Source organism: Peromyscus eremicus, chromosome 13 (genome assembly GCF_949786415.1).
Source record: "Peromyscus eremicus chromosome 13, PerEre_H2_v1, whole genome shotgun sequence".
NCBI classification, from domain to species: domain Eukaryota; kingdom Metazoa; phylum Chordata; class Mammalia; order Rodentia; family Cricetidae; genus Peromyscus; species Peromyscus eremicus.
Window position 1 is genome coordinate 60,403,548 of NC_081429.1, and position 103,232 is coordinate 60,506,779.

The following is a 103,232-nucleotide window of genomic DNA, read 5'->3' on the forward strand; positions in this document are numbered from 1 at the left end:
GGTTCACTGAGTGCTGCCTGTGTATGCGTGGGTGACGGGTGTAAGACTGTCTACTGGAGCATGGGTAGCTTCAGGGACCGCACCCCTTCCTCAGCAACCATCCTTTAGCTCCTCAGCCAGGGATGGGGCTTCCTGGCAAGCTCAGGCCAGCAAGGGCCGCCCAGAGAGGAGGGTCTCTCCGCACCCTGTTTCAGCCTTGCTTTGAAAGAATGGCTTTGCTGAGTGATTTAACTGTGAGATAAATTTTCCGTTAGAAAATTTTCCGTTAGACTTGCGTTCGAGCCATGGAAAGGATTCAGCAATAGAAACAATGGAAGTGGCCATGCTGTCTCCAGCCCCCTCCCCCCTTGGGTATCACTATGCCAAGGCTTTGTTGCTGGTAGGAGAGGAGAACACTCCAATTTTGTTCCCAGGTCTGGGAGGTCTGTCAGAGCTGCACCCTGTGGGCAGTGGTCACATCCCCTCTCTTGGTCCTCACTTGTTTGTAAACCCAGAGATGCTTCCTGTCTTGCCTACTCGTGGCTTTATCAGGAGGGCCGCACATGCGAAACACGACTTTTTTTTTTTTTTTGGTACACGTTAGAGCATTTAGTGGGAGCTCAAGGAAAATATGTTTTAAAATGTTCCCGCTGAAATCTGAAGACCGTATGTATATACTCAATTTGTTATACAAGCAAAAGGAAGCATGCTGTGCCTCCAGGATGTGTTGAAATGTTGTGAATCACAGTGTGAAAGTTTTCCCTCTGACTTAACATTACTAATCAAGAATTCTGCATTTCCAAAGAGCAAAATACAGTAACTCCAGGAGGGTTATGTCATAAAGACATTTCTAAGCTAGGAAGTACGTAACAGCCTCCTTGCTGGCCAGAGTGCAGATACGTAGGTTATATGAGTGGAGCACACACTTCTGTGTGTGTTTATGTTGTGTAAATGGGATGGTTTACTCTACTTTAACTGAGGCCTGAACCATTGTCCGATGCATGGTAGACTTTGTACGTAAAAAAAGCTTTGCCCAACCATAAATCATATGAGAAAAATAAAAATGTTTATTGGTTTAGAGCTATTTTGCACGGATATGAGTAGAACCCAGGAGAAGTACAGGCATGCAGTTCCTCAGGAAGCTGCCACAGAAGTGGCCAGGCCCCCAGAAAGTTGGCTGGAGAGTGCAGACACACATGAGAGAGAGAAAACCAGCCTTAACATTTTCACGTGACGAAGCTTTGGGAAGGAAGGCGTGGATAGGCCTTGGCGGTACAGTCAGTGTGGAGGACTTGTTTACCTTCAGCATGCTCACTCATGGAGGGATGGCTAGGGAGGTGGATTGCTGACAACAGACTCCGTGATGGAGTCTGTGTGGATAGTCAGGGTAGGGCCTGGGTGTTTGGGGAGGAGGGGTGGGACTTCCTGGAGCAGCGGCCTAGGAGGTCATGGTAGAGCAAGGAAGGATGTGGTTTGGGGGGCAGACAAAGAAGTCAGTCCTGCATTAGGGACACCTTTTAAGAAAACACTCAAGAGGAATTGCTGAACATTGGGCTTTAACTGTATTTTCTCCTTCCTTTCTTCTTTGAGAAACTACAAAAGCTGATTTTTTCCCCCTCCAGTGAACTAATACCTAACTCTGTCCGAGGCAAGAAAAAAGCCTGCCTTATGGCTCCCCATGAACAATTTTAAAACTCTAACTTCCTTTACAGCATGTCTCAGTGGAATCAAGTCCAACAGTTAGAAATCAAGTTTTTGGAGCAAGTCGATCAGTTCTACGACGACAACTTCCCCATGGAAATCCGACACCTGCTGGCCCAGTGGATTGAGCATCAAGACTGGTAGGCTAAGACGGATAGATGCTCTGTGTCCTAGCCACGCACATGTATTCGGTGGTCTGTTTTTGACTCAGTAGATGCGTTCGTTTCGGTCAAGGTTTTGGAAATCCTTCTCAAAGGCGAGTTTCATTTTGTCCACTATAGATGAAAACTTACAGACTTAGTGCAGTGCCTTTAAGTACCTCTCATCCCAATGGCCTCAGTTACTGGTTCTACAGCTGTGAAGAGATGCCAGGACCAAGACAGCTCTTATAAAAGAATTTAATTGGGGGGCTTGCTTACAGTTTCAGAGGCGTAGCCCATTATTATCATGGCAGGGAGCGTGGTGTTGGTATACACGGCACTGGAGTCATAGCTGAGAGCTACATCTTGGTCTGCAAGTAGAGAGAGAAAGAGACAGAGAGACAGAGAGAGGAGAGAGGGGAGAGAGAGGAGAGACGCTGGGCCTGTCTTGGGCTTCTGAAAAAACCACCCCCAGTGACACACTTCCACCAACAAGGCCACAGCTCCTAATCCTTTCAAATAATGCCACTCCCTGGTTCAAATATATGAGCCTATGGGAGCCATTTTTATTCAAACCACTGTGCCAATGTTTTAGGCATAAAGTGTCCCACAGAAACAAGCCCATTAAACATGTCAGTTCTGTTATCATAGACTCAATGCCAGTAAATACTCTTTTCAGGAATCCCTTTCCACCTTCAGTGGGAAATATTCACCTCCTTCAAACACACAATGTCCTGCCCCTCCCCCCATTTTATTTTCAACAAGCTCCTTTTCTGTCCCTGGCTGCCTCTAATTTATTAGAATCATAGGAAGATGAAGGAAACAGCATGCTCTGTGTTTGCCATACCAAACTTTGTACATGAGAATTAAATCAAAACAGCTGTTTCTATATGAGTATGAGACTGTCCAGTTAATAAACATTTTGCAAAGCTCCGTTTCCCCTATATAATTAAAATTTTCTTTTTGCTTCAGTCATCTTTTCTATTGTGTCAAAATATAAACCACAGAACGAAGGATCTTAACCACTTTTAACTGTACAGTTTAGTAGTAGTTACTGTATTTGCGTTGTTCGGGACTTATCACCCCATCTGCAGCACGTAGCCCTCCCTCCCAGTCTGACATTCTGGCTCATTAAACAGTAACCTTGGTCCTCAAAACTCAGTTCCAATCTATTCATTCTCTCTCTCTCTCTCTCTCTCTCTCTCTCTCTCTCTCTCTCTCTCTCTCTCTCTCTCTCTCTCTCTCTCTCGTCTACAGATTTGAGCATGGAGGTACTCTGTATGAGAGAACCACATATGTTTTCCTCTGTGGCTGACTTATTTCACTGGGTGTAACATTTTTCAGATTCATTCTTGTTTGCATGTACCAGAGTTTTCTTCGGATTTGAAGCTGAATAGTATTGCACTCTGTGGATACACTACCTATGGTCAGAACCCTGGACTTACCAAGATGGACATTTTGGTTATTCTATCTTTAGGCCATTGCCAATAAAGTTGCTAGGAGCGGCCCCATGCGAACTCCTGGTCTCATCCTGGCTGTTTGCATCTAGACCCAAATACAGAGCTGTTGGGTCATTTGGCAATTGTGTGTATTATAACTAACTGTTAAACTTTTCACACTGTTTCCACCACTTTCCATTCCGTCAGCAGTATATAAAGGCTTCAATTTCTTGCTGTTTTTGCAAGACTTGTTTTCTGATTTTGTTTTGATTTTTTTTAAATTAATAACCATTCCAATGAGGATGAAATGGTATCATATTGTAGTTTTGATTTATAAGACTCTAATGATTAGTGATGTTGAAGTTTTTTATGTATTCAACTTTTAAAACACTTAGAATGCTTATCACTGTGGAATCAATCTGACATTTTAAAATGTATATGGTAGAGAAATAAATATTTTATTAACTGTTTCTTATTGAGTAGTAACACCTTGGACATTTTTATTTATTTTAGGGAGGTGGCCTCTAACAATGAAACTATGGCAACAATTCTTCTTCAAAACTTATTAATACAATTGGATGAACAGTTAGGTCGTGTTTCCAAAGAGAAAAACCTACTATTGATCCACAATCTAAAGAGAATTAGAAAAGTACTTCAGGTAAGAATGCATTCTACTTTTAAAAAAATGGATGTGCAAGTCTTAAATTTGGGAGAAAATTTGAATATGTACTCTTAAATTACTTTCAAAGCAGATTTAAAGGTAAAATTTTTGTTTCTTCATCATTTAAATTTTTCCTGATTATTTTTTTTATTATATTTACTTTCAAAAAATTTAGTCTAAGATTTTATAGAAGTGAGAAGGTGTGTGTGTGTGTGTATGTGTGTGTGTGTGTGTGTGTGTGTGTGTGACTCATCTGGCTTATTTCTTGGTTATCACCAAGTTTAATATCATGGAAATATTTAAAAGAGCAGCTATTCATGGCTGCCCTGTGACCATCTTGTGCCTTCTTCTCTTGTATAACAATGAGAGTTAGGATTCTCATTTGTATGTGTAAAGCATCATGTATGATGTAGTTGACTAAATAATGTTGATACATTATTATTAGCTTGAAGTTAATTAAGATGAATTGAGTATGATTCTAAGGATTTTTTTTTTTTTTTTAAGCTGAGGACCGAACCCAGGGCCTTGTGCTTGCTAGGCAAGCACTCTACCACTGAGCTAAATCCCCAAACCCCAATTCTAAGGATTTTAACAAACATGTCATTCATCTATCATTACAACATCGAAGGGCTTCATTGTGCAGAAGTCTCTGGTTCTCTTCCCTCCCCGTCTTCACACCGAGGGTCTGAAATCAGTGGCCATTTCCTCCCTGAAGTTTGCCTTTTCTTTAGGGTCTCACAGTTAGAAACACAAAGTTTGTGGCTTTTTAAAGGACTGATTCTTCCATCTAGCAGCAGGCATTTAAAGCCCCTATTTCATGCTGTGATAGATTTATCGTTAATCACTAAATGATATTTCAATGTACTTATTTCATTCATTCTAAATGAAACTACTGTTAGGAATCACACGTGGGTTTTCCAAGGGTCTAAGTTTTCATTTCTTCTGAGTCATTACCCAAACGCATGATTTCTAATGTTGCTATTCTTGGACTTTCTGTTTTTTCTTATTCAACTTCCTTTCTTTCTTCCTCAGATAGAATGATGTACATTCATAATAAAAATGGAAACAATATAAAAAATACGAAGAAAGATAGAAACAATCCAAAACCTAATTCTTAGAAATAAGCTTGTTAATATTTGATGAGCATCCGTCCAACACTTATCTGTACATGTGTATTTGCAGATAGTTCAATAGAATAGATTGAAAGTTCCACCTGCATTATCTCACTCCTGTCCCCATACATCACGTGCATGCACAGATGGGAAGTGAGACAGTTACCCCCTCCCCTCCCCTCTCTCTCTCACACACACACACACCATAAACTCCCCACGTCCCTCCCTTCCCTTCATCCTTATCAATGTGTATTTTTTTTGGGGGGGTATTTTGAGACAAGCTTTCTCTGTATAGCCTTGGCTGTCCTGGAACTTGCTCTGTAGACCAGGTTGATCTAGAACCCAGAGATTTGCCTGCCTCTGCCTCCCTAGTGCTGGCATCAGAGGCATGTGCCACCACCATGCCCAGCCTATAATTTCTACATCTGTTTATTTCATATCTGAATCTCCAGCAAGGGAAGGACTTTGTTTCCTTTACTCTTATATCCTTAATGCCTATATAGGGCCAAAGCACACAAAAGGTGCTGAGTAAATAATTTTAATAAATAATATAGGATTGTTGGAGTAAAAGTAGAATGATATTATATGTGCTTCTGAAAATAATTTTTTTTTTCGAGACAGGGTTTCTCTGTGTAGCCCTGGCTGTCCTGGAACTCACTCTATAGACCAGGCTGGCCTTGAACTCACAGAGATCTGCCTGCCTCTGCCTCTCAAGTGCTGGGATTAAAGGTGTTCACCACCACTGCCCAGCTCTGAAAATAAGTTTTTATTTGTATTTATGGAATATTAAAAATTGTTTATCAAATAAGTGTTTCCTCATGTCCAGAAAGATTTTTTTCCAAAGAAAGTCTGCTCAAGTTAACAAAACTATGAAAAGCATAAAATGGTGGAGTATATGTACTATCTCAAGCTATATTTTGACTTTGACTTAAAGATATTAAATGTGAAGAAACTGTTAGCCACCTGTCACCCCATCTCTGCGTTTATTAGCTGCACTTTCCCATTCTGCTGTCAAACTGCAACCCATATTCCTTAATTTTGTATTTAATTGGATTCAGTGCACATGAGAACTTTTTACTATTTGTTCTTCATAAGATTTAAACATTTTAATTTATTAATTGCTTAGATTTTATCAAGCAGATTTTTTTCAAGAAGGTAAAAATGATAATATATAATATATGAGAACTTTTTTTTTTTTTTTTTTTTTTTTTGGTTTTTCGAGACAGGGTTTCTCTGTGTAGCTTTGTGCCTTTCCTGGAACTCACTTGGTAGCCCAAGCTGGCCTCGAACTCACAGAGATCCGCCTGGCTCTGCCTCCCGAGTGCTGGGACTAAAGGCATGCGCCACCACCGCCCGGCAATATATGAGAACTTTTATGCCGAAGAATATCTGTACTTTAATCTTTCAAAATAATTCTTATTTATCCATTGTGTATGATATGTGTGTGTTTGTGGGTCAAGAGTGCCATGTCATGTGTGCGGCATTCAGAGAACAACTTTCAGGAACTGATTCTTTCCTTCCACCAAACAGGTTTCAGGAACTAAATGGAGGTGGGTGAGCACGGCTGTCAGTTCCTTTACTCTCTTCAGCCCAGGTCTGCACTTTAAGGGACACTGTGGCTGGGTACGGAAACCTTAGGTTGCTTTCTGTAGACATTGCTTTATAGACACTGAGGAAAGGCTAGATCAATCACCTGTTTGCTTATAGTTAAGATGGCCATGATGCTACTTTACGACGAAGCTAGTATAAGCTCTGACCCCTCAAAAAGATGCAGGGTGCAATGATAGTATAGTCTCACAGATGCACACCCCCTGTGCACCAGTACCACTGATAGGGAAGGTTCATGGAGAATAGCATGCTTTCTCACAAACTTACGTAAAAACTGTCCTTTCCTGTGTCCTGGTTCCCTGAGCTGATTACCGTTGTTTCTGGACCATCTAGAGAAGGCATGGATTTGAAGGTACAAAGCTGGTTGGCTCAGTCTGAGTACTCAAGTGATACCATGCAGTTTGGCGTCTGTCCACTCTTTCTAATACGAAACACCGTGGATGGCTCTCTAGAGCTTTGCTGACATTTTATTTCTCTGAAAACTCATCTACTTCCCCCTTAAGTCTGCTGTGTCCCCATCCAGAGGATGATGTAGAATGGGTCTTTACCAGTCTCTTCCATTTTGTTGGAGTTTTACCTTGTATGTTTGCACCCTAAAGAATACAGAGCAGGTTTGTGGCCTATTGAATCTCACATAAATGAGATTACACTGTATTTACACTTCAACAATGTTTCATATTCCCAAGATTCATCAGCACCGACCTTGGTTGCAATAGTCTCTCCATTTTTATTCCTATATGTGGATATATCAAATTTTGTCCATTTTATAGTTGGTAGACACCTGATTTATTTACCATGTTCCTTTTCTGCTTCAAATATCATTGCCCTGAACATCTTGTATGTGTCCCTTGATACCTTCTCTACAATATGTGTCCAGTGGTGGAACTTCTGAAGTATGGAGTTTGTATGTCTTTAATAGTGCTGAGTATTGGTGGATATATCAGCTTATCTTTGTGTGCTTTTTCTAGCTCCATTCGTATGTTTTCTTTTCAATTCTTCCTTTTCATGAATGCATTTAAATTTGTATTTTAACGTACACTTTCAATTTGTAATACTTTCATTGTATATAAATAATCCATAATTTCATCCTTGACTCTTTCTGCCTAGATAAACTTTAAAAGGACCCCCACTACACACAAACACTGTAGAATAAAGCATAAACACACCTACCAAAATTTAGAGGCATTATAGAATAGTGGAAGTGACAATAGGCAAGATGATTTCCATACGTTCTGAATAAGAGCTCCCAGGTACAATAAAACAAATTAAAATACATGGCACCAGAGAAAACAGTATGATTATAAAAAAGAAAAAGAAAATAAAAGCAAACCCAGATAACCTACAAAGAAATGAGACTGGATGCTAAGTTGAAAGCTGTCAGAAGCGAAAAGTTAAAGCAGTTTCTTTACAAAACTAAGATACAAAGTCCACCAACTTAAAACTCTATCAAGTTCTTACCGGATTGAAATGTTCCATGGAAGATTATTTGTTCATCACTGTTTAATGAGTACTGGGCCACACTGTAAGTACCTGGCCACATTGTAAGTACTAGGAATTCAATTAGGGGATGTCATGATCTTGCAGTTTAAAGAGTTCACACTTCCTGTGTTTTGGTTTTTAAATTTAGATGAAATTTCATGGGTAGTCTTCAGGTCTGCGTGGGATGGGGGCCGCAGGCACGAGTATCTGCCCTGATGCTGGAATCTTTTTTTCCTGTCAATCAGAAAGTTCTGTTCAGAGTCTTGGTGCTAGTTCTGTGGTTAGTAATCCCACCACCTGCACAGTGCTTTTCACAGGCCGTGGTGGGAGGCTGAAACTCAGTGGGTGAGGTGATACCAGAAAGTGTAACCTTTAGCATACCTGGCCTACACTCCGCTTCACCATGGCCTCTGGGTTGGAGGGCACCCGAGTGTGCTTGGGTAAAAATGTCCTCTTAATTCTGTTAATGTGACCAAGTGAGTAAGGGACACCCTTGGCAATGCCAGGAAGAAAAAAAACAAAAACAAAAAAACAAATTGAGAATTATTACTTAACAAACTAAGGCCCTCTGAACTCGTCAGATCTTATCCCCAACCCCACTGCTTTCTCAGTTCACTCCTCTTCCTTCCCCTTTGTACAACACACACACACACACACACACACACACACACACACACACACACACACGGAGGAAGAGAGAGAGAGAGAGAGGGGGGGGGGGAAAGGAGAGCGAGTCAAGAGATAGCCACAGCCTAAGCCCTGAAAGGAAAGTGCAGCCGCTTTGTGTAAATCTGAAAGTAGAAGGGTCACACAAAGTGTAAACCTCCGAGTAGAAGGTCCTGCACTCCCTTTTCATTCTGCTACTGAACAGTTCTGTCCGTTTGTCCATCAGTCCACAGAGCTGCGTTGCTTCCTCAACCTGAGAAACCCTTCCTCGAGATCTGTCATCCAGATCACAGCACTTCCATTTTCAAAGGCTCAGAGACCTACGTATTCTTAATTAGTTGTCAGGACTTTATGGCCTGGTTTGAAACAGGGGACAGGTGGATGGTGTACAGTTTAACTCCTTGTTTTAGGCACATCACACCAAACTGGAATCTGACACACCAGTCATGGATGTTTCTGAACAGTTCAACTTACACTCTTGGATTGCTTTGTGTGCTTCCCTTCAGCCCTTTATCCTCTCTAAGAAATTAAACCTTGGACTGTAGCGGTGGCCCAGTGGTTAAGAACACTTACTGCTTTTGCCAAGGACCCAGGTTCAGTCTCAGCACTTACATGATAGCTAACAATCTTCCATGACTCTAATTCTGGGGATCTAATGCTGCCTTCTGACTTATGAGGGCACCAGGTGTGCACACAGGGCACATACATATAGGCAAAACACACACAAACACACACATACACACACACACACACACACACACACACACACACACACGCACATGAAATAAAAATAAATAAATCTTTAAAAAAACCAAATTTTAGTGATTTATTACTTGAGTGAATAACAATCTGTCCTTTCCCTGGACTCTGAATGTTAATAAAATTGATATGAGAGTTGAGGGCATCTCCATGGCATAGGCCCTTTGTGTATACTATAGAACATGGGTATATTTCTTTGTTTGCTTGTAAGTGGACTCGTGTATGTGGTGATGTGTGTTGTGTGCGCTTATTCCTCTTACGTGGAGCCTCTCACTGACCCTGATGCTCACCTTTTCACCTGCAATGGCTGCCCAGTAAGCTTGTGGGACTCCCCTGTCACCACTCTGCCCATAGTGTTGGGGTTACAGGCACATACACCACGCCCATGTTTATGTTGATGCTGAGGATTTGAACCCAGATCCCTGATGCTGGCACAGCAAGCATCCCTAACCACTGAGCCAGCTCCACAGCCCCATGAGTCTTGAATGACCTTCAGTCATCTATTACTATAATCATTTGATCGATAGCTTTGTCAAGAATAACCTATTCCCTCACCAGCTGGTCTGTGATCCCCCAAGTACAGTGCACAGAGAAGTATAAATTGGTATAGGTAGCTGTAATGGCTAACACTGACTGTCAGCTTGACAAGATCTATGATCATCTAAGAGACAGACTTCTGGGCATGTTGGTGTAGTTGGAAGTTTTCCTGTGTCCCAGCCAGCAGGCATTTGGGACAAATCTCTCCCATTCATGTCCCCCAAGTAAACACACAGAGGCTTATATTAATTATAACTGCTCGGCCATTAGCTCAGGCTCATTACTGACTAGCTCTTACACTTAAATTAACCCATAATTCTTATCCATATTTAGCCATGTGGCTTGGGACCTTTTCTCAGTTCTGCCTTAACATCTTGCCTCCTCTGTGTCTGGCTGGTAACTCCTCACTCATCCCTTCCTCTCCCCAGAATTCTCCTCATCTCTCGCTCCACCTATACTTCCTGCCTAGCCACTGGCCAATCAGTATTTTATTTATTGACCAATCAGAGCAATTTGACATACAGAACATCTCACAGCAAGGAGCTGTGCTGATACTTAGAGAATAAGACCCCGTCTATGCTCTCAGTGACAAGAAGCCGTCTGCTTCTTGTCATCTAACCAGGATACCTGCCTTAGTGAATAGACACGGAAGGGAAACAGCCTGCTTTGGGACACAGAGACAACCCAGCTTTTGTAACTCCTCCCCTGTCTGTCAGGACTTACGTTGGAAAATCCTGTCTCACTGGCTTTCCGCAGCCAAGCACATCATCACAGCCTCGCCGCCTGCTTGAGGTTGTCCCGTTCCTTGTCGGAACAAGAAAACCCTTCCTGGAGATGTAGGGGGAGATTTCCATGGCAACGGTGTGGCTTTAGCTTGCAAGCGTAGATGGGGAGGACCTATTTGGTCATTCTTACAAGTCAGCGAGAAAGAAGCAGGATGCTGATCTAGGCAGGGACACTGGGATGAAGACTGTGTGCTGGAATTGTAGGGTAATTTGGTAAAAGAATTGACATGTCATGAGGGAATAGATACAAAATGTGAGAGAATTAAAAGTGAGACAATTTAGTCATGTAATTTGGGTGATTGCGCAGATAGTGATGCATCTTAAAAATTGGCTTGGGGAAGGGAGGTGAGATAGCAAGGTGAGTTTGATGTGTTCTGTACTGTTGGAAACTAACATGAAGAACTTGGGACTCCGTTGTCTATGTATTTAATGCCCGTCTTCTTCCACTAGACCAAGTTCCCAGCGCACATCAATCTTTGCATTTCCAGCGCTTAACATACACCCCAATGTGCAGTAAGGGGCTCTGCGTCTCATTTAATAATGAGGAATGGCGTTGGCATTGAAGATATGAGATTGCCTTATTCAATGACTGTCCTTTGACTAGCAGCTCAAATGCCATGTCACTGCAAACACAGTCCACAGTCCGCAAGATGAATGTGCACTTGACTTCCTGAAGTCATCAGTTACTGAGAATGGGGGCGGGGGGAACTGATTTGAAAAGTGGTGTTTAGAACAGATGGTGTGAAGGGGAGGGTTAGACTTCTAACCTAAGCAGAAGGTTAGAAGAAACAAGAAGAGCTGGGGAAAATGTTCAGGAAGAAAGCTAAGAGAAAAACAGTAACTAGAGACAAAGACTGGACTGGAAGACAGCCACACACTTTCACAAGTGAGCTTTCTGGAGCTAAGTCAAGGTACTGGCTCTTTGCAATGGAAGACCATAGATTCTGAAGTTCCTCACATGCCAGAACAATTGAAGCGACCAAGAGACACAGGCTCAGTTAGAAACTGCACGAGGCCTCCACCTCTTCCCCTTCTCCACTCCGCTTTCATGAAACAAGCGTGTCGTCAACTGAAAAAAAAAAAAGTGTTAGTACAATGCTCTGAGAGCCAAATGTATCACTTTAAAAACTGTTTTCAGCCGGGCAGTGGTGGTGCACGCCTTTAATCCCAGCAGTCGGGAGGCAGAGCCAGGTGGGACTCGGTGAGTTCGAGGCCAGCCTGGTCTACAGAGTGAGTTCCAGGACAGGCACCAAAACTACACAGAGAAACCCTGTCTCAAAAAAAAAAAAAAATCATTAGTGTGTGGTATGCATATAGTGTAGTACTCAGATCCCGACTGCCGCTCAGGTGACCACCAGAGATGCCTCTGTTCATCACTTCTGCTGTGGACTAAACCGTTTTTCTTCTCTCCACTTAGTGCATGGAGGAACTTATGACTGAAGGGAACAATGTCTTATCTTTTAAATTTTTTCTTCATACATTATATATCCTGTATTTTGTGGGCTATTACTTTCCCATGTCTTTAACCTTTATTTTTTTAAATATTTTTGTTATTTAAAAATTTTTAACATGCATATAATGTGTCTGGATGAAGTCCACCCTCACCCTCCCTGTCCACCCCCTTACCCTCACCACCACCTTCCCCTCCAGCTTGTTTTTAAAGCCCACAGAGCCCACTTAGAGACGCTTGTGTGTGCACCGGTGGAGGGTCATCTCGTGGGAAGCCTCCCAAGGGCCACACCCCTAATAAGCAGACTCTCTCTCCCTTCTGACAGCAGTTGCCAGTAGCTCCTCTGCTTGGGGTGGGCTTCTTGAGCTCCCCAGATGCATGCTGGGATTTTGGCTCACTTGATCTTGTACAGGGCTTGTGTGTGCAGCCCGGTCCCCATGAGTTCATGTGTACATGGGTGTGGTCACATTTACCGCACACGTTGTGACTCCTTTTAGCTCTGCTATACATCTAAAAGAACCGTACATCCTAATCGCAGCATTGCTGATGAATTAATAACACGTACTTGGTAAAATGAATATCTTCCACAGTGCCTTTTGACAGGCATGTGACTGATGTTGGTTTCGGGTCTTCTCTATCAGAAGTAGCCAGTTCTCAGATGTTATTGAAAATCCTGCCTTGGGAATCTAGAGCCGTAAAAAAGGGGGTCATTTTTGAGTTCCTTTATATCTTTTTGCTAATGCAGTTTAATATATACCAACTGAGTTTTAAATAACCAACTTTTAATTTTTAAAGATGTGTCTATTTTTATTTTATGTGTATGGGTGTTTGTCTGCATGTGTATCTGTGCTTCATATGTGTGCCTAGTGCCCAGAGAGGCCAGAATAGTGCATCAGATCCCCTGGAACTGGTCCTCTGTAAGAGCAGTAAGTGCTCTAACCAATGAGCAATCACATCAGCCCCGTCAATCACCTCATCACCAAGGTGATATATGTCTAAGAAAGTTCAGAAAACATATATATGTAAACAATCTGAAATCTTATCTTTAACTAATAAACCACTATGATCATTACAGCGTGTTTTCTGACAATAACTTTGTCAGCAATTAGTATTGTTTTGTTTCTTTCTTAAACAGCCAACCTCTTTCCATATCATTGATTCTCTTCATCATTTTTTTTCTTAAACAGCCAACCTCTTTCCATATCATTGATTCTTTTCATTCTCTTTTTCCTGACTTCTTTTGAGGTAGGTCTCACTGGACAGCCTAGGCTAGTATCAAGCTTCTGTCAGTACCCTCCCCCATCTCTCATGGGTTGGGGTTAGAGGCATGTGCAGCTGTGCCTGATTTAATGTAATTTTTATTTACCTCCTAGTTGGAACTTTATTTTTTTCACTACTATTACATACCTGTCTTAGTTAAAGCTATTTTGCTGCAAAGAGACACCATGACCACAGCAAGTCTTATAAAGGAAAACATTAATTGAGGCTGGCTGACAGTACAGTCCGTTTTCATCATGTCAGGAAGTATGGCGGCACACAGGCAGACATGGTGCTGGAGAGGTAGCTGAGAGTTCTACATCTGGATCGGCAGGCAGCAGGAAGAGAGAGAGTCAGCCACTGGACCTAGCTTGAGCTTCTGAAACTTCAAAGCCCACCCCCAGTGACACATTTCCTCCAGCAAGGCCATCCCTACTCTAACAAGGCCACATGTCCAAATCCTTTCAAATAATGCCACTCCCTATGAGCCTATGGGGGCCATTTTCATTCAAACCACCATAATACCTATTATTAAATTTTTGTTCATGTTTTTGATTGTTTTGTTAGGACAGCGTGTTCTCACTCTGGGTATCACGATCACTTGTGAAAGAGCATTTATTTTTATATTTTCTGTACGTTGTGTGTCTGTGTGTGGGTAAGTGCACATGAGTGCGGTTGTTTGTGGAGGCCAGAGGTGTCCAGTCCCCTGAACAGTAGTTTCAGGCTGTTGTCAGCTGCCTAGCTAGGGTGCTGGCAGCTGAACTTGGGTCATCGCACACTCTTCTGTGCCGTCTCTCCATGCCCCAATGTTGTAGTTTTTAATACTCACTGTTATGGTCTAAGTTACCATATCAGTGAGGAGAGCATCGCTATCAAACAGCAAAATTTTGTCTATTGCACAACCCTCCACCTGATACTCATCATTCTGGTAGATAAGTGACTGATCCTCTCATGGTGAGAAGGAGATCTAAGCTCCTCCCCCTTGTGGCTCAGCTGTTTCTTAGAGACCTGATGCCTCTGCAGACAGGAAGAGAGTAAGAATGTGAGTCCACAGCTACATCTTTAAAATGCCTGACACATTACGTACTCATCCAGTTAGCGGAACTCCACATCTGACCCCCATCTGAAGAGACGGTGCCGGGAACTCAGCTGGTGAGCTGCCAGCACTCCCTTGCTGGGTTTTACCTTGTCTTTCCCAAGAGGAGCTGGAATTTATGTGGACAGTTAGGTGTGCCACATTTGGCAAAAACATAAAAAAATTAAGAACATTTTAGAAAATAATTTTCAATATCCAAGTTCAATGACTAAGCGATCCATTTCTGAGGATGTATTCTATACACACTGTCATATAGGTCAAGAAAGGGATAGACGTCCAATGATGGTCGTTGTCTTACTAGTCATAATAACAAAAATGTGAAAGTGATCCTAAATGCCTGTGCTTGAATGTTTGTAGAGATTGGAGTATTTTCCCATATACTATTATTCTATCAAAGTGTTAAAGCCCTAACAACTTAATGTAGTGGAATAGAAGAAATTATTACAATTGCTAAGGTTCATGTATGGTAATGTTAATCTTTGTGAATGCACTGTAAATTGCATAGTCCAGTTTTCTCTGTAAAGGACACATTATCCCAGGTGAAATAGTTATGGCTCGTGTATAATGAAAGAAGTATCTACTATCAGTAAGAGCCAAACCAAACAAAAATGAAATAAACCTGACTACAATGGTTCCTTGCTTAGTGATGGACACATTCTGAGCAACGTGCCATTAAGTGATGTCAGCATTGTGGGAACATCATGAAGGGTTCCTATGCAGCCTGGACAGTGTTGGTCAGTCACTTACCAGGGGCTTTTGGTGTAGACAAGAGACTCAGTCATGAGACAGAGGAGGGGGTTGCCTGTGTTTCATACATACTCTTATTACTATGCTTGCTTATTGTGATAGAAAAATGGCGCTAAACCAACGCTATACCACAAGCACATGATGAAAGCATTGCATCATGATGTTACAGCAGCTACGGTGTGGCTATGTCCCAGCATTTCACACCTCCACAATAATCTTATGGGATCATCACTGTGCCTGAAACATTGTCATATGGCCCATGACCTGTCCTGAGAGGGAAGGACTGCTACAATGTGTCTCTAACAGTAAAAACATCAGATAGCGTCTGGTGTGATCCCGCAGGGGCAGCAGGGGAGAAAGGAGTCTCACCAACCATCAACATTTCTATTAGTTGGGCTCTAAAAGGAATAAACCCAAATCATATAAGTATTAAAATGAAAATCGCCAGATTGACAAATCTTGTTCTCAGACATTCCTGGGAGAGGGCCCAGCAATCTGATTAGTAAATGTTTCACAGTGAACCGCCAAGGCTAAACCCACAGCCTTCGGATACGTTCTAGAAGTGGAATCGCTGTGTCAACGGAGTGAAAAATGTTAAGGCTTATGATAAGAGTCGCCAGGCTGTCCTCTGGTGCTGTGCCAGTTCACATTCCCGCCTGTCACAGTGTGTAGAAGCTTTATTTCATCGCCCGTGTGCCGTGGGATAGAAGGTTTAATCTCTGCCAGTTTGATAAATGAAAAATGGCATATCTGATTGATTTCGACAGAGGCAATAGTTGGTTGCGGTTGGTTCTTTGTGGGGGCATTCTGTCCCATCTGTCTTCCTCTTGAGCTGTGTAGGTCGATTCGTCTCCTTCAGTTAGTACTTGGTGATAAAAACCACTCCAGGAAATTGTTAAAATGTAGATTGGTGGGCCCACTTGTAATTCTGGTTGTGAAGGTAGAGGTGGGTTTAGAAATGAGGGTAGGCAAGGGACGGTGGGGTGGTCCAGGGACAGAGTTGTGTGTCCTGGGCAAGAAGATCACAATTACAACCAGCCATGGAAGATACACGCTACGTACAACTTGTGTTCCTAAAATGGACTCCTGCTCATCTGTGCCATGTCCCTTCTGCCGTGTGTGCCATTAAAATCTGCATTGGTTTCTCCCTCTTCTGCTCTGTCGCAGCCCTTAGTGTCCAAACAACCATCCTACACTTGAGTAATGAAGCTACCACTTTAGATAATTATTGTCAGTTGGTTCTTTCCTAATGAAGGCAGGTGAAGCATTATTTTAGAGCAAGGGGCTAGCCTAGACTATAACTATGCAATAAATTCCACACACGATAGTACTTAATCAGAGGCAGTGCCACTCTGGAAGGTGAGATCTGGGGTCAGAAGAGCCTTAAAGAACTTTAAGCAGGAGCTGGAGAGAGAACTTAGCAGTTAAGCTCACATTCTGCTCCTGCTGAGGACTTGACTCTGGTTCCCAGCATTCACATAGGGCACCTTACAACCACCTATAACTACAGCTCCGGGGATCCAACGCCCTCTTCCAGACGCTGTGGGTACCTACACTCACAGTTGGACATACCCTGAAACATGGACAGTTAATCGAAAATAAAACAAATCTTCAAAAATTAATAATCAAGAAGTTCTCTGCTGATGTGCAACTTTTACTTCCCAAAAGGCAAAAATTGAAAAGCACACGTAGCTGGGTGTGAACTGGGCAGCTGAGGAGCCTCTCACAGTGAGACGAATTTGGAAAAGAAGGGTTTTCAATCATTGTTCTCAGTGTTGTCTGGTTTAAAAATTCCCACAGGCGTATTTAAAAACCAGCCATGGTCAGCCCTACTCTAGAGCTATTGTTTCACCTGAGAATTTTTTTTTTAAGTTCTATAGGTATTTATAACAGGTGTAGCCAAAGCTGGACCTCATTGAACATAAGTAATGAAAAACAGCCATGTGAATTTCACACAGGCGCCACTATTCTTTCTTGTGGAAGTGGAGTCCCAAAAATGTAACTCATGCCTCTTGTCATTTCTGACAAGTCTGAGTAAATTTGCTTCTAGTCATTCATTCATCCAGCGAGTGTTACTGAGGGGGACTCTGCTGATGTTAAGAATACAGCAGGCGACAAGCAGAGCTGTGTCCTGTCAGCCTCTGTGACACAGAGGAAGAAAGCATATGAGTAAGCAGGATTCCACCTGCTTTTACCAAGGAGACAGCCCTTCCAAACACGCTGCCTTTCCTAAATCGACGTCTATAAATCCATGCCTTCTAATTTATCAGAAATATGTACTGATATTATTGAGGGACACTCTAGGTCAGCTGGGTATTTTTTTGGCGGCGGGGATGGTCCTGAAATACACTTGATGTCTTTCTTTCAGTGAGTGTTGCGTTATCACTTGGCTGGCTCTCCTTGACCTACACTTTAGCTTTCAGAGCAGCTGTACATCAGGAAGAGAAGCTGAGGGAGGCGCCAGCCCAGGCTGGCATGTAGAAAATGGAAGGATCCCATAGCCAAGGTGCTCACAGGTTGTAGATCTATGCAGCACTACCAGCCCATCCGGATCTCTTCAGCCTCAAAGGAAGCAGCGAACGAAGGGACATGGCGTTATTTTCCATCGTTTCATTAAAAAATTATTCTTTCACAGTTTAATCACACACAATACATTTAATATATTTTGTTCCTGTTCTCTCTGGCACTATGTAAACTAGCCTAGCCTCGAATTCTCAATAATCTTCCAGACTCAGCCTCCTGAGTGTTGGGGTTATAGGTGTGAGCTACTATACCTGGGTAACACATTTTAATATTTTTCCTTCAGTTCTGGGGGCAGATCTCAGGTCCTCTCACATGCCAAGTACGTGGGGTCTTCATATCACCAATGAAAGCATACTGTATATAACAAAGTCACGACCTTTCTCAAAGTATCCCATGCCATGAGAACTGATTTTTCACAAGGATTGTAGTTTTTCTGACAACTCGTCAGTGGTCTCAACTTTTCCCATGATTCTAAATGAATGTCCCAGCAGTACCGTCCAACTGATATGGGCTTGTCTGGTAGCCATGTAGTATCATTCAACAAAGAACAAAGCATTTAAAATCAGAATATCGAGGCTATGGATATGGCTTACTGGCGGAGTGCTTATCCAGCATGCATAAAGCCCTGGGTTCAATCCCCAACGTAACAAAAGCAAAGCGATATAATCAGAATGTAATGTGAAACGCCCCCGCCCCCGTTGAAACGTGTTGAATGTATCTTTGTATAACGTATACAAGAAACCACATAATTTATCAAGGACTTCATCATTCTCTATAAATAGTTGTAAGTCAGTTTCTGAGTACTGAGATCATAAAAGAGCCGGGATCAAGACATTAATATCACTTGGAGATTTGCATTGTTAAGCCAGGAGCCAGAAGTGGTTGTGCACAGACAGGTGAAAAACAACTGAACCAGACACTTAGAAATGGCCTGAAATCAGGTAAAATAGCATCAAGACCAGAGAATCTGTATTCCTAGAGCTGTGCAAGACACTGAAGCGTGACCGAAACCAGGCCATACCCGCCCCCAAAGCTGCGTCCTGGTATGTGCCTGCTTCCCTGGCTTGACTGTGTGACTAGTGGTCACCTTGGTTCTCTGTACTCTTGCTCCTAGTGAGTCCCGGCCTTTCACTGGATGTACAGGTTGGAGTTGTCAATGAACCTGTCTGGCATAAGGGCAAAGCATGGCTACCAGGTGAGGGGGGAGTACTTAGAAGGAACAGCCTAGTGCAGAGCATCAGCAGCTCTAGGGTCTATTGATCAGTGAAATCAGAGCTCCAGAACCCATTCACCCAGAGGCCCTCACCTGCACAGTGGAGAAATGGCTCTGCCAGGGGGATGGGGACTGTGAGAATGACCTGCTCTCTTTGCTACTGCGTGGCTGTGTTACCTGTGCCTGGGCTCAGGATTGGGCTCTTCAGCTTCTTATCCGAAGAATTAAAAACAAGGGATCACACAGACTTAGGAAAGAGATAACCATTCAGAGCAAGGCAGCAGTACAGATTGAAGAAGGACACACTGCCAGAAAGGACAACAGTCCGCAGGATGAGAGTACCCAAGGGCTCGAATTCAGAGCATCCTTTTATGGAGTCCTAGAGAGGAGAAGTCTGATTACTAAGTGGTGTAGCCGTGAGTATTTTGATTGACATATGAGTCATATACTCATATTTTCTATTATGCATGTCCCTTCCCATAATGCATTTGATTTTAATCATATATATGCCCAATTACGCACTGGCACTGGGTGATAAATATGGGATTTACCCTAAAAAGTTTCCAGAGGGCACAATTTTGCCTTAGTGAGTGTACATGCGCCCCAAACCAGTTCAGGCTGGATCAAGCCCTTCTATTCTTCATACTCTCATGTGTTGGGAATACACTCGAGTAGAGACTGTCTACCATTGCCCAGAGTACACGTAGCCCCCGTAGGTGGGATGTGAAGGAGATGCTGAGGTTGCCCGGTACGTTGTTTGGAGAGGGCTCTGTTTGTGCAGTAGAATCAGGCTGCCAAGTGCATTAGTGCAGGGGTTCATGCCAAAGGGTGTCCCAGCGTACTCAACTATTTTAGGCTTGCCTGCCTCAACTAAAGAGATGGTTGGGGTGTTGTGTTAATGCTTAAAAAAATTCTTTCTCCTCCTTTCTTCTGTTATTTAAAAACATCCTGTAAGCACAAGGGTGCTTATACTTACATATAAGTGAAAAGAAATCGGGCATGGCTGGAGAGATGGCTCTGCAGTTAAGAGCACTTGCTGCTCTTCCAGGGACCTGGGTTTGATTTGCAGCACACACCAAGCTCACAACCATCTCTAACTGCAGTTGTGGGGACCCAGCTCCCTCTTCTGGTCTCCTCGAGACCTGCATGCATGTAGTGCACAGACACAGGCAGGCCAGACAGTCACCCATACAACACATCTTTTTTAAAAAGAAAACAAAACGCTCCCCTGATCTTAGTTTGGAATCAAGTCTGGGGCCCAAACTGGCCTTTAAAATGTTCATCATTTAGATGAATGGCTGGAGATGTGGCTCAGTTGTTCTGGGTTTAGTCTTTAGCCTGTAATCTCAGGCCAGGAGATCAGGGACTTCTCAGCCGCATTGCAAGTTTCGGCCCAGCCTGGGTTATAAGAAATAGCCTCCTTTCACCCACCCACACCATATTTCAAAACAAAACAAAAATTCTAGCTAATCGTAATGGCATAGACCATCCCAGCCCTCGGGAGGCAGAGTCCTGAGGGTCCTGAGTTCAAAGTCAGCCTGTATTACGCAGCAAGCCACTCCAAACACAAATCAAATACTTTCTGCCACGTTGCCTAAAGTCATAGAAAAAGAAATCCTAAAAGACACACGCAGATTAACTCCAACCCCTGCATCAGAGACTAGATCATATCAGTCCCCTGCTCCCATCCCTAACCTCAGGAGCACGATATTCTTCTCCTAACAACTCCCAACTTCTGCATCACATGCGCCACTGACTCAGAAGCATGTTATGGTGCTTGCAGGCCTGTGTTCTACTAGTTTGTGAGTTTCAGAGGGCAAATAGCCAGAATCACATTATACGTGGGTAAACTGATCTCTGATGGATTGACCTGAAGGTCAAATGATATCAGCTGTGGGATCCCAATACTTACTACAGTATCTAGCATGTGACTGTGTTCCAATGTGTTGGTGGAAAACATACTTTTTTTTTTTCTGGCTGTACAATAATATGTATCCTTGCTTATAAAGCAGAATCAAAACGTGAAGAAAACGTTTGTTATTTTTTTAATCACACAAGCAGTGGAACAGCAGCCTATCAGTTCTAAAATCACAAAGTAACAACATCAGAAGAGGAGCATCAATCTGGGTCACGGTAGTGGGAACCACCTTATGGCCCCAGTTCACCCTGAATTGGAGGCACACCCCCCCTTCTGTCATTCTCTCACTGGCTTTTCCTCACTCTGGAGGAAACCCCTCATTTCTGCAGCCAAGGACAGTCGGGATCCATACATGAGCGCTGTGGCATGTGAACGATTGTGGTAGGTGAGCCCCAGTGATGTGCAGGCAAAAATGATGTCATGTGCAATGTGGCGTTAGGACGGTGTCCTCTCGAAGGCTGGGTATGCGCAGGGTGTGGCACACACAAGCCAGGTCACTCAGAGTTGTGACTTCCTGCTAAGCCTGATGGAGGAGGTGAGAACACAGGAGAAGCAGTACCGACAGGCTCCTGTCTTGGTAGTTCATTTCGTGTGCTTCCACCGTTTTCTATTGCACAGAATATTCCAGCACATCTGCTTATGACAGCGTGTTCGGGAAACTTAGAAGAATAGCATGTTGGGTATAACTGAGGTGTATGTAACAAGTTATCAGCAAAACCCATGTTTAGGGAAAAGAATTCTGGTACCATGGCTTTCCTAAGACATCAGGCTATACTGTTTATTTACTTAGTTAATTTTAAAATCATCTTAACTTCCAGCATCAAATACAACACACCAGGCTTGAGTTCTCCATCGCTTTCATGAATAATGATTGCCTCGGTGGTAGCAATTCAGTCGTAGAACAATAGCAGCCCAGACTGAATTAAAACGGCAGCTTCCTGTATCTCACACCTGGGCTCAGACCACAGCTTTCTTCAGAAGTAATGTGTATTGACAGCTTGTCGCTCCAGGGAAGACTCCTGTTGGGGTGGCTGGGAGGAAGGGGCATGAATATGAAACATGACGTATTTGAAGATGTTTTTGTCACACATATCACTTTCTCTGTGTTAAACACTTGTGACCCTAGCCTTCTCTTCTGCTCTTAGGGAAGGTCCTCTATGAGAAAATAGGGTGTTAAAATGGAAGAGCCACCCACAGTCCAGAACACTGCTCGCTGGCTGTGGTTATTTGCATCTATACTGTTCCCCAAGTCCTTTTGCTAAAATGCCAATGTGAAACACTATGTTTACCTTTCACTCTTATGTTCCTCTTCCACATGGTAATCACTGCTTTATGAGACCTTCCCAGAAGCCCAAGGGTTTACTGGACTCTCTTCAACCTTGTTCAAGTTCACCAAGCTAGGGCTGGAGAGATGGTTCAGCCATAACATAGGGACTCACAAGGAAAGGCTCACACAAAGGCTTGCTAACCTTTTGTGAATTTTTCTGAGCGTTCATTTAAATGAAATGCTTTTTTTTTTTCTTAAATCCCATCAAACACAGTACTTTCTCTCCGTTTCACCGTTTTTAATTGTTTGTCTCACATAAGTCCTAAACTATGTGATCCTGTTGTATCCCTCAACACTAAAGGGCCATAGTAATCTGCATAGTAAGCTAGAGATCACATTCAGGAAGAGCAAGACAAAGGAAGTGATGCTTGACTGATGTGAATGTTTTTCAACACCCAGAAGGGTGTTGAGGATTGTTGATAACAGATGTGTGGGGCAAATGGCATGAATGGCATCTGGCACTGGTGATGTCTACTGGCACCGGCTTTGAGTACACCAGGAAGGTAGTCATAAAAAAGGTGTGTGTAGCTAGCTCTGCCTCCCAAGAGCTGGATTAAAGGCCTGTGTCACCATGCCTGGCTGTTTCCAATGTGGCCTTGAACTCACAGAGATCCAGAGGGATTTCTACCTCTGGAATGCTAGGATTAAAGGTGTGAGTGCCACCACTTTCTAGCCTTTGTATCTAGTGGCTGCTCTGTCTCTGACCCCAGATAAGTTTATTGGGTGCACAATATTTTGGGGAACACAATTCTACCACAGGTGTGAGCAAGTGTTACAGGTGAACCAGACTGTGTGTGAGGGCACGGGATGGGTAAGGCAACAGGAGACTTGGGGAGCTTGGACTAGGGTAAGTTCGAGGTACCCTGGCTATCCACGTAGGAGTAGCTGAAGGCAGGTGTAGCAACTGTGTGGGGTGAGGTTGCCCTTTGTGCAAGACTGCACAGTGGAACACAAGGATGAGCAATGGTTTTAAAGCTTTTCAGTATTTCACCAACTAGAAAGCTGACATGGTGGATTTCCTCCTTTGGGTTTGTCTGAAGAGTCCAAGACTTGAAGACAGTACCTGTGTACCACGTAAGAATATACCTCTCCCAGATGGGTGACCAAAAAAATGTGGTGTTTATGAAACTCATAACCATAAGAGCTGCATTTTTATTGATTGACTCCTTCCTGCTTCTGAGTTTACCACAACTTTGTACCGTGTACAGATTGTGCCATGCTATCTAAGTAAAAACTTCACCATACAAATGCCTACATAGGCATGTATACATCCTAAAATATTGGGGTGCTTACTCTATATGCTTAGTCCAACAGAGTGCTAACTATTACCACCTCAGTCTTCAAAAAACCTGGTGGGTACTTGCTATTTCCTCCGTTTTATAAAAGACGGAATCTAGGCTTGGAAAGGCCAGAAAACTGCCAAAGGTCACAGAGCTAGGGGTGAGAGCATTGAGATAAATCTGTTTTTCCAAATCCAGAGCCTGTGTCCAGGGTGTTACATAGGTAGATTATTTCTCCAAATTGTGTCTTTCTTCCTTTCTAACATATGGTTTATGATATTTTAAGATCTTTATTAAAATCTTATAGTTGTAGAATTATCATCACAATAAAATTACAGTATTTAATCACCCTGAAATTCTTCATGTTGGCAGTGGACCACTTCACTCAAGCTCCAGACCCAGATAACCACTGAGTGGTTTCTCTGCCCCTAAACATCTGTCTTTTCCATATCACATACCTATAGTCACAAAATGCATCATATACCTATAGTCACAGAATGCATCACATACCTATAGTCACAGAATGCATCATATACCTGTAGTCACAGAATGCATCATATACCTGTAGTCACAGAATGCATCATATACCTGTAGTCATAGAATGCATCATATACCTATAGTCACAGAATGCATCATATACCTGTAGTCACAGAATGTATCATATACCTGTAGTCACAGAATGCATCATATACTTATAGTCACAGAATGCATCATATACCTGTAGTCACAGAATGCATCATATACCTATAGTCACAGAATGCATCATATACCTGTAGTCACAGAATGCAGCCCTGCGCATTCGGTGTCCTTCTCAATAGGTAAACGCCTGGGGCTTCTGAAAGTGCACTGCTGTTTGAACCCGGTTTGATCATGGTTCATGTAATCCCCAAATGATAGGCTTATGTTTCTTGCACATCTAATTATACATTTAACATGGCCTGCTTTGATTTTTGTATCTTGGTAAGGATTATTCACTAAACAGCAATCATTAACATAAAACTTTGAGGTATAGACATAAAATGAATATCTACGGGAACTGTCCAGCTTGATAGATTTTAATGTAAGGATGTACATGAGAAGCCGTTCCCCCAGTGAAAATAACACACACAAGCACTACTTCTAAATACACCTCATACCCCCCCCCAGCCTACTTCCTCCCTCCCCCATCCCCTTCCCTGGCAACCACTGGTCTGCTTTTGGTCACTACAGGGTTTTCTAGAGTTTGAACAGAGCCACATGGTTTGTGCTCCTTTTTAGTTTTTATCCTTTGAAAAGATGCATTTTATGCTTAGGTACACATGTCTGTATCTCTGTGTGAGTGTGTGTCACATGTGTGCAAATGCCGACGGAGGCCAGAAGAGGGCCTTGAATCTCGAGCTGGACCTATGACAGGTGCTAAGCTTCCAGATACCCGTGTTAGGGCAGTGATGGCACACGCCTTAAATCCCAGCACTGGGAGGCAGAGCCAGACGGATCTCTGTGAGTTCAAGGCCAGCCTGATCTACAAAGTGAGTTTCAGGAAAGGCACAAAACTACACAGAGAAACCCTGTCTCTAAAAACAAAACAAAACAAACAGATACCTGTGTTAAAAACCAAATTTGCATCATCTGGAGGAGCAGCGAGCTCTCTTTCCCCACGGAGCCGTCTCCAGGGCCCTTGTGCTCCTTTTGAATTGGCTTCTTAGGTCACTGTTTTTCAGGTTCATGAATATATTTGTGTGCATCAACAGTTCATCCCTTCTTACTGCTGAGGAGTGCTTCATGGTATAGACTTTTTTTCTTTTCTTTTTTTTTTTTAATGACTGCATTTAATGATTATCTAAGCTTTGGCATATGTAAGGGGTAAAAACAAATCAGATTTTACATGTAAGTTCTGTTCTTTAAGCTTGTTAATACTTATACATACATCCTTGAAATTTAAATGGGTATTTAAATTGAAAAAGAACCAGATGGGGAAGAGGAGAGGAATGGAGGAGAGGGTAAGGAATTTGCCGTAGAAAGAGCATCGTTCTGTCTTCTAGCACCATGAAGAGCTAGGTGTGTAGCTCAATTGTAAAGCATGAGTCCAGTCTGCACAGGCCTTGGGCTCTATCCCCAGAATCATAGACAAAAACCATAAGTTAACTTTATGTCTGACTCTTCAGTGCATGAAAATAACACATGCAGCTTGGCGTTGTGTATACAATATTCTGTTTGGTAGTTTATATTTATATAAAATAATTTAGTAATGTATATGCTGTCTACATTATTGAAACACTGAATACAGTGCTTCCCTTTTATCATTAATTAATGATCAAATTAATAATAAATTAAATTAAATGTGCGCCTTTTCTTTGGTAGTGTAGTTGAAACTAGGCAATAAATTCTTCCATCTTGGGTGCATTCACACTACAAAATAAGAGCAACACTTTAAGGAAAGATGGATGGCTTTTTTCGCCAGACTTCAGATTGGAATCCCATGAGGCCTTGCTCCAGGTGATATGCTAGGGTGACTCATGAAGTCAGGTAGCTGCAGCTTCCTTGGCCCTCAATTCCTTGCCTATAAAATGACAATAGCAGTCTTGAAAGGCTACATTGAGCTTTAAGTCAAATGGCATTTGTGAGCACATAACGGGCAGGAGACACTTGTAAATGTTCCTTGGTCCTGCCCCCCTCTTTTTTCTGAGCGATCCTTAGACACATGGGTAGATTATTTCCCCAAATTGTGCTTCAGCCCATTGCTGTTTTGGCACTTTCCAGGTGCTTCTTACCACATACACCACTGAGCCAGAACACAGAGGCCTGGGAGCACCCTTGAACAACTGTCTGAAGGAGCCCTGTCTTCCCAGCGCTGGCAGCAAGCCGACTCTGTGGCTACGCAGACTGAGGAAAAGGGGTCTTGTTTTGTGATCACATGTCAAGGAGTGACTCACTGAAGGACGGAGGCTCATGTGTAGCTAACACCTTCCGCGGGGCCTTTGGGAGAAGATATGATGGTTGGTCCCCGGTGGGAGGGAACAGCTCATATGGGAAACCAGAGGCTTGGGTACTGTGGTCTTTATGAAATGTAACAGGGCACTAAGGACACTTGGACTAGCTAGAGTCAACTCTCACAGGTACCAATTAGCAAACCACTGCTGTGAGAAACCCAAAGAAGTTGCCAGGGCATCCTATCAGGAGACCTTGAGAGGACTTTAAGTGCTCAGAAACATAGTCATGTTGAATTAGAAGATGACAAAGCCATGGGGTTGTTGCTGAAGGGTAGATGTGGGAAGTGTCATGGTGGAAACCTCTTCAACACTACTGGACTAAGAAGACTCCAACACAGCTTAAACATTAAAGAAGAGTGGTTAGCGTGTGGAAAACTCTCCCTACACTATAACAGAAGGGCTTTCAGGGGTCACTGAAACCTGGTTTGAGTTTCAGTCAGCCTCTTAGAAGGTTATGACCTCACAGAGCAATTCGTTTACTCAGTCCTCAGTTCTCCTGTCTAGGAACATGTGAGTCATAGAACCTAAGCTACCAAGCGATGTGTCAAGAGCAGGGTCGACAGTGTTCTGGATCGGCCAAGTGAAATCCTGGAGGAAGTGAATAGGAAACATCATTCTAACACCCTCCTCCTCCTCCTGAAAAAAACAAAAACAAAAAAACCTATCATGTTCTGTGAGTTTCCAAAGAAAAACTGAATTTCTCAAATCTTTGGGTGTGTCTATGTGTTCATGCGTGTGAGTGCGTGTGCCCTGTGAGTGTAGGTCATGGGACATCCTCAGGTGTCAGCCCTTGTATCTGAGACTGCACACACGGACTAGGTGGCCCCCGACCTCCCAGTGATTCTCTTCACCTCCTGTCTCACCATGAGAGCCCTGGGGTGCCAGACACACACTTTTTAAAAGAAAAACATAGGTTCCGGGGATTTGAACTCAGGTCTGTGGGCCTGCAGCAAGCCCTTTACCCACCAAGCCGTCTTCTTACTTCCCTGGAAGAATTTTTTATCAAAGGTCATCAAATTTCCTCTTGGCCTCCTTCTGTCTGTACGGTGGGAACGATTCCATTTGGCTTCCAGAGGTGCCGAGCGCGAATGTGCTCACACCAGACATTTCAAACACTTCTTTCCGCAGGAGGAAACACGGCACACGGTCACTGCTTGTCAATGTGTGAACGTTTCTGGCCGTTGGCAAGCGCCTTTGTAGATAGGAAAGTAAATAAAGCAAATATCTGGTGATTTTCCAGTAGAAACCCAGCGGTTTCTGTTTCGCCAGATGGAAAGAGTTGTCACACAAACGCTTATTGTTCAGATATTTTGGTAGACATGGAAAATTTAATTGAGTAAAACCATTTTTTTAGTGAGTCTCCATCAAAACCGAGTGGCATGTCCTCAGTGTTTTAGAAACGTAGGGGGGTTTCCATCAGTGCGCAGGGCTTGCTTTGGCTGTGACCTTTCGGCTGGGTTGCATCTGTCAGGCCTGACCACAAGGTCCCAGGCAGAGCGTTCGTTTTCTCTTTTTTTTTTTTTTTTTTTTTTTTTTTTGGTTTTTCAAGACAGGGTTTCTCTGTGTAGCTTTGCGCCTTTCCTGGAACTCACTTTGGAGACCAGGCTGGCCTTGAACTCACAGAGATCCGCCTGGCTTTGCCTCCCGAGTGCTGGGATTAAAGGCGTGCGCCACCACCGCCCGGCCTCGTTTTCTCTTTTTACTTGTTCACTGCCCAATTTGCTGATGCTAACCAAAAAGATTTCCTTTTCTACAGAGGAAAACTCACCCGCCTTTAACTGTTGCATAACTCTCACGCACGAAGAAACGAGTGAGACCAGCAGTTCTTCACCTGTCTCCCGTCTTCCTCCTCCTCCTCTTCGTCACTTTGTATTTGATGTCCTTGTCCTGGGCTGTCTAATGTCAGTGTCTGAATCTGTTCCTCAAAGTGTGTGTGCGTGCATGCGTGTATGTGTGTGTGTGTGTGTGTGTGTGTGTGTGTGTGTGTGTACCTGTGTGTATGTGTCTGTGTGTGTGGCTGTGTGTGTGTGTGTGTACCTGTGTGTATGTGTCCATGTATGTGTCCATGTGTGTGCCTGTGTGTGTGTCTCTGTGTATGTACCTGTGTTTATGTGTACATGGATGTGTCCATGTGTGTGTGCCTGTGTGTGTGTCTGTGTCCATGTGTATATTCATGTGTGTTCAAGACAATATTCATCTGTAGAGGACAGTGCTGCCACTGTCCTTACTTTATGGTGATGGTAGTCCACTATAAGTTATTTCAGCTATTTTAATGATGGATAATATCACTGTTTCATCTTGGATGAACTTCATAGATGACAAGTCTTTGAAGATCATGGAAATGGCCATCCTTTATAAAGTATGAACATTAATCATGAGAATTGTTCTGGGCTGTGGCTATAGCTTAGTTGGTAGGGTACTGGCCTAGCATGTGTGAAGGCCTGGGTTTATCCTGGGTGCACACCTGTAATCCCAGCAGCCCAGAGGTGGAGGCTGGAGAATCAGAAGTTCAAGGTCATCCTCAGACACATAGGAAACTGAAGACCAACGTGGGCTGCCTGAGACTTCATCTTTAAAAGAATGTGGTCTATAGATTCTTGGGGGCTTTTATCCTACAGAAATTGGGGACTTTTCAACATAATAAATACTTGCTTTAAAACTGTGTAGATCCTTCATTGAGATTCTCCTTATATCGGAAGATCAAAAGGGGGTGATAATTAGGTTGAGAACAAAGGAATTAGATTCTTAATATCTTCCCTTTGCCAGGGAAAACTGAAGCCACATGGGCTTTCTCTAAAAACAAAATATCAACACTACAAAAAAAGCCCAACTGTGGAAAGAGTGTAAAGTGTAGCATATGCTGGTGTGTGTGTGTGTGTGTGTGTGTGTGTGTGTGTGTGTGTGTGTGTCTGTGTGTGTGTGTGTGTGTGTGTGTGTGTGTATGTATACATACTCTGAGTCAGCCTCCCTGTCTCAGATTCCTGCTCTATCATGTGCATGGCTTGTAGCAGCTCCTTGTTCTCTGGTTTTCCCTGAAAAACAGGGACAGAAGCAGAACTGTGCCCGCCAGCAGCAGCAGCAGGAGGAGGTTACTGAGACTATGACATAAATCACATGAAGAGCTTGACGCAGAGCCTGCCACTCGGGGTCATCCGGATGTGTCCTTTTATAGATATTGTCACACCCAGTGGATGTGTGTGACGTGGATGGCACGTTTCTCTAAGATTACTAATAGGCAGGAGACTAAAACAGGCAGTAACTACACACACTCTTCACATACGTTGGGATCAGCACACCTAGGTTTGACCCTGTCATTAAAATGATTTTTCACACCAAACATTTTAAGAAACACAAATACTAATTGATGAGGCTCTTAACCATTTTTCTTTTTACCGAACTCACTAGAACTGGTGTAACAAATGCATTTTATTTCATGCAACTGCAAGTTTCTCCTGATGATATCAAATGCGTAGAGCACCTGAATGTATTATGTACATCTAATGAGACAGACTTGCTCGGCTGACAGTCTGAGTACATTGACCAGCACTCAACATCTCCTCTCCCTGGAACGCAGAGTCCAGCTTGGCTTGCTTTATCATATGTTTCTTTCCTGGAGGAGTCCAGGAATATTTGCTCATGAAGATGGAGTTTCATGTTATACTCGATGAGAGGCTCTGGTTGTTTGTAAAGGATGTGTGCTTGATTTCCCGAAATGACCTGTTGGTTCATACACATTTTCCAGAAAGCTCCTTCGATTGGACATATTTAATTTCATTTCTCGAAGCTTCCACTACATCACAGAACTCAAACAGCACCGGGCACACGTTTTGATTTGCCTCCTGTTTTGACAAGTTGGAAAAGTTCCCAGGCCAAGTAATTTATTTGGAGAAAAAAAAAAAAAAAGCCTCAAAAGCGTGAAGGGACCTCAAGCATACAGGTTCTTTTGTGGCGTATGTGTTCTAGTGCGTGGATAATTATTTTTGGCTTGAGATAGGCTGACACAAAAGCAAGAAAATTAAGAGCTGGAAATCCACTGCCACTCTTAACTCCTGACGTTAGTGATGTTTCCATCAAGCCCAGGGTGGCCTGAGCAGAATTCCTCCTTAGCAGCCATGCTGCCCAAACGCCTCCTCGGCTCCAGCTCCTCTCTGTCCTATAGTCTTCACAGGAAACCCCAGTGACAGACTCAGCGTCTCAGACCATCGGCGAGGTCCCCATGCTGTTGCCAATATTTCCCCACTCTAGCTGCCCAGGTTACTAATTTTCCATTTAACAAAAATGCTAAAGTTCTGTGGATATAAATCAGGGCAAGCTTGGAGTTTACGATGGAAATGACCTGATAGATTGTGGCCCAGCCAGACCATCCAACAGCATACAGTTTATTTACTATTCTGTTTCTGAAGACTCGTGTAAAAATGATAAATAAAAACTGTGGACTACAAACATGCATCTGGAATGCACATTACATATTTAGATTTTAGGGGAAAACTTTAGATTGGAAAGAAAGGTATCAAAACGTCAGCCATGCTTCTCCGCGTATGCCGCAGTAATGATTTAGACTTCCATGTTTTACCCTTCTCATCTTCCATATCCTCAGTAATGGATATGAATTCCACTGATAGCCTGAAAAACAAAGAATTTTTAATAAAATAATCCACTACACTAAAAATCAACTTGAGGGAAGGTGGCAGCTCCATAACTGAGTCATATTTTTAAAATGATGTGTATTTATTATGGTCATCATTTTATTTATGTGCACACGTTTGTCTGTGTAAGTGAATGCCACCTGTGTGAGGGGCCTGCAAAGGCCAGAAAAGGGCATCAGGTCCCTTGGAGCCAGAGTTACAGGTGGTTTAGAGCTGCAGGAGCAGGAAGTGCTCTTAACTACGGAGCCTTCCCCTCAATCCCAGTTCTCCTCCTTTAAAACAGGACTGTAAGCCTGTACTGGGCACTGGACTATGTGCCATCACACTTGGCTTTGGTTTGCACAGGATATTGTACACTCTGGTTTTTATTGTACACTGAGAAGATATTAAGGGGGGGTTGGGATGGGGGAATGGTGGGATCCAAATTATATTTTAACGTGGTCACTCCAGCTGACATGTTGAAGTAACCTTGTGGAAGCAAGGGCAAAGGCAGAGGACCTAGCTCCAAGACAGTGGTGAGCTAGGCTGATGAGAATGCTTGTGATAAGTGGCTGGATTCTGGCTGGATTCTGGCTAGTTATCCATCGCAGCGTTAGATTTTAAAACTATTTTCCCACATCCTGGCATTTATTATATGAACATTTATTTATGTCTATTTATATTTGATGAGTAGAAGCTGTGATGAACCTAAAAAGCGCTGGACATAGGAGGACTTCTCTCTAAAAATTAATGCCAAACCTGATGCTCCCTGGCCTTCTCAAACACCTACCTGCCCCTGTTCCTACAGCGATTCTATCTCTAGGAGCCAGATAAGACAGGGTTTTGTATCCAGAGAAGTAGGAACACCAGGAAAGTTGAGTCTCAGTGTAAGAAGGCCACAAACACCAGCCATCAGTCATATTTAATATGCTTTCACCAGCTGGCAGTATAGTAAGAGAAAACTAGAGTTTTTAATTGTCATAATTATTCCTTCAAAAGGTTATTGTTTTATGTTGTGATGATATGCATTCTTTCCAGGCATTTGGGAAGGAATATTCCATATTTAAAATTTTTTCATTTTATTAGTTGTTGTTATTATTGTGCATGTATGTGTATACAGTATATGTGTGTGTATGCCCATGTCATGATGTGTGTGTGTCATGGTGCACATGTGGAGGTCAAGGGAATACTCTCAGGAGTGGAGCCTCTCCTTTTACTGTGGGTTCTGAGAACTGAACTTAGGTCCTTGGGCCTGCCCAGCAAGTGCTCTTATCTGCTAAGCCATTCTGCTGGCTGATGAGATGATAAGGCGTACATTGGTGGCTATGGAGCATCCTAATATGTTTATTTCAGCCCCAGAATCCTGTACTCAAGATTTCTGGTCTGTAAAATCCCAAGTCTGGGAAATAAAGGTCAGTTTCATAGCTGGGTGCAGGAGACTCTCAGGGGGCTCCAGAGAGAAGCTGATATCTGTGAGCTCCTGGACAGCCTGGGCTACACAGTGAGTTTGGGGCCAGCCAGGGCAATGCAAATAAACAAACCAAAATCTTTCATATGTACCCACTGTGCACTCCTTTTTTTCTTGTTCTCTTTAGTAAATAAATAAAAATGACAAGTAGTTATAGAACTTTGTATCTACAACACGGTCTTATCTTCTCCCAGAAAATGTTAGAGCTGAGCACCAGGAAAATGCAGTTCATTGGCAGTTCCCATACCAGTGGGCCTTTTTCTGTTCAGTTAGAAGAATGGATTTTTCATCTTATAACAAGTACTTTATATTAACTACAGGAAATTTGGAAAATAAAGACAAGTAAAAAGCAGGCTATATCATAGTCATACAGTGGTAAGCTTGGACACTGCGAGGGTCCCGTGCACTTCTTCTGTTTGTGAAATCTAACTGTAGATGGAGAGATACATTTTTTTTTTCACAAAATTGAGTTGTGTGGTTATTTGAGTGGTATTTTACATGGACAGATTATAAAAAGGCTCTGATACCTAGGACGCTTCACTACCTACTGCTCACAGTCTCAAAGTGAAGTTGCTCACCAGAGGTGGGTGAATGGCTCTCTCTACGCTTGCTGTGAGACAGGAGCCCAGGGGAAACCATACGTCTCACTGTCTGAAAAGTTTCCTTCAAGTTCAACAGAGAAGAGCAGATATTAAAGACATATTAGCACTCGATGAGATTTTTCTCAGAGTTAAGAGTTAAGATGAGAAGGGAGATAAGGGAAAGGAAATGGGCCGTTGGACTATTTTTATTTTATTTATTCAGTTTAGTTTAAAAACTATTTTAAGAAGTTTAAATGTCTTTAATTGAAACAGAAGCACATCACTTTCTGTCCTCCCTTTCCGACCTCCAGCCCTTCCCAGAAACCCTCCCTTGACCCCCTCCCAAGTCCTCCCTCAAGTTGATAGCTTCTCTTTCTTTGAACATTAACATTGCATACATACACATATGTACACACAAACGTATATAAACACCACCTGCTAGGTCCATTTTTGTTGTTTGCATGTCTATGGTTTCAGGGCCCAGCACTCTGCCCTGGACAGCCAGTAAGAGGACTCATCCATGGAAGAAGTGCGTTCTGCTTCTCCTGGTAGTTACCAGTTGCCTGTGGTTCTTTGTCTAGTGGGGGGACCCCATGAAATTTCTCCCTTCCATGTGAAGATGTCCATTGATATTGCCATTGTTCCCATCCTGTTTATGAAGCCATTTCTGGGAGAGATTGCTGCCCAGCAGACTTCCTAGTATTCTGGCTGTTCCAGTCTTCCTCCCTCCCTCCCACAGAGTTCCCTGAGCCACAGATGCAGGAGCTGTGATGCACATGTATCCATGTGGGCTGTTGATCTCTGTATTGTGTTCAGTTGTGGCTTTCTGTGACGGCCTCCATTCACTGTGAACAGAGGCTTCTTTGCTAATGAGGACTTCAAGTTTATAATTAGCATGAAAATCTCTCACAGGTTTCAGATAAAACATATGAAAGGGCAGGGTGGGGTAGCACACACCTTTAGTCCCAGCACTTGGGAAGCAGTGGCAGCCTGGTCTACAAATTGAGTTCCAGGACAGCCAGAGCTGTTACAGAGAGAAACCCTGTCTCGAAACACACACACACACACACACACACACACACACACACACACACACACATCCATTAAAACCTATTTATATATACAACATTAAAACATTAAAATGTGAGATGACTGGATTTTAAATTCTAAAATGTAAATGAAATATATACAAGGATCAATCAGATAAAAATCACAAAAAACAATCTTGACACCCTATAATAAAAGACTGCTAGGTGATAGATGCCTGATGTATAGCAAAAGACTCTGAGCATGCCTTAAGTATCAGAGGATAGACTTCTGGAAATGATCTATTGACACTCTGTTGTTCAAAGGACTTTCTAGGAAACCATAAAGCAAGGCAGAAACCTAGGAAGAGCAGACAGGTTGGACTGAAAAATTTAAAAGAAGAATATACAAAGAGGACAAAGTGATGAACACTGGAAAGGATCCCATGGCGGGAAAAAGAAAACGGGTAGAATTGGCATCATGGTGGATAAAGCTGATGCCGTGGAGAGCACAAAGACGACACGGGAGTCGTGATGTGGGAACGTGGAAGACCGCGGCTCATGGGTCTCAGACACGAAAGAGCCAACACAAGGGACTGGTGGAGACTAAACAAGGCGGAAGAGGAGAATGGCAGCTGAGAACAAGTTCTAGCACACCGCCCTGAGCTAACTAAGACACACGTGGGCACGAATTTGAAACATTTGAGCCAGTGAGATGGTTCAGTGTGTCAAGGCTCCCGCGGCCAAACCTCCGGAGGCTTGAGTGAGAACGGCCCCCACGGACTTGTGCATCTGAACACTTGGTCCCCAGTTGTCAGAGCATTGGGGAAGGATTAGGAAGCGTGGCTCTGTTGGAGGAGGTGTGTTACCGGGGTGAGCATTGAGGTTTCCAGAACCCATGCCATTCCCCAGTTATCGTCTCCTCTGTCTGTCTGTCGTCTGTCTGTCTCTCCTATCTCATTCTCTGCTTTGCGGTTTTCGTCTCAAGACATGAACTGTCAGCTACTGATCCAACGCCGTGTGTGCCGCCATACTCCCACGATGGTCACGGACTCACCCTGTAAAACTGTGGGACAAAATAAACTCTTTCTTCTAGAGGTTACCTCGGTCGTGGTGTCTTACCACAGCAACTGAGAAGTAACTAAGGCAAAGCCCGACCCCCTGAGTTCAGTTCTGGAACCCCGTGTTAGTTAGGAGAGAGACGCAAGTCTTCCAGGTTGACCTCTGACTTCCACGAGGACGGTGGCGTGCACCCCACGCCCCACCTACAACAATCGAATAGATGTCTAATTAAAACACGCCAAGTTTGTTATCTGCCGTGGAAATTCTAAAACCTTAGCTTTTACTCCGTGTAATAAAATTCTGGCTTCGATGGCGCTGCCCTCATCGTGGAACACTGTCGTTGGTGCTAGTGAAATGGCGACAGGGAGGAAGCAGGAATAATAACTACCCACTCTATCAGCACAGCAGCCCACACCCGTCAGGGGACGTGAAGTTATCGCACAGGGGTGATAACAGAAACAAGGCTGTGTGTGAAAACACTCCCGGTGAGTTCAATGGTCATTGCTGTTCGCACAACAGACGACGCACACAAACGTTCGGAGAAGATAAGAGCAAAGGCAACGGCTTGTGTAGCAGACAAGCAAAAGAAACGGGAAACGGACGGAGCAGAGTGTGGTGCGTCAAAGTGACGGTGCAAGCTGATGGAATCCTCCTGTTGTGAACGTGGTTTTCCCTCGGCATCGACATAAAACTGAACCCTGACCTTTATAAGCAACCACCCAGTGTCTGAGCGATTGGGAGAGCCCAAAGTAAAACACCAAGTTTATAATGGTACAAAACAAAGTATTGTCTCCATGTTATTTCGTAATATAGAATGAAAATGAGAAAATAGGTATGACATTAATTTGGTACTAAGGACATGTAATTTAACTTACTGCCTATGAGATTTATGAAGCCATTTTAAAACGTCAAATTTAAACCCCAAAGTAATAATCAGGACAAATATTGTAATATTAGAAGAGATAATTTCAAATGAACATTTATGCATCAAGTTTATGGAATTTATGGCATATTAAGTAACATTAAATCACAATGTAAAGTAGAAATTATAAACAAAAAATAGAAAAATGTGGAGTATTTTAATGTATCTTATTCAGTTTTCTAACAAGGTAAAAAATGAGCAAGATCTAAATGTTATAATTTAATAAGTTTGGGTTAGTGATAAAACACTTTGATGGTGAAAAACAATAATCTAAATGGAAAAATTATTTTAAAAATTCAGACCAGGGCTAAAATAACCATTCAATCATTATTAAAATTATATTATTGAAGAATTTTAATGTATTGAAGAAGTATCAGTTAAGTGAAACAGTAGATTAATAATGATACATAGTATGCTTTGAAATGTATTTTTAATGTGTGCCCATAGACTGCACACATGGAGAAAATATACTGGAATGTATCAAAATATTAAGATCAGTTAGTTATACAGGGATTTAGATGATATTTATTTTCTTGTGGATTTTCCTGAATCTTAGTGATTTTTGCATTTTAAAAATTTCCCACAAAGAATATTTTTACTTCTGCAATCAAAAAATACATATATAATTGACCTTAATTTAATAATTGATTGTGATCATGTGAATGTCCCACTTAGATCTCAACGCTTAGGAGAGAAAGCGGGGCTGAGATTTCAGGGGGAGGGATCAAGTCAGTGGACGGAGGGTGGCCTTTCTCTAAATGTCATTTTTGATAATGTCATGAAAGCCCTGGATTTTGACTTGAAATCCTGAGACTTTCCAGGGCATTCTTTTAGGTAAACCGTCACCACAAAAGCTGTGTTCTAATGCTTCTGGGTCAGGCTGTCAAGTGCATCATTAGTGCCCAGAGGACACAGAAGGTACAAAGACACAGCTTGATATGGGTTTTCACGCAAAACAATAAGAGAAAGATGAATACATCTCCAAAATGAGCTCTAAGTCCTCAAGAGACTGACGGACGGAGGCAAACGCATTTGGATTGGAATGGGAAATGGAAAGATGGTCATGGAGGCCAGGGCCAGCCAGCCCACGAGGCTGACATGTGAGAAACGCGGAACCTCGGTTAGCGTCTTCTATGGCATCCCGATGGAGAAGGGGTGTCCACAGGCAGACGTCCAGTGCAGCACACGCAGAGAGCACCGTGAAGTTCGCTCTGGGGGCCAGCACACATGCTCCCGCACTCTGAAGAGGCTGGGTCTGTCCTCATGTCTGCAATGGGCTTCCAGGTCCATGAGCACTAACCCTCCGTTATTTATGGGCCACCAGCAACACTCTGAGTTCAGTCTCTGACAGGGTTCCCATCCGTCATCATGCTTCCACCACCACTGAGGGGGACCTCAGACATTTGTTCAGTGGGGCCTGTGTTGGCACTTTGAAGGTTGCTTCTCAAATGTCAACCCACAGAATGGTTTTGTTTCTTCTGATTGGGAGATTCTCCACTTTTGGTTTTAGGTCCCAATGCCCTATATTTTGATCATTATACACACCAATTTTTAAAATTACCAATAGAACTCATTAGAATAAAAACCGTTTGTGTTTTTTTTTAACCACTTAAATTAAGCAGGTCCTCGTGAAAATTTAAATGATAACGACAAGTCTAAAAAGAAAGAAAGAAGAAAAAAACCCCTAAAATTCCACCAAAATAATGCAGCCACTATTTACATTTCAGTTGCCATCTTTCTGTACTTTTGCTGCGTAAGCACCCAAATATCATTTCCCCTAAAGCGGATTGAATCACACTTACAGCTTTATTAAACTTTTCATATTTCTTCATTCCTCGCTTTCATGCACAGCACCAGCACCACCCTTACAGACATCAGTGTTGGCAGTTAAACACACAGGCATTCATATCCATGATCCCATGATTAAATAAAAGTGGAAACTGTGTGAATTGTGCCCCTGTGAATGTGTGCATGTGGTTACAGAGTTTTCTAAGTGGTGACGTCAAGAGTTTACCACTTACAAAAATGAAACTTCATTATTCATTTCTCTGCTTTCCAAATTTCACTTCACAGAAATCCTCTCTTATCGATGGTAACAAACGGTCCGCAGTGTGGGTGCACTGCGATTTACTGGGCAATTCCTGCTTAGTGGGCAATCTCCGAATTTCCAGTTGTTCATAGATTATCATGGGCATTGCTTTAAGTTTTACGGGATAGGGGTCTAGAAATGTACTTACTAGTTAAAATCATAAGCATTTTAAAACTTGAGAGATATGAGATTGCTTTTCTAAGATGTCACAAATTCACAATTCATCGGGAAAATAGGAAAGAATGATTCTCTACAGTTTCATTAACTAGAGCTGTATATATTTTATATATATACACACACACACTGTGTGTGTGTGTGTGTGTGTGTGTGTGTGTGTGTGTGTGATATGTATATGGTGTGCATCCCAGGGCACAGCTGTGGAGGTCAGAAGACAACTTATGGAAGTTGGTTCTCCCTTCCCAAGTGGGTTCTAGGGATTGAACTCAGGTTGTCAGGCTTGGCAGCAAGTGTCTTTAGTCACTGAGCCATCTTGCTGGCTCCAACTACAGCTGTAGTATCTTTCATTTTTGCCAATGTGATTTTGGGGAACTCTTTCTTTCTTTTTTCTTTCCTTCTCTTCCTTCCTTCCTTCCTTCCTTCCTTCCTTCCTTCCTTCCTTCCTTCTCTCTCTCCCTTCCTCTCTCTCTCCCTCTCTCCTCCTCTCTCATTTTGATGACACCAAGTCTTACAATTGAGAATTTATGTTTTTAATTTATTCCTTCTGAAACTTTGACATTTTCAGTATGACCCTAGCTTAATTCATAGAAGACCTGTATTTTTCTTGTTGTATTTGTTCTAGGTTTTTGTTTTGTTTTGTTTTTCGAGACAGGGTTTCTCTGTGTAGTTTTGGAGCCTGTAGACCATGCTGGCCTCAAACTCACAGAGATCCACCTGCCTCTGTCTCTCAAGTGCTGGGATTAAATGCATGTGCCACCACCACCTGGCTTGTTCTTAAGTTTTAAGAAAAAAAATTGTTTTCAAACAGTTTATAGCTACATAAATATTATGCATATTTACGAGTACCATGTGATACCTCAACACTTGGATACATTGTGTATTATTTACATCAACTTGAGTGTGCCTTGCTTTTCTAGCATTTATCCTTTCAGTACGATGTGTTAAAATTTTTAAATCATTTCTCTTACTATTTTTAAATGTAATTTTCCCCCATTTCCACTTATAGATGATTATTGCCAATGAGTATTGTATCATCTTGCTTATTTATGATATAATTTTGAGTCCTTTTGTCTCTGAGATACACCATTACATCATCAAGATAGATGGTGTCTACTTTCTTTACCAATATTTACACTTAATAGTCTGTCTCCTTCTGTAATCTTATCTGAACACCTTTTAATAATGACAGTGGTATATGCACTATTGTCCTGGCAATAAAGGAGAAAAGGTAACTGGATGATTCTATAAGAAATAGATGGCCAAGGCATCTGTTTTGTGTATAATGAGCAAGACTCATGGTTGGATTCTCCCCAAAGCAGCTCGGGACATTGTTGGAGGATCTCATCTAACCCTTCAGAAGCTAAACCACCATCTCACACTAGAAGCAGCCGCACCCTGCTCTCCTCCTGAAACAGTCTCAAGAACAGTTTTATGTATTTATGTTGCTTCGGAAGCATTTAAAGTCAGGCATCTGCCAATGCAAAGATCGTATAATACAGTTTTTAATTTTGCTTTCAACTAGGAATTCTAAAGAGGTCACATGTGAGCTCACTCGGGGTGTTTGCAAATTCAGTGGGTTGTGTTACAATCGAGGCGAACATTGAACTTGAGGAACTCGCTGCTTTTATGGCTGGAAAAGCAAGCCTAGTCTTTAATAGAAGAACTGCTTTACCTCATCAAGGCTGCTACTAAGAATATTCCAGAGGGAGCTGGAGTCAAGAGTGGCCAGGGCTTTACGTTCTCAGCATTCCTCAGTAGATCCTGCAAGGGCCCACAGGAGCACTCAGCAGCCATGGTGGGCTGTCTTTACCAACAAGTAGAACTTCCACAAGTTGTGAGACCTCTAAGTGACCTCAGCCCAAACCACTTACTTCATGATCAATACATGACATCTTTCCACTGTTTGTTTAAGCCCTGCACCTATCTTCAGGTTTCATAAATAATGACTGCCCTGAACATATTTCTTATAGAAAATGATAGAATGTCTGACAAAAATAAAATTAAATGCAGTTTATGGTTCACAGAGTCTAATAGCCAAAAAGGTGTCAGGTTGTTGTTGTCTTTAGGTAGTAGTGATTTGGAAAGCCCAAAGTTGTAGAATGAAAAGCACCTGGCTTTGAGTTTGATTTCCCTTGAGTTTCTGGTTCTATGACTCCTTACAGATGACGTAGCACTCACACGTGATGTAACACCTGTGCTTCCTAAGGCAAACCTTTCCAGATCTACCTGGGGGTAAAGCTGCCTGTAAAGTAGACTGTAGGCACTCAGTAAACACAGGGACTATTTTTCTTGTGTTCAAGCATGCGTGATAAGGTTAGCATCTACCTTTGCTCATTTCCTGTTGAAAATTGAGGTTTATCTGTTGCAAGCTGTGAATTCCCTGTGGACACAGACTGTTAGTCATCAGAGCAGTCTCCAACTTCTCTTTTGACTTGACTGACAATTTTCAAAATCAAAACTCATCTTTTACAAAAAAGTCTGCAGAAATCAAAGGGAAAGATCTGCTTTAAAATACATATATAATATATATTATATATATATATATATATTGTAGGCAAGCTTTATGATTTCTGTTTAGTTTTCATCATTAAACCAACACATGCCTAACTATTTAAAAGAGATTCTAAAGCCAGAGAACTGAAGTAGAAGTGGAAACTGCATCTTGAGTCTGCTGTCCAGGGTCGTCACTGCTGAGGGCTTGGCGCTTGCTTTCCCTGCCTTTTCTATGCAAGAAAAATGTAGCTTTTAATGCGGCTTTGCTGACAACTCTGGGCCAGAGCTAATTATTTGATTCAGAGCCACTTGTGGGGCCTTTCTTGTGAGTCCTCAAGAAATGCCAGCAAAGTCCCCACTGTCATTTATTTAAAAAAACACACACACACAGTCTCACATTTTCTGAAACTTCTTTTATATTTGTAGTTTTATATTTTATATTTCAGTTCCTTTTATACTTCCTGGAACACAGATCAATCAGTTTGGTCATGTCTGTTAAACTAGGAAGAAATTGGGTTTTGCTGATTTACGTGTGTGAGAGTCAAAACTCCCCTAACATAACCTGAAGCCATCCAGAAACCCTCTTATTATTTAGAGTGCTTTGTGAGTTACAAAGGTCTTTCAGTTGACTGGCATGCTCTTCACAAGCATCAGTCTCTCAGCTAACAGGGCAACTAAAGCAACGAAGATTAACCAGCAATTTACTCAAAGCCACGGAGTGAATGTCTGAGGCACAGAGTCAGGTCCTGCGGCCTCGTAAAACTCTGCAGAGTAACCGTCACAGGTAGGTTAGGCCTCTGTGGGTGCGTTAGTCCTTTGTCTTGTTGCTGTGACTAGACCTGACGAAAGCCACTTGAGGATGGCAGGAGTGTGAGGCAGCTGGTCACACTGTACCTGCGGTCAGGAAACAGAGGCCAGTGACGGTGCCCAGCCTGGGACCCCCAGCACACGGAGCGGTAGCACTACATTTGTTCACATACTCTAGAAAACCCCCTCACAGATGTACCCAGAATAATGTCTCCTTGGTGATTCTACAAGCTGTCTGTCAAGCCAACAATCCACATTAGTCAATCAAAACAGATATAGAACATTATGTCAAGAATGTACTCAGAGTTTACGGAGGACATGCTGAGTGCCTTTGGGAAGCATGTTCCTAGGAAACGCACCATAGCACACACCCTGGCAGTTGATTGTTAGCTAGTTAAAGTGCATTGGTGTTGGCATGAAGAAAAGGCATTAAAATGTACACCTTTTGGAAGCTGGGTGTAGTAGCAAAACCCTGTAGTTCCAACACTCAGAAGGCAGAGGCAGGTGGATCTCTATGAGTTTGAGGCTAGCCTGGTCTAATAGTGAGTCTCAGTCCAGCCAAGGCACGGAGTGAGACTTTGTCTAAAACAAAACAACTTTGAGAACCTACACTTCATTTCTGTATCATCAAAGCCAGCTTTGTGTTGGGCATGGTTGGATTACACCAAAACCCTAGCACTAGAGAGACAGAGAAGCAGGGAATCGAGAGTCAAGTCATCACAGCTACACGGTGATTTTAGGGTCACCCTGTGCTATGCAAGACTCTGTCTTAAAAACCCCAAACAGTCAGGCAGTGGTGGCACACCCCTTTAATCCCAGCACTTGGGAGGCAGAGCCAGGCGGATCTCTGTGAGTTCGAGGCCAGCCTGGTCTACAGAGCAAGATCCAGGACAGGCACCAAAGCTACACAGAGAAATCCTGTCTCAAAAAACCAAACCAAACCAAACCAAAAAAAAAAAAAACCCCAAACAGACAAACCAACCAACCAATCTACGTTTGTCTGGGGCAAGCACTTCATTTTTACTTCCATCATTTCTAGTGAGAGGGTAGTAGCTTATGGAGGGAGTGGGTAAGAACTGTCACTCTCATAAATAAATAAATAAAATTCCTGAAAAATTGAGCAGAAAGTGCAGAGTTCCCACATCGTCCAACCCTCCCATCCTCTCTCCCACTAGACAGCCTCTGAAATATTGATTAACGTGATACGTTTGTGGTAACTGATGAACTGACGGTGTATTAACATGGAACAATGCCGTGTCTCCACCACAGAAATATTACACAAGACCGTTTCACTGCTCCCCCGCCCCCCGCATATCCTCTTTGCTCCTCCCCTCCAAACCCCTGACCACCACTGACTCTCTTACTATCTTCCTACTCTGTGTGTGTGTGTGGGGGGGGGTACATGTGTTCATGTGGGTGCACATGAATGTGAAGGCCAGAGGTCAGTTCAGAGTGTCTTCCTCACTTGCTCACCACCGTGTTGTTTGAGACATGGCCTCTTTCTGAACCTGGAGCTCACCAATTATGGGTAGATGGTGTTTGTGTGTGAGTTTCCACCCTCCTTAAATAAAAGAGTGGTAAAAACTAAAGAGTGATTGCCGGATGCCGTGACAAGAGTGTGTTTAGTTTTATAAGAAATGGCCAACTGTCTTCCCAAGCCCCTTCATTGTTCACACCCCCGTTAGCCATGACGGAGAGCCCTCCCCGAATCAGCCCATGCTTCTTACACTCAACACCTCTTAACTGCTGTTGCCGTGTGGCAGTCCCTGTGCCATTGTTACTGTGTGTGATGTGAAATCAGGTCACAGCCATTCATGCGCTTGTCACTTGACTTACACACGCTGTTGTAATAACACGTGTTGCTTAATTGCTTTTTAAATGTCACCAAAGTAGAGCACTACAATTTACAGTCAGAACAAACAGTTGTGTGTTCAGAGACAGTCACGAACAAGTCAGCGTCTGACATTTGTCTAATCCGTATTTGCGTACTGGTTAAATGATCCAGATTCAGACATCCTCGGAAAGCAACAGTAAATGCTTTACAGGCTGTAAGAAAGGAATCCACCCACCAGGTTGTATTCTGTGGCTGAATTCGGGGTGTACAGATTGCCTATCACACTCAGAGGAGCTGTGTAAGAGCAATGGCCAAATCCCTTAGGAGAGATGGACGAACTCTGAACAGTCAGAAGCTACAAGCTCTGCACAGCGTCACCTTTAAGACACACATCTGGGTCAGAAGCGTCCCACTGTCTGAACAGAACACACTTCGCTTCCAGCACAATGCTACTGTGGGAAAGTGAAAAAATGTGTTTAATCAAATAACTAATGCTAAAGAGTGGGAGGTAGATTTGCTTTGGCAAGACCTAAAGTCATATTATTTGGAGTTCTGGGGATCTAAAAAGAGAAAAAAAAGGAAAGAAAGAAAAAATCTTTACATGACATAAGATTCAGATCATAAAAAGCACGTATCGCTGTTACCTTGTATCAGCTGATTACTGCAGTTGCCCTCTATTTAATTAAAATTGTACAACAATATCTAAGAACAAGAATGGTGGCTAGAGAGATGACTCAGAGGTTACAACCATTCGCTACTCTTGCAGAGGATCCAGGTTCAGTTCCCAGCATCCACCTACATGTGATTCACCATAATCTGTAATTCCAGTTTCAGGGCATCTGATGCCCTCTTCTGACTTCCGCTGGCACCCCCAGGCACGCACAGGGTACACATATATACATGCAGGCGAAGCACTCACACACGTAAACAATAAGAACAGCCCCGGGGTACCACTGAAAGTAGTAGTAGATGGATAAGGACAGCTAGGTGCGCAGTGAGTAGCAATCGCCCTCACTGCACAGTGAAGTGGTTGCTAATGACGGTACGATCAGACCACTAGAACTCCTAGTGCGTCAGTCCGGAAGCCAGCTGGCCATCCTGGAAGGGATTTGAAGGCCAGTTCTTGCCTGAAAACCCGCTACTGAGAACTTACGGTGAAAATTCCAGTATGAAACCTTGCAGAAAGCAGAGAGTAGCTATCTGTGCTCCAGAGAAAGGCATCACTGGCATCTGGACAGCCCACAGGACTGCTTTATGGACAAACACAGCAGGCTATGAATCTGAGCTTAAACAAGATTCTAAATAAGCAAAGAAGGGCTGGGAATGTGTTAGCCATGTTTATTTTGTGTGCATTTACCCTTTCGTGTATGTATAATACTGGTTACTCAATTAAGTATCTATATCCACTTTGAAATAGAATTCTTGAAATAAGATAAAATGTATGTGACTAAAAAGGATTATGTCATAGTTAGTAAAAATCATTACTGGAGATAAAGATCAATTCATAGCCATGAAGGACTTTAATCATGAGCAATATATTATGCATCTAAATATTTCTATCAGAAACAGAAGAACAACTTACAAAGTAGCTTCTTTCAATAACTTATGAAATCAATAGTTAAAACAAGCCAGCACCAAGACAGAAATTTACACAAAATGACACCTGACTTAATAAAGCAGAATAAATTATTTGGACCTGACAACTACAGAATACCCATTCCTTGAAAGTTAGCATGAAATTTTCACATGTTATCCATATGCCAGGCCACAAAGCAGATATCAACAAACTTAGGGGCTGAGGTCATCAGCGTCTCTATCTGATCAAAATCAAAATATGTCAGAAGTTGTGTTGTAGGAGAAGTAGAAGAAAGTTTCTGTGTTTGGAAATTAACCAGTATACTTCCAAACAAGTCTTGAAGATGAAACCTGGATGGATGTGAGATATTGAAAAGGAAGAAGATTCTACCAATGTTGTGCAAGAGCCGATTAATGGGTGTAGAAAATCTAGAAGAATCCATAGATAAAAATTTAGAATTAAAAAATATTATAAATACATCATTAGAATCAATAGGAGTCAGCAACTTTGCTAGACTCACAATCAATACACAAATTTAACTGTTTCTATATATCAGCCACATGAGGAAGGTATCAGGTATCCTCGTATCAAAACGGTATCAACTAAACAGAAGCAACCCTAACAAGATGTTTCAGATCTCCTGTGGAAAATTAATGTTTATTAGACATTCTACAGTTGTGATATGACTGGATCAGAACAAAACTATATGCATACCAAATCTCCCTTAATGGCTCTAAAGATCCAGCGGTACTGAAACTGTCAATGGTGTGTGTGTGTGTGTGTGTGTGTGTGTGTGTGTGTGTGTGTGTGTGAATATATGAGGTGTGTGAGTGTGTTAGTGTGTAAGGGACTCTTACAAGCTGATTCTGAAATCTGCATGGAAATGCAAAAAGCCATATTCTGCTTGCTATCAGGACTTAACATAAAACTCCAGTGACACCTCAGTGTCACCTCCAGTGATCCTTAGATGATCTCTAAGATGGAACCGAATACAGGGAGAAGGATCTCTCGTGTTGGTGGGAACACAGGATTTATGGCAGAGCTGGGCCAGCAGAGTGGGAACAAAGGGTTCTCAATGAATGTCATTGGAATTGTGTATCCAAAGGAAAAACTGAAAGAAACCTTTCTCACTGAAAAGCTCCAAATAAACTGTAATTAACAGCAAAGCGAGTTTATTACGGTTGCTAGTGTTGTTACTCTTAATATTACAAAGTTACCCTTGTTTTGTAGATAGAAGCGCTGGCTAGCATGTACCATGATAAAACTGTAGCAGCAATCACAGCCATAACATTTACAACCCATAACCCATGAGTTCATCTAGACTCAAAAAGACAGAAAAAAATCCCCACTGCAGAACCTTAGTAAAAGGTTTACTAAGTGCATCATTAAATGTTCTAATCACTGGGGAAAAGACTAATAATTCCGACTTTGCTGCAATTAAAAGCCTCTGTTGATTGACACCAGGAGACAGAGAGAGGACACCGCAGAGAGCAGGAGACCTTCACAATACCTTGACATAGAAAGAAGTAGAACGCCACAGGGTCCCTCGGGACTGCTTCTTCCCTTGCCACCAACACACATGTTGGGGTTCATTTTATTGCTGTTCTGAGATCTATACACATAGTCACTACTCAAAGGTGAGCAGGAGCGTGGTTTTAATACTAAGGAAAGTGAAATAGTCATTTGATATTGAATACACAGTGATTTTTCATAAGACATTTTGTCTCAACTATTTGAGTGAGGCATTAAATTAGGGGGTAATTGAGAAATGAAAATATATTCTTCGATGAAAAAAGTGTGGAAAGAAATGAGTGACTTAACCTCAGCAGACGTGGAGGAAGGCAGAGGGAAAAGAAAGGGGTGAAGCTTGACAGGAGACGGAAGATGAGCTCAGCATGCAGAGTGTCGAGGACAGCACCTCCATGGGACAGCCTCCATCCTGAGAAGAGCAGAGACAGCACCGTGCACCTGCAGCCTCAGAGGGACCTCATCGCAGAAGGACACATTCTCAATATCAATAGCAGAGCTCCCAAATTAGCCCTAAAAGAAACCCTTTCTTAGCAATGAAACATTTTTTAATGCCCTTCAGGTAAAAGATGAGAAAACATAGGTTTTGGGGGAAAAAACACTTAAAAGGCAAACTGTATGAAAAGAACCAAGAGATGTCAAAATTAACAGGAGCAAATTCAAATAGACTCTTTAATACAGATGTTTTAGAAACATGGTATCCCACAAACTGAGTGGAGTCACTTTCCTATCTATGCCTTCTGAGTTTCAGTTACCTCCCTTGTTTTCTGCTGGAAATTTCTGATTTAAAGAAGGAAAACATTTTTTTTAAAGAGTGAATATGGAAGCATAGGAACCCGAATAGTTGTTTTTTTACCCCCGTTTCACAAATGGAACTATTAATTGACACAGAATCTGATATATTATCACAGAAGTCACAGCTGTAGTAATGTTTACAACCAGCAACCTTCATTTTTCTCCCCAGAAAGATCCTTTGGTTCAGCTGCCTGTGTAATCTATATTTGATCAGGGTTAATTTTCTGCTTTTTGGACTGTTAATTTTTTTTGCTATTGACCTTTTGTCCATTTCATGGGTCTCAGTACCACCTCAAGAAAGGATGGCAGAGATTCAATTAGTGTGCTTGTCTCTTGTGCCTCTTGCTAATCTTGCCTCAGAAAAGTCTAGCAAAGTCTTTTTAACACTGCTATCTAAATGATGGTGTTCCAGAGAGTCCTGTAAATAAAGGCTAGAAAACTCAGTGCTTGCAGGTAAGAAAAATGAGTGCACACTCATTGCTGGGCACCGCGACAACCTGAAGAGATTCACGGTTTTCATTTACAACAACGTGTCTGATGGCTCAATCAGTGCCTCGGCTGCCAATGAACAATGTATGCATCATTAACCTTGGCAATAAAAACAAAACACGTGCTTCAATGTAAAAATATTATTACTGAAATGTGGGTACAGTTTTGCTTGAGTATAGTGTTATGAGGCAGTTGGCATGAATGCCATCAACTGCAGATCACAACAGAGAGCTACCACATGTACAGTGAGGACCCTCTTGGTTCTTGAGAACTCATAGGACATAATCACCATGTCTAAACCTGCCTAGTACCTAAAATAAACACACCTTCTGTGTTCAGAGTCTCTCATAAAGAAGTGCTCAAAGAACAACTACTGAGTCTTGAAAGCAAAGAGAGCAACGTTCTCTCACTAAGAGTCCAGGTGTTCAAGGCATTGCAAAGGAATAGATTATTAGAACAGACCCCAAATAATTTTATAGGGAGATTATTGTTGGCTTTCAAGTATGACATTCCCTTATGACGTCAAAGCATAACATGCTGCTTTTGCTTACTATTTTTCAGGGGAAGTTTCATGGAAATCCGATGCATGTAGCCGTGGTAATCTCAAATTGTTTAAGGGAAGAGAGGAGAATATTGGCTGCAGCGAACATGCCTATCCAGGTAATGTTTTCTGATACGTAGTCACGTCGCTGGCTTGCCAGTGGTTTCCGAGTGTGTGACCTTGCTTTCTCCTTGGGTCCAGTTCTCTGCAGAATCAATTTCTTCTTCCCTGTTGCTGGCTCCACCCTCCTTCCAGGCACTCATGCTCAAGGTCTTGGGCTTATCTGTGAGAAATTTCTTGTCCTTTTTGACATAATTAATAAGTCTTTTCAAATTCCTTTAAAAAAAAAAAACATGAGGCCTCATGGAGTGCAGGCTGGCCTTGAGCTCGCTATGTAGCCGAGGCTGGCCTTGGATCTTTCTGTTCTCCTTCCAAGTGCTGGGATCAAGAATTGTGGCACCAGACTGGCTGCTGTAGATTCCTTCCTGTTTCCGGCTAAGTTCCGGTCTAAGATCTTACAATATTAATCCAGGAATGCAGTGACCACATTTCAGTTGACTTCCCAGTTCCGGTTTGGACTCCGCCTCCTCGGCTGTCTGTCTTCACAGCCTGATCTTGACTGATGCTTCTGGACCGTCTGACTCCTGAGTCTAAGCTGCTGCTCCACCAACAGGAATTTTGACTTACAGAAGCTCCCTAAGCACTTGTTTGACCGTTCTTTGCCCTAATGTCATTTACAGTATATTTTTATCTCATTCTTCTGAATGTGATAAGAATCTAGCAAAGATAAGTAAAGGAATCGACAGTCTCTAAGACACACTTTTTTAGTTAAACCAACAAGAAAAAGATTCATAAAACAATACATTTTCTAAATGACATTCTTCATACTTTAGTGAATCATACAACTTATATAGATCTAACAATAGCATATTAAGTATAAAACTTCTAGTTACTATCAGGTTATGGATGTTTTTGTAACACTTTCAAGTCTTAGCAACTTATTATTCTTGGATGATAAAGAATGGTCTTGTTTGAAAACTGTAGTTTCTAAGCTACAGTTTAGGGTTGTCCATTTTTATACCAGTCACATATATAGTCATTCCTGTCTCATCTCTCTCTCTGTCTCTCTGTCTCTCTCTCTCAGTCTCTGTCTCTGTCTCTCTCTCATGTATGTGTGCCCTCTGCTCTCTCCAAATGTCAAATATTAGTCAAATCCAAACATTTAAGTACATACTAATCAAAGGAACTCTGAAAAAATGTTAATATTGCACACTACTATAAAAAAAGGAGTGCGTTGTTTTTTTTTTTAATTTCAAGTAGGTAGACAAATCACAGAATAATGGAGATGGATGTGACGAAGGGAAGGCTTTACTGGTCTGAAGGATGTGGGATAGTGAACACTCCACTGAGAGCTGAAAGCATGGCTTTTCCTTGAGGTCCCACCACTGCTCTGCCTTGTACTGTCAAGTTATCAACCTTTCTAACCTGTTCTCGGCTCCACTGTGTGGTGCAGGGCCGCTTACATGTCTTGTTCTCATCTTCAGATGGCTGTAGGCCTTTGTGTTTAAGGGCCATACTCAGTGTCAGACGGTTAGAGTGGCCAAGGTCTGGTGCTGGCAGGAGCCCCTTGGCCTTTCTGCTTAACCAAATCGTTCTTCCATTTCCTGCAGAAAGTTCCCTTTGCTTTGAAGCAAAAATAAATCCCATCTCAGCAGGTTCAACACCCTCAGTTGCTAATTTAAGCCTAAGTTAATGTGATCCTTTAGCACTAATTTAAAATTACATGAAGTTCAAGAGTAATGGAAGTAGACTGTAGGGAATTATGAACACTTTTTTTTTTTTTTGTTTTTTGTTTTTTGTTTTTCGAGACAGGGTTTCTCTGTGTAGCTTTGCGCCTTTCCTGGGACTCACTTGGTAGCCCAGGCTGGCCTCGAACTCACAGAGATCTGCCTGGCTCTGCCTCCCGAGTGCTGGGATTAAAGGCGTGCGCCACCACCGCCCGGCCTATGAACACTTTTTTAAGACGTGAAGGTAGGAGCTGGAAAGATGGCTCCATAGTTAAGAGGTCTTGCTGTTCTTCCAGAGGACCCAGTTCAGTTTCTAGCACCCACATTGGCTAGCTCACAATTGCCCATAGTTCCAGCTGCAGGACATCAGACTTCCAGACTCTGCTGTCACCTGTATACACACACACACACACACACACACACACACACACACACACACACACAAAGATAAAATCCTTTAAAAATCAGAAAATGGCATACATTTTTACTATTTAGTGTTAATATAACATTTTGGTATATGTGCTGTTCTCGCCATATCTACTTAATTCCAAATATCTATGCACATATTCATATACTTACGGATATATCTGCATGCATATCCAAGTAGAAATTACAGCTAGTGTTTTATAATCTGCTTAGTTGCTTAGATTGTAATACTGTCTACATCATGTCATTTAAGAGTTTCTACGGTGCACAGAGCCAGACTGACCCAAGACTTTCTCTAAGGCCCCGATGAAAGGACAAAACAAAACTTTAGTCCTGTGCCCTTGTCCAGGAGTGGACTTATCAAGGCTGGTTAGGGCTGGAGCCTGCGCCTCAGAGGAGCCAAGGTTGTGGCTTCTGGGGACCTACCTCTTCCCCTTGGACTGTGGTTGTCTGTCCTCAGGCAGCTGTCTGGGGTATCCTGTGTTCTCCCTGCCAACACCGTCTGACTTAGCTCTCGGCTGACCTTGGCTGCCCCCTCCCCGCAAACAGTGCATATGATGTTGTGCTTCTTAATGAACTTCCTTGGCATAAGCGACCAGTTTGTGTAAGATCTCCAGGTTTCAGCTATTGATTTTTCTTCTTTATTTCTTGTCTTCTGCTGGTTAGGGACAAGTGGAACCCAATGTGAGACACGAGTATGGGACAAGTGGTACCAAGCGTGGCCACCACTTGTCCCAAACCAACAGGAACAAGGACACAGAACTAATGTTCCCTTTGTGTTTTCATCATGGCATCCGAGAAAGTCTTGAGTTGGTCTGACTATGGACACTACAAGCATGATTTTTTTCTGTTCTGGGGCTGGGAATCTGGAGCCTTGTGCATTCTCTGCCAGTGGGTTATATGCCCAGCTCTTTCAGCGGGAGTTTTAATGGCCGTAGAGTATTATATATCACATTGATCTAAACCTCAGGTCAAAGTAGGTCAAATAACCATAAACAGGTTTTATCAACAACAATGAAATTTCAATACATTCTTTTTCCAGGGACCTCTGGAGAAATCCTTACAAAGTTCGTCAGTTTCAGAAAGACAGAGAAATGTGGAACACAAAGTGGCTGCCATTAAAAACAGTGTGCAGGTGAGTGGCCTTTCGTAGATGTCTCAGGTGAGTAGTGGCCGCCTGTGTGCCACAGGCCAGTGCAGACGGATCTCAGAGGGCAGGTGTTTCTCACAGGCCGTATTTGTACAGCAAAGATTCCCTTGAGGAGGCTTTTAAACTTAACTTGTTTCTGATACTGATCTGCCGCAATATCTGTCTTCTAGAGTAAGTTTGGTAACTCGTAGTTCTTAAAAAGTGTATGCATTCCATCTAATTGAGCTCTATATTCTTTTATTATCCTTTACCTGTAGAATCCTTTATGTCACTCACTTCCTTTGATATTAGAACATATAGTTTTCCCTCCCCATTGGTCTTGTAGATTTGTTACTTTCCTTGATTTAAAAAAATCATTTTAAGGGGACAGACTTTCCACTGTGTTGTATATAGAGATAATACCAATTTCCCTTTCCAGAATCTATGTAGCATTCATTTACTTGTTGTTTTTTCATGGAAATAGTAACAGTTCTCTAAAAGTAAATCAGCTACAGACAAGGCAAAGCTGTCCACACACTTCCAAATTGTAGGCAGAGTTTCAGTGAACGGACTTCTAAGCTTTACTTCCAGGGAAGTTTAATGATCTTTCACAAGTGAACAAGCAGACATGCCTTTGTTCCCACCATCGGGGAAACAAAAAAAAAAAAAAAAAAAAGAACCAGACTCTCAAGGCGCACCTAAGGCCAATGCCTGAGCATATTATGATGGTAAACCCAGGACTGTACTGATGCCATGAGTATGTGAAAGCAGACAGTGGCTATTGTATCACATTACAATAAGGATGCTTATGTGCATTAATCAAGTACACAGATGACTCCAAGTGGTTTTTGTGGGTAGTAGTATATGCTAGGCCTGAATCCAGGACCCGGTGCCTGCTAAGCCAGTCCTCTACCACTGAGCTCCATGGTCCTGGGATTCCTTATTAACTCCTGGGAAGTTTGGTGCAACCGAAGTCCACCATTTATAGCTCTGCCCTGGTCCTTCCCTCAGGCCCAGAGACCATCCCAGGTCTGTGAATACTGGTTGCTAAGGTCTTCTTTGAAATTGCCTGTCCAGGGAACACTAGGCTGTAGCATGAATCTTAGATGGTCTTATTAATAAAATCAAACCTGAGGCCAGTTATTGGGTGAATGCTGGAAGATCAGAGAAGCAGAACAAGCCACAGCTACTTCACCTCGCCAGTTCCTCAGCTGATCCTGTTTCCTCAGACTGGAAGCCTCTGAGTCCTCATCCAAATGGATCCCAGCTGAACTGCTGCTCAAAAGCCTAAAAGCTTAACCAGCCAAAAGCTTCTAGTTTCTGATCTTCACGCCTTACATATCTTTCTGCTTTCTGCCATCACTCCCTGGGATTAAAGGCTCACTTCTTGGGATTAAAGGCATGAGTCACCATGCCTGGCTGTTCCAATGTAGCCTTGAACTCACAGAGATCCAGAGGGATTTCTGCCTCTGGAATGCTAGGATTAAAGGTGTGAGTGCCACCATTTTCTAGCCTCTCTATCTAGTGGCTGTTCTGTGCCCTGACCCCAGGTAAGTTTATTAGGGTACACAATATTTTGGGGAACACAATACCACCACACTAGGCTGTCTTCACACAGAATGGATGACACAGCCTGAGAGGAAACACCAGACCCTGCTCTCAAGTTGGTGTTAGCTCTGCGATGCAGGTCATGCTCCTGAGTTCCCTACGGGAGCAAAGCAAAGCTAAAGCCCAGGGTAGACCACCTGCTTGCTCAGCTCCTTTCTGCCCCACCCCTATTCAGCAAGTCCTTTCTGAGAGCACAGCGTCACTAGGTCCCTGTACCCAGTCCAGGGTGCAGGCGGATTCCAGGATGCCAGACCTGACCCCGAGGTAGAGCAGTCGTTTCCCACCCATGTACTCTGCCCCTTAGGCCGTAGCCTCCATCTCTCCACAGTGTTCTGGAATGTAGCGTTCACAAAGGGATTTCTGACCATCGTGAGAGCTCTTGTAAGTTATTACAACAAACCTTTTACAAATTTTTTTTTTTTTTTTGCCAAAAAAATCACTATACCTGATGACAATTATCTGAAGTCTTTTAGTTAGTTTATTGTTGATTTTTTTAAGTCATGGTTTAATATACTTTTTATTTATTTAGGTTTTTTTTTGCTTAGAAGACTCTGAAAGCATCTTTTAATTCTGAGGTCAAACGATATATCTCTGCTTTAAAACTGTGTTTAATTTTATCATATTTCTCCCAAGTATGTGAGGTTGCTTTCTCTTAGCAGTCTGTCGCTTTCTGTAGATCTTTGCTCTTGAGAAGTTAAACAGTCAAGTGAACTGCTGCAGGTGTGTTGAAGGGGCGTGAAAAGGAGCAAAGACTTTGAAGCTGAACTGGATCTAGGTGGCTTTGCATTCTCACCTGGAACTTATCGCCATGTGTCTATGAACCTCAATTTTCTCATAGGGAAAACTGAAATAATTTTGTGGCAGGGTGCCAAGAGGACAGTGGACGTAAGGTTCAGGCCCGATGAAGTCACTGAAATATTGTAGTGTTGTTACCAGGTGGACAGCATGCGGCATAGCCAAGAGCCAATGCCTTTTCTTTTCTAAGATTTAAAAATGTCAAGAGTGTGAGATAACAGAGGAAAAGCGTAATCGTAACTAATGCTGAGGAGGCATGTACTTGATAAAAGGCAATGTTTTAATCACTATACACAGCTCATGTGACGTGACGTGACCTCCCTGAAGTAAATATGGCTACGTCCTTTCCTTTCTCCCTCCCTCCCCCTCTCTCCCTTTCTTCTCCTTTCTCTCTCTCTCCTCCCCCTTCCCTTTCTTCTTCTCTCTCTCCCGCCTCTCTATTCTATAAACAGAGGCATGCACGGTTTGTGAACTTGGCTCACACCTTTAATCCAGCACTCAGGAGGCAGAGGCAGGAAGATCTCTGTGAGTTTGAGGCCACTGTGGTCTACATGGCAAGTTCCAGGACACCCAGGGCTACATAGAGCCTGTCTTAAAAAAGAAACAAAACAAAAACACATATCCATGCTTCAAGCATGGATATGTGTTCAAGTCCACAAACGTAATAAGCCACAGAGGTGAGGCATAAATTCATACTGACCCCAAATTTGATATTTTTCCTCATCAGTAATTTAAATGGTGAAATTGAGAGATTGTGGAGACAGGAAGGATGTGTGCATCTTTAAAGAAGACCTCTTGGGACGAGGGAAGCAGTCTAAATGCAGGATTTGGTAGTCTGGTTTGAGTTTGGGGACCACGGCTGTGCTGCTGGATCTCCTCAGACACGCAGCTCACTTCACATTGTTAAGCTTGTGTTTTCTTTTTCTTTCTTTTTCTTTTTTTTTTCTTTCCTATTTTCGTTTGCTTTTTTTTGAGACAGGGTTTCTCTGTGTAGTCCTGGCTGTCCTGGAACTCACTCTGTAGAGTAGGCCAGCTGGCTTCAAACTCACAGAGATCCTCCTGCCTCCACCTCCTGAATGAATGCCAGGATTAAAGGCGTGTGTCACCATGGCCAGGCTCAAGCCTCGTTTCTTTGTCTGCAAAAGCAAGAATGGATACAGTGGGATCTTGATGAGTAGTGAGAGGAAATAATCCATGAAAAGCCAATATTCAAGACCTCAACTATTATGACTGAACAGAAAGCACTAATGGGTTTGAAAAAAAAGTCAAAAACTCAAAGACAAAAAATGCAGGCATGTGTTCAGAAGTAGGGAGAAAAACTATTTAGACTATTGTCATAAAGCCTGCTTCTCTGATTATTGTACACTAGTACAGGGCAAAGTAGAACCGGAGAGAACAAAAGGATCAGTTTTGTCCAGCAAATGAAGTTATGTGATCAGCAGCTCTTGTAACTCACAGAGAAATGAGAAAAATAAAAAAAGATGCTGAAAGATTTCCTAAGCAGGAAGAAAAAGAGTTGGGAGAGATAGAGAGAGAGAGCTCAGGGCTTAAGAGCACTTGCTACTCTTGCAGAGGACCTGTGTTTGGTTCCTATATGGCAACTCACAACTCTCTGTCACTCCAGTTCCAGCGGATCTGATATCCTCTTCGGACCTCCTCAGACACTGCATGCATGTGCTCATAAGCATAAAATATAAATATTTCTTAAGGTAGAAGAGAACGTTTAACACGGTCTTCGAGCAGAAAGCAGCTTTCCTGTGGAGCAGCTCTTTGGAGGTGTTGGCTCCTGACAGATGCTGTTGGTGGCTGGAATAGCCAGTGTATTATTGTTTACAAGTACATGTGATGTTTCTATGGTGTGCTTAAACATTGCAACATAGTTTGGTATTTTCTTTTGATCATGTTTTCTTTTGTTTAAAGATGACAGAACAAGACACCAAATACTTGGAAGATCTACAAGATGAATTTGACTACAGGTATAAAACAATTCAGACAATGGGTAAGTTGCTGTTTTGTCTATAACTCTACATGGAGACATAAAAGCACCATAATTATTAGGGTTCTTCACTAGTCGGAGTCAAGCTGCAGGCCAATTTGATCTTCTTCCTTATGTGAGCCCCCCACCAATTTCATTTTTGAAGGATGTAGACAAAGAATATTTCTAGTTTTGCTTTTTCCTTTTCTCCATTTAAGTTATACACATATATTTATTTACTAACCAATTTAAAGCGAATTACAGGTTACGTGAAAAATGATCCCCACTGCAGTGTGTATCTCCCCCTGGAGGAACATTCTAAGGGGTCAGGATCTCAGGGCTGGGTGTAGTGCACATTCCTAGAATCCCAGTGAGTGGAAGGCTGAGCAGGAGAGAGGAGAGCTGGAAGCCAGTCTGAGACACACAGCAAGAGTCTGAGAAACACAGCAAGAAACTTCCTCAAAAGAAAAATAAAACCCAACTAATGAAAATAAAAATAATCATCTAATACTGTTAGGAAGTTACTGATATTTGATGAGTTCTTACAATTTTCAAAAGTTATAAAGTAGAACTATGCTTTATAGAAAAACATTTCAAAGTAGGCAAAAATATTAAAAAATCACATGAAGTCTCACAATCTGCAGATAAACATGGTTAAAAATGTCTTACATTTTTCTCTACATAGTCGGAAACATATATGTCCAGGTATTTATCTCCCAAAGAGTCAGACATTTTATATATATTCTTGTGTATGAAATTTTAAAGTTTTATCTTTAGGTATTTCTAAGACAATTTTAATGATGGAGTAAAGGTCAAAATACAAAGATACTGAATTTATTTGACTCTGTGTACTTAGACATTAAGTTTGTTTCTAGTTAGATGATTTTTAATAGATGGATGGAGAAAATGAAAATACTTTTAAGGCCTGAGATTCACGAGCAGTAGTGGATTGATATTCTGTGCTATTGATAACTATGCTGCAATCATTGGGCTAATCGTTGAGGTTCTAGTTGGTTCTGTGTGGATTAGCTGCAGGACTGCGCCAGTATAGATTAATTGGTTTCCATCATCATGCTCTGCTCGTGTCGGAGACGAGAAGACATTAGACACATGTCTTAGTTACTTTTCTATTGCTGAAAGGAGCAACTTTTAGAAGGAAGCATTTCACTGGGGCTTGCTCATAGCTTCAGAGGTTTAGTCCATTGTCATGGCGGCGGGGAGCATGGTGGCGTGTGGGTAGGCACTGGAACAGTAGCTGAGAGCTGCATCCTGATACATGGGAGAAAGAGAGAGGCAGACCCTGGGCCTGGCATGAGCTTTTGACACCTGAAAGCCCACCCCCAGTGACACACCTCCTCCCACAAGGCCACACATGCTCCAATCCTTCCCAAACAGTTCCACTAACTGGGGGTCAAGCATTCAAGCATAAGAGCTATGGGGCTATTCTCATTCACACCACCACAAGGAAAGATGGGAACCCTGTGATATTTTTACAATTTTACTTATTTCAAAACATTTTTAAAAGAAAGGAAAGCTAAACATCTAATTCACAGAACCGCCTTTAACTATTCAGATGTTAACACAGACCGTGAAGTCAGCATGGGTGACTGTTATCAAATGTTTCCTTTTTCATTCTCCTGTCATCATCAGGACGCCATGACTGCCGTGAACTGTGCAACATGTCCACAATCATTTACATGTTCAGACTTTCTCTTTAGAAGAAACAGCGAAGCTTAGGTTTAATCACTTACCAAAGGGATCCCTGATCCTAGAAAAGTCTGGAAACACTTTGTGTTTCATCAAGTGTCATTAAAGACAGACTTATTCCAATTTCCACATAACCTATGAAGTTTAAGAATTACAATATGACAAGATATGTTAAACAATAAAACTGTTTTGAATGTAACATTTATTATCTATGTCACCTCAATATTTTTCAGTTTTCATGTGCATTATAAAGAATTAAAAAGTGAATCCAGGTGCGTGGTTTACACCTTTAACCCAGCACTTAGGAGGTGGCGTCAAGGAGAGTTCAAGATCATCCTCAGCTACACAGGGGATAAGGCCAACGTGGGTTGTGTGACAGCCTGCCATAAACACACAGACACCAAAAAAACTGTTTGAAAATGATCATTCTTAATTACTTAAATCAACAAATGTTTCCCCCACCTAGATACAGGTGAAATGAGGGATAACCAGAGAAACAAATTATAAACTGGAAACTATTGGCTAGTGAAGTTTCATTTGATAAAGCAATAGACACACATTTTACTGTGTGTAGCATCCAAGAACTGGAGAATTTGTGAACTGTTACAACCTGAAATAACACCCTGAAAATTAATGATAATTTGTAGAGAAATTTGTCACAGTGGTTTTGTTTGGCATTTTTTTTTTTTTTGCAATTATACAAGTTAGATAAGCATCCCCAACCCTCAGCATCTGCATGTACCAATAGGTTTAATGTTCAAACTAAGCAATAGGGTATTGGTTTTTGCCTAGCTTCTCATCCAAGGGACTAAATAGTTTTTCATTTTGTTTTATTTTCTATTCTGTTCCCTGACCAGTTTTGCTGTGAGGCTAGTCCATTTTGTAAGGAAAATGAGCAAGTAAAAATTTTAGTTTTATTAGTTCCTGTAAGTTGATTAAGACTAACTCTATCAGGCAGAGATGAATGGGTTGGGGAGATGATAGAGGCTGCAGAACGAGTCACGTGATTCAATTAGGGGCACAAGGAATTCCCCTTTCCTTATATATAACAAACGTTTTTTCCCCTCAGTTCAGGCAGAGCCAGTAAAACAAACCCATTATAAAATCTTTGTTTACCACCAAATATTGAGTACTAGGTGAAGAGCACCCTCCTTCCTGCTTGCAGCTAGATAAAAGGTCCCTGTGCATGCTTGGCTGGAATTCTTCCTGGCAGGTCAAGAACATTCCCAGACTGGACTTCCATGCTCAACACCAGAAGCCCACTTTGTCTCTAACAGTCCAGGGCTGGTTTGGCGTTGGATTGAGATGGACTTGACCTTGGGGATAAAAGACTTGTCCCAGAGATGATGGCTCTGAATCCACTCTCCTTCCCTTTGCAGACCAGGGTGACAAGAATAGCATCCTAATGAACCAGGAGGTTTTGACACTGCAAGAAATGCTTAATAGCCTGGACTTCAAGAGAAAGGTTGGTGAAGAATTTGCATGGTGTTCTATTCCTAGACCTCATCCTACTGAAAAATAACCAAGGCCTCAGAGTTTATCTGTTCCATTTACGCTGTATGAAAAAAAATGGTACTGTTTGCAGGAACTGTCCTCCGTGACTCAGTAAACTTGCATGGCCACCCTGCCCCACACCCCCCTGGCCTGTGAAATGCTGCTGGAGATGTTGTTAACTTAAGGTGGAAACTGTACCAAGTTTTATTTTTCACTGTTTAATGTGCTAAAGTGAGTTACACTACAAATTTATAATTAAAAACTACTTGATGACTTAAAACATGATTGAAAAAATTAGTGTTCTCTAGTCTATTCTGAGAGCGACATGGTTAAATATTTTCCTGTTCATGAAATCTCCCAAACTTAAGAAAAGTTTGTTGGCAACCGAACTTAAAATAGTTTTTGGCTCAATGAAATATTTCCAAGAGATTAAATATTCCTATTTCAATTTTCTACCTGTCTTTAAAAGTAAATGCAATTGGTATTTAACCAATAACTGTCAAATCAGTTGATCATTTCTAAAAGATCACTTTCTGGTGAATGAATATGAATCCACATAAGTTTATTTTCACCTTAAATTGATTATAAATATAACTAAGAATATATAATATTATAAGCATGTAAGGAATTAGTCCAAGCTAAAATGTAAGGCTTTTGCAGTTAATCTGTTTAGATCTTACATGTACCATCTTATTTTGCTTGAAAAATAAAATTCAAGAGAGAAGGAACTCTGAAAATAATTTAACCCATCCACCCAATTATGTATACGAGAAAGCTAAGTTACAGCAAGGATAAGTGCTTGTCCAAACTCTCAGTGCTATTGAAAACCTGAAGAGAAGCTCCATCTCCTACTCTCCATGCCTATGAAAGTTCCTTCACGATGCCTCCCTAAACACAAGTAAAGTCTGAAGAAAAGGAAAAACACAGGAAGACCCAAGTTTTAATCAGTGTATTTATGAATAGATTGATAATCACATTCATAAAAAACAAAAGTAGAAACAGGGGCTGAAGCAATGGCTTCGGGGTTAAGAGCACTGGCTGGTCTCCAGAGGATGTGGGTTCCATTCCCAGAACCCACATGGTGAGCACTCACCACCAACTGAAACTCCACTCCTAGAGGATCCAATACCTCTTCTGGCTTCTGTAGGCACTGCACACACATCCTCTGGACATACATGCAGGCACAACACCCATACACATATAAAGAAGTAAAATAAACAACTGTTCAAATGCATGTTTAGGACAGCAAGATTCAATACTGGCACAGCCGTTCCCATTGGACACATTTAAATGGAAACGTGAGAATGTCAACTGTGGCCACAGTTCTTGTGACATTATCCGATTGTAACGACTTTAGTGTTGGAAAAGGCATGGTATACCAAGTAGAAACTAGTCTTGATCAAATGTTTGGTTAATTTTAATCAAAGCTTCATCTCTCAGATGAGTGTGCTTTGTGGGCAGGATTGTCACCGGGGTGTTCTGTGGCTCTTGTCACCTGCCGTCTGTTTTTAGGAGGCACTCAGTAAGATGACACAGATAGTGAATGAGTCGGACCTGCTCATGAGCAGCATGCTCATAGAAGAGCTGCAGGACTGGAAGAGGAGGCAGCAGATCGCCTGCATCGGTGGCCCGCTCCACAATGGGCTGGACCAGCTTCAGAACTGGTAAAGCGACTGACTTTAGTTTCTAGTGAAAACCACTGGAAGTGCAGGCAGGCTTCAGTGTGCCAGAGCACAGGTTACACCAGCCTGGGAACTACTGAACTGCTGAGCGCAAAGGCTCCTCTGCTCAGTGAGGTCTTGGCTCTCCCGCTCTGGGAAGGAAAAGGAAGCATTTCCCATGCATAAGAATTGCTAAATTTGCAGACCTGATATCCTAAAAAACTCGAATGATTCTTTTGAAGCAAACCATGCATTGTCTTTAAGGATATAATAAACATTAGCTTCAAAAATCTTAAAAACAACTTTTTAAAATGTGTGTCTTATGATATGAGTTAAACGTTTAGTTTTATGCTTTCAAACACATTCACTTTGTTAAGGATGTTGGTCAAGGGTGCAAAATTTCAGTTGGAAAAAATAAGTTTAGAAAATCACACATCGTGATGACTGTAGTTGGAAATAGTTTATATACTTAAAAGTTACTAAGTAGATTTTCTGTTCTTACAAAAAGGTTGTGTGAGACAATGCATGTGTCTGAATTTTGATTTGTCCATCCTTCATTATACAAATACAGCATAAAACATGTATAAAACTACAAAAATACACAGTGTTTGCTGGCCAATTAAAAGAGATAAGCTAGGCATGATAACACATACTGCCATCTCAGGGGAAGGACACATGATCCAAGCCATCCTCATCTACACATCAAGACCCTATACAAAATTATAACACAATAACAATGATCTCCAGCAGTCAACACAACAGGGCATCTCTACTTAAAATACAGACATGCCATTGTCTTTTTTACATTGCAAGATAAAGACGTTGACAAAGTTTCTTGATTCCTACATACAAAATAAGACTGTCAAGAGAACAATCGAAAAACATACAGAGAACCAAAATCGCTGAGTTGAAATTCAAAATTGCTTTCTAAGGGATAATTCCAGAAGTTTGCCATGCCCCTGCTTGTTCAGAGAAGTAAAGGCGTGTGCTCATTTTAAAACACACTGATTCTCCTCCACTCTCTAAACCCAGAGAACTCTGCTGTGAAAACAAGACCAGCAATGAAGGGAGTGATGAAGGCCCTAATGGTGCATGGGGTGAAGCCCAGCAGGGCCGCAGCTCGTCCCCTGGTCCCTCCTGTCTAATGCTTGGGAGAGGAGTTGCTGTGAGGACGGCTGAAGTGCCCTGCTCCTCTGGCTGGAGCCCCCTCCTCTTCCTAGTCTGTATTAGTCTTTCTTGTCCTTCTTTAGCTGACCTAATCCTCACCTCCATCTCTAAGGAAGGATCAGCACATAGTGAGCAGAATTCCACTCGGATACCAGCAGCAAGCATTCCCAAACACTGTGTGGCTTCTGCCAGAACGACTCAGTCCTCATTTCCACTAACACCCAGGAACTATAAATGTGCATAGTCGGGGAGGGAGGTGGATTTTACACGTGACATTCTCCATGTCCTGTACTCTATATTTTAAATTGTTCTGTCTATGACTCAGTGAAAGCCATGTTCTTAATATGCATACTTAAGAGGATCTAAAGACCAATTAAAGGGGATTTGGCTCCAGATGTGGACAATATTTTATAAAGGATTCTGTAAATTAAAATCACAAATTAGAAAATATTTAACATGATATATGATCAAGAGGAAAAGGTTTAGGGAAAAACAATAAAGATCATCATAAATCATGATTGGGATTAAATGATTTGTTTAATTAATTTAATCACTTAATCATTTATTAATTATGAAATATGATCAGCTGTTAAACTAGCTCAGTCACTAAATTGGAAAAAAACAACAACAACTGTCATTTGCTGTTCAATAGCTTTACCCTGTTGGCAGAAAGTCTTTTCCAACTCAGACGACAGCTGGAGAAATTAGAGGAGCAGTCTTCCAAGATGACTTACGAAGGAGACCCCATCCCCACCCAGAGAGCACACCTGCTGGAGAGAGCCACCTTCCTGATCTACAACCTTTTCAAGAAGTGAGTGCGTCATAGCTGCGAAGGTGGCACTGGTTCCCTCACACGGAGCAGAGCGGTAGGGACCCCAGGAAGCAGTGGTAGAACCCAGAGAAGTCCAGAACCACATTTCCACTCTTTACTCCGCAATCATGTCTTCTCCGTGTGGTAATGAACCACATCACCCACCACCTCCCACTCCATTTTCACATCACAGAGAAGAGGACGGATTTCTTCTTGAGAGCACATTCAAGAAATGAGGGTGGGAAGCACTTTGTAAGATCACTGGAGAGAAAAAAAAAAACCTCAAATTTTTGGCACTGGAAGTTCCAAAATGGAATAAAATTAAATTTCTTTTTTGTTATATAGGATAAGCATGGATCTTTATTGAATCCATAACAGGTAATTAAGAACTACTATTGTTAATCAGGGATGACCTTCAGGCATTTTTTCCCCTGTTATTTTACAGTAATGATTTGAGAAGCTGCCCGGAAGACTGGAGTGGAATGGGGGTCTCAGCATCTTCCAGATGTAGAAAGTTTGGACTTTGTGGGAAAATAGCCTCCAGTTATCTGTGGATAATATTTTTAACGTTTTCCAATGTTATTTCCTTCTCGTGTAGCTCATTTGTGGTTGAGCGACAGCCCTGCATGCCAACACACCCTCAGAGGCCACTGGTACTTAAAACCCTCATTCAGTTCACCGCGAAACTGAGGTACGCAGAGCACACGCACTCTGTGTTTTATGTCTGCCGCGCTGCAGCCGCGGCTAATTATGGCTCCTTCCATCCGGCTGTTCTCCATGGAGCTCCTGCTGAGAGCCCAGGTTGAACTTCGGCAAATCCCTGCAGAAAAGTTATGATGAGAGCCTGCTTGTCAAGAATGTGACAACGTGGGGTATTAATGAGGACGTGAGGGATATTAGCACGAGAGTGTGCAGTCATAATATCAGGCACTCTGGGATTAATTGCCGAAAAGGTTAATGTGTGGAAAGACAGAAGAGGAGACTTGTAGGAGAGTGAGCGTACAGAAATAATGGCCGAGTCTGTTCTGTAACCGTGGAGCAGAGAGAAATAGAACAGAAAAGACAGGTGGGGACAGGCTACGGAAGACGGAATATCCAGGAAATGAGTGGTACATGCTTCCCCTGTGATAACCCGGGAATGGCTTAGCGGGTTTCCCACAAGAACACTGCAGTTTTCAGTACATCCTTGCTGAGTACCTGAGTTAGAGACATGTGGGCTTGGGTGATTTTCACTGAGCGTTCATTGTGTATTTGATACGTTTTTATGAGCATGAACAATCAAAACTTAGGTTTTCCCTAGTAAACTTAAGACAACGTGTTTCAGTCTCACTTTCAAAGATTTTGATTGTGCCTTTGACTCCAGGCCCGGAGCTGCACATTCCTCATCCCTAGGAATTCGGATCAAATTAAGACGTCTTTATTGATCCCATGGTGGCGGGAGACTGAGGTTCTGTGGCAGGGCTCTTGACCACCTACCAGCACTGGAACCCAGTTTTTAAAGGGAAGGCACTTTACAATTTGCATTTCAAAACCCCTGATTAAATCTCCCAGTCAATTTCAATTTCTTTGTGTGAATTTTGCACCAAGATACAAGAACAGAAAACAGAGGGGATTAGCCAAGTTCCTTTTTTCAAATTTCTCTCTTAAACGTTGTTCATTTCTCATCTCCAACCTCTATGGAAGCCAGGAGATGGTGACCAGGGACTTAGGATGGAGACGAGTGGATATTCTACTTTTACTTGAGACATCCATGTAGATGACAAGGAAATTGGAAATGCTGTATGAGAAATGAAAAGATAATAAGGACTGTCTAGCGAAACATTCTGAGTGGAAAGAGGTCCCTGAGCAGGTAGCATTTAGCGCTTGTTTGAAATGATGCCTGAGCATAGGTCCCTGTCCTGGTGCAGGCACCCTGTCCTCCTCCTCAGCTTGACTGCTGGGTCTTCATCCTCCTTCCCTGAACTTTGTATGCACTCTCTTGCTAGATGATGCAAACTTTTCCTCTAAAGCGTCTCTCTGCCATAGCATTGTGCTCTCCTGTTTCAAAGAGAGGGTGGCGTGGGAAACTCTCAGACAGGGGTTCTCGACCATTCTAACACTGCAGCCCTTTAATATAGTCCCTCATGTTGTGGTCGCCCTCAACCATAAAATTATTTTTGTTGCTACTTCATAACTGTAATTTTGCTACTGTTATGAATTGTAGTGTGAGGGGTTGAGACCCACAGTTTGAGAACCACTGCTCTAGGCTCAGTCATCGGTGCTTGACAGTGGATCAAACTCTTTCTGGAGGAGGAAGATGGAAAAGAAAACTGTCTGTCCGTGTCCATGAGACCACACACCCTCTTCTCCATCTACTACTGACTTCACACTTAGCATATTTCACCCTGAAGCCAACCTGTGCTTCATGCAAGACGTCTAAGGACCCTTTGCTTCCCTGCATGGGCATCTTCGCGTGGGCTGTTGATGAGCTACGGTTGTGTGTCTCCAGTTCTAATGCACTTCCTCCATATTCTATAAATCCCATCTGCTCGCCTGGATTCTTTTCTTTAAACATAGCCATGCCCACTTTTCTTCTTTAGCCAATCTTTGCTGCATGAGTTTTCAGATATCTGAGTCTATACTCAGTATACATGAGGAGTTGAGTATACATTGGATGAATGTATAACGCTTGGGATGAATGAATGAATGAATATGTGAATGAGTGAATATGTCTACAGATGCAAGGAATCCATAGACATAAGCATGTTATGGATACCTTGGGGATTTTGGGGGGGCAGGAGAAAAAAAAAAGTCAGGCTGACGTCCAAAGAAGGAATTCAAGGAATTCTTACCTGAGCTTGGATTGTTCCTTTGTTTGAAACGGTCTTTTTTAGTTATAAGCATGTTTGCTACTATGAAAAATATATTACTCTTCTTGAAATTACAAATATAATTTAATAGAGATTTTCTGTAGTCACTTTAGAAATTAGTCTTTCTCAGTATTTTCACCATCAAAATTCTCAAACTTAATTTTGCTAAGTTCACAAAACATTTGTTTCCATAGTATGGGGAGAAGAGGGTGTCATGTTAATAGACTTGCAAAGAATCTTTCTTAAATACACATGTTTCAGATTTCAACCCAAACATACAGATGTTTATCTGAATGGGCCAAGGAATCTAACACCTATCAACTGAAAAAATGTGCAAACAGCCAGTGTGTGTCAGTAGTGACAATTGACTGGTGCCAGCAGTCACAGAGCAAACTCAAGAGGTTTTACATTTAAAGCACATTAACATCTAAGTGGAGATAATGTTTTATTTATATGTATGTGCTAGAAATATGTTTAATTATTTATTAATTAAATTTTTATCTTTCATTCTTTATTCCTGTTTCTTTCCAGACTACTGATAAAATTGCCGGAACTCAACTATCAGGTGAAAGTGAAAGCATCAATCGACAAGTAAGTTTTCTGATTTCATTTCAAATATGTCAATGAAAGATCTTTTAAATTCTTATACGATAATTTTAAACTTTTGTATCTATTTCTCTAACTTTACATACCACTGTACTTCAAATACTTGATTTTAAGTTCAAACATTTAACAGTGAAGACTTAGATGATGCTCCGTGTAGTGTGAGACAAAGTAGTCTAGAAATACCTTCCCGGGTCTAATAGCCAGCTCATTTAAAGACTCTTCTTGGTTTTACAGGAATGTTTCAACGCTAAGGTAAGGTATTTACTTTGTAGATTTTTTTTTCTTGATATTATCTTGTTTATGTTGTCCCAAAACCTTTTTTAAAGTGAAGATTTTTCTCTCTAGCAATAGAAGATTTGTGCTTTGTGGAACTCAAGTCAAAGCCATGTCCATTGAGGAATCCTCCAACGGGAGCCTCTCAGTAGAATTTAGACATTTGGTAAGTAGCAAATAAAAAGACATAAGCATCTCCCCTCCACCCCTGCCACCCACCCCCGCCACACACACACACACACACACACACACACACACACACACACACCGCCCAAAGCTTTGCTAACAGGCTGTATAATTCAGAGTATTTTGTTGTCTTCCTTACTTGAGAGTTTCTTATGTGCCACCGTTTCTTACTTGTTTCTTACTTATTTTATATAGTTTCTTACTTAATTTACTTACTGTTTCTTACTTCTCACTATGATAACGTTAAGTACCATAGTGAGAAACAAACCTGCCATTATTGACTAAAACAGTGGAAAGGACATTGAGTAGGAATCCTGACAGTGAGTTCTGAGCAACTGCAATGCAGAGCTGCCAGACATCCCCAGTGACTGGCCAGTGTTGATCCTAACCACTGCAGAGAACATCCCCAGAGACTGGCCAGTATTGATCCTAATCACCATAAAGATATACATTCCTGGTGACTGGCCAGTGTTGATCCTAACCACTGCAGAGAACATCCCCAGAGACTGGCCAGTGTTGATCCTAACCACTGCAGAGACCATCCCCAGTGACTGGCCAGTGTTGATCCTAACCACTGCAGAGAACATCCCCAGAGACTGGCCAGTGTTGATCCTAACCACTGCAGAGAACATCCCCAGAAACTGGCCAGTGTTGATCCTAACCACTGCAGAGAACATCCCCAGTGACTGGCCAGTGTTGATCCTAACCACTGCAGAGAGCATCCCCAGTGACTGGCCAGTGTTGATCCTAACCACTGCAGAGAGCATCCCCAGTGACTGGCCAGTGTTGATCCTAACCACTGCAGAGGTCTATATTAAAGGCAGAGCAGTTCTGGTTTGTTTTTAAAGTCCCCCAGGAAGTGACATCCAACAAGGTGTGGCAGGAAGCACTTTCATTTCAGAACAACTTGGGCTGTTCTTGGGGTGTCCCAACACACCCTTGTACAGTCTGTCTTGGCATTGTCTAGAAAGCTCTGACCCCGCCCCATCCTGTGTACTTCTCCTGTTTACCACTTCCTCTTGACCTGGAGTTCTCTTCCTGTCTTCTCTCTCTCTTTCTGATAGTTCTTAGATTTCCAAGACCCTATTGCCTTTCTTGCTGCGAGCATGCTATTTCTCTGGTTTATTAACACGTAGCTAGTGTCCACCTGAATGCTGGATGCCTCTGCACCAACCCGAAGGGTCTACTTTCTGAAACACAAAACTGGTTAGCAGAAAGACATCTGCACAAACAAATATATGATGACTTGGGGTTTAGTTTATTTTTCAGTACTAACTTCTGTTGAATCTAGGCAGATAAGTGAGGTTTCAATGAGTGAAATGACATGAGTTATTGTTAAAGAAGTCAGAACTGTGACTGTGAACGTGGCGACAGTAGTGGGTGTGACCGACTTGATACGTTCCTTTCCTGATAATGATCCTCCATCGAAACTCTGTTATTTTCTTTGACACAGCAACCGAAGGAAATGAAATCCAGTGCCGGAAGTAAAGGAAATGAGGTAGGAAATACCAACTCTTGGGGAAATTTTCTAGGAAACAATCCTATAACAAACACCATTTTCCCCAAAGCTCTTAAACTGCTTAATTTTATATCAAATGTAATCTATGTTTCCCTGATTATCAAGCTTAGTCATTGCAGATCATATGGTAATGTTTGAAGGGTAAAATTAAAATCACACATCATACCACCCTGCAGAGAAAATATTAACCTACAGGGGATATCAGTCTAATCTTCTACGCCTCAAAAATATGTCAGCCGGGCAGTGGTGGCACACACCTTTAACCCCAGGACTTGGGAGGCAGAGGCAGGCAGATCTCTGAGTATGAGGCCAGCCGGGTCTACAGAGTGAGTTCCAGGACAGCCAACCTCGTATTCAAAACAAAAAAAACCAAAACATGTCACATACATTGTTTCATTACCTTTTGTTGACATGGCTACACATGGCTAACAGCTTGCCCTCATGCCCAGTCCTTTTGGAGAACAGTTTCATTGTATTTTATGTAGGTGTCATGGTTTCTTTAATTAGCCCTCCACCATGGTAAACTATCTTAAAATCATTTATTTTCCCACAGATGTGAAGTAAGTTTCAAAAATTACGGCACATTACATGAAAATCATAGCTGAAAAAATAATGCTTTTATTGTGTAGCATCAATTACTTTGGTCTCTAAAGTTCATATTTTACCAAGTGAATTGGACCAACATGTCAGTCTGAACACACACATTCCAGTCAATAGATTGGTCAAATTCTGACCATGAATGCCATCTTCTGAGTCGTGCTGGAAAAGTCAGCATTCTATTTTTTTAAATCTTCACGTTTGAATGTGGAAAATCTAAGTTTGAGTCCGAATTCCTAACAGTGTCTGAAAAGGTTATGTTTGGAAAAACACGATAGAGAGATATTGTACTTGATGTTCTAAGAGATGGGATGACACCTGACACATGCTGCCTAGAGATGATGCCTAGGTGAACCTGAGTCCTTGAAGCAAAGCAGTTGCCCAGCTTCAGTATTACAGTTCAGTTTGTACAGATCCGGTCACCGGGCTTTGAAATCACAGCTCTTAGGACAAAGATGTTTGAATCCTTTAGAAGAGCCGTATAAACCTGGCATCGAGTGGCAGTCTATCACACATCCAGGCCACACGACCCACCGCAAAAGTTTACGTCAAGCACCCCTCTATGAACTCTTCATCTTCCCAGTGGTACCTTAGAAATTGCCATATACCCATTGATGAGCTGCGATCCTCGCAGAGAAGTCCCTGCTGAAGGCAGAGCCTCAAGCAAGTCTTTCCTCCCTGTAACGCCACTTGAATGGAGCTTCTGAGTTTGAGGATTCTAGCAAACCAAATAAGTAGGAGGAATTCTTTCCCGTGAAGGTTTTTCTAAGTTTCCTGAACTACTGTTATAAACAAAAGCCCATGACGCACACCTCGGTGGAATTTTGAACACAGTTGTAATATTTCATTCAGCTTGACATCCCTGAATGTTATTATTTACAAGTCTGAACAAACCAAGCGCAATTATTCTGAACTTTTCTTAAGCAAAACAGATCCAGTGGGAATACATCTAAACAGTCAACTCTTGCAGTACATTGTCATCTTTATCAACGTGAAATCAAAATCTGTCCTGGGATTCCCTCAGAGACAGAACTCTAAGCAAATCATCTTCCCCTATAGAAAATCCAAGCACTGTCTTATTAGTAATGTCTACTTTTATTGCTTTGAATTTATGTCCTCTTATTTTCCAGTTGATAACAAAACCATACAGCCATACAATGACTTTGCTTCTTTTTTATTTTTTCAAGTTTGCTAAAGGAGGGCCGTTGTTTAAGATATTCCTTGAGCTCCCCCTATTGATAGATTGGTAGTATGGCGCCAAGGTACATCTAGAACAAGCCAGAGGCTCCAACGCTGTTTTGAGTGCTCAAGAAAACAGTTGACTGGTAGGAAACATGTGAAGAAAGATGATCCAGCCCTCGGGGGGTTTGTCAATCAGTAGAAATGACCAAAGGAACGTGAGGGAAAGTAGACTAGTAGGCATAAAGCCACAGGGCCATCGAACGTCGTGACACATTTTAGGAAGGCAGGAAGCAAGAGTACCATGACCTTATTTTCAAGCTTCAGAGGTTGCTGTTGCTTATCTAGGAGCACCTGCAGCCAGTGTGCATACCCTGCTGAGAGTTCATTCAGCGGTTCCTCCTGGCATGTACTATGAACTGGGTGTCCGGGGCTAATACTGTTGAGTAGGTAGCACACGCATTCCAGTTAGGGGAGCTGAGCTCTGCTTGAGTTTGCGCAGATAGTTTAATGACAGGGCTCAACATTAAACCCAGGCAGTCTGTACTGCTCATCCTTCTCACATTCTCTGGGAGGGTGGAGCACCTCCTGCTTCCACCCCACTTCACACATTGCCTGCTAGTTCAGAAGTGGGGGCTATTTCAGCATAGACTCCTTGCCAAGTCTAGAAGGAAATTAGCATAACACTTCCTTAGGGAATGTTAATGCCTTTCATCTGCTGGCCCCCCTTTGCATCCCTGCTGTACCTCTAGGGAGTGTGAAAACAGCACTTGATTTGGGCTCTGCTTCTCACGGGAAAGCTAACTTAAGCAAGCCACTTTTCCCCTCTCAGTTTCCTTATCTACAGAACATGGTTGATGTTGCCCTACGCATCTCAGGGTTTTTGACAGGACCAAGTAAGGATGCTGTGTGAGTTAGCTATTGGTGGTATACGGGCCGAGGTCGGCCATGGCTCTTACAGGTCAGGACTCCATGCTGCCTGCTCTGTGGAGGGCAGGTGTGTTACATTGATGAGAAACTCACGTTCAATGACTTGAAACAACTGTGGATCCTTGTCCTTCTCTGCCCAGGTGCCACACACTTAGCTGGAGACATGGCCTCTTTCATGGGACGCAGGACACATCCCCTATCTGTCTCCAAGTCTGCAAGACCTCCTCAGACTACAGTTTAAGTATGCCTCCTTTAGGAGACTTCTTGTCTTGAGTTTCCTGAAACCACCCTAAGGCCTCCTATGCTGACCCTACTACACACACACACACACACACACACACACACACACACACACACACACCATACCACAACAACCATACACAAGTGCACACACAACTTTGGGTTCTTAAGTTGTGCTCTTGTGACTACGAGACTCATATTGGGTGGCCATTAAGTGACAATGGAGCCGGCAAGGTGTTGGGGATGACACGTTCCTTAGTGTCTTCATTCTCCCTTAGGTTTAAAGTACCCTCTAACTGCAGGCTTCGGCAAAGGGAGGAAGTGGCCTGAGGCTCATTCTGTTCTCAAAGATCCAGGGGACCCAACAGGGGCTTCAGGCCTCCCCACCGAGGACTGCGGATTGGGAGTCAGTGTGGCTCTGGGTTTTTGCCCTTGCTTAAACCGGGACAGCTTTACCTATTCTTGTTTATAGATAGGAGCATGGATGGGGAAATTTAAAAATGTGTTTTGAAGTTTAAGAAAAAGGAAGCTCAGGTCAGTGGAGACGGCTCAGTGAGCAAAAAAGCTTGTCACCAAGCACGCTGACCCATGTCCAGAAGAGAAACAGCTCCCACAAGTTGTCCCTGACCTCCCTACGTGAGTCGTGGCTTGTACTCCCCACCCCCACACTGTTTTTCTTTTTTAAACTAATTAGAATAGATAGTCTCTGAACAAGCTTCTTTGACTAAAACCTTACAGTCCTCGGAAGTACAGCGTAGGGTAGGAGCTTCAGATTGTTTTAAAACCTTGTTTTGGAATATCTCAGCGTTCCTTGAGTCTCGCCGTCACTGCCTGCCTCCTCCACTTTTGTCCCTTCCCAGGGAGAGTCACAATAACACTAAGCAAATACATAAAATGATCCTGCCGTCTCTCAAGTGACCAGACTTGGGAGCTACCACTCTATCCTGTAAAATAAGCATTCCCTGGAAATGACCTTTCTCCCGGGTCCTTGCCCAACAGAGAGCCGGCCAGAGAGAGAGTACCGAAGTGTGGAGACTGTCTGCAGAAGGGTGCTGGGATTTCAGTCTCTCCGGCTCGCTCTTTGTCCTAGGCTGAACTGATAAGTGAGTTTTAGCCACGGACTGAGGTGCTGTGGTTCTAGGTGGTGGAAAGTCGTGAAGATCAAAGAAACTATTGGTAAAGCATGCATGACAAGTTTCACAAAACAGCCAAACAGGTGTTCTTTCACGGTTCGGTGTTCTCGGACACAGACGCACTCCTCACGACCGACTGGCCCCTGGCATTTCTCAGCCAGTGTTTTTCTTTGAACTGAAGGGAGGAGTTGTAACACTTTCTTTAGGAGAGGCAGCGGCAGCAGCATCTTCCCGTAAACCCGGCCCTTTCTGAGTGCAGCCTCCATTCAGTGTCCTCATTGTCCATGTTGTCCATACTTGTCATTTCACGTGAGTCTGTGCCTCTGGGCTCTCCTGGGACGGTGCCATTAGCTCTCTCTTATAGCATAAATCATAAAGGTCTTATTAATAAAATCAAACCTGTGGCCAGTTATTGGGGTGAATGCTGGAAGGTCAGAGAAGCAGAACAAGCCACAGCTAACCTCACCAGGCCAACTTCTCAGCTGGTCTTGTTTCCTCAGACTGGAAGCCTCTGAGTCCTCATCCAGAAAGAATCTCAGCTGAACTGCTGCTGGAAAGCCTGAAGCTTAACCAGTCAAATGCTTCTTGTTTCTGGTCCTCATGCCTTATATACCTTTCTGCTTTCTACCACCACTCCCTGGGATTAAAGGCTCGCTTAGGCGTGAGTCACCATGCTTGGCTGTATCTTTGAACACATGGGTTTCTGCCTCTGGAATGCTAGGATTAAAGGCGTGTGCTACCACTGCCTATCCTAAGTATCTAGTGGCTTTTCTGTTCTCTGACCCCAGATAAGTTTATTAGGGTACACAATATTTTAGGGAACAAAATACCACCACACTCTTCTCATGATTTGCCAGCATCCAAGCCAGTTCTTGGTTTTGCTTTTGTTTTTAAGGGGCTGGATAAATATTTGCTGAGAGGATTGTTTCCTAAGTACTGCTGCTTTGCCTGTGCTATTACGGCTTGTTAAGCAAAGGGCTGGAATTGTGGTGCATGCCTGTAATCTCAATACTCAGAAGCAGGGAGGCGGAAAGGCCGAAGTGTTCGGCAGCTCACAGCAAGTCTGAAGCCAGCCGAGGCTACAGGACATCCACCTCAAGCAATCGGACAAGCAAACACAAAGGAATGAACAGGCATTTCTTCCTGGAGGATTTGAGTATTTGTTCAAATTGCCTAGGTTTCTAGGATGTGGTACTACAGAGTCAGCAGAAAAAAATAATAGGGACAGGCTGAGGGAAAGACTCCAGGACTGTGACACCGAGCTGTGTCTGGCTTGGGCCGCACTGACAGAATAATGAAGACTGTGATTGATGGCCATGGAAGTGTTGGAAATTAATGATGCATCTCTCTGCCAGACTTCTTTTCTCCAGCCCTGTGTATTGGATATTGGCCTCATTGCTGTATTTGGTTGTAAATGTGCATCCTAATGGATTGGGGAGTTTCAGGTAAACAACATAAATTGGTTAGAGTCACCAAGAAGACTTCTTACCATCCAAATTTAAAAAAAAAACCTAAAGCATGAAATTTTCCTCAAAGTTAAAGGCGTGCACCACCACTGCCCGGCCTGACTCTTTTTAAATTAAAATACAATAACTCCATTTCCCCCCTCCTTCTTACCCCTCCATGTCCCTAACCCTGATCCCTCCCAAACATGTGTGTGTGTGTGTGTGTGTGTGTGTGTGTGTGTGTGTGTTCCAAGACCCACATTTGGATGTTAAATGCATGTGTAATAACTTTAAAAAGACAGATGAAAATATCCACAATGAACTATTACACACGGACTTACTCATATGTATTAGGCTACAGACTAGAGGGAGGGGGAGGGGGAGACGGGGCTTTTCTACTCCCCCAAGTATATACAACTCTGAGGTGCTGAGCTGGTCAGTTAAGTTAGGTGAAGGCTGTATGTCAAGGCAAGAGGCTAGACCATATCGTAAGAGTTTGTTAACTTGGTTTATGGTTATCTGTGGTCTGTGCTCCTGACCAACAAGTAACAAGTCGGTGTTCCCATAGCCCCCTTCTTGGGCTCAGTTATTTTACAGCAGAGGCCCCCAGAACTCATGGAAATACGCATTTCTATTTCCCAGTGTATCATAGAGAGTATTACAAAGGAATATATATATATGCACGTGGGAAGGGCTGTGGCATGCCACCTTCCAGGAACCTCTACATCATTCAGACAGAACCTTCTCCAATCTTGTCCTTTGGAGTTTTCACAGAAGGATTAAGTAGGCGTGGTTGATCACGTCATTGCCACTGGGGATAACGCAGCCTTCAGCTCCTCTCCCTCCTCGGAGTTTGGGGCTGGTCTGAAACTTCCAACTTTTTTCTTTCTTTCTTTTTTTTTTTTTTCCAAGACAGGGTTTCTCTGTGTAGTTTTGGTGTCTGTCCCGGATCTCGCTCTGTAGACCAGGCTGGCCTCACAGGGATCCGCCTGGCTCTGCCTCCCGAGTGCTGGGATTAAAGGCGTGCACTGGCGCCGCCCAGCTGAAACTTCCAACTTCTAATCATATGGTCAGTGACCCTTAGCATCCAGTCCCTGTCCTGGAAGTGTGACTAGAAGCCACCAAAGTCGCTTCATGAGAATAAAAGATGCTCTTGTCATCCAAAAAAATCACAAAGGATTTCAGAGTTCCAAGTCAGACCCTCTGATCACTCAAGACATTGCACAGTCTGTGTCAGGAAACAAAGTCAAAGACCAAATATTAGAACAAAGGAACCTTGAGGCTCATGTGGGGGCGCACACCTTTAACCCCAGCACTTGGGAAGCAGAGCATGTAGATCTCTGTGAGTTAGAAGCCGACTGGGTCTACATAGACAGTTCCGGATCAGCCTGGGCTGTCTAGTGATGAGACCCTGTCTCAGAACCAGACAAAAGAACAACAGAGGACTCTTCGGGCACCTCCTATAGCCTTAGAAATCGCAAGAACTGGAGACAGAGACCACTGTGGGGGTATTGTGTTCCCCAAAATATTGTGTACCCTAATAAACTTATCTGGGGTCAGAGAACAGAGCAGCCACTAGATATAGAGGCCAGAAAATGGTGGCACTCACGCCTTTAATCCTAGCATTCCAGAGGCAGAGATCCATCTGGATCTCTGTGAGTTCAAGGTCACACTGGAAACAGCCAGGCATGGTAACTAGAGCCTTTAATCCCAGGAAGTAATGGCAGAAAGGTATCTAAGGCGTGAGAACCAGGAACTAGTGCTGGTTAAGCTTTCAGGCTTTCGAGAAGCAGTTCAGCTGAGATCCATTCGGATGAGGACACAGAGGCTTCCAGTCTGAGGAAACAGGATCCAGCTGAGGAACTGGTGAGGTGAGGTGACTGTGGCTTGTTCTGCTTCTCTGATCTTCCAGCATTGACTCCAGTACCTGGCTTCAGGTTTGATTTTATTAATAAGAACCTTTTAAGATTCATGCTACAGACCACATGTGTATTTATTATGTCATAGTATTGTAGGACTTTGAACTCAGGAAGGCCTCTTCCAGCTAGAGCCTCTCAACCTGTAGAGCCAAGGTCCTTTCTAGGCGCAAGGAAAGCCCTGGGAACCATGATTGTCATTTGAGGCCCTTCACAGACATGGAAGAGAAACCATGGACCAGAAGGTCCGTGCCTTAGCTACACCACCATGTTCTTGAGTGGAACTCTGGCGTATCAAACTGGCCAGTTAAGTTAGGTGAAGGCTGAATGTCATAGCAGGAGGCTAGACCATATTGTAATAGTTTGTTAACTTGATTTATGGTTATTAAATATTTAAACATATTAGTATTGTGTTTTCATGTGCATGCTTGCTGAAGGCCTCTCAAATAATCTGCACATTCCTATCTACTATTGGCCTGGATAAAAAAATAAAATGAAGACCACCCCTTTGTGAGCATAAAATGACAGTTTAGGTTCCCCAGTCGTCTTGGCGATGTGCTTGCGCAGTATAAGCACCTGTCTTCACAGCTAGTGAGGTTTTCTCTTCTGTAAAATTAGTTTGATGCAGTTGGAGCCCCAGTAGGAGCCAGCTACTTGGTCGTAGGCTCAACCAAAAGGACAACGATAGACTTCAGTGCTGTGTGGAGAAGGGAAATTGGCTAGTTGGCATGTTCATGTACTAGGAATACTTTCAGTGGTTGTCTAAGGAATTTGCAAGCAGAATTTATTACACATACTTTTACACATTACCCATAACCTAGTGCAAAGGGACTAAGTCCACTAATTTCACTGTATCCGGGCAATCAAGCATAGAACAACCTTGTAGCCCTGGGAAGAGGAGACTTTTTCACTCTGTGCTTTCTTCTGAATAACACATCCTAAGTTTAACATGATCAGCATTACTAAAGTTCTCTCATGCAATTCTTATTCATATCATAGTTGGTTAATTTTTATTATTTTAAAATTAATACAATGGATCCAGAGTTGTTATTGATACTCAGTGTTATTCCTCCACTTCTCCCAGGGTGACCCTGTCCTCTGGGAACTCCCCTGACTTTTAGAATTTAGACAAGTCCATTTCTGCCCACTTGTTCCTAGGCTTGCTTTATGAATAGTTTAAGCTTTCTATCACAAAACTTCCCACGTCCCTTTGAGACTAAATCAAATGTTAATGAACCACATCAAGAATAATTGCTTCCAAAATTCTGCCTGCAGTTCTTGTTAAAATGCAAAATATGCTTCTGTAAGCCTGGGCTAGACACCCCATTTTTCTATTAAGCTTCTGGATGATGGCAGTTCTGTTGGTTGTAGGCATAGCAAAGTACTGTAGGGTGTCATCAGAGAAAAACGACCATTTCTCTCCCAGTCATTCCCACCTGAACCCCTCTCTTTGAATTCATTTTTTGAGCTCTGGATATAATACTGGTATTTCTTGAGTTTTTAAATTTTTCATATTAAATTCCTAAATTCTTTCCTGAATACAGGATTAAGTTATGACCTATTTATGTGAAGTATTGGTACATACATGTTTCCCTCTACTTTCATAATATTACACAAAGTAATTACAATGATGTGAAACTTAGCATCTGAGTCAAGCTGCACACTATGATTACGTTCCCATTCTCACATTGCTTTTAGTTTTCTTTGGATGTGGTGGTTCCTTGAGTTTTTGCTTGATTAAGAACCTGTCACTCATGCAGCCCCAAACTTTCCATCAGAATGAGAAGCTCCCTCATTTACGGTCAAGCATGTCAATCTGAGTGTTTCTCTTCTCCTTTTCTTCCATGGTTATATCCCCCATACTCATGGCTAGTGAAGTTTTCTGTTATTTAAAAATACAGTTTTGACCCGATTTGGGCTGTAATTTCTCCCTCCAGTCCTGCCTGTTTGCCGTCCAGTTGTGTTTACAATTGTTACTTGGCTTGCTTTTGCTTGGAGGCTTGGTTTTCTTTTCTGTGTTAAAGTTCTTTTTATTTCTCTGGTAGGGATCTCCTCCTCGTTCTTCTGGCTAGGTCTATGTCCCCCTCTTTCTTAGCTGACTCTTTCTTTTGATTTTATTAGAGGAATTCTTGCAATAGCTTTCAGAGAGAAGGTTGCGGCAGCCAGCTTCCTGAGGCTTTGCTTATCTAGAACACTTTCTGTGGGCACACTGGACTGGTAGTTTGGGTGGGTACAGAATACTGAGCTGGAAATAATTTTCTTCAGAATTAAAAAAAAAACCTGCCTTCTAGTTATTTTATATTCTGATTCTCAATCATTTGTAAAATGTACTTCATTTCTGTACTCCTGAAACTTTAGACTTCCCGTTCAATCTCTGGTTTTCTGAAAATGTACAGTGATAGGGATGGGTATGGCTTTTCATTATCCATTGTGATTGGCATCTTTGGACTCTTTATATGGTTGCTTGGCACAGAGGAGTAGCAATATCCACTCAGTACAGTGGGGTCATTTGTCATTTATTTGTTAAAAAACTGAGCCTGGTGTACATTTTTTACTTTTTAAAAAATCGTTTGTTTTTTGTATTTTCTTTGGAAGTTTTTTTTGTTAGTTTGGTTTTGATTTTTTGTTTGCTTGTTTTGCATCTGTATTTCAGATGTGAGACTCTTTGTCAAATATCTAGCGGTCGTTAGCTTGCTGTTTCACAGTTAAGGCCATAGGGCCCATTTAGAAGTCCCCTGTGTACGACAAGTCTGCAGAATCAGGATGAATTATTAGAGCTGGCTGTTTCTTGGGGAGCAGATCCCTAAAAGTAATATTTGTGAGTTTGCCTTTGGTCTGGTCCACATCCAAGGTATATTTCCTGATGTCAATGCAGACGCAGACTGGACTTCACCACATACTCTCACAGAATCTTCCTCCCTTCAGCTTGACACGGCACCCCTGCCCACAAGTTGTCCTCTACCTAGAATGCAAAGTTTTCCTAATTCCACTGACTCCTCTGCTCTGAAGAGAAAACCTCTCATCACTTGACCACGTCAAGGAATGGTATAGAGGTCACTGCATGGCCAGGACTCTAAGCTGGCCTGTTTGGGATCTTTTCCAGACTCAGAGCAGTTGAGAGCTTTGAACCTCTTCCAGCTTCTCCACACTTCCCTGCCTCTGTCTGGGAATCTAGATGACAATTTTGTTTTACTGGAATCTTATTAAAGTTTCTGGAGCAAACAGAAGAAAATGTATCTCACATGCCATCTTTAGCCAGAGGGGCCTTGATTTCTTTTTCTAATCAATTCATTATGAGATTATAAGTTCTTTTTATAGGCTCATTAATACATGGCTTTTTTTAATTAGGGTTTTTTTTTGGCAAATCCAAAGGACTAATTTTCAAGAATTAGAATAAAAAATGACTTTGCATTTCAACTACTGAAAATATACCAGAGTTTTAAAAGCAAGAACTCATGTTTTGGAAACTGAAAAATCACTGTTTGTGGGAAAGAAGATTTCTCTAACTTTACCTTATTTTAAAGCAATAATATGGAATTTTTGAGGACGCTCACTTTGTGAATTGCCAGATCTCTAATAGAAAAGCTGCATTTGTAAGAAAATAACTCCCGTGTTTCCCCACAGGGCTGCCACATGGTGACGGAGGAACTGCACTCCATAGCCTTTGAGACCCAGATCTGCCTCTACGGCCTCACCATCGACTTGGAGGTGAGGGTTTCAGGAAACATCTACTCACTAGTAACATTCACAGCAACAAGTCAGCATTTACAACGAAAGCCCAGTCCTTCCAGGCTTTGTCTAGTCTTCACATATTATTTAGAAAAACCGTGCATCAAATGTCCACTAAGTAGTTAAGATGCCATTCTGGTTAAATAAAAATGATAAAATAAAAAAAATTCATGACCATTGTGAATTCAATAGATGTTGAATAATTTGTTATACACATTTTTTATTATTTTCTGAATCACGAATACTTAATAGAAAGCATAAAGAGAAATAACTATCCTTGAGCTGTGTCATATAGTATATTTTTGAAAGTTTAAGTTACATACTAAAATCTCTTGGCAAGTTTCTCTGCTGTAATGAACAAGGGAAAGCGGGTAGGAATCTTGGCGGTACATTGTTTTATGATCATCTAACAGTCGCCATTGAACTCTAAGAGTAAAGAAACCTTGGGGTGTTACACTGAGCACGTTAATCATGAGTTCTTTAAAGTCAGGGCGCCATGCTTTGCTTGTACACCATTGTCTATACACAGTTCCTAGCACATGCTAAAGGCCCCATATATGTTGAATAAACAAATCAGTGTATCTGTTAACGTGCTCCATTTCAGGTATCTTGAGGGTGATTCTACTTAACAGTGTGTTGTTTTAGATTCTGCCTTTTCCTTTTTGTCTGAGCATTCAAATGTGTGTAAAATCCTCCACCTCTTTCCCCTAAGCCACCACTTCCATAAGCTGCTTGGTTCCTCAGTTCCTGGGTATTTACTAGCCACAGGAACTTTGTGTCTATTAGGAAGGGCCTAGTGTACAGTGCTTAGCCTCCCAGGCTAGTCTGTGAAAGCCTGTTTACTTTGTAGGATAGAAAACTGCATCGGCAATGGTATGAAACTGAAGCAGACAGGGCAGCTCCAACTCCCATAGGGCACCTCTCCAGTACGGACTTTAATTAGGCACTAGGTCATAATTTGATTATGGTGGTTCATTACCAAAGTAAATTTCAGATCAAATTTTTAGTACATCTTAAAATCATCACAAAAGCCACTTTGGTTGTATTTGGGACATTGTGTGACGTAAGGAAGTATAGTCATTTCTCAATGTCCAGGAAGATGCTGAGGAAACTGCCTGATTGCTGGCTTCTGGTGCCCCGAAGAGTTCCTGTCTTATTGTACTCCAGCTTGTGTGTGTGCTCAAAAGTTATTCACATGGCACCTGGGTACCAGGATAGGAAGAAGGGAGTTAACTTGAAATGGCCTTCTAGAAGAGAAGGTCAGGAGTAGTATTAATGCAAGTTTGGACTACCTGTAAACTTCTTCTTCTTCTTTTAACTAGACAAGCTCATTACCTGTGGTGATGATTTCTAATGTCAGCCAACTGCCTAATGCTTGGGCATCCATCATTTGGTACAATGTGTCAACCAACGATTGCCAGGTAAAGTTCCTATTCCTGTCTCTCCATTTCTCATCCTACGTAACTTTTTCTTTCAACAATGTGCATGTGGTGGTGGTGAGGGTTTTTCTAGATGTGTGAGTCCCGTTAGGTCATGTTTAAGGTGTTCTGCTGGAGCTGATGTTAGGTCATGTTTAACGTGTTTTGCTCAAGCCGAACATGATGGCACATATCTAGAATTCAAGCACTTGGAAGTCTAAGGCAGGGAGATTGTGATTTGAAGCAAGTCTGAGTCAAACCTGGGCTACATAGCAAGATCCTGCCTCAAAATTAATTATAACAATAATGAGGAGGTTGTGTGTTCTGGCAGACTTGTACTCTGAGAGTTCTGGATAGTAATTGCGGCAGGTGCTGGCCATTCCTGAGTTCTGATCGGCCCCAAGACTGCATCACTATGAGTTCTAAGGCTGTCCTGTGGCTACACTAACTGGACTGCAGGGAAACACCTTGTTCCAGAATTTTCTGTCTAATTGCTGTCAGAACATGATGTCTGACTGCCTTAACTTCCCAGCACACTTTTTCTCAGTCTCTTCTAGAAAGGCACAGAATTAGTTTCCAAATAAGCAGCCAGGATATCCATCAATCTTGCCTGAGTTCTGACAGCACAAATTTTGCAGTTGATTAGGTATAGATTTGAGCCTCTCTAAGATTTAGGCTGGATGTTAGTGCCATCTGGTGGTTATTTGAGGCATTTGACCAAACTGCGCCAGTGATTATAGAGGTTTTTTCATGAAAACCAGGGAGAGAGAGAGAGAGAGAGAGAGAGAGAGAGAGAGAGAGAGAGAGAGAGAGAGAGAGAGAGAAGGTTACTTCACACTCCCTCTTGCTCTGTTTTTAAAGAGAGAGAAAATGAAACTACAAACTGTGTGTTGTGTTGCCAAGTATTTAGTTCCAGAAGAAACAGCCAAAATAAAACCGTCCTTCTTTATATAAATCAGTTTCTGCCAGAAGAATTATTTCCACTGGGTGACTGTGTAAGACTTGATCACTAAATGGGTCCTCTTTCTGTGCCTTTTCCCTTTAATGGAATATTCCAAAAATGGCTCAGCGATGTTCACCCTCATCCCCAGATGCCCGGGCATCTGAGACAGATCAATAGTTCAGCCCTGTAACACAAATCCTAGAAGGTCTTATTAGTAAAAACAAACCCAGGAGCCAGGTATTGGGCTGAACGCTGGAAGATCAGAGAAGAAGAACAAGCCACAGCCACCTCACCTTGCCAATTCCTCAGCTGATCCTGTTTCCTCAGACTGGATGCCTCTCAGCTGAACTGTGCTGCTCAAAAGCCTAAAAGCTTAACCAGCTCTAGTTCCTGGTCCTCACACTTTAAATACCTTTCTGCTTTCTGCCATCACTTCCTGGGATTAAAGGCATGAGTCACCATGCCTGGCTATTTCCAGTGTGGCTTTGAACTCACAGAGATCCAGATGGATCTCTGCCTCCAGAAGGCTAGGATTAAAGGCGAGTGTGCACCATTTTCTGGTCTCTATGTCTGTCTAGTGGCTATTCTGTTCTCTGACACCAGATAAATTTATTAGGGTGCACAATATTTTGGGGAACACAATATCACCACACAGCCCTGTTCACCCTCATCCCCAGATGCCCAGGCATCTGAGACAGATTAACTGCAAAGGGAAAGGCTGCTGGGGGCTAAGATTCCTCCTGGGCCAAAGAATCTACAGGATAATTCTTTAGTCTTTAAGACCAAGAAAAGCCCTTGGCACTAAATGACACTTCACATGTCTGCTCATCTCTTCCAACCTTGGGGAATGGGAGGAAAGTGAGGTGCTTCTGTCCTTCAATGCAACACCCCACTTGGGTTTCCTTAGCAACATTCTGCTAGGAAGCTGCCAAGGCCACCACACACAGCCTCCCAGAGCAACTTGGCTCCAGCGTAAAGATCTGGAGACTGAGGTCACAGCCTCTTCACGAAACCATACCAGGCAACTAACACTGACTTATTAACCCTCTATTCCTTCAAACTCCAAGCTCTCATTCCTTAATTAGATTCTGCCCTCACTGGTCATTTTCCAGACATGCTTCTCAAGGAGAAAACCTCGTCCCTAGAAATTCTTTCACTTCCCTTCTCTTCTTCCTGTCTTGTGATCTTTGTTGGACACCCTCATTCATGATGAGCCAATTAAACATGTTTAAGATGAATAGTATTTCAGGGAAGTTTGTCTGTCCAGTTACAGTAACTACTTGTGTAAGTTGATTGCTAGTTGAGTTGGTAGTCCAGAGAATGTTGGGCAATGTCAAGTGATTTTATCAGGAAAGTCAGATCCCGAGTTGTATTATATTAAGGAACAAACGCACTGAAAAGATCGACAGTCTGTATTGTTGACTTCACTTGACCCTGAATTTAAATCAGGACTGTGATGTGTTCAATGTGATGCTCCCTGTGCGATTAACAGATACAATCACCGTGACTCTATTTCAGAACTTGGTTTTCTTTAATAATCCTCCGCCTGTCACTTTGAGTCAACTCCTGGAAGTGATGAGCTGGCAGTTTTCGTCCTATGTCGGTCGTGGCCTTAATTCAGACCAGCTCAACATGCTGGCAGAGAAGCTCACAGGTGAGAGCTGGTAGGCACGGAGGGTGTGTCTGTTTGTAGCACCTGGGTGTTTTAAAGCAGTTAACGTCACTACTGCTGATAAGTTTGATGACTGTCACAGTTCACCGAATGCCTCCTATGTGTTGCCGGCACAGGGCTAAGTGTTATTTTACTTTTAATTCTCACAGTGTTCCTTGGGGCCGACAGTAGTGTCTTGATTTGAGGACACTGAGGCTCAGGGGTCACAGCCTCACCACACAGCCAGGAGGCAGCAGAGCCACACTGTGAGCCAGGCCGGTGCTCCTTCCTTTCCCCTCACACTCTGGTTTCCAGAAGTGCTTAAACCACTTCCTCTGAACATGCTGTGAAGCTTTCAGGGTGATGTTAACCAGCTGGAACAGGCTGGGTCAAGTACAGGAATGGTAACAGAATTTTAAACACACCAGCAATGACTTAATTCTGCACATTAAGGAAGCTTCGGTGTCTGGATTTTGCAGATGTCATCAGCATTTCATGTACTAACGTCAGTCTAAGCTTTGCTTGAGTTTCTTAAAGATACCTGAATTTTGACCAGCAAGCGCCCTCAGCACCAGGGAGAGCTCACACTGAATGTGTGTGCATTTGCAGCTAAACTAGTACCAAAGCCCGATCTGCTCAGAATCCGTGGTGGCAGATGGGCTCATGTGATGCTGGCTTGCTTGCCACGTGCACCTTTTGGCTCATCAGTGGGCATTCAGACACATCTGGTCTTTTGGACAATTTAAACACTTATTGAACGTAATTTTTTATCCTGGATTCACAAACAGCAGCAGTAGCTATTGGTAAAGTTTTGTTAATGAGTAGCTAACGCTTTTAAATGTATTAGTATGTTACTAGCAGTAGCATATATTAGTATGGACTACAACTATAATCTCAGGGTCTTTAGCAAATTATCCACAGAAATGTAGTTTCCTTAGACATTCTATAGTAGTTCTTTTCAGTGTTCTAGGTCAAAATAGCTGTTGCTGCTTATTACCTACATGATTTCTAGTCCATTCTTTTCATTTTAATGGGCAAGTCGCCACCCTAGGCTGTTTCTGCTATTCCTAGTAAGTGCCATGCTCTTCCCACAGCTCCTCGTCCCCCATTGTTCTTCCTCCCTGGAGTGGCTTCCGTTAGCCCTCTGCCAGCTCATCCCCCCCATTCATGGAGCTTCCTAAAGCCATTGTCTGCTCCTTCCTCATAAAGCAGTTTACAGATACTGAACTTCTTAGGCACCAGGATGACACATCAGACCCTCCATAAGCACTCAGACACTGTATCTCCATTGCAAGCCCATGAGAGATGCTTGCAGAGAGGGGCGGGAGGAACTAAATCAAGCACAGAATAAAGTCTCACTGTGGTTAATTGTTTTCTTTCATTTTAGTTCAGTCTAACTACAGCGATGGTCACCTCACCTGGGCCAAGTTCTGCAAGGTACACATGGCAGTGGGGGGTGTCGTCTAGGAAGTTCTTGGTCATGATGCTGCTTTCTAAGGCTCCATGTCATTACCTAAGTTTTGGAGGAGTTCCTGGATGAGGGTGACTGTAGCAGAAAGTCCTGTCCTGCTCACAGGGAACATTTGTCCAAGTTAGAATGAGTTCTGTCAGGGTGCAGCTTCAGTCACTGTCCTTGTCCGTGTGTACGCCTTCCTCCTGACAGGAACATTTGCCTGGCAAACCATTTACCTTCTGGACCTGGCTTGAAGCAATATTGGACCTAATTAAAAAACACATTCTTCCCCTCTGGATTGATGGGTGAGTTTATAGCTCTCTTGTTCATATGAATACTTTTTTCTGCTTTAATTATCTTTTTTCCTTTTTTTTTTTTTAAGTGTATTTAGGAGAAAAGCACAATTGTAGTTTCTTCAGAGACTATAATATTATATATTCTATAATAATATATTGTACATATATCCTATATGTATGTATTGTCTAATATATATATATATATGAATTGTGTAATGATGTGAGAGCTCGGTCTTTTCTTTATGAATGAAATAAATGAAGATGCAACAATAACCAGATGAGACCGTGTCTTGCCCTTCCTTTAATTTTAGGTACATCATGGGCTTTGTGAGCAAAGAGAAGGAGAGGTTTCTGCTCAAGGATAAAATGCCCGGGACATTTTTGTTACGATTCAGCGAGAGCCATCTGGGAGGGATCACCTTCACCTGGGTGGACCACTCTGAAAACGGTATGTAGCCACACTCACTCGTTGGTTTGAGTGTGAGTTGGTCCAGTTGGTCCATGTAACCGGGTACCTGTGGATTCTGAACGCCCACCTTGCCACCCTCCGTTGCACATACGGCCTGCACTGGCCAGACTTCACAAGCTCATACCTTTTAGCTATGGAGATAACGTGGGTATAGGAGGAGCAACCACAAAGAAACGTTCCAGTCTCTGTGTTTTCAGGAGAAGTGAGATTCCACTCCGTAGAACCCTACAACAAAGGGCGTCTGTCGGCTCTGCCATTCGCTGACATCCTGCGGGACTACAAGGTCATCATGGCTGAGAACATTCCCGAGAACCCTCTCAAGTACCTCTACCCCGACATTCCCAAAGACAAAGCCTTCGGTAAACACTACAGCTCCCAGCCTTGCGAAGGTGATGCCCTTTGTATTTACTTTTCTCTTGAGGTTTTGGAAAATGATGTCAAGTCGGAACAAAGAGAAGGAAGTTCCTCCTTTTCATTACTTTGACCTCTGTAATATTCTAGGGTCAGATGGAGGCAGAGTCTCAGGAAACAAAGTGCTGTGTTAGTGGTTAGTAAGAGTAACATTCATAGCTGCAGCTAAACTTCACCATAGCTGCAGCTAGACTTCACCATGGCCAAACCAGCCCTGTGTAGAGCCTGGAGTTCATCCTCCTTCAAAGAGGAGTGCTGATCCTTGCACTTCTGTGACTGGGGGCGGGGGGCGGGGGATGATTGCAAAAATGCAGCAGGTCTGGAGACCTGTATTTTGTAAAGAAACTTGAAGGTTAAGAATTAAGTTTTTTGCTTTACTGTGATCTCTGTGTGTGTGTGAGAGAGAGAGACAGAGACAGAGAGAGACAGAGAGAGAGAGAGAGAGAGAGAGAGAGAGAGAGAGAGAGAGAGAGAGAGAGAGAGACTGGGGATGGAACTCAGGATTTGATGACTACTAGGCTAGTCATATGCCCCATCCGGCCTTACTGTAATCTTTACTCAGAGTGTTTATTCTCTGCCAAAGAAGAGACATGGGGATCTGTGCTTCATTCTCCTACCTTGGCATACTTTTCTTCCACATACCCTAAGGGCCTAGAGGAGTAACTGTCCAAATAGGCATTCAGTAAATATTGAATACACAAAAGACAATTCATAAAATTAGCTGTCTGAGGTAAGGGGCTCACCATTCTCTCGCATGAAAGCGCAGTTGGCCTCTGTATCCACAGTGTGCACATCTTACTCAGTCAACCAAAGATCAAAAATGGCTTTTAAAAATTGCAACTGCATTGAACGTGTAAACCTTTTCTTTCTTCTATAAACAGCATGGGATAACAACTATTAAAACAACATTTATATTGAAGCAGTATTGTAGGTAACCTAGAAGAAATGATTTAAAGCATATAGACAGGTGTGCTTAGATTCAAAACAAATGCAACACCATTGTACACAAAGGATTTGAGCACTGTGGATTAAGTGTCTGCAGGGGTCCTAGAGCCCAGTTCCCTACCGGTACCGAGGGATAACAGTGTACCGTCTCTAAGGCTCTTCAGCTGTAGTGAGTAAAGGAGCACTGTCTTGTGAAATATTCTTCAGCTATCACAGACAGTGTAGCTTGTTACCACCCAACTTCATCTGAAACAAATAAAATACAAAAGAAAACAAATACAGAGGACTGGCTTTTAGGGCACTCTATGCCTAAGAGAACAAAACACAAATGTCAATACAATGAATTAAAACTGGAACACTGTGCTGCCACTAGATCAGCATGGTGTAGCTGGGAAGACCAAGGTTTGTCCATTGCCATTACTGTGGGACTGTGGTGGTTGTCGTGGTATAATGTCACTTCTAGGCAAGCTGGTGTACCTGCTTCAAAACCTCTGTGTAGTAATAAGGTTATGACTGGCATTCTAATGAAAAGAACTGTGTTCCTATATGTGTCAGTCAAAGACAAAGATTTGTTGGGCTTACAGTTTGGAAGCTTTCAGTCTATGGAGGTTGACCCCATCACCTCTAGGCCTGCAGTTAGACATCATGGTGGGAGTGTGTGACCTGGAAGCAGAGAAGAAAGAGGCTGAAATCTCAGTATTCCTCGTAAAGCACACACCCAGTGACTGTCCTTCCTCCAGGCCCCACATTTTCCCCACAGACTGACAACCAAACCTTTAAGGCAAGGACCTTTGAGAGACACTACAGCTCTATAAATTTCCTAATATACAAATGAATAGGATACTACTGCCAAACTTCAATGCAACATGAAGGGCAGATGATGAAGGAGAGTCTCAGCTGTCATCAGATATTTTAGAGTCATTAGTATTTGAGGTCACGTCAGCCTGCTAAGAGTCTTGATGTTTACCCTTGCATTTCACGTTCGCCTGTGTGGCTATTTCTTCCATTCAACTAAAAGTATTTGTGAATTACAAGACAACCACGTTATTTATTTTCTTCTGAGCATTGCAGATACTTTCCTAGATGTTTTATTTCCAATTTTATCAATGGTGCTAACATTTCTCTCCAACATTGTGCCTTTCTTTTTCAGTTTCAAGGCCAACAGAACGGGGAGACAAAGGTTATGTTCCTTCAGTTTTTATCCCTATTTCAACAATGTGAGTAACTTTAGTCACATGTAAAATATTTATTATTGAATTGATTTTTTTTTCAAAAAGCTTTCCTAAAAGATTTAAGGGCAGATCAGAGTACACATAACTGAGGACAAAGCATTTTTAATGCCCAATAAAGCCTTTCATGTCTCATTTCTTTGAACACCTAAAGCTAGTCTTCAGGGCACACTCTCCAGTCTGTGAAGGCTGGAATTATAAAGCTGCCTTTTTATATGCCATATACTCCATAGCAGATTGAATGCTCTGACATGAAGTGATGAATTAGGCAGCTCAGTGTCACAGAGAGATAAAGCGCTCAGCGAGTCCTGGACACAGCAGGTGACCATGAGCTATTATGTTATAACCCTTGTAATATTCTCCTGTTGTCTCTTTAAGCCGCAGCGACGCCATGGAGCCACAGTCTCCTTCAGACCTTCTCCCCATGTCTCCGAGTGTATACGCTGTGCTGAGAGAAAACCTGAGCCCCACCACGATTGAAACTGCAGTACGTCCTCCCCCTTTCAATGGTCTAGGGTGTGTGCAGTGAAACAAGTGTGAACCCCAGGGTTTGCCGCACTGCCTGGGCGAGGAGAAAGCGTGGTTGCTAGCCCGAATTCGAGAGTCTGTAACAGAGGGTGCTGTTGGTGCGGCATGCACGTTGCTAAGGATGTAGATACCAAGAGCAAACACCGTGGCTTGAAAGAACTGCTTTGAGGTGTTTACCACAACACCAAAGGGCCAAATGTCCCTGTACCCCTCTTCCTGGTGCAGCCATGGGCCATACCACCCCCCAGCACACACACAACCAAGGTCTGTAAGTCTGCTCTGGCAATTCTCTTAAGACATTCAGGAACCACAAGTTCCAACTTCACTTAGTTGTTGCATAGCCAGTCTCTGCGGCCCTTCCATCTAGCGCATGAAGAACAATAAGAGCACAAGTATTTTTTAAATAGTTTACTTAACTCTGCTTTATATGCATTGCTGTGAAGGTGTCCAATCCCCTGACACTGGAGTTACAGACAGTTGTGAGCTGCCACGTGGGGGCTGGGAATTGAACCCGGGTCCTCTTGATGAGCAACCAGTGCTCTTAACTGCTGAGCCATCTCTCCAGCCCAAGCATAAGTATTCTTTAAGAACCGTGTCATCATCTGTAATGTTACTTGGGATGCATTCTATTTGTTTCCGTCCCCCAATGCTGTAAAAGGGTTTAACAGCCCCAGTTTATGTAAGGTGAATGCATCAGGTGAATACATCAGGTGAACCAAACCTTGCAGGGATCTGGATGCCCAGGAAACTGGTTCTTGGCTAAAAGTCAAAAGGTATTACATTCTTCAAGACTTCCAAGGATGGAAAACCCATGGCTTACTCCAATGTTGGATGTCCTTAACTCACCAAGTTATTTACATCTGAAGTTTTGCCGCATTTTGTACCCACTTCCTATTATTTTTAGTGCAATGAGTGGGTTTTTAGTTTTTAATTATTGTGTGTGTCTGTGTGTTGAACGCGGGCCTTTGGGTAAGAGCTTTCACCCCCTGAGCCGCTTTGCCTGCCCCATGAGTGGACTTCTTAGCGCAGTTTTTCATCGACTCGAATTACACCTTTTATTTCAGGCTGATCAGCCCTAATTACTTTAATGAATTCTTAGTTAATTGGTAGGAAGATTACGGATTGTTTAGTAGACAAAAGAGTGTTTACTCCCTCAAAACTGACTCATTTGCAAAACAGCTTCCTTAACCATCATTTCCGTTTTCAATCTTAGATGAAGTCTCCGTATTCTGAGTGACGGTATAAAGCGACTCTTCAAGGAAGAGAGCAGATGAAGACGGAGACTGTTCTTTGCCGAAGTCCACAGTTCATTTCTCCAGCTTTGTAAATACCGGTTTCCAGAAAATGGCACAAATCCGAAGCTTTCCTCTCACTAGGTGACATCCCCAACTGGGAGTGCCGTGACTAAAATGCTAAAAACCAAAGCTTCAGATAAACATGCAGGAAAAGACAGCTTCGAGAAACTTATGTTCGTGACAATATAACAGAAGGCTGCTTTGCATGCATTTGTTTCTGACTTTATTTCTCAGACCTTATTTATTATTTTGGCTCTGGAAGCTATGTTAACATTTCAGGGTGGGTCAAGAATACAGTATCGTGTCTGAATTACTCAAAACCACAGGAAGGTTTAGCTGGAAACCTAGATAAGAATCATCAAAGTAGATCCAAGATGGGGAAATGATGGGACATGAACAGCAGAGATTCACAGGCCCCCAGGGATGAATCATGAAGCCTCCAGATTGCCAGGCCAACCTCATCACATCTGTGATGCTCACAGCTACTGGTGCCACTACCAGGCTGGGCCTCTCAGTAGGATGCAGGATCCAGAGTCATCCCTGTACATAAGTGCGCTAACATTAAAAGCACTGCACGTGGACAGATGGGTAGAAGTCTCAGGAAATGCAGACTGGGATGCAGATAGCAGCCTGGACCTGGGATTTCTGACATCACCTGTAGGTTGCACACTTCCCATCTCTATGGGTTGGTTCAGCCATCCCTTCTGATTCCACTTGTCTCTGGTCCTGGTAACTTAACCTGAGACTACAGAGGGGCAAGACCTTTCAGTCTCTGGTGGAGAGAAGGGAGGTGCTTGACTGAGTAGCATTGCAAGTCTATAAGCTGCAGGGGTACTTTGGGCATTATTTCAGCCTGACTGTGGTCTATGATGTCATTGCTTACTCTGCCTTCGGCCTTTCCGTGTGTATGTATTCAGGTTCACACACACACACACACACACACACACACACACACACACACACACACACGCCAGTTAGCCTTATCTCTGGTGCTCACTCACATTCCCAGCTAAGCTGCCGGCTGTCTCTATGGAGCAGCCTGCCACCTGTCCCAAGCCTAGTCCTTTACCCGTTTGCTCTTGATGGTGTCTTGTATGTGATGAGGACGAGGCCAACTTCAGGACATTCTCAGTTCCTACGGCCTTCTGGAAATCAGCTTCCTGAAGTCGCCTGAAACTGAGAGTCAAACTGAAGGAAATCCTATAAATGTGGGCAGTACAGTAAGCTTGTCATTTCCTACCAGGAAATGCTGCATTGGACTGAGATGTCAACAGGGTTTTAGAAGCTTCTCATTCCCTGGAATTTTTGAAAAGTGCCACAAATTCATACCTACCTAGCAGACATGGTAAAAAGTTTTCAAAATAGAGCTTGGTGACAGAATGCCAAGGTTCTCTGTGTGTTCCCAGCCATCGTGAGCTGTTGGTGCTGGACTGTGTTCCCAGCCATCGCGTGCTGTTGGTGCTGGACTAGAGAGCGCATGGAAGGCGGGGTTTGCTCTCTTCACTAGAAGCAGGAGTTGCCTTGTGAGTTCATTAAGTGGTTATTTTTATTTGCATCCAGAAAAATCAAAATAAGTTCTCTTTCTAAGCTTAGTTTATATTATTTTTAACCTAGGGCAGGCATGTGCACATAAGTGTAAGCACCCTCAGACTCCAGGGGTATTGGATCTCCCTGAAGCTGCAGTTACAGGCAGTTGTAAGCCGCCAGGTGTGGGTTCTGGGAATCTAACTTGGCTCCTTCATGAACACAGTATACAACTAGCCCCCAAAACCAAGTTCTTGACTCCACAGTTGCAAGATATTTCCTCAAGTGTGGCTTGTACTTCAGAGATCATGTTTTTGGGTGACAGGATTTGGCCAGAGGAGATTCCTGTTTAGTCTAATTTAAACTGGGCCACGAGCTATGCAACAGGATGGAATTTAGAGCGTATTTCCACCAAACCCTACAGCCATGGGTTTTTCTGTTTAACTGTGGTTTAGTTTAGACTGTTATAAAAGTACCATGACGGTACGGCTCCAGCAAGGGAACTTATTTCTTCTCACCGTTCCAAAAGTTGGAAGTCTAAGATTGGGTGCCGCCAGCAGGGGCGGGTTCTCCCTCTTCCGGGCTGCAGAAAGGCAACGTTTCATCTTCTTGTGTCATCATACAGCGCAGAGCGCCCTGGGAGCTCATGTGAGGGTGACAGTCCCGTTCCTGAGAGCTCATCTTGGGGAGAGTCACAGGTTAGAGCCTCTGTGACCAAATCCCCGACAGAAGCAGGGAGGGGACATTAGCTGGCTCTTGATGTCAGTCCATCATGGCGGGGACACATGGAGGAGCAGTTCCAGAGGACGCAAGGGCAAGGCTGTTCTCAGTGTGGCAGGCAGACAGAAGAAAAGGCAGGCCAGAACTAAGAGTAGCTTTAACCTCCAAAGCGGGTAACCTACTTCCTCAGCTAGGCCCCACCTCCTAAAAGATCCATAACCTTCAAAACAGTGCCCAGAAACAAGCATTCAGAGTATAAATCAGCGGGAATGTTTCCGATTTAAGCCTTGATTTCAGCACATGAACTTGGGAGACGCAAACCTTCAGTCCATAACAAGCTGATGGCAAATAGATGCTTTTAATGAAATAAGATACAGATTTGATTTCAAAATCTTTTCTTTCTCCTCTCACTGGTCCCAGACCAATCACAGATACACATTTTCCAAATCGTTTTTAATCACTTCAACTAGGGAGATAGTTCAGTCAGTAAACTCTTTTTCTTGCTAGCACCAGAACTGAAGTTTAAAGGATGAAAATCCACATAAAACACACACACACACACACACACACACACACACACAAACACATACACACACACACACACACACAAACACTCATCTGTCTGTAACCACAGAGCTAGGAAGGCAGCATCCCTGAGGCTCACTGGTCAGACAGCCCCACCTCGTAGGTTAACGCCAAGCCAACCGTCTCTCGAGGGAAAGGTAGGCAGCTCCTGAGGAACGACATTCAAGACTGTCCTCTGGCCCCCACATGCGTGTGCAACCAATATTTCTTCACCTCACGTGGTTCAGGAGGCCCGTGCACTCCCTGAAGTAGAGGGGATAAAATTTTGGGTCAAGCATAGGACTTTTCTGTACTGTTGAGTAAATAATGACACAGTTCAGACTTAGCAGACCGGGTACCGTTCATACTTGCTCCAATTTCTGACAAAGGGCAGATACCTTTTAAAAGTTGAACCTGAACATTTAGTGAATCAACTGATTGCACTTTTAGAATCTGGCTTCTCAGTATAATTAATATACAACTAAATGAACTCTTTTCATTGTGTCAGTGTGAATTCTAACAAATCCATAGGGTTATGAAATCGCTATAAAGCGCAGACCACACCTATCTGGATCCTTATGAAGAGGACTCTGCGATAAAGCTACAAAATAAACCACATTGTGATAAAGCTACAAAACCCACTCACCACAGAAGCCCAACAATCTGAGCTTGGTCCCAAGAACACACATAACAAATGACGCGCTTCTGTGACCTATGTAGAGATGGAGAACTGTGTAGAAACTCAGAGATCAGCCAGCCTGGAGTGAGAAGCCTGCCAGACACAAGAGAATCCTCAAAAAGAACGTGGGAAGAGAAAAGTTACTCCTGCAAGTTCATCTCTGACCTCCACATGGTCTCTGTGCACACATGGGACTGGACTCACACATCCAAACATCATACAATAATAAAAATAAAAATGGAATCCTTCCACTCCTGCTTCAAATCTTTGGATGACTCGTAACACTCCACATTTTACTGGAGTAGAGGGATAGAATTCAGGGGCTCATGAATTTGAACAGCTCATGAATTTGAACTGATAGCTTTATTTCCACTAACTTCTAGCTGAGTTGAGATTTCCATCAATTTTGAGTTAAAGGCAGCAAATCATAACCCATACCACTTATATCTCATGTCACAGTCCTAGTCACCTCGGAATATTGTATATACTAAGCACAGTTTAGGAACTGCATTCCTCACACCCTCTGATAGATCCCAGTTACGGCCACTCATGAAGAAGCCTTGCATTATGTCACAAAGATGATTTCAGTCTGGTTCTATGTATCACCAAGTTCACTAGATATATATTTCATTGTAACTGGTTTCCTTTTTAATCTTATGAATTTTAACTAAAGATATTATGCTTTGACATGTTCATAGGTTTTGTCAGACTGCCAAAAAGGTCCATAATATAAAAGTATATTTAACATTAAACTTTGAATAAGGACAATGATTCTCAACAGATCTTTCCAAAGTCTGTGAGGCTCGGACTACCTCACCTCCCTCCGCTGTTTCAATTCTCCAATCTTGTTCTGCCAACCCTCTCCTGGATAATGTTCATACATGCTTCAGGCTCTGAATAGCCTCCCTGCCAAATGTGCTCGTGTGTCAGCATGTGGGAGGAAGGCTCAGCTCATGCCTTTTCTACAGCTTCCTCTAAGTCCCCGAGGAAATGCACATCTCATGTGTCCTCTGCATGCATGGGACAAGGACAGCTCCGTTAGCAGGACTATCCCTAGAGTCCAGCACAATCTAATCTTAATAGACAGTTAATACCAGTGCTTGAACACAAGAAGAACAATGGCTCATCCCTTCCCTTTGCTTTTTGGTTGGCCTGCAAGACCAAGTTAGAATTCTCTCTAGGATACCTACAGCTCTAGACTCACAGAACATCTCCTGAACACATCCTGTCTAACCACAGCACACCTGTTTTTGATACGGCATAGAACAGACTTCCTCTTAGTGTTGCTGCCAGCCCAACTTCTAAGCTCCGGTAAATGATCTAGAATCATGTGTTATTAATTCCCAGCTTTGCGTCGATTTAGATATCTCCCATGTGTACCTAGCAGCCACCATGTCTGTCCATTTGCAGGTGAACCCCGTGTCCCTGAAATATCCCCTAACCCTGCCTTCCATTGCCACTTGTGCAAGGCCCACACAACATTCTGTCAGGACTGACAGTCATTGCCTTAAACATCTATTCTACAGATGCAAAGAAATAGAGAAACCATCCAGACAGGGTAAACCGGCAGCGAGTGTGGGGGTGGCACAAAGGACTGGCCTTCGCATTTACATTCTGTAGGGAAGTTTTTCAGAGTATATATGCACAGCCCAGTAGGCCTAAGGGCCTTTGTAAGGTTTAAATAGGCGAATTAGCCTGTGATCCCTACCCCCAGTGTTAATGATAGAAATGCATTAGAAATAATCCTGAGAACTGATCTGTATCAAGTACTGCCTTTCTCATGCAGGATTTCCCACCTGAGTCACAACAATTTCTATGTCAATTTGCTCAGTTCTCCCAGAGTGAGCATACAGTGTCACTCTACGTATTTATAGGGGAGAAGGTGATCATTACATTGTATCCAGAGTCCCCCAAAGACCAAAAGAACAAATCTGATGCAAAAGCAAAGTCTTTTTATTGCAAGTTAACTCGGGACTCCGTCTGTCTGACGCAGCAGCAGGGCAGGAGAGACCCTGAGTAGCAATGAGGCAGGGTTTTTAAAGCAAAGGGAGCTTGGGGTCTACAGACTTCATAGGAACAGACTCAGGATTGGTTTATGTGAGTGGCAATCATGTTAGTAACTTTTAATTGGCTAGGGTTAGTTGGGGGTTACAGTTACCACTTTTGGGCGGGCCTGGACAAGTCCCAGGCTCTGTCCTTGAGCTGCTGTGGAGGCTGGCTGGCCTAGCGCGTACTGACTGTCGGGGCTAACTCAGTGGCCCAGGGTCTGTCCTTGACTCATGCACGTAGCTCTAAGTTGGTGATGGGTCCCAGACAGTAAACAACTGGCTGAACCTTGAACAGAGTACATGCAGAAAGGGAGCTACTGCAAGGACTATCTATGTCTTTTGTTCACGGCCCTCCCAGAAACTGCTTACTCAAGTCTCAGGAAACTGAAATTGAGGCCTGATCTCTGAGAGAAGACTGAGCAGCCTGTTATGGCGTTTGCCTGGTCCTTTCAATTACACACACAGACACATTGAGGCTGTAGGTTCCTTTCATGACATGTGAGTTGAGCAAAGCTGTAAAAGTCTCTCCTGAAATGGCTACGCTCTGGTGAGGATAAATGAAAACAGACAATAATACAGAGGGGCAGATTTAGTGTTATGAGTGTTATAAAACGTTATTGGAAGAAGTGATCAGTGAAGGCCTTTCTAAGGAGGTGACCCAATATGGCAGGATGGCAGCCCATGAACTTGTCCCGTTAGCCAGCATCCCAAGGACCAGTAGGTTAAAAACTTGGGGTATTTCACGAACCCAGGAAGCCAAGGGTGAAGGGAGAGGAGCCCGAAGTACCGACAGAGAGAGATATAATGAGGAAATAGGCAGATGGACCAAATTATGTAGGGCCCTCTGTGGGGAAAGCAAAAGGCTCTGGATTCTATTGCCAATGCTGTAGAAAGCCAAAAGACGTAAACACGGGAATGGTGGTATAAAATTTCTTCCTTATATGTAAGTTTGTGTTCAAACGAACATCTAACAAGGACTCTTTTGAAATGAACACCCCCACCCCGTGTTCGTCCGTGTGGAATGGCTTCTGCGGGACAGGGCATTCAGACTCTCTAATTGAGTGGCTGCGTGCCTTGCCTCAAGAACCTTAGTAGGGTTTCCACTTGCCCCACATTTTCATTTTGCCCTGGGCTCTGCATGTTGTCCTGCTGGTCCAGAGTTGCAACAGCGGGAAATAAACGTGGTCTTTCCTTGTGGGATTTATGTATCAGCTGTATGTTGGGGTGTGGAAGTGGGGTGTGTGGGTGCTCACTGCAGAGACCTGGCTGTGCGTGCCACTTAGGCAGGTCCTTCACACGGTACCTAGACTGCTGCCAATAAGGAGAGCTACAGGACTCAATCCCTCTGCCTCCCAGGTTCAGATAAGTCATAAAAACGGCAGGCAGGGCCCAGGGCCTTTTCCTTTGTCAGCCAAAGTCAGAATCATTTTCCAGTGACTAAGCGATTCTCCTCCCTTCTGGTTCTTCCACCCTGGGTGGCAGGGGTCACGAAAAAACTCCAGGAAAGGATGCGCCTGCCCCCGCTTCGCGCCTCCAGCCAACGAGGTGCTCACACACCCCATCTCTGGCTCAGGACCTGGGGGATCCCATGTGCACGCGAGGGAGGGAGAGTCGCGGGAAAGAAGGACGAGGAGAACGAGGAGACCCTCCGCTCCCGTCAAGTCCGCAGCGGCCCGCGCAACCTCAGCTCTCGTCCCGCGCGGGAGAGCCTTCTGCGGTCCTGCAGATGCGCGGTGCATGGCGCGGCGGGGGGCGTGGCGCGGCGGGGGGCGTGGCGCGGCGGGGGGCGTGGCGCGGCGGGGGGCGGGGCGCGGCGGAGGGGGCGGGGCGGGCAGGCGGTGGGAAACCCCCGGGCCCGCGCCTGCGCACTGCCCGCCGGCAGGTGCTTTCGCTTTTCGGTTTCCTCGCAGGGCAGCTGCTTCTCGGTGCCGGCTGGTTTCCCCGAAAGCACGTGGTGCGGCTCTTCCCAGCAGCCGCCTCCACCCCCCGGCGGCGGCTCGCACACCGCACGGCGCAGCGCCCCTAGCGGCGAGCACCGTCCAGGCCGCCCGCGGGGTCCTAAAGCCCGGCCAGGCTGCGGCTCCTGGGCATTCGTGGGCATTTAAAAATGTAGGTGAACGCGACCTACCACCTTAACGTTAGCATTTGAGACTAGCTTCTCTGGGTTTTGTTCGTTTATATTTGCAGGATTCTTACAATACAGACTACTTTTTATTTTTTTTTTAATTTTTTTTGTTAGCTATTAATTGGATGTTTTCCAATGTCACTAAATAGTCTTGGTCAGCATAACTTTGATATTCTGTCACATGCATTGTGCTTTGATTTGTCAGCTGGACGACTTTCCACGGATACAAATGGAGCTTTGGTAACAGTGCCCTCCTTTCACGTATAGCTGGTTATTTCCTAATGGTAGATTTCCTGTTCAGTCCAAGAATACTATAAAAGTCTTCACAAATTATATTTATTTATTTATTTATTTGGTTTTTCGAGACAGGGTTTCTCTGTGTAGCTTTGTGCCTTTCCTGGGACTCACTTGGTAGTCCAGGCTGGCCTCGAACTCACAGAGATCCGCCTGCCTCTGCCTCCCGAGTGCTGGGATTAAAGGTGTGCGCCACCACCGCCCGGCCTTATTTATTGTTTTGATGTGAATATGCGCATGAGTTTATGCGCAGCACATGCATGCAGGTGCCCTCAGAGGCCAGAGGATATGCGATCCCTTGGGACTGAAACTGGGGTTACAGATGGTTGTGAGTTGCCCAATGTGGGTGCCGGGCACTCAATCCTAGCCTGCTCTAAAAGCAGAATATACTCCTAACCGCTAAGCCATCTCTCCATCCTTAGCATTTTAACGTTTAGTAAAATTTTGCATGATGTACAACTTGTCGTTAATTGAAAGAATTTGGTTTGGCAGTTCATGCATGGTGGCCAGTCTCTACAGAGTGTTTTGGAAAGAAACATATCATGTGAAAACAGCAAGTTTAAAATGTGGCATGTGCCTTGTATTTCAACAAGCTGCAAGGTACAGGGGCTCTTACAGAGCTGCTATTAGCTGAGAAGGAAACACACACCAAGATAAGGGACTATAAAAAATCTAAACCCAAATAATTAATTTTAAAAACACTCTATTTCCATTGTGTTCAACCATGTTCCAGATACACAAAAAGGGCGTCTATCCAGTGAAGTGGCATTCTTGGGAGTGCATGGGAGCAAGACTTGCAGTTGGCAAGGAGAAGTGAGAAAGCATTGGCAGGCAGGAATCCCAATGGATAGCCATTTGGATTATGGCAATACCACTGGCAAGGAGGTATAGCTAAGTTAGAATATGTCGGTTGAGAGGCAAGGGGAATTTTACTATAAATTTATTTGTTGGGTATTTAGCTGCCGTTTTGAAACAGATCAAGGCTGTGAAGAAATATTCCAAACCTAAGTTTTTTGATGAGATTGTCTTCAGCACACCCAGGATAAGGCATTCCTTGAAGAGATGCTCCAGGGGGGTGCCATGGGAAAGGAAAATAGGCCTGTTCCACTTGAGAGTTTTTGTTTAGAATTCAGTTCTTAGACGCTCTGCTCCCCACAATCTGTATCAGTGATATGGTACATAACATATGCACATCAAATGCAACTTGTCCCCCAACGTAACATGGCAAAACAACCATTTACACTGCTGGTTAAAGACCAGCCAATGTTCTGCTCACCTGGGTCAGGCCATCTGATCTTGCCGGAGTTTTCTCACAAATCTAAGGGCTCACCCTGAAGAATAGCACTGACCTCACAGTGGCTCATGTGGGGTCACTTCACCCCTCAGGCTAGCCTGACTTGTTCAGACATAGCAGGGCTCTGACACTATGTAATACTAGCCTCCAGCTGACACAGTGTCGTATCTGTTGCCTAATATTGTTCAAGGGAAGTCACAGGTCAGCCCCGATCGAAGGCTGAAGAAAATGTTCCCTCATCTCTTAAGGAAGTAAGCACACTGCCGTATTTCAGAGAGGTGCAGGAAACAGAGAAAAGGTCAGCATGGTGGCCGCTGAAAGTCCCGCACTGGAAGAAGGACTGTGTAAATGATAGTATCTATCCATTCCCCTTGCCTGTTGCGTTTCTATCTGCATGTTTCTATTTCTAGTTACTGTAAATATTTATTTAATGACTTAAATAATGCTATAAATGCTTTGTGCGAGAAGATAGATATACCAATTCATGTAAGTGGGTGACTGGAGAATATAAGAAGGGGTGAATAAGGAATGATCTTGGTTGTTGTTTTTTTCCAGGGAAAAATAAATGTTCTCGAAATGAGAGATTCAGAACGCTTTCTCGGGGTCTTTCCCCACAACATCACGAATCACGAGTTATTCCAGTGCTTTCTTTATTTTTTGTACAGTTTGGGTCCCAGGTTCCTTACCACCACAGACTTCCTTTTGTCTGCATACTAGCTCAGGCATGCTAAAGCATAATTTCTTCTTACGTGATGCTTCTGGTTGATTTCCAGTGATTAATGGAGTCTTGTCATACCCTGGCCTTTGCTTTCAAACCCCATGCAAGTCTTTGTATTTATTGTTTTAAATTTTCCCTATTGGTAAAATGGCCCGCAGCGCTCTAACCTGCTGAGATTAGCTAGGAGGATTGTTTTGTCATCTGTAAAGTAGCTGTTTCAGAGGATGGGGATCTCAGATACACAGGGTGGCCGACATGGAACAGTTCCCCAGCGGCAGGCTCCAGAGGGCTGCACGGACCTTCCCCCCCCCCCCCCCCATCAGACTGTAAGAGCAGCTGCACCTGGGGACACCATGTCCTGGAAAGAGAGTGAGCAAAGAATAACAAATTGACGCCAAAGAGCGTGGCAAGTACTCGGACAGCAGGATGCCACCGTTCCTTTTGCTGGCAGAAGTCACAAGCCTGAGTCAAGGCCCAGAGAGGAATGAATGCTCTACTCTCAGTGAACCCATGACACGTTAGGAAGAAAAAAAAAAAAGATTTGAAAATTATAATTTACCAGATACGGCATCAATTGCTGTTGGGTTTTTTTGTTTTGTTTTGTTTTGTTTTTTAAGTTTTATGTCTTTTGCGTATTTCATATTGTTGTTACAAAGATTCAGCTTCCTGAGTTGAATCAAGTATTTGGAAGTTTCTTTCTTGTAGGTTTCTGTTTTGTTTTTGGAATGTTTTCTTTGTTTCCTTGTGTGTTTCATTTCTAAACATTTGAGAATCTAATATTAATTGCAACATTTCTCTCTTTCCTCCCTCCAAGCCCTCCCTTACACCCCTCCCCGCTCTCCTGGAGAGTCATGACCTCTTCTCACCAAGTGTTATTTGCATGTATATAACCTAAGTACAGTCAATCTGCATAATTTTACTTGTATGTGAGTTTTCAGGGCTGACTTTTGGGGCAAACCTCTTCCCTGAGGAGGACCACTTCTCCCAGCTTTCATTAGCTGGCCGTAGTTCTTTGAGTAGGGTTGAGGCCTCAGACTTTCCCCTGTCCAGTTTAGCAGCTCATGTCTTCCATGGTAGTACCTACAAAATAAGAGAGTGACTTCCCTCCAGAAACTGTAGCTCTTGGACATAATAGGACTTGGACACTTCAAAAAACACAAGAAGGAATTAAAATGAAAACTCTGAGGGCAAAATATAGACAGATTTAATTGGGTAATTAGATAAGGTGAGACCAGACAGGAAGAAAGGCAGGGCCGTTTGTGGAGTCAGCTCTGCGCTGACTTCAGGAGGGTGAATGTGTGACAAGAAAATAGACTGGACAGACGGGGAAAGAATAATGGCTGTAGTGTGCATGCACTATGCACATCCCTGGGAGACTACTCAGATCCTTCTGCTGCCCCAAGTTGCTGTGCTACTCAAGGCTTCATTCAACTTCCATCCGCTTGAAGGAACCACCTGATTCTACAGGTGGCCCGAGAAGGTCTAGTCGGGCCTCGGTCATACCCACGTAGAGAAGTGATGTTTGATCAGAGAAACCTGATTTTGTTTTTTTGTTTTTTGTTTTTTTGTTTTTTTTGGTTTTTCGAGACAGGGTTTCTCTGTGTAGCTTTGCGCCTTTCCTGGAACTCACTTGGTAGCCCAGGCTGGCCTCGAACTCACAGAGATCCGCCTGCCTCTGCCTCCCGAGTGCTGGGATTAAAGGCGTGCGCCACCACCGCCCGGCGATCAGAGGTTTTTAAGATGCGTTACCCATCAAAGAATTTGGAGAGCACACATGTTGGCTCCGGGACTTTCCAAAGAGAGCATGACCGGCGAGAGGACTCCGAGTTTGGGGAAAGAGTTTGGCTTATTCAAAGAATAAAAATGCCTGTTTAGAGAAAGTGATTGGGGAACAAGGTGGCTTCATAGAAGATACTGAGAAATTCGAATTGTATAAGAGCAAGCAAGAAAAGCCGTCATGAATTTTCCAGATTGGAATGACACGATCAGCTCTGCAATTAGATGCACATCACTAAAACGACTACCTGGAGAACGAATTCCGTGGGCGTGAAGAGCAGAAGCGAAGCAGTCACGGGGAAGCTGCTGGAGTGACCCAGACAGGAGGAGAGGGGTGGTGGAGCAGACAGAGGGGAGGAAAGTAAAGTTAGGAAGGAGGAGGAAGCGGTGGAGACCAGGGAGAAGGCACATGGCTCCTGTGACTTGTCACACATCACTTCCAGGCTAAGAAGGGTGTGAGGAGAAAGCCGGTGGCTTTTGTTTTCAGTACAATTGGTTTATAGAGTCAACAGGTATCCAAGGACAGGGGAACTGTGGAGCTTGGAGAAAAGCCAAAGGTTGGTATATGTACATCTAGGAGCGATCCAGGACACGGAAGCGACAGGGGAGGCCGTCCAAGGCACAGGGGGAGAAGGGTAGAGCAGGTCCTGACATTAGCCTTCAGTGGTTTGGAAATGGAGATGGGGGGCCCTAGAAGTCCAGAGAGGCAGGAAGGAGCAGAGGTCCTGTCATCATGATGACCAAGGCGGAAGAAGTTTCCACAACGGAGGTGTCAGCTGTATTCAAGCTTCGTTTCTTTCTTAAACTTCTTGAGTGGATTCACTCATTTTATTTCATGTGTTTCGCTTGCATGCACGTATGTATGTATGCGCACTGCTTGCGTGCTTGGTGCCTGGAGATGTCAGCAGAGGACACCAGCTCTCCTGGAACCTCCAGGTGGGCCCTGGGGACCCCACCCCCGTTCTCCTCTGCCTTCAGTCGTCACAAGCTCGTCCCCAGTTCTGCGTTCTCAGCGATGCGGCTGGTTAACGCC

General features: G+C 43.0%; 1 protein-coding gene across 1 annotated transcript; it reads left to right on the plus strand.

The window, feature by feature from the left end:
- Window positions 1-1,692: 1,692 nt before the first annotated feature.
- Window positions 1,693-90,586, plus strand: Stat4 (signal transducer and activator of transcription 4). Its single transcript, XM_059278372.1, has 23 exons — window positions 1,693-1,820; window positions 3,773-3,917; window positions 48,678-48,776; window positions 51,913-52,005; window positions 56,323-56,401; window positions 59,464-59,549; window positions 61,091-61,242; window positions 63,059-63,217; window positions 63,816-63,908; window positions 66,598-66,657; window positions 66,907-66,924; window positions 67,018-67,111; window positions 68,585-68,629; window positions 79,715-79,798; window positions 81,142-81,240; window positions 83,699-83,834; window positions 85,219-85,268; window positions 85,495-85,589; window positions 85,892-86,028; window positions 86,247-86,438; window positions 88,556-88,622; window positions 89,013-89,121; window positions 90,376-90,586. Exons 1-23 carry the CDS (start codon window positions 1,693-1,695, stop codon window positions 90,397-90,399), a joined length of 2,244 nt encoding a protein of 747 aa, XP_059134355.1. The 3' UTR covers window positions 90,400-90,586.
- Window positions 90,587-103,232: the final 12,646 nt, after the last annotated feature.

Coding starts and splice junctions, on each gene's coding strand:
- Stat4 (XM_059278372.1), top strand. CDS start 1,693: ATGTCTCAGTGGAATCAAGTCCAACAGTTAGAAATCAAGTTTTTGGAG. Junction 3,918..48,677: donor GAATTAGAAAAGTACTTCAG/GTAAGAATGCAT, acceptor ACTATTTTTCAG/GGGAAGTTTCATGGAAATCC. Junction 83,835..85,218: donor GCTGGCAGAGAAGCTCACAG/GTGAGAGCTGGT, acceptor CTTTCATTTTAG/TTCAGTCTAACTACAGCGAT.